Genomic DNA, 144,179 nt, shown 5'->3' with positions numbered 1-144,179 from the left:
TATTTGTGTTGAGCGGCTATTCTAGTTCAATAAAGTCCTAGTATCACTGCGACCGTTATCGATCTATTGTGATCGCCGCTGTTTTTCTTACAGTTCGCCTCCGAGTCCTGCATCCATTAGGAAGTGCAGTATCTTTTGGGGGGCGATATGTTTTACATCTTGTGGGCTTAGGATGTGTTTGCCCAGGTGTAAGCTCCGCTTGCGCATCAGAGGTCCGCAGTCCGTGAGCATGTGTAGTGGCGTTTCATCTGCCTCTTGGCACATCCTGCACGTTCTTGTTTCGGACAGTCCCATAGTGGACAAGTGCTTGTTTAAGCTGCAGTGTCCAGTGAGGGCTCGAACTAAGATGCGCATTTTGGTCCTACTCAGTCCTATGATCTGCTTAGAGCTTTTTCAATCATAGGCTTTTATGAGAGCTTTGGAATGAGTTAATCCTGGCGTGTCTGACCATGCCATAAAGGATTTGTTTAAATAGATGTTCTCCAGGGTCATTCGAGCGAGACTTTTGGGAACACCACAAAAGGGTTCTGGACCATATTGTGTTCCCTCCGCTCCCGCTCTGGCTAGTTCGTCGGCATTTTCATTGCCCTCGATTCCCGCATGACCTGGAACCCATCTCAGCGTTACTCTGTTCCGTTCTCCTAGAGTATTTAGTCGACTCATGCAGTTTTCTACCAACTTTGAGGTGATTAAGTTGGAGTTTAAGGCCAGCAGCGCGGCCTGACTGTCTGAGTTAATGTAAATTATGTGGTTGGCATAACTTTTTTCGCAGGTTAGCTTCCGCACATTCAATAATGGCGTAGACTTCTGCCTGAAAGATAGAGGCAAATTTGCCCAGGCTTTGAGATAGCCTAAGCTTCGGCTGCTCTCCATACACGCCAAAGCCTACGTTAGGGCCCATTTTTGACCCATCAGTAAACCATATAAGGCTGCCCTTCTCACAGGTGACTTGCTTGTTCAGCCAGTCCTCCCTGTGTGGTATTTCCACTTTGTAGTTCTTTTGGAAGCTACAACTTGGAACCATGATGTCAGAAGTCATGCAAAGAGTAGGTGTGCTCTTTATAGCCTCCAGTAATGTTCTTATTCTCTGGGATATGCAATGGAAGCCCCCCTGAGCGTCTATCCTGTAGGCACTTGCCTCCGCCTCCTTAGCAATGTCTAGTACCCATAGTACAAGCTTTGCTTAGTTTGGGACTAGAAGCATAGAAGCGTAATGTAAAATATCCAAGGATTTATTTATTTATGTCTTATTATTATTTGACCGCAATCACACCTAATGTCAAGTGAGATGCAGTCTAGGATCTTGTATGCCCAGATACCTTTATTGTTTTACATTTCAAGCAATGTCACTTAAGTTACCTACCTACATTGGTTGACAGTGAAAAGTATTTGGAATACCTAATCTAACGTTTGGCGTAATTGACACGCAAAGTGGATATCACAAAACAGATATCAAGAGAGAATTGAAGAAACAATGTAACTTGTAATATGTATTCTTTTAGGGGTATATGTGTAAGATTTATGGTGCTTAATGAAATTTTCTGCCACACGCGTTCGACAGTCATTTCTCTCGCGTTATTAAATCCTTAAGGGGGCTTATTCTGAAAAACTTCTATATTTTGAGAAAAAGTCTTTACTCAACACAACTTGGGATGCTATGCTACCATGAGTGAGAGAGACAAAGAAAGATCCGTGTATTTTTGTGCAGTATTCGTTTGATAAGTAAAATATTATTGTATTTTTTTTATTTGGGATTTCATCACGGCTGATTTATGATGTCTAGTATGCAAGCAAGAAAATAAATGCAGACCCCAAAAACTTCTAGCTCTAGATTTTTCCTTTGTCTAGATCAGCATTTGCTGTATTAGTGAAAGCCGTACTCGAGTGTGAAAACAAACAAAAAAGTGTAAAATCATTTCGCACTAGTTTTTATCACCGATTGAAAAAGCCTAATCCTAACTCGACTCGTCTCGTCATAGAGCCTTCTAGCATAATTATATAAAATACAAAACGCTCACACGTCCGTTTACTTCGAAATGGCTCCGCATCTTTTATTTAGACAGATAATAAAAATACAAATATAAAACAAATTCAAAGATGTTCGAAAGTGTTGCCATACTTAGGTACTCAAGAAATTCCCGAGAATAGCCGCGACGAGTCGTCTCCACCATCGCATCGGGATAAACGTCGCAGCTGTATTCCTTTGCGTTGCTGGAGAAAAGAAAATGCTCAGTTAGGGCAGCGTCACACTCGCGACTATAAAGGGAATAAGAATTAAAGTTTAATAAAAAGAATAAATATTCACATAAAAAAATCGCTACAGCAGCAGCAAGTATCTCTTAGCTCTATGAAAAAACGATAAAATTATTTTGTCAAGATAGGTATATCCGTAAAATAATTTATTCCTTTATGTACCTGAAGAATATATCAGTCACACAATGATATAACGAGACACGATTCATGAACAGCCCTTCAAATACACAGCGAATCGAGACACAATTGAAATCAATGTTACCGCGGTCTCATGCAACTATTTAGGGTTCCACGAGCTACCTTGAAGCTTTTCCTACCCTATTTGTAATACTCTCCCTATTATTTCCTCACTAGTATTTACTGTATGTTACAATCATAAACACCGTATTCTAAAGCAGTTCGTACACCAAAAATGGGTCGACTAAAAAGTATTTATTTAGTCGCAAGTCTGCAGCTGTCCTTATCCCAACCCTCTTGTCCTAGTGCCAACTAGCGAGGATCAAAGGGTAAGCGTGAAACTAATTAGAGGCGTTGGTTTCCCGCTTTCGAAGAGGGTTAAGTGAGTACTCATCCTGCTTTTTATTTGAACGTTACTATGGATGATAGTTCTGGCTTAAATGGCTGATTACCTGTTTATATTCGCTATCACTAGGATATGGGAGTTTTTCTTATAGCAAATTACATGCCTCAAAATATTCACATAGAAAATGTACCTACCTATCTCCTAAACTCAATATATAAATTCTATTCTATTCTATTCTAACTCGATCTTTTGTAACTTATTCAATCAAAACTTTATGTTTGCAATCTGCTCAGCTCGTTCTTATTGCATATTCTGTGAATTGAAATACCTATCCAATCACCTTTGATAATTATTTTGTCATCAATGTTGTGTGACTTGTAACATTACGATAGAAAAAGAATAAGTTTAATCTGATTTAACTATTCAGAAGTTTGATTGAGTACAATTTTGTAAATAAGCAAAAAAATTGTCTGACGATAGAGCCGAGAAGTCAACCACATAAGACCAGACTACATAAATTATACTGAATCAAATATAACACATACGTTATACAGTTTAAGCACTGTACTATGGCATAATCAAGCTTTAGCCCCTTCATCCGTATCAATAGAATTTACTTACCTCTCACTTCAACCGTGCCATTGAAACGATACAAATTATTCAGAGCTTACAAACGAATTCAAACCGGCCAAATTGAATTTGCACTCGGAAAATTTCAGTACGGCGACACTGTGACAACCGCCTAAATCTAAGTCTGAGTGTTTTGAATAGGCGCACAATTTGTCGCTACAAATTATTCACTCGCGCAGTTGTTGAAAAGGGTGTCTTTTTTAGGGTTCTGTACCGTAAAAGGAAAAACGGAACCCTTACAGGAATCATTTTTTGTCCATTTGTTTGTCAACAACCTTTTTCTCAGGAACACGTTGGAGCTATCGGCAGAGGGAACACCCCAGGTTATTAGTGGGTTCGAGCCCCACATAACCTGCCGTCCCCCGGCGGTAGGTATGGATAGGCCATTTTCCTGGGTAAAAAAAAAAGGAAACAAGTTTGTACGGAAACCTCAAGGCGCGAGTGCGACTCGCACCTGACCAGACTTTTTTCCAAACAGAAAATAATTTTGCCGGTGACGGCCAGGCAACGGCTGCTACTCGACAGCCGTGAAATTGACCCTTGAGTTGCGGTAACATTATTTTATTGTTTCCTCAATTTCGTTGAAAGGAACGTCGAGGTAACATTATTTTTATATTTTTATTACAAATGGATGCCACAGTGTCACCGTGTGATCACTTTCTTGGAAGGATCTAGCTATCATTTGTTTTAGACAACAAGCCTATCGCGGTTCATAGAGTTTGACATAGTTGTTGTGACATTAGCAATGTTGTGTTAATGAAAAAAAAAAGAGACCACGCGGGCGAAGCCGCTGGCGGAAACCTAGTAACGTTATAATAATATGTTTACTTTGCTAGTGAACAAGTGTATTTGTTAAGGTTTGTATTAACCAACAAACAACATTATTTTGGTTTTAGGATTAACTTTTCAAGCAGCAGAATTACGACGACGAAAGATTTATTAACGCACCTCTTCTGAAAAACTGTCAAGTCCAAAACTTTATGGCGCTTTTACTCACAGACATTAGATTCATGTCGGTGCTTTACTACTACTTACCTAAGTTGAAGAGAACAAGCTTTTATAAAACTGATGGATTGTGACTTTAAGCTCAAGCGGTATTTCAAAGGATGAGAGATATACCAATATTCTATTCGCATTCGAAGCGGGGTCAAGTTAATTGTAGGTTAGTGGAACAATATGTATTTGTGTTATTTTCATCTTTCATGGTCTATGAAATTTCAATTTTGTAAATAAAATAAAAAAGGATTGCTATCTTAACTTTTTTTCGACGAAATTCCGGTATTTCTGCACAAAAAACTCCATGGATAAGATGCCTTAGCAGCTAAGTAAGGCATCTTATCCATGGAGTTTTTTAGATACAAGATCTGATAGACTGCCCCAAATTTCACGGCGTCGTTTCTTTGACGCGCAATTTATGAACACGCGGTTGTCGTTTCTGTCAGGGTTTCATCAAAAAAACCTTAAAATAACGAGTGAGGACGCAAAATGGAGGCTTTTGTTTTATTTATCATGCGCACATCTCGGCGACGGAATCGGCTTTTTATATTCCGTCGTAAAACTGCGCCAGCGTTTACACACAACGATCTCTGTTGGTATACGATATGGTGATGCGGTTATGCTTTTGAAGTACTAGGCATATCGGTTTGTGGTAAAGGCAATCATAGATTTTAATTTGGAAACTTGAAATTTTTCAAATCATGATTAAGTAGTTTATCGTTTTTAAAATCATAGAACTTACTTCATTTAAAGATTTTTGGTATTCAAATTAGGTAGGTGCTTAATCTATATTATTAGAGGACAATGACACACCACATTAACTTATTTTGATAAGTTTTAGAATTAGTCAAATTTTTGGCCTAAAGGTCTTATAACCGAAGATTTTTCTCATCTACGAGTATAGTGGGTCTAAACAGTATTTTTAATCTGAGGCAGCTATTATAATATTTTGAAGACAAATAACAATTAACAAGTGACGTCATGGACGAAGATTAGTCTCAAACATTTTAGTTCGGATCAACTAGCGTCGGTCACGAAACAAACAGGTAGGTGAAAGTTTCTTTAAGCCCCGCTCTAACCAGAATTAACTTTAAAACTTGCCCCTCACACTTTTGATCTCGTTACCGATTCAAATGGAAATATCAAGGGTTCCGGGAAAACGTCGACAATTTCTCAGACAACTTGTTTATTTCTTTCTGCCAATCAGAGCGGCGCAAGTCAATTAACTTCTCTAATTTATTTCTTCAACGTCTCGCTTCAGTTTGTCGCGGTGTTAGTTTTGAATTTTTGGCGCGGTCTGTGATTGGAACGCGACGGTAATTTAGTAATTGGACGCTATTAGATAAATTTGGTCTGGTAGCTATGTTATACACAATGTATTTTTCAGGAAAAAATATTTCAAACGTATTATTTACCTACCTTAACTACTAAATAACTTTATTATTAATTCTAATTTAAAATTAACAGGTTTACGAGTAGGTATAAGGTCAAAAGATGCTGATGATGAATACGACGACAGCCAAGTTACTGATATACATACGCCTTCGTATGATTTATGATAAAGGTACGTATAATCCTTCATTATGTTTCACAGCTTCATTCTTTGCGATTTATACATTTATTGGTTTACATATTGTAGTAGCGCCCCCAAGCACTAGCCTTCCACGCATTTTTTAAAGTTATTTTTATTTTTTAAGTCGATTTAATAAAATTCAATTTGATTGAATCGAGTTTAAAAAATGGCAACACTTAAGTGACGTATTTCCGAGTACCCCCACTACGTAGCTCGCTTTAGCCGGCGGCCATTTGCTGCGAGTCATTTCTGCGTTCTCGTGCTCAAGCCTTCGCACGTACATTCGGAGCTCTACGCTTTCAACATGGGAAATAAAAGGAAATATAATTCTGAAGAAGAAATACGGCGTAAAATACAAAAATTGGAGAAGAAGCTACAAAAGACTCGTGAACATGACCAAATATCGGACGAAGAACCCAACCGTAAGTAAAAATTATTATTTTATATTTTTGGTGATCCAATAGTGATACGTGATGCCAACTCTGGGCTCCCACTGTCACGATTATTGAATCAACCTATTGGCCATAGAGCGATACGTGCTGCTAACTTTGGGCTGCCACTGTCGCGTCTGCTAAATCAATGTGATACGTGCTGCCTTTTTTGGGCTAACACTGCCACGAGTATTGATAAATTTGGCCCTCCAAAAATGTGCTATTCTCTCGAAAGTATACGACACGTCTAAAAACCAAACTCTTTGGTTGTTTCAGTCGACGCCATCGTCGAGGAAGATGTCGGCAGTGCTGTAATAAGCTTACAGGATGAAAACCATCCTGAATCACTGTGGCCTGAGTCACCGTGCCCAGTATCACCGGCACGACTTGACTCCCCGGAGCGTGCCGCACCGGGCCTAATATCACCCTCCAAATCTATACCTGGACCCTCTTCGCCAAAAGAGACGCAAGAAGTCGTGCCATCCGAGTCTGTAAGCCCTACCGAAGTGGTTTTAGACGATGATATTTTGCAACTGTTGGGTGACGCTCCGAAGGCGGAAGCCACTCTCGGTCCGGCTATCCACAAAGACGTCGCCAACAGGTGGCAAGAAATCCTAGCAAAGGGTCTTCAAAAAGATGTTAAGGACCAAATTATGCAGCAATATTCGGTACCAAATAATTGCGATTTATTAGTGGCACCTACGTTAAATCCTGAGGTTAAGGCCGCTATTCGAGATGTTATGGTGAAACGAGATTCGGCACTAATGTACCAACAAAAACAGCTTGCAGTAGCTATTTCTGCTTTAGGCACAGCTGTAGACTCAATTCTTTCGAATGAAACATCCAAACAAAAGATTTTAAAGCCAATAAGTGATGCGTGCCGCATTTTATGTGACATACATTTCCACGAGACTAAGACTCGTAGGCATTTCGTTATTACTTCTATTAATACTGAACTGAAGGATTCATTGGTTAACACCGTTAGAAACAATCAACTTTTTGGTGACAATATTACGGAAAAAATTAAAACTGCAAAATCCATCCAAAAATCTGGAGAGGCATTGAAAACCGTACCAAAACCTACATATAAAAATCCAGCTAACAAACCAAGTACAAGTAAGACTAATAATTTAAACTACAAACCGCAGCAACGGAAGGCCGACAACGACAACCGCCGCTGCTGCGAGAGGTCGACCGGCCTACCGCACGACGCGCCCGGGCCCCAGCGACTCGTACCGGCCTCCGCACCGCTCGCCGCCTCATCAGCCGCCGCCGCCGTCGTCGAGGAGGACTCATCACACCTAGATCACGAGGTACTGTACGCTGGCAGACTCAAATACTTTTTACATGAGTGGTCACAAATCACGAATGACCCCACTATTTTATCGTGGATAAATGGATATAAGATACCATTTTCCTCAATGCCAATCCGTACTAATAACCCTAGTGTTTATCCTCGCTGGGATAGTGAAAATAAAGATTTTAACGAATCTATTAACCATTTATTAAAAATTAATGCCATATCTATATGCAATCCTGTTAAAGGACAATTTTTGTCTAGTGTCTTCCTAGTGCCAAAACCGAATGGTAGTAAACGATTCATTCTTAATTTAAAGTGCTTAAATAAATTCATAAAAACACAGCACTTTAAGATGGAGGACTATCGTACCGCATCAAAACTTATTACTGAAAATTGTTTCATGGCATCAATAGATCTAAAAGACGCGTACTTTTTTATTCAGATTCATGAGTCTCATAAAAAATATCTTCGTTTTAAATATAACGACATTATGTACGAGTTTAATTGCTTACCTTTCGGTTTAAGCACGGCACCTTATGTTTTCACAAAGTTGATGAAACCAGTCTTAGAATTTTTGAGGTCACGTGGGATGCTTTCTGTCATGTATCTAGATGATATGCTTTGTATCGGACAGGATTATTTTGAATGTAAAAATAATGTTAGACAAACCAAAGCCCTTTTAGAGAGCTTAGGGTTTATGCTAAACACTGAAAAAAGTTGTTTGGTTCCTAAAAAAGTCACAAAATTTTTGGGATTCATTTTTAATTCTGAAGAAATGACTTTAACTTTACCTGAAGCTAAGAAAATTAAAATAAAAGACACACTTTTAACATTCAAAAATACCCGTAAATGTAAATTACGTGAGTTCGCGAGGATAATAGGTTTATTAATATCATCTTGCCCGGCTATACAATATTCCTGGTTATACACCAAACTATTTGAACGCCATAAGTTTTTATGTTTACTTAAAAACCCAAGTTATGAGCAATTTATACATATTCCATGTTCATTACAAAAGGATATAAATTGGTGGTTAGATCATATAGACTTTGGATATTTTTCACTTAAGGTCAATCAATATAAACTTGAAATTTTCTCTGACGCCTCTACTACTGGTTGGGGCGCTTACTGTTGTGGACAAAAGAGCTATGGTTATTGGAAGGATGATGAAAAATCTTTGCATATTAACGAATTGGAACTGAAATCTGCTTTTCTAGCACTTAAATGTTTCGCTAAAGAGATGTTTGACTGTAATATTTTACTTCGTATAGATAATGTAACTGCTATATCCTGTATTAATCGTATGGGTAGTGTTCAATATAATCACTTAAATAAACTCTCAAGGCAACTTTGGGAATGGTGTGAAGAGCGTCGAATAATTGTTTTCGCTTCCTACATAAACACTAAAGAAAATAATGATGCGGATTCACTTTCACGGAAAAAGTTTCAGGACACTGAGTGGTAGTTAAACGAATATGCTTATAAAGATATAATTAAAAAATTTGAATTGCCCGAGGTAGATTTATTTGCTAGTCGATTTAACGCAAAATGTTCAATTTATGTCACATGGAAAACTGACCCTGATGCATGGACTACAGATGCTTTTACCATATCATGGAATGGAATTAGATTCTACGCTTTTCCACCATTCTCACTTATTGTTAAGGTATTACAAAAAATTGTAAATGACAAGGCAGAAGGCATCTTAGTAGTGCCATATTGGCCAACACAACCATGGTTCCCTCTTTTTCAAAAATTAGTCATTTCTGATGTTATGTATTTTGAGCCCAATATTAATTTATTGCAATCTCCTTTCAGGCTGCATCACAGTCTTCACAAGACGTTACGCTTAGCTGCCGCGAAGTTGTCAGGCAAGCTCTACTAAAAAGATTCTTATCTCCAAGATCAGTCGAAATTATGTTAGCCTCCTTATCAGACAATACATATAAACAATATAACGGCTGTATCAGAGCCTGGATTACCTATTGTGCGATCTATAATTATGATTATATGAAAGTTTCCGTCCCTAATCATTCATTTTCTCACGAGTATTTTCGATAAAGGGGCTAAATATGGTACTATAAATTCTTATAAATCCGCCTTGTCATTATTGTTAGGTAAAGAATTATTAGATGATGACCGTATAAAACGGTTTATAAAAGGTGTTTTCAGATTGAGACCCACGGTACCAAAGTATAACATGACTTGGAACCCTAATATTGTTTTAAATTATTTGGCAGAAAAGTGGCCTAACGTAGATCTCGATCTGGAAACACTTTCCAAAAAGACCCTGACTTTGTTGGCTTTGGTGACTGCTCACCGTGTCCAAACATTATCTTTGATAAAGTTAAGTAATATCACTACTCAACCATCTATCGAAATTACCATTAAAATACCGGATTTAGTAAAAACCTCAAAACCAAATTCATTTCAACCCTTTTTAAGATTGCCCTTTTATAATTCTCGTCCCGAAATTTGTCCCGCTAGATGTTTAGAAGAGTATATTCGTAAAACTCAAACACTTCGCAAAAATGATAATGATCATTTATTCATTAGTTACAAACGTCCATATTCTAAAGTTACATCACAAACTCTAAGTCACTGGATTAAAAATACTCTTCAATGTAGTGGTATTAACACTGATATTTTCACTGCACACAGCACTCGTCACGCGGCGACTTCTTCAGCCAACAAATCCGGGGTCAATATAGATGTTATTAGGAAAACTGCAGGTTGGAGTGATTCATCTTCAGTTTTTGCAAAATTTTATAATAAGGAAATTGTCACAAACTCCAATCAGTTTGCTGAATCTATATTAGATGCATGCTTGTAATTCCTGATGATTTTTTCTGTAAAGAAATGTTATTGATTATAGTATAATATAGTATTTCTTTATACATATATTTATGTTACATTATTTTAATGACATAAATAAAAACTTACCTGTTCGTTTCACATTTTATTTTATTTTCATAATATGTAGTTACTCTCTCAACATCCTACAATATGTAAACCAATAAATGTATAAATCGCAAAGAATGAAGCTGTGAAACATAATTGAAGATCAAACGAACTTAACAAGTGAAGTTCGATCATAATTATGTGAACAGCTTCATTCGAAGCGATTTATACACACCCACCCTATCAACTAAACCCTCCCTTAATCTGAAACTAAAAATTAAAATATGAAACGATTTAGCTGTAAACAAAATGACTCGCAGCAAATGGCCGCCGGCTAAAGCGAGCTACGTAGTGGGGGTACTCGGAAATACGTCACTTAAGTGTTGCCATTTTTTAAACTCGATTCAATCAAATTGAATTTTATTAAATCGACTTAAAAAATAAAAATAACTTTAAAAAATGCGTGGAAGGCTAGTGCTTGGGGGCGCTACTACAATATGTAAACCAATAAATGTATAAATCGCTTCGAATGAAGCTGTTCACATAATTATGATCGAACTTCACTTGTTAAGTTCGTTTGATCTTCAATTATACATTTTACTAAAGGTCACCCAATACTGCCCGTCTGCCAACAAGGCGAAATTAAATTATTGACTGATGCGAAAATCCTGTCAAACTTATTTATATAGGTAAATGAAGTTTTGGTGTAAGTCCCTAAGTACACTAAACCTGGGTCTAACCAGCAACCGGGCCATATAAGACGAATTATACTTCGTCGCTGCATCCTCGAGATTTTCATATTTACCAGGTAGTCCACTTCTCATTGTACTAGGCATCGAACATTTTAGAGCATACAATACAAAAAAGTACTTGTTATGACTCGATATCCGGCGGTAGTGGGGCACGCTTACGTCACACCCCTCCAACCGTCGAGTCGTCATTCGCTTCGATAGTGCGGGCATCGTAACATCGAAATTTCTCGTTCGTGCCGCAAAATTAAATTAAATTAAATTGGAAAAAGTGTGTGCTTCGTGTGTGTTTAAATGTGAAATGACCATAAAAGTAAACATTTCGATAAAATACACAGTTATTACGTCGTCTAGAGCGACGCGACATTTGGAGGATAATAATGGCTACCTGTTGGGGAATCAGGAGACCGGATCAAGGCCGCAAGTAGGTAAGTGCTCCGCCAACGAAAGTGCCTGCCAAGCTGCAGTCTGCGAGGAATCGCGCCGTATTGCAAAAAACATCACTCATCGTGAATCACAATGATGACTACGACCTCTCTGGCAAGAGTGTACCGACCGAGAGGCAGATGAGTTTGGGGAATATTTAAAACAATTATTTTGTTTTTACCCAACTGTAAAAGGAATGGCAAAATATTTTCGACTATGTTCAATCTGTGCTCGTACATAGGTACGTAATATATTGGATCCTAATTTAACACTGAGTTGTGCTGTGATGTGAGTTGTGCTGTGATGAAGTTCATACCGTGTTCATGGAATCTTACCTTAATGCTATTAAAGTAATCTATGTATTTCCTAAGAGTAGTGATGCGATTACTACCGAAATACCAAAATCGTAATAAAGAACCTCGATGCGATTGAGGTCAAATACGAATCTCTTAGAGTAGTGATGCGATTGCTACCGAAATACCAAAATCTTAATAAAGAACCTCGATGCGATTGAGGTCAAATAAGAGTTTCTTAGAGTAGTGATGCGATTACTACCGACATACAGTTCACAAGAACAAAAACTCGCTGCGTGCCTCCGCACGGCGCGCCTGCCGTGACCACTGGCCCCGCCGCCCCGTCGTCTTCCCGTGCGCCCAGGTGGGACCCCGCCGTGGTTCAGCTGCTCTGCAACTGCCCTTCGCGACCTATGTCGCCCCGTCCGAAAAACGGTGTCGTAAGGTGAGTGCGTCCATTGCTATCATAATTGCTATTGAACGTAACTAAATTTACTTGGCTGGTGTATTTACATACAGGACCTACCTATCAGATTTTTTGTTTAAACTATTTAAATAAAATAAGAAACTATATTCAATTGTACTAAAACAATGATTTCGAATAATCAACCTGTAAACCATCAGCGAGACCTTATATATATTATGTATTTCCTTGAGTAGTAATGCGATTACTACCGAAATACCATAATCGTTATGAAGAACCTCGATGCGATTGAGGTCATATAACTATTACCTAGAGTAGTGATTCGAAATATCAAAAGAATCGGATGATTCAACACAGGAGGAAATATCAGTCTGTTAAACCAGCAAAACCGGATATAGAGGTTACATAGGTAAATAGTTTTAACTTCAGACACGGAAAAGTTATCCCGTTAGCCAATAATATTTTGGAAGGCTTAGGTCAGCCTAAAAAGTAAAACTGAGGTGTACGCACTCCAATTTGGAGATGAGATAATATTCTGAACGCTTGGGCGAATCTTGGCTAATTGACTGAGGGACGAGTCAATCCAGAAGTTGACTAAAATACTTGCACATGTTGTCACGTGTCTCTTACGCAAATAAATTAAAACGGGGGGCTTATCCCTCAAGGTAACTGCTCGAGGAAACGCAGAAATAGTAATAAAAAAGAAAAATACACAAAATGATAAAATGTATTTATTTAAAACTTTTATACAAGTCCATAAATTAAATTAAAATTACAATAGGAATAAGGACTTTAATCTAAATCAAGAAAACGTTATTTAAATGTTCAAATATTATTTTCGAATATTTGCCTCTGTGTGGGGTAACCGGTTCACGCATTTCTTTTCCTCAACACCATCCGGTTACTGTATGTGTGCGCGTGCGCAAACATCACCAACACCCTACAGTAGTAGTGCAACTGTCGCAATTTTTTGAGCAGCAGCTTTATTGAACGGTGGCATGATAAACACCAAAATTATTAAGATTATAAATTATATCAGATATTTAATAGCAGTAATCCTACCTTTAGGTTTTGAGTGCCAAAACACATCAGCAGTTTCAGTTTCGGTCATCCTTATGAACAGCAGCGACGACCAGCGATTGCTACAGCAATTTCGTCAAAAACAAACAACAGCGAATTATTTCCGCTTTCTACGCTTTATTCTGGTCTCGTGATAAGGTTTAATTTAAACCAGTATACCAGCTTCATTCCATAGTTACAAAACAGAAGCTTATGCCAACAACTTATAAACATTTTCACTTTGGTCTACCTAAGAACTGCAATGTTTTTTCAATACATAGTTATACATATTATACATAAATATTTGATATGTATATCAAATCCAGTGTAACTGAGAAGAGTAATTCTACGATAATCGTAAACCATTTACGTTCATATCTTTTACTCGAGTAAAGAATTTAGTTCAGTCGCCTAAATTAATGAATTTATGTAAAGAGTCTTATCCCACAAGCAAGATACCTACTTAAGATACCCATTACTTAATATACCTATCATCATCATCTTTTTACTTTTAGCAATGTTAACAAGAAACTGGTAAATTTCCATAAATATTATCAACATAACAACGAATCCAAACGTTAACAATACCTAATAAACTATATCATTCTATAGGAATGACGAATCGAATATTTATTCCTAAATATGTAGTGTGGGAAATGGCCCCAACTTCATGTTAGTACATTATTTCGTGACTTGGTGTTTCGGCTCTCGGTTGTGGTTTCTTTCTATCGCAAAAAATGATAAGCAATACAAATATTATTATTTATTTAATTTAAATATTTACCTATAACATCATAATTAAGAAACAGTTAATCGGCTACAGACAGCTGTGCGATGTATGAATATTTCTGCTACCGTAAGGTTACCTCTGTAACATCTTCAAGCTTACTGAAATAAAAGATTTGAGTGTTATTTTTTGTGGGTCTCACACAACACAATTGGTTTGACAAACAATAAGACAAAACAAGGAAATATATTATTTTTTGAAGTACTATTTACTTACTTAGTAAAAGTAAAGTAATAAATAAATTCATTTATTTATTCTATTGGTTTACCAAGAACATACGTTCTTGTGTAAGTGTAAGTAAGTAAGAGCATAAGCTCTATTAAAACACTAAGTATAACATCTATAACGTACACAGTCAATTAGAGGTAAACTCTGCATGCAATGAAGTGTTTATTTCAGAAAAATGACATCAAAGTACAATTTTAGATAACGCTCTCTGCTCTAAGCGTATACTTATATACGATACATGAAATCGGTCTTGACATGATGTATTAATATTGCTTATTTTAACTATTTTTTTATTAAGACCGCGTTTAAAAGTAAATAAATAATTCAATTTGTGCTACTGACAGATAAACTCAGTAAATATACAAAGGAAAAGTGGTAATATATCAAAGTCTATATATTTTATTCTTCATGTTTATTGCACCGCCTTAGTCTCTCTACTAGACCTGTGGTTGACTGGCAGAGAATGCCACTTGGCATTAAGTCCGCCACTGTACAGTTTTATGTGCAAAAATATAAATAAATAAATGTTATCCTATCTTATATACACACACACTTATCTGCAAAAACGTTTAATAAAACGTTTCATTACCTGAACGTAGTTAGAATAAGCCACCTCTTTTGTGTGCCGACGTTCTGTCGGACTGAGCACGCTGACTGGCGATACTCACGGATTGCGCGCAAATTTTTGCGAAGTACCCACTTATTTAGTTAATCTTTAATTTTATATTCTGTTAATATAAAGTTATCGTTCTCAGTTTGGTTATTATGTTTCCAATCCAAAGCTAGTGTTACTAAACATTGTGCTTCTCTCACGTTAGTGAATTGTTTTAATTCTTGGGGAAATAAAAATCTTAAACTAGATATAAATTCAATTATCATAGCTCAATATACAAAATCTGACCCCAGAAAACAGTTATTGTGTAAACTTAAAAGCGAAGGCAAAATTTCAAACAACAGCTACATTTTATTTGAAGCAGAAAATTACCATCAGAATACTATTAAGTATTTATTACATAAAAAAGAAGTAGTAAAAATATTAACTCTCAGAAGAATGGGACACCTGGCCTATTATATTTACCGGTGATTTTACTAATACTTTAGCACCCGGGCGATCCCAGTTGCACTTTAAAGTATTGTTTTCAATATCAGAGTTATTATTCCAGCAAATACAATTATTTCTTACAAGTTTACAGAAATAACAAGTTATATTCGTATCCTTACTAATACCAGGCCTGGCTCACTCCGCGCGGTACATCCGATAATTACCTACAGCGAAGCGCCCCGCCGGCGGGTATTATATCGGTCGAGTGTCACGCGCGCGCCCGTCAGGACGCTGGCGTGCGTTGTAGTACGTACCTAATTCTATGATCGAAGTATTATTTAAAAATGGACATAAAGAGAAAGAAATATTGTGCGGCGTTCGGGTATTTAAACTCGAAAAGAAATCTACCGGATTTATCTTTTTTTTCGCTTCCCAGAGATGCTGAAAGGTATGTTATCCATGTAGGTAATCAATAATTCTTAGGATAGTATAGGAACCTTAGATTAATAAAGCCAATAATTAATCTAAGATAGGAACCTAACCTACCATGACTATCTACTGCTCAGAATGCGTTCGTTCGTTTCAGCCAAATGAGGTCCACACCTGGACAAAGGCCTCTCCCAAGGTTTTCCATAATGAATGCGTATGAGTCATGAATGCTACATACGTACCTCATTACATATAAGAAGATTAATTATTTTTTCACTAGACAGCAACCCTAACAGCGTAAGAAGAGTTCAGAGGCACGCGATAGAAAGAGACAAAACTTGTAGGTGAATAAAATTGTAGGTACGTAGTGCTGTGCGAGCTGAATTCCACTTTATCGCGTCGCAGCAAGACTCGCATTTATTTAAATCGTCTTGCGGAGTAATCCTTCTGTACCTGTACTATTACTTATTCTGTGCTAATACTAAAAAACTAATCTCAAACTACGAAGAAATTTTACCACAATGCAAGAACCTCTAGGATAGATTAAACATATTTGAATATTTTTTCATTACGTGAGAGTTATATTGATATAACCTAAAATTATATTCCGCACAAAGTGTCCGTCATGCAACAACTAATGGTTGAAAAGTTATCATAGAATCGATTAAAAGAAAAGCAGCAGGCTAATCTAGAAAATTACCTTAAATTATATTCTTAAATTTTGAAGCAAGACCTTCTGCTTCGCATTTTGATAATACTTTACTTAACGATAATACCTATTATGTATAAATATTCTTTATAAAGGTCTTATTTATTTAAATAACGTATTTATCATAGTTTTGATTTCACTAAAGCTCTCTAAACATCTACCTGGTAAATATGAAAATCTCGAGGATGCAGCGACGAAGTATAATTTATGGTTAAACAAACTTACCTTAAGTGAAGTTTGACCGTAATTATACGAGTCGCTGCATCCGAAGAGATTTTCATTCCCGCCCTACCCCTAAGTTTACACTTAACTTACCCTTACTTAACTTTAGCGAAATCATACTCTGAAATGAATGACGACTCGACGGTTGGAGGGGTGTGACGTAAGCGTGCCCCACTACCGCCGGATATCGAGTCATAACAAGTACTTTTTTGTATTGTATGCTCTAAAATGTTCGATGCCTAGTACAATGAGAAGTGGACTACCTGGTAAATATGAAAATCTCTTCGGATGCAGCGACTCGTATAATTACGGTCAAACTTCACTTAAGGTAAGTTTGTTTAACCATAAATTATTTTACATTTGACATCTGAAAAAGTGAGTTAAACAATAACACAGCTAAAGTCCCGCTGTCCGCCGGTTAAAGTACACTCGCGAAGTTAAATAAAATTAACGGGATGACGTACTTAATAACAGTCTCATCTGCATGCAGTGCACAGACTCCCCCGAGCCTTGATTAATTAGGGAGCGTGTCGTGTCTCCAGGGTTTAAGTGATTAATAAATTACTTCAAACCCGCCCCACAGTTCAACCTTATAACCTGGATCATAAGGCCGAGTTTAAAACTGGCGTGTCGTGTCGAATATTCGTGACAGTGTTTTTTTTGTTTGCATCAACATATTAGCGGGAATTTTGTTGCAATGAGCGTTTGCATTTCGAGTTGGTTTCATTTAATACCTACCTAGGTACATATATTGAGCTGTGAGCATGTTATCTAACTTTCATGATGAGACCGGTGATTGCCTTTAGACCACAAGCCGTTTGGGTCTAATAATCAGACCGGGTGTGGTGGTCGTGTTTAAGGCACAAAACTATTGTGTGGGTCTAAACTAGCCAGAGTATAAAGAGAAAAGTGGTAGATCAGGTCTTATCAAACCGGTGTAGTGGGTTACCTTTAAGGCTGAGTTGAACCATTTTACTTTATTTTACTTTAACCGTAACTATACGGGATTATTCCCACCTCTCGTTCCCAAATCCCACCGCTGCAACTCCTGTGTAGCTCTACTCTCTCTTACTCCTGTTTGTTTAACCGTAACTATAACCATAACCGCTGATTTTTGTATAGAGTTTGATAGACTTTTGACGATCCTTAGCCACAAAACCATTGAGTGCGGGTCTAGCCAAGTATAAATGTTTGGCTAATAATAGCATATGGCGTATAATATAAAACTCAGTTAGGTCCAAGCCATGATGGGTCAAGAGAGTTCTGATGCGGGTGTGAAACCACCTGGTGTTCTCGAAATGAATTTGTTATGAAATTATTTAAGTTAGTCTACCGAGTCAGCGCAAGTTGCATGGCTAAAATGTGTTACCGACTTTGATTGAATGCTCTTATTAATATGGTAACATATGTTCAGTTTTAGTTTTGTACTTAATAAGTACTATAGTCTATCCAATATAGCTTGATTAGAATGACAGCTGCCATCAAAAGTAACGACATAACTTTGTAGTAGCGATCAATGAGAGCTAAATATATTGGCGGACAAGAAATAATTCACGTCTGACCTACAAACAATATTTTCGACGACAGTGCTTCCAATAAAATTGTTAATTTCGTGTAAATGCAGCGTTAAATTACACCAATAAGTAGTAATTCGAAATTATAAAAATCAAGCTAGAGTATTAACGACGTCTCTACAAGGTTATCTCTAGTTACAAAAATGTTAGTGTTGGGACATATTAAATTAAAACTATTTTTTTAACATATTTAACAAATTTTTTTTCTAATTTTTTAACATATTTAAGTCAAGTTATACGTTTCTCTAAATGTTCACTATTAAAAACCAAAAAACATTTCATTCTTAAATAATCAAACATCGGAAATCAATCACCGGTAATTTTTTGGGTATTCATAGCACCGTTGCTCTAGAAGAGATGCCCACCGCCCTATAGCGAGAGGAAAAAACCACTGAAGAACACTGATGATAATGACTACGACTTAGGTTGTACACCCTTGACATGAATTTTAAATTTTACTGTCTTTAAATTTAAATCATAATTGTCATTTTTATGAATAAAGATATGAAGAAAAATTGGGTGCATTTTTTATATCATTTTTTCGAAAACTTATCGATACATCTATGTGAACCGTACGAAACATACACAGCACTAGTCACATTCGTTTGACAGCCGTCATTCTAATCAAGCTATATTGGATAGACTATAATTAGATTAGTTAGGGTCACTAAGGGAATATTTACTAAGTTTCAAGAATTTGAAGAAGAATTTTGTTCAATGCAAAAAGTAGCAAAAGTAGGTACCTAACTTGTCGCTCTTGGGAGTCCTGTATTTTTAAAGAAATATCTGTATTCCCAAAGGAAATTTACGCGAATGCCTAATATTGTCGGTCGTTAAACTCACGTGATGTATCGCCATTGCCAAACCGCCGACAGCCAGACACATTTGAAATTCTGTTGTGTCTGTACTTCGATTGTTTAAATATTTACAACTTACTTATTGCTTAGTTGTTATACTGCCTTGTAAATTTCACACAGCACCATCTAGTTACAAACAAAGCAAAGTTATTGTAAACAAAGGATGTAAATGTTTGGTCACGTGTCAAGCCCGTTTCCTACTCTGCACGTAGGTATTTGTATGAAACTAAATTAAACTTATGATTTATGGAATAATATGTTTTAAATAAATCTACACTACTATTATAAAGAAGAAAGATTTGATTGTTTGTTTGTATTGAATAAGTTCATTAATACTAATGAACCGATTCTAAAAATCTTTCACCATTAGAATCCTGCATTATTTCTGATCAACATAGGTGGTGCAAAGTTAGACGAGCCAATTATTTATGAACTAGAACTAGAATTATGTACATTTTTAGCAGGTCCATATTTTTCGTATTAGTAGGTATACTCGTATAATTTTTTATAGTTTTTTTTTTCATTTATTTACCAAATAAAATTACAGACAATTAATTGGTTTTGACAGCATTCAGGAAACCACTAAGGTTTTGTTGGTACAAGGTCCTTATACATTTCCTCTAAAAAGATACATTAAAATGCGTATCATGCAAAATAACAGTAGTAGAAAGGTTAATATTTTCAGAATTCATCGTCATCCACGCGTTTCCGCGTAGCGAGTATTTTTCAGCGTAACTACGTTAATGGGAAGTACAGTCGACATCGTGTGCTTCGTCCAATTACTTAATGGTTCCGCAAAACACGCCTTGTACAAATGTCACATTTAAAATTGCAGATACACCCACATGGTTTAAGGGATAGGAAATCTTTGTAAAGTTCTTCATTTGGAAATATCGTACCAAATGTAAATAAATGTAAGTGATTGTTGATGTCTTTCCTTGATTATGCTACTTGTGAATATGCGGGTGATTTATTTACGCATTTCATTTATATTCACATCGTACCTACTTGCTGACTAGCAAAACTTTTTTTGAAGAATAATAGTAATTTGTTAAGCACTAATTACTTATAGTCCCGGTAACCCTTCGCGGTAAGCTAAATATGAGCTTATGTTACACGTGGATTCATTCATCACAATAGTCCAGCGGCGGCGGGGTTTGAACGAGTGTTTCCCGGATCTGGAGTCGCCAGTCCGACACCTTCACTATTGGGCTATTGTCGCACATAAAATTAGATGAAACAGTGTTACAAAAAGTGGTACAACCCGGTTAAGTTAACTGCGCATCTGGGGGCCGTGACGTCACATCGATGCTCTTGTACGAACGGGGCAAACACGGGGAGGTGTGCGGGTGAGTGCGTGGGAGAGTCGCATTCCAGCGAGGTGCGCAGTTAACTTGATGGCGTTGTTATTTTGTAGTTTTGATGTCATTCCGGGGCAGTCCTTCAATATTTTAATTTGATCCAAAAGATTTAAGCCGGTACCCTGTCCCCTGGCGTACGTGGGCGCTCCCTGCCTAGCGTTCATGACCGGCTGTTACCGCCAGGTCTAGCAGACAACGGCTTTTAGGCACGAAACGAGCCCTTTAACTCTACTAATAACATTTTAACCACACATCTGTGCCTACAAATAGACGATTAGCTCTGAACCGAAATCACTATAATCCGGACTTTTTCAAGGCAAGAGCATAAATAAAATCTATCGGAACTGTGAGTTTTATGAGCTGATTTGATTAATAGTGTTAAAGACCATTTTCGTATAAATTTTGTTCGACATACGTTTTTTATAAATTGACGTATTTCATTAAAAAAAAAAACCTCCTCCTTTTTAGGGTTCCGTAGCCAAATGGCAAAAAACGGAACCCTTATAGATTCGTTATGTCTGTCTGTCTGTCTGTCCGTCCGTCCGTCTGTCCGTCTGTCCGTCCGTATGACACAGCCATTTTTTTCCGAAACTATAAGAGCTATACTGTTGAAACTTCGTAAGTAGATGTATTCTGTGAACCGCATTAAGATTTTGATGCAAAAATAAAAAAATAATAATAAATATTGGGGGCTCCCCATACTTAGAACTGAAACTCAAAAATTTTTTTTTCATCGTGTGGGGTATCTATGGAGAGGTCTTCAAAAATGATATCGAGGTTTCTAAAACATTTTTTTTCTAAACCGAATAGTTTGCGTGACAGACGCTTCCAAAGTGGAAAAAAGTTGCCCCCCCCCCTCTAACTTCTAAAATAAGAAAATGAAAAATCTAAAAAAAACATATGATGTACATTACTATAAAAACTACCAACGAAAATTGTTTTGAACGAGATCTAGTAAGTAGTTTTTTTTTAATACCTCGTAAATCGTAAACCGCTTATTACCGCGTAATCTTTCATACTAATAACTTAAATAAAAAATAATAATTTTAATTTCATAAATCAATGGTAGGTACGGAACCCTCGGTGCGCGAGTCCGACTCGCACTTGGCCGGTTTTTTTGAAGTCGGTTAATAAAGTGACATGTTTGTTGTTAAGTGTTACATGCAGGTTAAAGGTCTTCTTAATAATGCAACGCGAAAGTCTTAAAATAAATAAAGGTGTAACTGTACTGACTAAAATCTAAATTAGGAATCCTATTTAAAGAACACTGGGGACAAGTGTTGTGCCAGACTGACTATTTATTTTGAAATCCCCAGATCTTCTTTAAAATATACAAATTAAAAATGAAGATTTTAAAAAAGATACCTAATTATCTCTTAAAATGGAAAACTTTGTAAAGAATCTAAATATAGCAATTAATGAAGCTACATTTTGTAATTAGTTGCTTTGATGTTAAATTGCTAGTTGATAATATTTTGAGCGATAGATAAATTGACTTAATTTTTAATTTTGGATTTTCTTGTCTCTTGAAATGATTTGGCACTTGAAACTTGAATACATTAATTTCTTATTACAAACAGAAAAATCACTTTCTGAGTTGTCGTATTACAGTCCAGTGTCAAACATCTATGGCGGTATTTCATGTCAGTTATCAGCTCCACCAGCCTACTCTTTGTCTACTTCAATATGGCATGGCATGTAAAGTTTAACGCTGTGATGCCGTATGTACCTAGCTCTAAAAGGTGCTATTTTCCAACAATATGATGTGCTAAAGACTGCACCCTACCAATTTGTTTTCTTTAATTCTACGCATTATTTTCTAATAACACATAATAGGGTTGTGTCTGAACAGTTAATGTTGGAACACAGCCTTGATGATAAGGGCTTTTACGTCATAATTGGATCATCGATCAACCAAGCATCCGCTTTTTGGCCACTTACACAACCCACGACTTTGTAAAGTGATTGAATTTTGCTACATAAGTGTGATCAAGGACGTAGATAGACTGAAATAATGCACTATTTTTTCAATTAAGGAAGAAATTTTTGTACCTGATTATTCGGTGTCTATTTCTGGGTATATAAAGAGTTTTTCTGATTTCAGAGTTTCTGTCACGAAAGAAAAGTAGGTAAATATTTTTTTCGAAAGTTAGGTATAAAACGGCAATAATAAAATTAAATATTAACGATACAACGCGAATAATATTTATGTAAATATTTTAAATTCGATGTTGGTTGCATGCGCAAGGTTGATATTATTGCCAGCAAAATTAATACGTTTTTGAACTTTATCCAACTGTGTAGGCTACCTACCTTATAATTAAGCCGACCTAGATGAGAGGGGGCTACAAAGTTAGCGATTTTAGCTTTTCAATTGAAAATAAAATGTAAAATTGTAGTGGTAAGTGGACGCATTTTCAATCTTTTCGAAAACGTTATTTTACTATAGGCTCTAAAATACAACATACAATACCTACCTAAGTTTAACTACAGTTAATGTTGTCAATACATTTTTTACACTCAGATAAATACTTACAAACATAAATGTTCAATGTTCATGCAGAATAGATACCTTTTCAGTATCACTGTAACATATTATGTACCGTAGAATGGGGTTACTTTGCTTCACGGGATGACTTTGATCAAAACTTCCATTTTGTATAAAATCACGAATTGCGTAAAACGAAACGCAATTTGGTAGTTTTTTTTTAGATTAGCAACACTGAAGAACTGTCAATTCCTTTTTTGAGAACACGCGGGAAATTCGCCTTTAATTTTAATTAAAAAAGGTTAATAGAATGTTATTCTCTATTTATAGCTAAATTTCTGTGTGCACAAACGTCTGTATGCGACGGGTGTCCAACAGCGCCTTGCTGCAAAAAAGGTAGTTTTGTTCATCATCACCGCTCCTCTCTGACCGCAGCCTTTAATGTACATAGCTCGGCAGCAAAGGGTCATAATTTACTGGCCAGGCAGGGAGTGGTGAAATAATCATATTTTCACCGATCCGCAGCGGCTTTGTACCGAGTTAATTATTCAGGCGCCTTTTGTCATGTAATAAGTCCGCGTGATGTAGTATTGACAGGGATCGTTTTGATAGAGTTGAAAATAAATTCTTTTTGGTTAAAAGTAGTTCGCAGTCAGCTGTTTTTTTTTCTTTTTTGGTTTAAAATTCTGCCAGTCAGTTGTTTTTTGGCGGATAGAAGATGCTTTTAAAAGCTACATTAAGAGTAGTTTGAGTGGCGGGTCCGTGGTCCGGTGAGAGTTTGAGTGAGAGACTTTTGTTTTGACTCTCTTGTTTGACAAGGGGGACATGCATAGTGTTAAACTGTTTTTTTCTGTGCTGGTTGTTCCCAGTTTATTGGAGAAACAACCTGATTGTCTTAAAAATAAATGAAATGTATAGTCTGATGTGTTTTCGACTGTACATGTAAAGGATTTATCTCAATTGGTCAGTTTTGAGCGTTCAAATAAATTGCAGACTCTCCAGTGGATTTACACAATTCGGTAAACAGTTTAATATTTTAATTTCGGTAAAGTAAATACCTTTGTTAAGTATAGACTTTTACAACATACGAGTACACCATTATTATTTCGGTTTCATTTGGGTTTAAATTCATGTTGTATACAGAAACGTTTAATGATACTTTATTAAATCTAACACCTTTTGCTAAATAGGCTCTGTGTAATTTCTTAGAAAATAATGTCTGTAGATGCTACGAAAAATAGGTGCTACGAACAGCACGTAGCACGTAATGTGTAGCAGAACCGTAGCATGTCTCGTAGTTTCGTAGCTCGAGTAAATGCAATATCTTTCACTAGTGGATTCATAAAAAATGATGGTAGTAAAAACTTTATAGTTAAATAGTGAAACTTCTCTAATTATCTAATTATGTAATTTCTGCCTCAATTCAAATAGCAACTGCTTCAAATTAAATAGTTCTGAACAAGAAGAAATAACTATAATAATAAATGAGCGGAATGTTCTTATAAACATAACATGTAAAAAGGATTGCGAAAATAAACCCTCTTTGCCGGGAAACGGTAATGTGTTTTTGCGTCGAATACTCGAGAGAGTTCGCTTAAAAACATAATGTCGTAATAATATTGAGGGTAGGGCGCTAAGGAATATACGGCCTATTTGCTGTTGTGAGTTCCAAATAAATTCATATGGTAATTCGCAGGTTACCTGTACAATTTGTTAGCTTTAAAAGCTTATATTGTACAGTCGACAGCAAATAACGTAAACATTGTGGCAATTTAATATAGTATTAACTAGCGGCCGCCCGCAACTTCGTACGCGTGGATCCCGTTTTACCCCCTTAGGGGTGGAGTTTCGTAAAATCCTTTCTTAGCGGATGCCTACGTCATAACGTCTACCTGCATGCCAAATTTCAGCTCGTTCCGTCCAGTGGTTTGGGCTGTGCGTTGATAGATCACTATGTCAGTCACCTTTGAGTTATACATTGTATATTTAGATAGGCGCGAGCTTACAACAAAAGTGATGAATCATCAGACTATCATCACTGATGATAATGCTGTTGACTAAAAACTCTTAGTAGAACAGAAAGTGTAAAGTATGTTCACTTTAGCGCAGCAGATCAATTTTGTAATAGAGATAGATTGATCTTTTATACAGAGAAAACATAATAAAATATTTTTTCAAGGCAACAAAATTAATACGTACCTAGTTAAGATTTTACGACTATATTTCAGAGATAATTTTTCTGAATAGTCCGAAATACAAGGTGATATATGTAGTTACAGATAGAAGAGGTATACTATAGATAGATAATACTTTTTACCATGAAATGTATAGTAACTAGTTCATTTTACGGCGGGGTTTTTTCAGACGTTTATACGTAAAACTTTACGGCGAACAGCTGTTGTGGGACATTTAGATACTTTTACTGCTCATAAATAATGCATTTATGGAAAACGGCGCAGTCGGATGACTGAATTTTGTGCACATTTTTTGTTTCATTCAGTATTTAAAAACCACGAGGTTGGTTGGTCATGCATAACTAGTTTAACAAAAAGTTGTTATAAAAAATTCATTAGATTAATTAATGAATTTGAGTTAATAGGCATTGAAAACGTCCCAGCATGCCTCAATAAACTAGCCTTATCATTTTATGACATTTTACTAACAAATTAACTATGAATTAAAATTAATTAAAAACATTAATTAGGTGGGTGCTTGGAAAGCGTATGTTATAGGATAGTTAATACCTATTTATTATCCAAAATGTACATTCCAGAAAATGGGATTCCTGTCACAAAAATTTCCAAGTGCACCTACCTAAAAACTTCTTTTCGACCTTCAAAAAAATGAAAAATCTTTTCTAAAAAGAAGCTTAGAGCTAGTGTTCCGCTATCACAGTTGCTGAGTTTTGTTGCATGTCAATTGTCAAATGCAAATACTGTAGTGTTGGAAGACAGCCAAGTTTGCATGGTGACCCCATCTTCACATCGTGGGCCCAGTGGACCAGAGACAATTGTTATGTCGTCGGAACGGGCATACTGACTGTTTTCGTCGTTACAGAGTTCAAGGTTTGTAAAATGTTTTTACGTTGTTTGGAAGACAGTTCGCAGATTTTATTCGTTCGAGGATCCTTCAATCTGATGTTATATATTTTTTCTTTTGATGTCAATCTTTGATGTACAGAAAATGGGAAGGGCTCAGTGATACAGATTGAAGACTTACGTTTTGTTGCTAAGTTGCTACCTATTTATAGAAAGCAGTTTATAACAGTTTTATATTCTCGAACAAGCACACTAATCTTAATAATTGGGAAGAGTCAAGAATCCATTTAAAGATGAACAATTAGAGTTTCAAGAAATAAATGTTATTATTTTCTAAGAATGCGAACGATGTCTAAGCTATTATACAGGGTGTCCCTAAAAGTAGTGTCAAGCCGAAGCCCAGAGCTTGAGCATCACTAGAGCTACCCGAATCACCCCCATGTATGTTCTGCGATTTTTGATAGTTTTCGAGTTATGATTGTTTTAAATTTCTGTGCTTAGGTACTTTTTTGGTCACTGTGGCGCGAATAGTTAAGATACATGCCTGATTTTTTTACTATTATTAGATGAGTATTAGACCTAGCTGATTCAGAAGTATTTACATCCATAACACGAATGTAAACTAAAAATTCATTATGTTGTAAAAAAATTATATCTCGAAAACTATCAAAAGTCGCGGTGATTGGGGTAGCCCTAGCAATGCTCTACCTCTGGGCTTCGGCTTGACACTACTTTTTGAGACACCCTGTATTGTGTTAAAAGATTTAGACGTATCCCTCTTTTGCAAAATAGCTATATAGAACACGCATCTGTCACGGCGTGTGTGCGATAGCTTTCATTTTGTTCAAATGCGGACCGAAAATTCTCTTGTCTCCACTTTTCACGCTCATCGGGCGACTAAAATTGATGGCGCAATCAAAATGTAGGAAGTTTTAAACACATCGTTAGCGTGAGTGCAGTTATGCTCGCCATATGACTTGACTGATGTTCGTGCTTAGTGCCAAGCTCCTGGGTCACTTTAGTGCAGTAAGAAAATATCATAATTCATTTTGATATTATTGTAATTGTATTTAAACTAAATCAAGGTTAGTTTATATCTAACAAGGATTCCTAAAAATAAAATTGGGTTTTCATTTTCTCATCTGTCTCACTCAGTCTTCAATGGATATTTTTCGTACACAAATCCTATTTTTAGCGAATCTTCATCACACTTTATCTTGCTAGAAAACAAGCATTCTAAATTGAACCTAAATATCTCCCAACGAAGTGCTAAAGTGAACGTGGCAGACTAATAAATCATTGCCATCAAAAACTAAACCACGAAATCTTATCGAATAAATCTCGCGTAATCTCGATTAATCGGAGGAATCTCTTTGATCCTTCGTCTTGAGTTGGGAGGTGAATCCTCGATTAAGAGTTGGTTCGCAACTCGATGTTTGACGTGTGTTTTGTTTGCGGAATCGAGAAGTTACGACAAAAGACGTAAGAATCGACTCGGAAACAAAGTAGACAACTACTTTGATACAAGGAACGGGCAATTTTGTAGAACATTGACCTGTGGGCTAATTCAAATGCATTTGTCGAGAGTAGAAATCGTCTGTCAAATAATTTTCTAGTAATCAATTTTGAACTGATTGTCAAGGTAATACAGTTGAAAATTGAATATCAAAGCCAGACTACGCCTAATGTCAGATCAGCCGATGGTAGATGCCAAATTTCCAATATCGCGTACGAAGACGGAGAACTTTGTCAATATAGTGGTACATAAGGGTCATAATTAGTGGATGCCGACGATTTTCGCGCTGTCATCTCAACGACTGCCCACCCTTGTCGTTAGAGCAGTCGACTGGATAGAAAGCATGGAATTAACATGGTGATTGATAAACTAGGTGCAAATAAGCATAGGTATTTTATAACCACAGAATGCTTTTTGCTTAAATTTGAAAATAAAGGATATTGTTCTGCGTCCATACATCGTTCGCCCCAAGACCCCCAAGCAATGAAATAATGATTTTTATATGTGAAATTACTTAACGATTGTCACCTTATACTCCACTAGCTTTTCGCTCGCGGCTTCGCGCGCGTGGCCTACATTAGGTACCTACATATTTTACGGAACCATATTATTTTCCAAAATAAAATTTAGCCTGTTACTCGTGGATAATGTAGCTTTCGAATGGTGAAAGAATTTAATAAAAACGGTCCAACAGTTTTTGAGTCTATTCATTACAACCAAACAAACAAAGTTTTCCTCTTTATAATATTAGTGTAGATACTTAAAGCACGGATAAGCGGGAGATTCGTTACAATAGGAAAAATGCTTCAGATTTTGAGGTTATTAGCATAACAGAAGTACATTTCCATTTTCTATCTTCTATAGGTACTTATAATAAATCTGTAGAGAGGTCAACTCTGTACATGAAATATATTTTCAAAATAACTATCAGGGGGTGATACTGATGCCAAAAATGCAATCAGTAAAATTTTTGTCTGTCTGTATGTTCCTTATAGAAACAAAAACTACTCGACGGATTTTAACGAAATTTGGTACAATTATTCTTCATACTCCTGGGCAGGTTATAGTATACTTAGGAATTCCCACGGGAACAGGAATTAGCGGGAAAATCCTTTTGTATGAAAAATCTAAACCGCTTAAGTTAGACGCTTTAAATTTCGCACGTAGGTACTTTAGTAAACTAATTCCCACGGGAACTGGAATTCGTGGGAAAATCCCTTTGTATGAAAAATCTAAACCGCTTTAGTTAGACGCTTGAAATTTGACATGTAGGTATCTTAATAAACTTAAAGCTTAGTTACAACAGGATATTGCAAAATTCCCACGTGAACGGGAAAAAACATTTGAATGAAAAAATCTAAACCGCGTAAGATAGATGAAGGGGGTAAAACGGGATCCACGCGTACGAAGTCGCGGGCGGCCGCTAGTTGCTAATAAAACTATTTATTGTCAAGAATTATATGTATAATAATGCGAATTCCCGTTCCCGTGAGAATTAGTTTACTAAAGTACCTACGTGCGAAATTTAAAGCGTCTAACTTAAGCGGTTTAGATTTTTCATACAAAAGGATTTTCCCGCTAATTCCTGTTCCCGTGAGAATTCCTAAGTATACTATAACCTGCCCAGGAGTATGAAGAATAATTGTACCAAGTTTCGTTAAAATCCGTCGAGTAGTTTTTGTTTCTATAAGGAACATACAGACGGACAGACAGACAGACAAAAATTTTACTGATTGCATTTTTGGCATCAGTATCACCCCCTGATAGTTATTTTGAAAATTATATTTCATGTACAGAATTGACCTCTCTACAGATTTATTATAAGTAGGTATAGATATGTAGGAGAGACGTCGCGTCTTAATTACACTTTAAATCGTAGATCGATAAAGAACCCCTTTGTCAAACCGTATGAATAGCAGCAAATAGAACTTTGCGTATTGGAAAAATAGGAATGCCTACGGAAAAGCCAAACATTTTTTAAAAAGAAGTTAATATATTTTACTTACATTTAAATCCAAAAATATCTTTATTCCGACCCAAGGGTAAGTAGGCAGTTATGTAGGTATAAATGAAAATACGTATGTAGGTACTTATTATTTATTAATGGTCATGTTCTACATTTTCTATTAAATATGGGCCCAATACATCAATGATGTCGCCATCACAACAAAGTACCATAAATGGTTTAACGAGATTCCGATATTTGTATAGGGAATAAGTTTTTTTTTTGGTATGCATAATTGCTACTTTTTTGCACATAAATGTATGTATGTACCATCCATGATGACAATAGCCTTTCTTTGTGGTAAATCGTTTCCTGGCTTCCCGAAAAGAGACTGGAACATAAAGGTTTCTTTGGGCTACTTCCTCTCTACTAATATGTTGTAACCCTAAATGTGCTGGTACGAAATGTTCCTCCATCATACTGCGTGCTTTCATTACATATTTTGTAAGAGTACTCCTTGAAATGCCAAGTAATGTAGCTATTCTGTCATCTGAATCACCGGTCCTCAGCTTCATTAAATAAGCACCAACTGTAGTAATTCGTGCTCTCTGATAGTATCTATGGCAAAGAAGATCTGAAGGACGAATCTGAAAATAAAATAAAACATCAGATTCACAGTTCAACAATAAGAAGAGCAATATTTATATAGGATTAACGACTTTTGTGTGTAACGGAATAGTAAGATGAGTGATGAAAGATAATTTATGATTTGAACGCTGAATGATGAGGAATGATTGGTCTATGGAGGAAACGAAAGGGATGAATGAGGAACGAGGATTGAGAGTGAGAATAGTGGTAGTTTAAAAGAGTAGTCTGTTGTTATGCAGGAAGTATAAATAAAACTTTACTGAGTTTATTTGGCTCAGGGAATTTTTAACTGGCTTTATAATAGTAAAAATTATGTTTAATATTATGTAAGTAATAATATTGCAATATTTTAATAATATAAGTCTATTTGTATTATACAGGGTGGAAACGATAAGTGATCTATAACACTTTTAATATTGTGTGGCTGGCATACATTTAGTATGGAGGCTGAAAACATTGAATTTTCGGATAGATCCAGTTAATTCTGTAACTATTTACTGATACCGTTAGAAAGAGCTCGTGAAGCACTTTCAGGATGAGTAACCAGTTTTTCGATATCTTGTGTAGTTTAGAAATAATCGAGTGAGATCACTTATCGTTTCCACCCTGTATAACCTGTATGGATGAGAGTAGTGGCAGATTGAAAGCAATGGAAGGAGTTGAAGGATGGGAAGGCTGATTCGGAAAAAACCTTTTTTATTATTATAATAAACCGGCATAATTATTTTTATGTATTATAAAACTGGCAGGGCTCTTACCTCTCTGGGTTGAATCCAATTTCGAACAATGTTTAATATATCTTGATTATTCTCTGTATCCAAACAATGACTTCAAGTTCGCAATAATGAACAACCACATCCAACACAAACTTGTTGGTGACCTACCGGGGCACCGGTTGGCATATCTGGAGAGTCTTGTGAAGTAGGTGTGGTATCTCTTTGCAATAATGAGTGACAAGCCCCACAGATGTAGTCATTTGCAGTAACCTGTTTAAAAATAATAATAATTAGAAATAAGTTTAAAAAAATTATCAGTTTTTTAATGTCCCGCACTTAAATTATTTTATTTTAGTATTAATTTACAGAAACCAATAACTTTACAAGAATTAGACTGATTGTATAGCCAATAACATTTTATTAAATAAGGACTTTAGCGTGCATTACCTCTAATGGAGTTAGTTGTTCCACAATTATGTTCCTGATGTTAATATTGTTAGAATATGCATTATCTGTGATGTAAAGTTGGCAACACTGCCTATCTGTCAGTTGTGTGCAAGAAAATAAAAGTGAGCTATGGCGTCTTGAAAGTCTTCGTTTTATTTTACAAATAAAGTTCATCATTAATACTAAAAGGTTATGGGCACCTCAAATATATCGCTTCCGCAATTGTCTGCGGACAATTTCGGTCATTGGAAATTCCGAATTAGATGTTTGCTAGAAGAAAGGCAATTGATCGACACCTTGGACGATGACGAGGTAGATAAAAAGAGTGATTCGCGAGCCAAATCCATTATCGTACAGTGCATCACCGACAAACACTTAGATCTGGTGAAAGATGCAAAAACAACAAAAGAAATGTTTGCCATTTTGTGTTCTATTTTCGAGAGAAAATCCATCGTAAGCCGAATTCATATAAGGAAAAAGTTGCTAACCTTAAAACTGCAAAATAACGAGAAATTGGAGGAATATTTCCTGAAATTCGAGTCAATAATCAGAGAATTAGAGAATGCAGACAAGAAACTTGATGAAGAGGAGAAAATTACCTATCTTTTGTTGGGACTTACTGAAAAATACAACACTCTGGTAACGGCACTGGAAACAATGAATGAAAAGTTGACATTAGATTTTGTGAAAGGAAGATTACTGGATGAGGAACTGAGGAGTGCAGGACAGGATGAACAGAACCAGCAACCCCACCAGATGGCATTCAAAACCAATGCAATAATATGCTACAAATGTAAAAAGGAAGGCCACAAGAGCTTTGAATGTCGATCCAATGCAGCGAGAACAACAAGTGGTAATTATAGAGGAAGAGGTTATAGAGGTCGTAGCCGAGGCAGAGGGTATCATCAGAGTCAAAGTCATGCTGCAACTACAGAGGAAGATCAACGAGAATTTACATTCTTATCTGGAACCGAGAACCAATGCAACATATTTGAAGAAAAAGAAAACATAGAATGGATCATCGACTCAGGATGCACGGAACATCTCATTCAACAAAAGTATATGAAGTATATGAGCGACATTACTGAAATTGAACCAGAAATGAAGATATATATTGCAAATGGAGACTACGTGATTGCCAAGAAAAAAGGGACAATAACATTAAAGTGTAGCGGTCATAAATTAACTTTGAATGCTCTTATAGTTGATAACTTATCATTTAACCTAATTTCAGTCAAAAAGATAGTGCAAAAAGATTGTAATGTTCAGTTTACTAAAAATGAAGTAAAGATTCGCAAAAACTATTCAAATGATTGTATTACAGGGTATTGTAAGGGAAAACTATTTGTTCTAAAAGCATCTTTATTTTCAGAAAACAATTTTTGTGGTATCAGCAAAGGATTTTTATGGCACAACAGATTAGGTCATGTTAACAGGCACAGTTTGAATATCATGCAGCTTCCTGTCTCCAACAAGCCATGTGGACCATGTATGATGGGTAAGTCGACTCGTCAGCCATTTCCACACACTCCGAAGCCGAGGTCATCACACATTGGTGAACTTCTTCATACTGATGTAGCTGGACCTGTGAACATAAAAGGGATTAATGAAGAACTATACTATCAGGTAATTGTTGATGATTTTTCACATTTTGTAGTAGTTTATCTATTAAAAAGTAAAGATGAAGCGACTAATAACTTAATTAAATATATTAAAAACATTGAAAATCAGCAAGACACTAGAGTAAAAAGAATACGTTGCGACAATGGAGGTGAATTTAAGAATAAAGTCATAGAATCTTTTTGTATAGAGAAAGGAATAAATATTGAATATACTCGCCCCTACTCACCCCAACAAAATGGAGTTTCTGAAAGGATGAACAGGACTCTCTACAACAAAGCGAGAACTCAAATTTTAGAGACAAATCTTCCAAAACATTTATGGGGAGAGGCCATACTTGCTTCAGCTTACCAACTTAACAGATGTCCCTCATCAGCTATTAATTTTCAGATACCAGCAGAAGTCATGTTTGGATCTCTAGACCTGAGTAGACTGCGTGTTTTTGGAAGCAAAGCTTGGGCTACTCAACTACCCAAAGGAAATAAATTTGAAGAAAGAGCTCACGAAATGAGATTAGTGGGTTATGCCCCTAATGGTTATCGACTGTGGAATCCAAAAGAAAACAAGATAGTAATATCAAGAGATGTGAGATTTGATGAGGAAGACATTAAGTACAAACCAATAAATGAAGAGACAAAAAAGGAACACAGATATACTTATGGTGAAGAAAATGACAATGACATGAATACAGGATGTGACAACAATGAAGACGACTCAAATACAGGATGTGACACAATTGGACTAAAAGATAGATCAGAAAAAAATGAACAAAGGCAGAATACTGAAAGAAACCCACAGGTAAGACCACAAAGAACGATTAGAAGACCTAACTACCTAAAAGACTATGAGACATATGATAATAATAATGAAAGTGATTATGAAAGTAGTGAATCTAACATAGCATATTGTTTGAACACCTTTGTTGACACAGAACCAATTACCTACAAAGAAGCTATTAAAAATCCAGAATGGACAGAAGCAATAAAGAAAGAACTAGATGCTCACAAAAAACTACAAACCTGGGAATCTTCTATTCTACCGGATGGACATAAAGCTATTGACACTAGATGGATCTTCAAGCAAAAGTCAGATGGAACAAAGAAAGCTAGATTAGTAGCTAAAGGCTATCAAGAAAATAATACCTATGATGTTTATGCACCAGTTGCTAGAATGTCTACTGTGAGATTATTGTTAAGTATATCACTACAAGAGAATAAACCAATAAGACAGATGGACATACCTACAGCTTTTTTAAATGGAAACCTGGAAAAAGAAATATTTATAAAATACCCAGAAGGAATAAAGGAAGAAAAAGGAAAAGTATTGAAACTGAGAAAAGCACTTTACGGATTGAAAGAAGCGCCGAGATGCTGGAATGAGAGAGTTCACAACTTCTTTATTGAAAATAACTTTGAGCAATCTAAATATGATGTTTGTCTATACTTTAAACCTGAAACTTGGGCACTAATTTTCGTTGATGATTTCTTATTAATGGGGAATTTTGAAGAGATAAAAGAAAAACTACAGACAGAATTCAAAGCAAAAGATTTGGGAGATATAAAAGAATATTTAGGAATGGAAATACACAGAAGTAATGATACTATATGTATAAAACAAGAAAAACTGATAAGGAAAATACTGAAGAAATTTGGAATGGAGGACAGCAAAGCAGTAAAAACACCTATGGAGAAAAAACCTATAACTACAGAAGAGGAGGAGATAGTAAATGTACCTTATAGAGAACTAATTGGAAGCCTTACTTACCTTTCGGTGACAAGTAGACCCGATATCACCTATGCAACTTCTTTCTTGAGTAGATACCTGGATAAACCTACATCACAGCACTGGAAAGCAGCGAAAAGAATTTTAAGATACCTAAAAAACACTATTAATAAAGGACTTACATATTTCAGGACTGACAAACCAATACAGCTAATAACATACACAGATGCAGACTGGGGAAGTGACAAAACTGACCGCAAAAGTGTGAGTGGATCTGCAACTTATTTTGGTAAGAATTTAATATCTTGGTCATCAAAAAAACAATGTACCGTCTCACTATCATCTGCAGAGGCCGAGTACATAGCAGCAGCTTCAGCCACAACAGAGCTCATCTATCTAAAAGGTATTTTGAATAACTTCTACAGTCATAATTTTGAATCCTTACTTTTGATTGATAATCAGAGTGCTATAAAAATAATAACCAATAGGGAAAATGGTAAAAGAACAAAACACATTGACATTAAATATCATTATATTAAAGATGCAGTTAGAAATCATAAAATTAACATTACATATGTACCAACTGAACATAATGTATCAGATATATTTACAAAACCACTATGTGAGATTAAACATAACTATTTTACATCTAAGTTGAATATTGTGTAACCAAGTAAATAAGTAAAATAATGTATAAACAGTAAATAAGTAAAAATTATGTAATAATGTAAACAGCAACTAAGTAAAAATAAAATGTAAAATTCATTGAAAGTTCATCTAAACTGAATAGTATTGTATAAGTTAAATAAAATCTAAAGTTCATTTAATATTGTATAAAGTTTAAAAGGTAAAAAGAAAGCATTTAAAATTGTATGACTTATTAAAGTGGTCTATTATAAATACCTATTGCAATGTTACAAATGCTTATGATTTTAACATTGAAGGGGGGTGTTAGAATATGCATTATCTGTGATGTAAAGTTGGCAACACTGCCTATCTGTCAGTTGTGTGCAAGAAAATAAAAGTGAGCTATGGCGTCTTGAAAGTCTTCGTTTTATTTTACAAATAAAGTTCATCATTAATACTAAAAAATATGATGTTGAGTGTTAGTTCTCAGGGACATGAGCTGATGTGAACGTGTTCTAGGCTCTAGTGTTCTACTGCAAAGCACACATTTTCTGCTAAGATTTGAAGTAGATGCATTTGTGTTGTATCTTGGGCTTGGGTCCAACATGTTGTGCATATAAGATCATGAGCTGTAACCTGTAAAAATAAATAGATTCATTGCATGCCATGCCACGCATACTCCTGTGCGTTGAATAAATTGAGCCGCAAACCATAAAAAAAATGATAATTCAATATTATGTGCTGTTAGTAGAATTTTGGGTCAGAGGGTAGGGTTAAACAGCTTTAGTAAATAAGCATTGTTGTTATAATAATTAATTATGACGTGTTACAAACTTAATTACAAAAAATAATAATCTAGTAGTCTTAGTTCCAAAAAACAAAACAAAACAAGCTTTCATTGAGAGCAGGGAGATAGTGTCAAAGTAAATAATTCCTTAGATTTACACCAAAACCAGCTGGATTGTCAACATAATTGTTGTTTCGCTCATGCCTCCATTGCGCTGTACCATCGACTAGTTTCTTACAATCGAATCGGGCCTGGCTGTCCACACTGTCCAGGGTTGAACCACACATAATAGCGGAACATTCATTTCAAGACAACCCGCCATGAGAATGGCAATTCAGAAGTTTGGCAAGGCTAGTACCTATTCATAAGATTGCAGAGCAAAATGTAGGTACTTACCGATCGAGGTGCTGCCCATTGTTGTGTATAATTAAGTTGCTCATTTTCTAACACCATAGAACCACCAGCCGAGCCTTGGCCGAGCCACACAAAAACAGTAAATCCCAGGCTGAGTATGTCGTTATTGCAATCAATCAGAGTCCGTTTGAATAGCCAAGTTTGTAGTTAATAAAGTTCCGAAAATAAAAGCTAAAACATAAACGAATCACAAAGAAGGATCAAGCAAGACAGCAACACAGCAAGAGTGAGTCACAGATTAGAGAGTATGGAGTGAGTGAGAGAGAAAAGGTGATGCGAGTGAATGACAATTTGACTAACAAATAGGGATGTCCATTTAGAATAGACATAATCGATTAAATTGATCGTTTTTGAAAAATTTTATTTTTAAACATTGTGTTGCTATAAATATTTATTTTATTTATTTAATAGGACAACCAACAAGACATACACTGGAAGACAATCAATATTTACAACGTATTTAACTTAATCTAAGTGCTGCCTTAATTATAGGTTGCCAGGGCATGCAATAGTGGACTTATACATAAACAGTGTCTACACTTAAAGAAAAGAGTAAATATGTAAATGTAGGTAAATAAATGTGATTAAATATACATAAAAAAATGCAATAATCCACTGAAGCGCTGCGGGCGCGGCGGATCTGCGCCCGTCTAAAGGTCTAATGATTAGACTCTAGTCTAATCGATCATATCATTATTTACTTAAATCGAATTAACCCTTAAATGCATGATTTTTTATTTAGTTATGAAAAAAATATTTCAATTAGATTTTTAGTCACAGATAGGGGGAAAAATAATAAAAAAAATCTTAGTACGAATAAAAAGTATATTTTGGAAAATTAACAGTATGTAGCCAAATGTCTACACCATGCGTTTTTATGCCATAAAATTGTTCTATGGTTTGTTTATTTGGATTTTCTTTTCAGCATGTTTAGCTCGCTATCTGAAAAGGAAATTGAGGCAGCTCTTGCTGCTTTAAATGATGGTGCAGTCTCAGAACATGATGAAAATTTAGATGATGATAACATTGATTATTACCCAAACGTATGGGATTTATTGCATGATCAGGATGAGGAGTTCATGGATCATAATGTACCCTTGGAACATAACGAAGACCCTGAAACATAACCCTCCCATAGTCTATGAAGAGGAGCATATATTAGATCACATCTTCGTTATGTTCCAGGGTCTTCGTTATGTTCCAAGGGTAGATTATGGTCTATGGACTCCTTATCCAGATCATGCAATAAATCCCGTACGTTTGGGTAATAAATCCATGTTATCATCATCTAAATTTTCGTCATCTTCTGAGACTGCACCATCATTTAAAACAGCAAGAACTGCCTCAATTTCCTTTTCAGATAGCGAGCCAAACATGCTGAAAAGAAAAGTCAAATAAGCAAACCATAGAACAATTTTATGGCATAAACGCATGGTGTAGACATTTGGCTACATACACAAAAACCAAGTCGAAGGCACATTCGGGATAGATTACCAAAAAAATAAGTTATAATAATGAATTCTTACATTATTTATAACACGTATGTATTTTTTTCCAATCGTTTTAGCGATTAATTCTCACTGAATCCGAAATTCAAATACCAGAAATTTTAACACTACCAATTTTTTCTCTTTCGCAATCGCTACGTCAAATATAGGTTAATTTTTTTTCAAATCTACCTTCATTTGCGGTTTTTTTATTTTTATTATGATGTTTTCTATGATATTAGCGTACGTTCAGAAACGCTTATAAAATGTGTTACTTTTTATAATTAAAAAGTACTTCGTAGACATATGGCAACACTATGCATTTAAGGGTTAAAAAAGCGCATCTCTGTCTCTGCTCTGTCAATATGTCGGTGACTTTGATTTCGTTTAAATACTTTTAAAATATTTTTTCGAACTGCAACTTGTCCGATAGGTTTGGACACTTGCAAGTAAATAAATAAAATATACATAAAATTATGGTACATACTAAGTCTTTGAAAATCTTAGGGCGATTTTTATCAATGTCCTTTGTCTGCTCGATTGCATTGATGGTAAGGAGCAATGGTATTATCTATAATATCATTGGTAAGGAGGGACTGTTCTAAATACATATTATGATAGTTGAGATGGTTGAGAATATTTCCGGGTCGATCGCTTCCACCTTCGGCCTAGATAGTACCTACCTACCTACTTATACGCCAAACTATCTTAGGATTGTTATGCATTGTTAAGTAGGGTTATAATACCTAATTATGATTGTTATGCATTGTAAGTAGGGTTATAAATAATTATAATTTACATAAGCAGCAGGTCGGTTATTTTTATTTCGTCGTTTCAGCCGAAAGACGTCCACTGCTGGACAAAGGCCTCCCCCAAGGATTTCCACAAAGACCGGTCCTGCGCCGCTTGCATCCAGGTACTTCCCGCGACCTTCACCAGATCGTCGGTCCACCTAGTGGGAGGCCTGCCCACGCTACGTCTTCCAGCTCGTGGTCGCCACTCAAGAACTTTTCTGCCCCAGCGGCCATCAGCTCTTCGAGCTATGTGCCCCGCCCACTGCCACTTGATTTTAGCGATTCTGCGGGCTATGTCAGTCACTCTGGTTCTCCTACGGATCTCCTTATTTCTGATTCGATTACGCAGGGAAACTCCGAGCATAGCACGCTCCATCGCTCTTTGGGTGACCTTGAGCCTTCTTATGAGGCCCATAGTAAGCGACCACGTCTCAGAGCCATACACCATCACTGGCAACACACACTGGTCAAATACTTTTGACTTGAGACACTGCGGTATTTCGGACGTGAGAATTTCGCGAAGCTTCCCGAACGCTGCCCAGCCGAGTTGGATTCGACGATTAACCTCTTTCTCGAAGTTGGACCTACCTAACTGGACTGTTTGTCCCAGGTATACATAATTGTCAACAACTTCGAGTGTAGTGTCTCCAACCTTCAGAGGAGTGGGTACAACACGGGCATTTGACATAATTTTTGTCTTGTCCATGTTCATTTTAAGACCCACTTGTTGAGAGGCTCTACTGAGGCCATCGAGCATTGTGTTTAGGTCCTCCACGGTCTCAGCCATGACTACGATATCGTCCGCGAAACGAAGGTGGGTGATATACTCGCCGTTGATATTTATGCCGAATCCACTCCGAACATTTTTATTTAGGCAAATGTAATATTTTAAAAGACAATACGTACGATCAGATATTAAGATTAAAGATAAAGATTTCTGCTGTGAAAAAAAATATAAAACAGCTAACTTCTATATCAAGTTCCAACGTCGCTATACGTACCTACCTACTTAATGCTACTGGATTATACGTTCATAGCTCAGAAGTTTAGTCCTTTTTCAGCAGTGTTTAGTAAGAATATTATTACAAATGGGCTTTTAGGGATTTTGTTCACATGGAATAAACGACAAAGTTCTTAGTTACTTATCCAATAGGTAGTAGTAACATATATGTCGCAGACGGTCATGAGTACGGACACTAAAGTGAAACGCAAGTGCGCCACCTAGCGGCGAATCAGCGCAACACCGCTTTGGCGCGCTTCGACAGAGTCGTAACGGTCACGGCGGGACGGATCGAACTCACTTTCGCTCCGGACGCCGACAAGAGAAGACATCGTCACGGAACTGTCCCACGTTTCACCTAGTGCCTATTTTATCGCTCGACGAAGTCTAGATTGTAGTACTAAGAACTAAGTGCTGATTTTGAACTCTGTTTGACGATTATTAAAAGTGTTCGAACACAAGTCTCATTCTCATTGCACGATACCCTATTTCGCCCACAATATCTGAGGTTCGAATCCCTGACGAGCCGACATCAGAATTGGGATCGAATCGTGCAATTGAGATCACTTTCAATGATATTGGAACCAACACGCTAATGAAGAGGCCAACATTTGCGACGTGCTATTTTGGACCAACAAAATAAGAACATACCTACCTATACCTACTACCGGCAAGCTCCTTTGGCATCCAGGAACCGCTCGCTCGCTGGTCGTTCACTGGGCCTCGACCAATGTCGTCTCACCCGGTGGGCTAGTACCGCGCTGAGGGCGGAACAGTGGTGTCAAAGTCGAGCTGAGGGTATGCCCGGAATATAACTGGCCAGAAGAATGAAGAATCAGGATAGATGACGCGGGGCGACGGTCAAGTTCACAGCGTTGGACCGGCGCGAGACAGCGGTCAAGCTCACAGCGTTGGACCGGCGCAGGACGGCGGTCAAGCTCACAGCATTGGACTGGCGCGGGGTGGTGGTCAAGCTCACAGCAATGGACGGCGGCGGCGGTTAAGTGGAGGACACTGGACCGGCGCGGCGCGGAACGAGGTTGCCCGCGAGTACTTTGGATCACAAGGGTGAGCGATATTGTTTTTCATTTGATTCTTTTGCTGAATACTTGTTGTTGTTGGTTAAATATTGTCGCCAAGATTGAGTGGCAGACGTTTCAATAATGTTACTGTAATGACCGGTATAGGTCAAATACAAGTAGTCAGCACAGAATACATTTTATGTTGTGTAATGATTAGCGATCGAATTGGAGGAATGCCCATCAGTCTAGTGCCGATTGATTACTAATAACGATGATTTGAGTAATGATATTAGTGATGTAAAGGCCACTGAGTGATAGTCACAGGGATGACTACCACTATGTTCGTAATCACAGGGATGATTGCGATGTGTGATGTAATCACAGGGATGATTACATAATTTTGACTTGATGACGGACCATAGACTTTCGACTTATGACGATATCGTGATCACAGGGATGATTGCGATTAGTAATGTAGTCACAGGGATGATTACATTACTTTGAAACCCATAGTCACAGGGATGACTTGGGGTGTAGTGTGCAGTTACAGGGATAATTGCAATAGTAGTCACAGGGATGATTACTTTATTTTGAAACCTATAGTCACAGGGATGACTTGGGGTGTATTGTGCAGTTACAGGGATAATTGTAATAGTAGTCACAGGGATGATTACTAGTGAAAGTGATTGTTACAGGGATAACATTCACTCATTTGGGAGTCACAGGGATGGCTTTCAAAGTTGTGGCACTTACATACCTACTATTCATGATGCTTTCTTTAAATTTGACTAAAAGGCACTTGTACTTTTTGGCTTTTCTCTAGTACCTATTTTCGTTAAAGTACGTTTTATAGGACAAAGGTAGTTTTCAGTTGATGAATTTTCATGTTTTACCATCTGGTGTAGTTGTTTGCAAATTAGTATTACGTCCAATCAAGTGATAATTTAATCTTAATTCAAAATAATTTTTGGTTTGGCTCAGTGGTACAAAATGGTATAAAAAAAAGGGGCCGTTAAGAACATGCAATAAATTACGTCACGTGCTCAATCACGCGTGACCTCAGCTGAGTTTACATTGAATGAAGATGTTATTGTAAATTATTTGGTTCCTAGGTGGTAGGTTCACCACTGATGTGAATATTATCGATACGGACGTACGTGACGGATGTAAATAGACTAAAACTATTAGAATTGCTTAAATAGACTTCCTGAATTCCTTGTCGGTTTACCTTGTAGGTACTCGTTTAGTAGAATACGGGCGGTGAGCTTAAAATATGATTTCATCTTAGGAAAGTAGCAGCCTTGCCAATTTGTTGCACTTGCGTACCTACTATTCATGATCAATTGAGAAGAATGCCATAGGGTTATGTACCAGTCTAAAGTTGAAGTCGAGGTACATGCTGATCACAGTTGTGGTGATGATGATTACTTTTTCTGTAATGGGAACTCGAGTTTGCTCTTGAGCCGTAAATCGTGGTGTGTAGTCGGTGAGTGATGCACACGGTGGTATGAGGACGTGGTCTTGGAAGACCGTAGTGTGTAGTCCGTGGGTGATGCACACAGTGTTGTGATGGTACTTAATGGTACAGTTTCAGTAATGGTGATTACTGTGGCATATGGAGATACTCGAGTGTCCTACGAATTTATTAGTGACTAACATTATTGAAATGTCGAAGTTAATGATCATGTTACATAGCCCTGGCTACTTCTATGTTCTTAAATGTTAAGTTTCGATTTTAGAAAATAATTAGAATTGAGTTAGTTTACTTTCATGTTTTAATGGCAGTGATTGTGGTAGCGATTGGTAGTGTAATTATGAACATTGGATTGCAATGAAATTAGAACGCCTGAGGTAGACGTGTCTAATGTAGTACAAAAATGCTAGATAAAGTATTTGGTAGATGAGTGTACTTGATGGAGGTTACCTTGATGTTTTAAGATCCCTAATAATTAACAAACGTGTATTGAGTATTCACATGATCGTGTCAGGAAGACCCCTGAAGGCCCAGTACCTATTGAGATTGTGAGGGAAACGAGTTGGATGACTAAGTTCCATCTAATTAATTACAAGCACAGTTTTCTCAATTGTTTGGTCGGAAATTGTACCAGGATGCCGTAGCCGTAGCCTATTAGAAACTGGTATCTGCTCTGAGTAGTCCGTGGGAATTCGGTAGTGCGATAGTTCTGGGTGGTGCAGTAGGATCTGGCAGTGTGTAGCTAAGATCATAAAGTCATTGGTTGATTGACTTAGGCTCCCGAGGTAGGGTAGCAAAATGTGAACCGCGATTGTGATACCTGGGACTCATTCAATTTTTGAAGTAATTTTTGGTAATGATGATTTACCACATGGTCTTAGTGACTTCAATGTAGCAATTATTAGGAATTGTGAATAGTAGTGATACGATTCCTAAAAGCTAGGTAGTTTCTAATAGATAGCTATGGTTACTAGTTAGAAACACTAGACATCTACTTGGATGGCTTTTATTTGGAAGAGTGGATAGAGTATAGTAAACTAGTAGTAGAAAGAGTAACTAGTAGTAGAAAGAGTAACTAGTAGTAGAAAGAGTAACTAGTAGTAGAAAGAGTAACTAGTAGTAGAAAGAGTAACTAGTAGTAGAAAGAGTAACTAGTAGTAGAAAGAGTAACTAGTAGTACTGAAAGTTTAGTTTCCTCATTTCTGAAAGCACATAAGTTGCTTGAAATAGGATTGGCCGAGCGGATACTGTGCTGTTCTTTTGGTTTTTTCAGATGATCACACGAGGACGTGTGACACGCAGGATGGCCGTGTCGCAGACGGTCATGAGTACGGACACTAAAGTGAAACGCAAGTGCGCCACCTAGCGGCGAATCAGCGCAACACCGCTTTGGCGCGCTTCGACAGAGTCGTAACGGTCACGGCGGGACGGATCGAACTCACTTTCGCTCCGGACGCCGACAAGAGAAGACATCGTCACGGAACTGTCCCACGTTTCACCTAGTGCCTATTTTATCGCTCGACGAAGTCTAGATTGTAGTACTAAGAACTAAGTGCTGATTTTGAACTCTGTTTGACGATTATTAAAAGTGTTCGAACACAAGTCTCATTCTCATTGCACGATACCCTATTTCGCCCACAATATCTGAGGTTCGAATCCCTGACGAGCCGACATATATGTAGAAAACAGGAACTTAGATGCCAACGAAAGAAAATAGGCTATCAAATGTTGTTTTGGGGACTTACCTTTATAAAAATATCACATTTAAAAATTCATACCATTTGTTGTTATTTAAAAAACAATGTCAATTTTGACGATTAACTGAAAGTCTATTATCTATGAATATAGTAGCGATATATGGTATCCAGCGGCAATGGCAGTGCAAAATTTTGACAATGACTGTAGTTATCATACTTCGAGTTTGTCCATGGAGACGGCAAAAGTCCTTTAGTTGGCCATAAAGTAAACTTAACGGAAAATGTTACTTAATTGATACCGAGGCGCAACCTGGAAGCATTGCTAAGTGTGCTCCTCGTTACTGGTTCATCGTTCGTCATCGTCATTGTTCGTAAAAACCGGGTCGCGGCAGGCAAATAATAAAATTAGTCTTATGTCTTCTCCCTTATTAACTTCGATGGATAAATAGCTAAACCTCCTTGCGCGTAACTGACGTTTGTTGGAAAACCGATTTTTTCAGGCCATCGGATTTTAATTTCAAAAGTCATTGACCAATCCCAGTTCATATAATAACTATTATGACGTTTTCTATTGGCCAAAAGATTTAACTCTCTAAAAATCCGCGTGCAACCATATCCTGCTTAAATATTGTGCACTTTATTCAGCACAGATTAAACAAGCTAAATGACAAATAGAATAGATTGAAATGACAGATTGCACTTGAATTACCCTACTGGATAGCTTACATTATAAGCCTACAGGATGAGTGTGGCGTTCATGAGGGCTCTTTACAACGGAGATATCCCGTTTTTTGCAGGATAGCGTTTACGAATTTGTAATAAAACATTCACAAGAATATGTCGTTTGCAGTGTCCCTGCAAAAAAACGATCCTATGGAATTTGAATTTCAAATTCACACTGGTGTGTTCACACGACAGTCCAGTTTTGAGGGATCCTACAAAACTGGATTGTCGTGGTAAAGGGCCCTAAGACAGTACCTACTAGTAAGACTCGGTTTTGGGGTCGATTCCCAGATGATGCACTAGTGTGTAAAGTCCTTGTGTGTTTGTTTTCGATTTGGTTAGGACATCGCAACAATCCTGAATTGATTGTCCGAAACAGGAACATGGTTCCATGCTCTCTGGAGCACTGGATCATTAAGCCGTTGGTCTTGTTAGGACATGTCAGATGCCTATACCGCTTTATTAAGGCTGACACTGGAGATGTGACTTGGGCCTTAACATGTTGTAACTAACATGATGAATGAGAGTCTGTTCGTTCGTTCGTTTCAGCCGAAAGACGTCCACTGTTGGACAAAGGCCTCCCCCAAGGATTTCCACAAAGACCGGTCCTGCGCTGCGCGCATCCAGGCACCTCCCTTCCTTTCTTCCTTCACCAGATCGTCGGTCCACCTAGTGGGAGGCCTGCCCACGCTACGTCTTCCGGCTCGTGGTCGCCACTCAAGAACTTTCCTGCCCCAGCGGGCGGCCATCAGCTCTTCGAGCTATGTGCCCCGCCCACTGCCACTTGATTTTAGCGATTCTGCGGGCTATGTCAGTCACTCTGGTTCTCCTACGGATCTCCTCATTTCTGATTCGAGAGTCTGTTACATCGATAGTATCGTAAATACGGGTAGCAGCACCAGCACTAATGAAATTGTATTTTCAAGATCAAACAAACAATGCTATTTGTCGACTTCCATTAATAAAATATCACTAGGTTGAACGAAACTCTATCCAAGTGTCTAATAGGATTATGTTCCGTTCCCGAAGAAATAATATTCTACACAACAAGATAGCTTTCTCAAATCTGGCTGCATTAGCCAATTCAAGCTAAATAAACGTTTCCCCAAACAATGCTCGTACGTGCATAATTGTTGTCATTGCACATACCGCAGAGTTAACTGATAACTGAGTCAATACCTGAATCGGGATGGTTTGGTTTCCTTTGTTTGGATTTACAGCGTTATACATTTGATCTGTTATTTATTGTTTGACTTGACTTATCTAGTGTAAGCTGTAGTAGTCTATTTTATTGTCAAGATATAACATTTGAATCTTACTAAATTGTGATATAGCTCAGTTACTATTTACTATAGTATTTACGGGGTAAGTGCAAATCATGGGATGGTAACCTGAACTTGTGGTTCACATATCGGTACAATGTGGTTGCGGGTTCAAATACCGCTGGGGGCTAATAGTATGACGTGGTCTTGAATGTTGTTAAAACTCAATAGAACACTGCACGATGAGAAAGGGGTTTCGTTGCCCATAACTATTAGGGGAGAGTTCGGTATATTGTACCGCCGGGTAAATTGTACCACCCTCATATTTCGTAAAGTATTTATTGAATGTCTGTAATTGCAACACTCAGCAATACACAACTAAAATCAATTAATATCGGCCATGTGGTTTTTGCCGTGACAACAAACACGTGTGTTTTATTTTGAAAAGTATTTTTTCATTGTTTTCAAGTAACTTTTGACAATACATGTTTAGTTTGTAATTTTGTTAAATTTAATCACAGGGTGTTTCTAATATATTATTTAGAAGCGTAAATTAGTGTGGATTACAATTATTTGAAACATTTTTCGGTATTTATAAGCTATATTTTTTACCGATTTTTTAAAAGCATTATCACCTAGTCGGCTAAATTGTACCACATCAAGTTGTATGGAACTTTACCAAAGGATTTTGATTTTTTTTTAGTAAATCATATTTTGAAGTTATAATAGCGTAGTTATGTTTGACTAACAATAAATGAAAGCAAAAGACTGGCAAAGTAGATTAGGTACAAGTGTGCGTTACGATAATTGGAATCACAAAACTTGTACTCAAAATCGTGATAACGTGTAAAACAATATCGATTGTCTATGTTATTAACTACTGTTCCTTTTCGTTTCCTAATTTGTTAAGAATGTATCGTATAATTGCTCGGAGTTTCCCTGCGTGATCGAATCAGAAATGAGGAGATCCGCAGGAGAACCAAAGTAACCGACATAGCTCGCAGAATTGCTAAAATCAAGTGGCAGTGGGCGGGGCACATAGCTCGTAGAGACGATGGCCGTTGGGGCAGGAAAGTTCTCGAGTGGCGACCACGGGCTGGAAGACGTAGCGTGGGCAGGCCTCCTACTAGGTGGACCGACGATCTGGTAAAGGTCGCGGGAAGAGCCTGGATGCGGGCAGCGCAGGACCGTTCATTGTGGAAAACCTTGGGGGAGGCCTTTGTCCAGCAGTGGACGTCATTTGGCTGAAAAGAAGAAGAAGAAGAAGTATCGTATAATATTTTGCCATAGTTTTTTTATAGGCTTGAAATTTATTGAAATCCAATTTAGTAACCCTGTGGTACAAATTATCGAACCGGTTGGCTAAATTGGACCGAAGCTCTGAACTCGTACTTTGTTGATTTGTGCTAAATATACAACAATCATGTAAATTAATACTTATGAAATAGTAAGTTGAATAATGTATCTTTTATTATATACCATGGACATTAGCAAAAACAAAAGAAAACTATGTGTAAAATGAGATTGAAAAAAACTGGTCCAAATTAGCGGACTCTCCCTTATACTGAAGCCACTGTCGAATTACGTATGATCCTTCTTTCAAGGTACGTTTTGATGCTCGTATTTTTTTACAATACTTAGTAGAACCATTAAAATACAAAGAAATTTTTGTTAAAAACTGGCAAGTAACAACACTTTAAAATCGGCGGAACCGTTTTCAAGTTACATTCCCCGTTAACCGTGTACTTACGTAAAAGTTTCCCTGCAGTCTTTGTAACCGTGTTTATGTTGTGTTTGTTCCGCAACCCAACAAGGGTGCCTTCCGAGTTGATAACAATAACAATTTTGACAAACCGTTATAACCGCAAACGTGTTACGGAAATCGTGTTTGTGAATGGGCATCCACGAATCGGCTGACGTTGAAACTACTCATCCTAAGCAAACGTTCGGCGCGTAAATATTTTAACAATACGCTGCCGTGCCGGCGCGGCAAACACACATGACAAACGGTGTGTGGCCACCTTAATCTTCCACGGTGTTTGTGTTGCGAGATTGCCAGATGCGGCCTTGCGGGTCACTCGGCGATCATGAACACATCACGAGGATATGCTAAGACAGGTCTCGGCTTCGGGATGGCAGAAATGTTTGAGCGCAAATATTATACTCCCATTACGCAAGCGGATTCTAAAGGCAAATATAGGCTGAAACGTAAGCTTATCAGACTTCCTCAGGTAAGGGACTTCCTCAGTAACTTCTGAGAGACGAACTAGCTTTATTTTAATTCGCATCAAACAGGTCGGGCAAAAAATACAATTTAAATGATGCGATACTTAGGTTAAAAAAAAGCAAATTAAACGTTTTTCTTTTAATAATCCGGATTTCATGTAAAATATTCTTAATACAAAAAAAGAGATGATTCATCAAACAGGGAAAAACTAGATAAACATAGATGTATCAGTTTGTTGGAGCGACTATTATACCGACGCCTATTCATTGGCGATCAAAGGCTCCATATCATCAAGGAACCCACTCAATAGGATTTCACGTCGACCCGTCGTGTGTATGTCAATGTGCCGCCTACCTAACTATACAGGGTGTGACGACAAAACGAAAGAGACAGCTGTAGAATATTAACGATAGAGCAATGGTTTTTCTACTCGTATCTATAATTCATCTACTTAAAGTTTAAGTCTTAAACTATGCTGGTGTAAGTTTTAGAACTTATACCTTAAACAAGCAGAGATACAACATTTATTTACAAATGGCCTTGAAAACGAATAAGTAGTATAAGATAAAACTAGATGATTTCAGATCGCGAGTCGTTCCGCCAAAGGACATCCCATGACTTTCACTAGATCGTCGGTACACCGAGTGGGAAGCCTATCCACATTGCGCTTCTTATGCCCGTTTTCAACAAAACATGAATTTTGTTGTCAAAGGGGTCCTTAAAAATTAGGGATTGATATTGAAAACGGGTATTAGTCCATTAGTCGTTACTCAAATAGGAAGGAATAAATCAAACAACCTGTATAGCCTACCTGACATATAGGCTAGGGCTAGGTAATTTAGATCGTGTACTTACTGAGGTTTAAGGTATTTAGTCACATCAAAGACTTAGGCTAGGCATAGAGGAAGCACCTAGCGTTACGTAGATATTGTTTTAAGTTACATCACTCGTATTGGTAGAGCTGGATTAAGCAATAACAGAGAACAGATACGTAACATTACCTTACAGTTTATAAAATAACGAAGCCCAACCAAACTGACTTAGTAGCCCGCAAAAATACTTCCAATTTATAAGATTCGCTGCCTAAAACAATATCGGCAAATGCACCCACAAAGTAACAAATACCCAGATACCTAAGACCATCCCAAGAAAATATTTTTTACCCATCAAGTAATTTGTTAGGGCCGGGAAAAGATTGGGTCAACTGAAAATGATACCTTCCCCTAGATTACTCCGGGCTAGGGTTGTCAGATCAAATGTCACGATTATCGGGAGAAAAAAGATTTTTTTCGAGATTTTGAGACTTTAATCGGGAGACACAGGAGAGGGATTTTTTATATTTTGTCAGAAGTCAGGAGCACATGGGATAGCAAAGTTCTGGAATGGAGGCCAAGTACCGGAAAACGCAGCGTGTGACGTCCACCCACAAGGTTGAAAGACGACCTCATAAAGTTAGCAGGAAGGCGCTGGATGCAGGCCGCTATTAACCGGGCGATGTGGAAATCATTGGGGGAGGCCTATGTTCAGCAGTGGACGTCCTGTGGCTGAAATTATGATGTTGACGGGAGTACATACAGAAAGTTGGGAGAATCCAGCCAAATCCTGATCCTGGCCACCTGGTAACCCTACTCCGGTCGTCGATCAGAACTCAGGAACAGTTTTATCTTCGATATAACGAACATTTGATTTTCTCTCTTATTTTTATTTGCGAACGCTCCTTTTTATGACAGTACAATAATGATTTATGTTTATAATCTGCAAATGATATCTTCAAAACGTGATTTGTCAAGCCTTTTATTTGGTAGCAAAATGTTTAGCATTTTCAATTGTAAAACAGTCGGCGCATCATTTTTGCCTGTTGCTAATCGCACCTATACCAGATACGAGTACATTACTCGTGTTATTCTACAGTTTAGCTTTACTTATGTGCCTTCGCCCGTACTTAACCTAAGCGGTTTACTTAGCCAAAGTAGCTAGTTTGTGTAACTTTCTATATTAATTTACTTAAGTAGATGTGTTAAACACTCTGCTTCACAAACATTGAAGCATGGGTTTGATCATGTAACATGAGAGGCTTTGGCAGCTCATAAAAACTGATTTGTGCTTAACTAAATTAACGTAAATAATTCGAGTATTCGAGGTTCGAGTTCCGCCTTAGGCAGTTCGATTTTTTCAAGTTGTTTTATTTAAAACGTAAATAATTATAAATATTAGTGCCTTTTTCCTGTGATGCGGATTTCGGCACGCATGCGGATCTGGTGTCATTTCATAATTTCATACATGTTTTTCCGTTCCTACTACGTGCGTGTAGCCCTTCGTAATAGGACCGCGGGAAAATCCGCACGCGTGTCGAATATGTACTGCCAAATTTACAAATATTTTATTGTTTTGGTATTCATCAATGTGACTGAAAAAAGTGAAAGCTATATTCTGATTCAACACTCGCTAGCATTTAAATATACTCAGCCGTATAATCTCAATCTGAGTGGAAATTAAGTTATCAAAACGCGTGTATGCCTCTTACAACTAAGTGAAGACATTTTTATATAATTACAGCCGCTCCCGGGAATCTTACGGGCTTAATTAAAGTGATGTCAACAGAGTCCCACGAGCTTCTCCCTACGGAAGGTATAATAATTATGAGCTGAAAACCTTCTGTGGCGACTAAATATTTGTTATTTATGGACTTTTAATTTTAAAACGTGACCGCGGAAATGATGTCTGCAATCCTTGATGGGTTTGTAAGGCTGCGGCCATACAGTGCGCTTTGTTGTATGGACTTCAGGAATTGGTATCGGTACCGTAATTTATTTATCATAGCTAAGCTACATCACAACAGACTTTTTCATTGTGGAAATGGAAGGTACTTGGTAGTGCCTCCTCCTATGCTTCTTATCCTTAAGAACTCCTAATAGGTGGACCAGATCAAGCCTGCAACCTTCACCATGTCGTCACCTGGTGAAGGTCGCGGGAAGCACCTGGATGCGGGCAGCGCAAGACACGAAAAAATCCTTGGGGGAGGCCTTGGCCCAGCAGTGGATGTCATAATTATGACTGAAACGAAAGAACCTTAAGAAATTGTGGTTTCTCCATACAATCTTTCATCTCCTAGCTTTCAGCTCCAAATTCTTCAACATCTAGTGAGGTTACACTTTAAAGTGCCCATAACGGGATCGTTCAGTGTTTTGTTTTTTAGGTCAAACTTCTCCGATTTTATAAGAAACTGTTGCAGAATCTATGAATAATTTAGTATGTCGAAGTTGGTATCGCTATCGAACTATATCGAACTTGCACTTGAGCAAAGTACGGACGAAGAAAGTAGAAAGAATTTTCTGAATATTTTTTAAGGTTTTTCTTACAATGAATTAAGTAATATTTTATTCATACTTTAACTTCGATGCACAAACTGTGCGACGTTGGTCTTGAAAATAGAAAAAAAGAAACATTTTGTTTTTATGTCATAAAAGTGTGTTTATTTATGCACAGTGAAAACCAAATGGTATAATTTATTTTTTCGGGACACGAAAATTACTAAGCATTACCTATTCTTATGGTATTGTTTCATATTACATTACTTAACATAAATTGGGATAACACAATTTTTTTTTTACCAGTAGATCCTAAAATGTGGCTAAACTAATTTACTAAATGCCTCTTTGGTTCAGACTACTTAATTTTTATTCTGTATTTTGCTAATTTGTAACTTTTTACAACCCCACGTATAGCCGTTGTGTGTGACCTCATAATTTATCCAATCTACTAGGTTAACTGTGTCATGTCACATTTAATCGTAGGTAACTATCTGTTGACATGTAACATCCGGGTTTGAAAGTAGGTAACTCATTTAAATGACACTTTTAAAAGCAACGCCAACATTATGTTTTTTATTTGAATGTGTTAAACTTTTTAAATCATGATTGTTTCATAGAATAAACTTTGTCTTTATCAAGTAAAATTTATTGTAGTCATTGGTAAGTTCATAAGACCAATCTTTCTTTTCAAAATCGTACGTACTACTACTGTAGGACACACTACTTAGCTTGATTTCCATTTAACTGTACAAAGAATTAAATCCAAAATAAAAAATACGAAACAAAGTAAAATTATTAAGTCATGAGTAGTGTGTTCCATTATGAAATAGTTAAGTTAAGAAATAGTTATAGAAACTTCAGATTTAATTAATGTTTCAATTAATTTCAATTTATATTCGTAACATTACTGTTTAGATTATCATACGAGCTAATCAAGTCTCCAATCACATATTCTCCACACGAGCTGATTTGCAAACCTTGTTAACGTCCAAAATCAAATAAATCTCAGAAATTAAGTATCAGGTACCCTTTCAGAGCATGTCGTTTTAATTAATTTTGCAGGTACGTAAGCAAAAACTTTCGTGGGTAAGTGCGTAATGTAGATAGGACACAGTAACTCACTTTAAATAAAGCCTTATTTTCACTAGAGGACACTTTTAGAGACAATGTACCGTGAATTAAATTGGTCTCGCTATGGTGTGCTAGGGGCGTGAGATAAATAATATGGGATGCATTCAGCTTTACCGAAACTGTATTCTTGACTGGTCATTAATTTGTTTTACGAAAAGAGTAGAGTTTTGTAAGTAATTTGTTATAAGTATAGAAATTTCTGAAATTTCCGCTAGCCCCACTAGCTCAATATTTAGTTGCGTTCAGCGATCGGCGGGGAAAGAATGTATTGAATCGGCAGTGCGATACCAATTTTTTTTGCCTATTGTCGATTCTGAACAGATCTGGTCATGAGACTAAGCTTTACACAGTCAAAAGCGTCAAATGCTAAGGAGATGTGCTCTACATATTGTTCTAAAGCCACGAGACGTAATAAGTATGGGTATAGTTTACACCTGCGGACCTTTTTCCTGTATTTATACTGTGGCTAAATGGATATCCCTATCGTCCTAAGCTAACAGGTACCCAATAACGCAGAGAGTATTGATGAGGCGATTCCTTTGTTAATTCAATAGAATCAGACCGTTTTTACGTTTTGATCAAAAGGTTAATTGCTAATCGACATTACGCTGATTAAGTTTTCATCGGTCCATCCGAATCCACTGGCAATTGGGCTGATTTTTAAATTGCGATCAAACCCTTTTTAGGCCTTCATTTAGTGGTCGGCTAATTTTCACGACGAGACGCTGGGTTGTGGCCAAATGAGTGCTTTGGCTTGATATTCGTGGAATATCGTATCGTATTTACTCATAAACAGCTATATGGCTAAAGTTATGTGAATAAAACTATACTGCTTGAAAATCTAATAGGGAACATGTGGAAAGCGAATTTGTTCCGCGGCGTTCAACATTATGGAGCATTTTTCTTTTCCGAGCTGTATCGGCGAGGGAACAACGTCGTATGTTTAATTTTCCATGCACTTTAAATCTGGAATGTTATTCCGATGAAAACTGTAAGCTATCGCTCTATCGATTTTATTGTCTTCACTACAACGGGCTTTGGGCATAGCCCCGAGCCTGTACCGTGATCAGCCCAATTGTTCACTCCGCTTTTCTTAAAAGCCGAATCCAGCGTAGGAATATTTTGTATTAGCATATCATGTATTTTATCATAGGAGGATGACTGGAAAGAGGCGGATATGATGATTTGGGTGACCAATGATTTAACAAACATTGGTCAAAGATCGGAACAGTCAATCTGGGGACGAGTTTTCAACTGTAGGACTCTAACAATAGACAAAAGAAGAAGAGGATAAAAATAAACGCGGATTACCAACGTCATCGCAGCACATTACAATTTCTAAAGTGGATCAGAATATTTGGCAGTGACCAATCTTGGTCTACTGATGTAACGTAATGTGTGTATAATATAGGTATATTAAACGTTATTAAATTAAAAAGGTGTTATAAAATAAGCTCGCATTTCATTAGTGCATCCACGACTCTTCTAATTACTTTTTCGAATTAATTTCCATCTAGCGCGTCGTTAGCCGCCGCAGTCTTAATGCGTCGCGTCTAGTTCATAAATAGTTGTAGAACACCATTACCTGGATAATGGATGTCTTGCTAAAAAGCACCCTGGAGACTGGTAAACAGGTTAGATTTAATCGGGAAATGTTAGAAGAACTACATACTTATCAGTTACGCGCCATCGCGGCATCGCCGTCATTGACAATTCTTCAACTGTGTTGCACTTTTAAGTATCCATACTTAATTTTATTTCATCATTATGAAGCTGAAGAGTTTGTTTGTGTCGCTCATCTCAGAAACTACTTAATGGTCCGAATTGAAAAAATATTTTGTGTTGGATAGTCCTTTTATCGAGGAAGGAGATCGATCCAAGCCCAAGCGAAGGCAGTCGTGGACAAAAGCTTACATGCTACATATTTTTTTACTTTCTATTTTTTTAACCTTTAATCTATAAAGAAATGCAAGTCAATTTAGCTGAATTTGAAGATTGTGCTCCTTTTTAGGCTTCAGTTTAATGGATGCTTAATGCAACATGCAAAATGATAGAAATGGTTTTGCAATGAAACAATTACAACGCATGTTCCATCACTAATTTAATTAAAATACCAGAATCTCCTTTTTCGGGCTTAGTAAGCGCGGAAACTTTAGAGACGCAAATAAAATTTATCATCGTGTCGCAGAGAGAATTAAGTCGTATAGTTGAATTACTCAATTTGCTAAAGTCCTTACGAAAGAACATTAATTTTGTTGTGTGACTTTGATACTCTCTACAGTTTACTATGTAGCTTTTGTTAAGTTTCATCAAGTATATTTTATGTTCGTTTCCTTTAATTTGAACAAAATTTTATAAATTATAATGAAACTAGCTTTCCGCCTGCGGCTTCGCCCGCGTGGAATTTTGTCTGTCACAGAAAAACTTTATCACGCGCGTCCCTGTTTCACTAACCGGATGTCCTTTCCCGGGACTCAAACTATCTTTATGCCAAATTTCATCAAAATCGATTCAGTGGTTTAGGCGTGAAAGCAAGACAGACAGACCGAGTTACTTTCGCATTTATAATATTAGTATAAATTACTTATTAATTCGTATTCTTTCTGTCTACCATGAAAATATTATAGGAAGGTCTGGTAGGTTGCTGGAAGTAGGAACCGCAATACCGGTCGTTATGGAAATCGTTGGGGGAGGCCTTTGTCCAGCAGTGGACGTCATTTGGCTGAAACGAACGAACGATCGATGTCACGCAATTAACGAATTGTCATCGATATTTTGGTTGATGATATAGAACGAATGTAAGCGATGGCCAAAAATACCGACTTACAAGAATTCATCATTAGGATAGTTTTTAAATATCGTAGGTACCATAACTTTAATAGGTATTATTTAATATGTTTTTTCTTGTCTACTCATGCTGAGAACTTGGGTCTGAGATTATGAGTTTTTGAGAACCAAACTTTAACACCTAAACAACGTAGACGTCTATTGTTGTAGTTTTAATAAGTTTTCTCTGTTTGACTGCTTGCAAAATCGAATTACGAACCTTTGGCCTAAACTTTGGCTATTAGCAGCATCATCAAAATAAATGGCGGGAGATCTTTCCAAAGAGGTGTTATATAAAAGTAATATTGCCTTCATTATTTCTTTGCAGACATTCTCATGAGCAAGGTTGAATTCTGTACAGGGGATGTTCTGGGTACAGTCGACCACATCAGCCTGTAAATTCGTTGCAAAGACGGCTCTATTACAATAATGTTAGATGCTTTGCTTTATGTACTGTCGTCTGTACTAGGAGAATCTAGACTGATGTTATCAAGCTGAAGAGTTTGTTTGTTTGAACGTGCTAATGTGAGGAACTAGTAATCTGGTTTGAAAAATTCTATTTGTGTTGGATATATTCCATTTATTGAGGAAGGCTTTAGGTTATACCTATACATACTAAAGCCAATAGGGATGGAGGAGTAAAGAAAAATATTGCAAAAATGGGAAATATTATTCAAACTATTTTCACGCGTATAAAGTCGCGGGCACAGCTAGTCAGACTATAAAATTCGTCACAAAGACGGCTTTATTACAACTGTTTTAGATCCTTTGCTGGATGTGCTGTCGTCTGTACCAGGGGAATATAACGCCAAGTGTCAGCCATTTTTGCATGTTTGCAATTTCCTCCTGTGTAGGTACTCGCTCACCGACACGGAGCATCTGTGGAATAACTTCGAAGGGCAAGCGGAAAACGTATACTTTCTAATGGATGGAAAATTTTCCAAGGATAGGTAAATTATTGATGTTCCATTTGTTTTTTGAGTATGTAACATTTTGTTGTGACCTCAATCTATCCTATTGTTATTCCCATATGTATTGTATATGGGTGGTGTGGGATGGTAACCTGAACTTGTGGTTCACATATCGGTACAATGTGGTTGCGGGTTCAAATACCGCTGGGGGCTAATAGTATGACGTGGTCTTGAATGTTGTTAAAACTCAATAGAACACTGCACGATGAGAAAGGGGTTTCGTTGCCCATAACTATTAGGGGAGAGTTCGGTATATTGTACCGCCGGGTAAATTGTACCACCCTCATATTTCGTAAAGTATTTATTGAATGTCTGTAATTGCAACACTCAGCAATACACAACTAAAATCAATTAATATCGGCCATGTGGTTTTTGCCGTGACAACAAACACGTGTGTTTTATTTTGAAAAGTATTTTTTCATTGTTTTCAAGTAACTTTTGACAATACATGTTTAGTTTGTAATTTTGTTAAATTTAATCACAGGGTGTTTCTAATATATTATTTAGAAGCGTAAATTAGTGTGGATTACAATTATTTGAAACATTTTTCGGTATTTATAAGCTATATTTTTTACCGATTTTTTAAAAGCATTATCACCTAGTCGGCTAAATTGTACCACATCAAGTTGTATGGAACTTTACCAAAGGATTTTGATTTTTTTTTAGTAAATCATATTTTGAAGTTATAATAGCGTAGTTATGTTTGACTAACAATAAATGAAAGCAAAAGACTGGCAAAGTAGATTAGGTACAAGTGTGCGTTACGATAATTGGAATCACAAAACTTGTACTCAAAATCGTGATAACGTGTAAAACAATATCGATTGTCTATGTTATTAACTACTGTTCCTTTTCGTTTCCTAATTTGTTAAGAATGTATCGTATAATTGCTCGGAGTTTCCCTGCGTGATCGAATCAGAAATGAGGAGATCCGCAGGAGAACCAAAGTAACCGACATAGCTCGCAGAATTGCTAAAATCAAGTGGCAGTGGGCGGGGCACATAGCTCGTAGAGACGATGGCCGTTGGGGCAGGAAAGTTCTCGAGTGGCGACCACGGGCTGGAAGACGTAGCGTGGGCAGGCCTCCTACTAGGTGGACCGACGATCTGGTAAAGGTCGCGGGAAGAGCCTGGATGCGGGCAGCGCAGGACCGTTCATTGTGGAAAACCTTGGGGGAGGCCTTTGTCCAGCAGTGGACGTCATTTGGCTGAAAAGAAGAAGAAGAAGAAGTATCGTATAATATTTTGCCATAGTTTTTTTATAGGCTTGAAATTTATTGAAATCCAATTTAGTAACCCTGTGGTACAAATTATCGAACCGGTTGGCTAAATTGGACCGAAGCTCTGAACTCGTACTTTGTTGATTTGTGCTAAATATACAACAATCATGTAAATTAATACTTATGAAATAGTAAGTTGAATAATGTATCTTTTATTATATACCATGGACATTAGCAAAAACAAAAGAAAACTATGTGTAAAATGAGATTGAAAAAAACTGGTCCAAATTAGCGGACTCTCCCTTATACTGAAGCCACTGTCGAATTACGTATGATCCTTCTTTCAAGGTACGTTTTGATGCTCGTATTTTTTTACAATACTTAGTAGAACCATTAAAATACAAAGAAATTTTTGTTAAAAACTGGCAAGTAACAACACTTTAAAATCGGCGGAACCGTTTTCAAGTTACATTCCCCGTTAACCGTGTACTTACGTAAAAGTTTCCCTGCAGTCTTTGTAACCGTGTTTATGTTGTGTTTGTTCCGCAACCCAACAAGGGTGCCTTCCGAGTTGATAACAATAACAATTTTGACAAACCGTTATAACCGCAAACGTGTTACGGAAATCGTGTTTGTGAATGGGCATCCACGAATCGGCTGACGTTGAAACTACTCATCCTAAGCAAACGTTCGGCGCGTAAATATTTTAACAATACGCTGCCGTGCCGGCGCGGCAAACACACATGACAAACGGTGTGTGGCCACCTTAATCTTCCACGGTGTTTGTGTTGCGAGATTGCCAGATGCGGCCTTGCGGGTCACTCGGCGATCATGAACACATCACGAGGATATGCTAAGACAGGTCTCGGCTTCGGGATGGCAGAAATGTTTGAGCGCAAATATTATACTCCCATTACGCAAGCGGATTCTAAAGGCAAATATAGGCTGAAACGTAAGCTTATCAGACTTCCTCAGGTAAGGGACTTCCTCAGTAACTTCTGAGAGACGAACTAGCTTTATTTTAATTCGCATCAAACAGGTCGGGCAAAAAATACAATTTAAATGATGCGATACTTAGGTTAAAAAAAAGCAAATTAAACGTTTTTCTTTTAATAATCCGGATTTCATGTAAAATATTCTTAATACAAAAAAAGAGATGATTCATCAAACAGGGAAAAACTAGATAAACATAGATGTATCAGTTTGTTGGAGCGACTATTATACCGACGCCTATTCATTGGCGATCAAAGGCTCCATATCATCAAGGAACCCACTCAATAGGATTTCACGTCGACCCGTCGTGTGTATGTCAATGTGCCGCCTACCTAACTATACAGGGTGTGACGACAAAACGAAAGAGACAGCTGTAGAATATTAACGATAGAGCAATGGTTTTTCTACTCGTATCTATAATTCATCTACTTAAAGTTTAAGTCTTAAACTATGCTGGTGTAAGTTTTAGAACTTATACCTTAAACAAGCAGAGATACAACATTTATTTACAAATGGCCTTGAAAACGAATAAGTAGTATAAGATAAAACTAGATGATTTCAGATCGCGAGTCGTTCCGCCAAAGGACATCCCATGACTTTCACTAGATCGTCGGTACACCGAGTGGGAAGCCTATCCACATTGCGCTTCTTATGCCCGTTTTCAACAAAACATGAATTTTGTTGTCAAAGGGGTCCTTAAAAATTAGGGATTGATATTGAAAACGGGTATTAGTCCATTAGTCGTTACTCAAATAGGAAGGAATAAATCAAACAACCTGTATAGCCTACCTGACATATAGGCTAGGGCTAGGTAATTTAGATCGTGTACTTACTGAGGTTTAAGGTATTTAGTCACATCAAAGACTTAGGCTAGGCATAGAGGAAGCACCTAGCGTTACGTAGATATTGTTTTAAGTTACATCACTCGTATTGGTAGAGCTGGATTAAGCAATAACAGAGAACAGATACGTAACATTACCTTACAGTTTATAAAATAACGAAGCCCAACCAAACTGACTTAGTAGCCCGCAAAAATACTTCCAATTTATAAGATTCGCTGCCTAAAACAATATCGGCAAATGCACCCACAAAGTAACAAATACCCAGATACCTAAGACCATCCCAAGAAAATATTTTTTACCCATCAAGTAATTTGTTAGGGCCGGGAAAAGATTGGGTCAACTGAAAATGATACCTTCCCCTAGATTACTCCGGGCTAGGGTTGTCAGATCAAATGTCACGATTATCGGGAGAAAAAAGATTTTTTTCGAGATTTTGAGACTTTAATCGGGAGACACAGGAGAGGGATTTTTTATATTTTGTCAGAAGTCAGGAGCACATGGGATAGCAAAGTTCTGGAATGGAGGCCAAGTACCGGAAAACGCAGCGTGTGACGTCCACCCACAAGGTTGAAAGACGACCTCATAAAGTTAGCAGGAAGGCGCTGGATGCAGGCCGCTATTAACCGGGCGATGTGGAAATCATTGGGGGAGGCCTATGTTCAGCAGTGGACGTCCTGTGGCTGAAATTATGATGTTGACGGGAGTACATACAGAAAGTTGGGAGAATCCAGCCAAATCCTGATCCTGGCCACCTGGTAACCCTACTCCGGTCGTCGATCAGAACTCAGGAACAGTTTTATCTTCGATATAACGAACATTTGATTTTCTCTCTTATTTTTATTTGCGAACGCTCCTTTTTATGACAGTACAATAATGATTTATGTTTATAATCTGCAAATGATATCTTCAAAATGTGATTTGTCAAGCCTTTTATTTGGTAGCAAAATGTTTAGCATTTTCAATTGTAAAACAGTCGGCGCATCATTTTTGCCTGTTGCTAATCGCACCTATACCAGATACGAGTACATTACTCGTGTTATTCTACAGTTTAGCTTTACTTATGTGCCTTCGCCCGTACTTAACCTAAGCGGTTTACTTAGCCAAAGTAGCTAGTTTGTGTAACTTTCTATATTAATTTACTTAAGTAGATGTGTTAAACACTCTGCTTCACAAACATTGAAGCATGGGTTTGATCATGTAACATGAGAGGCTTTGGCAGCTCATAAAAACTGATTTGTGCTTAACTAAATTAACGTAAATAATTCGAGTATTCGAGGTTCGAGTTCCGCCTTAGGCAGTTCGATTTTTTCAAGTTGTTTTATTTAAAACGTAAATAATTATAAATATTAGTGCCTTTTTCCTGTGATGCGGATTTCGGCACGCATGCGGATCTGGTGTCATTTCATAATTTCATACATGTTTTTCCGTTCCTACTACGTGCGTGTAGCCCTTCGTAATAGGACCGCGGGAAAATCCGCACGCGTGTCGAATATGTACTGCCAAATTTACAAATATTTTATTGTTTTGGTGTTCATCAATGTGACTGAAAAAAGTGAAAGCTATATTCTGATTCAACACTCGCTAGCATTTAAATATACTCAGCCGTATAATCTCAATCTGAGTGGAAATTAAGTTATCAAAACGCGTGTATGCCTCTTACAACTAAGTGAAGACATTTTTATATAATTACAGCCGCTCCCGGGAATCTTACGGGCTTAATTAAAGTGATGTCAACAGAGTCCCACGAGCTTCTCCCTACGGAAGGTATAATAATTATGAGCTGAAAACCTTCTGTGGCGACTAAATATTTGTTATTTATGGACTTTTAATTTTAAAACGTGACCGCGGAAATGATGTCTGCAATCCTTGATGGGTTTGTAAGGCTGCGGCCATACAGTGCGCTTTGTTGTATGAACTTCAGGAATTGGTATCGGTACCGTAATTTATTTATCATAGCTAAGCTACATCACAACAGACTTTTTCATTGTGGAAATGGAAGGTACTTGGTAGTGCCTCCTCCTATGCTTCTTATCCTTAAGAACTCCTAATAGGTGGACCAGATCAAGCCTGCAACCTTCACCATGTCGTCACCTGGTGAAGGTCGCGGGAAGCACCTGGATGCGGGCAGCGCAAGACACGAAAAAATCCTTGGGGGAGGCCTTGGCCCAGCAGTGGATGTCATAATTATGACTGAAACGAAAGAACCTTAAGAAATTGTGGTTTCTCCATACAATCTTTCATCTCCTAGCTTTCAGCTCCAAATTCTTCAACATCTAGTGAGGTTACACTTTAAAGTGCCCATAACGGGATCGTTCAGTGTTTTGTTTTTTAGGTCAAACTTCTCCGATTTTATAAGAAACTGTTGCAGAATCTATGAATAATTTAGTATGTCGAAGTTGGTATCGCTATCGAACTATATCGAACTTGCACTTGAGCAAAGTACGGACGAAGAAAGTAGAAAGAATTTTCTGAATATTTTGTAAGGTTTTTCTTACAATGAATTAAGTAATATTTTATTCATACTTTAACTTCGATGCACAAACTGTGCGACGTTGGTCTTGAAAATAGAAAAAAAGAAACATTTTGTTTTTATGTCATAAAAGTGTGTTTATTTATGCACAGTGAAAACCAAATGGTATAATTTATTTTTTCGGGACACGAAAATTACTAAGCATTACCTATTCTTATGGTATTGTTTCATATTACATTACTTAACATAAATTGGGATAACACAATTTTTTTTTTACCAGTAGATCCTAAAATGTGGCTAAACTAATTTACTAAATGCCTCTTTGGTTCAGACTACTTAATTTTTATTCTGTATTTTGCTAATTTGTAACTTTTTACAACCCCACGTATAGCCGTTGTGTGTGACCTCATAATTTATCCAATCTACTAGGTTAACTGTGTCATGTCACATTTAATCGTAGGTAACTATCTGTTGACATGTAACATCCGGGTTTGAAAGTAGGTAACTCATTTAAATGACACTTTTAAAAGCAACGCCAACATTATGTTTTTTATTTGAATGTGTTAAACTTTTTAAATCATGATTGTTTCATAGAATAAACTTTGTCTTTATCAAGTAAAATTTATTGTAGTCATTGGTAAGTTCATAAGACCAATCTTTCTTTTCAAAATCGTACGTACTACTACTGTAGGACACACTACTTAGCTTGATTTCCATTTAACTGTACAAAGAATTAAATCCAAAATAAAAAATACGAAACAAAGTAAAATTATTAAGTCATGAGTAGTGTGTTCCATTATGAAATAGTTAAGTTAAGAAATAGTTATAGAAACTTCAGATTTAATTAATGTTTCAATTAATTTCAATTTATATTCGTAACATTACTGTTTAGATTATCATACGAGCTAATCAAGTCTCCAATCACATATTCTCCACACGAGCTGATTTGCAAACCTTGTTAACGTCCAAAATCAAATAAATCTCAGAAATTAAGTATCAGGTACCCTTTCAGAGCATGTCGTTTTAATTAATTTTGCAGGTACGTAAGCAAAAACTTTCGTGGGTAAGTGCGTAATGTAGATAGGACACAGTAACTCACTTTAAATAAAGCCTTATTTTCACTAGAGGACACTTTTAGAGACAATGTACCGTGAATTAAATTGGTCTCGCTATGGTGTGCTAGGGGCGTGAGATAAATAATATGGGATGCATTCAGCTTTACCGAAACTGTATTCTTGACTGGTCATTAATTTGTTTTACGAAAAGAGTAGAGTTTTGTAAGTAATTTGTTATAAGTATAGAAATTTCTGAAATTTCCGCTAGCCCCACTAGCTCAATATTTAGTTGCGTTCAGCGATCGGCGGGGAAAGAATGTATTGAATCGGCAGTGCGATACCAATTTTTTTTGCCTATTGTCGATTCTGAACAGATCTGGTCATGAGACTAAGCTTTACACAGTCAAAAGCGTCAAATGCTAAGGAGATGTGCTCTACATATTGTTCTAAAGCCACGAGACGTAATAAGTATGGGTATAGTTTACACCTGCGGACCTTTTTCCTGTATTTATACTGTGGCTAAATGGATATCCCTATCGTCCTAAGCTAACAGGTACCCAATAACGCAGAGAGTATTGATGAGGCGATTCCTTTGTTAATTCAATAGAATCAGACCGTTTTTACGTTTTGATCAAAAGGTTAATTGCTAATCGACATTACGCTGATTAAGTTTTCATCGGTCCATCCGAATCCACTGGCAATTGGGCTGATTTTTAAATTGCGATCAAACCCTTTTTAGGCCTTCATTTAGTGGTCGGCTAATTTTCACGACGAGACGCTGGGTTGTGGCCAAATGAGTGCTTTGGCTTGATATTCGTGGAATATCGTATCGTATTTACTCATAAACAGCTATATGGCTAAAGTTATGTGAATAAAACTATACTGCTTGAAAATCTAATAGGGAACATGTGGAAAGCGAATTTGTTCCGCGGCGTTCAACATTATGGAGCATTTTTCTTTTCCGAGCTGTATCGGCGAGGGAACAACGTCGTATGTTTAATTTTCCATGCACTTTAAATCTGGAATGTTATTCCGATGAAAACTGTAAGCTATCGCTCTATCGATTTTATTGTCTTCACTACAACGGGCTTTGGGCATAGCCCCGAGCCTGTACCGTGATCAGCCCAATTGTTCACTCCGCTTTTCTTAAAAGCCGAATCCAGCGTAGGAATATTTTGTATTAGCATATCATGTATTTTATCATAGGAGGATGACTGGAAAGAGGCGGATATGATGATTTGGGTGACCAATGATTTAACAAACATTGGTCAAAGATCGGAACAGTCAATCTGGGGACGAGTTTTCAACTGTAGGACTCTAACAATAGACAAAAGAAGAAGAGGATAAAAATAAACGCGGATTACCAACGTCATCGCAGCACATTACAATTTCTAAAGTGGATCAGAATATTTGGCAGTGACCAATCTTGGTCTACTGATGTAACGTAATGTGTGTATAATATAGGTATATTAAACGTTATTAAATTAAAAAGGTGTTATAAAATAAGCTCGCATTTCATTAGTGCATCCACGACTCTTCTAATTACTTTTTCGAATTAATTTCCATCTAGCGCGTCGTTAGCCGCCGCAGTCTTAATGCGTCGCGTCTAGTTCATAAATAGTTGTAGAACACCATTACCTGGATAATGGATGTCTTGCTAAAAAGCACCCTGGAGACTGGTAAACAGGTTAGATTTAATCGGGAAATGTTAGAAGAACTACATACTTATCAGTTACGCGCCATCGCGGCATCGCCGTCATTGACAATTCTTCAACTGTGTTGCACTTTTAAGTATCCATACTTAATTTTATTTCATCATTATGAAGCTGAAGAGTTTGTTTGTGTCGCTCATCTCAGAAACTACTTAATGGTCCGAATTGAAAAAATATTTTGTGTTGGATAGTCCTTTTATCGAGGAAGGAGATCGATCCAAGCCCAAGCGAAGGCAGTCGTGGACAAAAGCTTACATGCTACATATTTTTTTACTTTCTATTTTTTTAACCTTTAATCTATAAAGAAATGCAAGTCAATTTAGCTGAATTTGAAGATTGTGCTCCTTTTTAGGCTTCAGTTTAATGGATGCTTAATGCAACATGCAAAATGATAGAAATGGTTTTGCAATGAAACAATTACAACGCATGTTCCATCACTAATTTAATTAAAATACCAGAATCTCCTTTTTCGGGCTTAGTAAGCGCGGAAACTTTAGAGACGCGAATAAAATTTATCATCGTGTCGCAGAGAGAATTAAGTCGTATAGTTGAATTACTCAATTTGCTAAAGTCCTTACGAAAGAACATTAATTTTGTTGTGTGACTTTGATACTCTCTACAGTTTACTATGTAGCTTTTGTTAAGTTTCATCAAGTATATTTTATGTTCGTTTCCTTTAATTTGAACAAAATTTTATAAATTATAATGAAACTAGCTTTCCGCCTGCGGCTTCGCCCGCGTGGAATTTTGTCTGTCACAGAAAAACTTTATCACGCGCGTCCCTGTTTCACTAACCGGATGTCCTTTCCCGGGACTCAAACTATCTTTATGCCAAATTTCATCAAAATCGATTCAGTGGTTTAGGCGTGAAAGCAAGACAGACAGACCGAGTTACTTTCGCATTTATAATATTAGTATAAATTACTTATTAATTCGTATTCTTTCTGTCTACCATGAAAATATTATAGGAAGGTCTGGTAGGTTGCTGGAAGTAGGAACCGCAATACCGGTCGTTATGGAAATCGTTGGGGGAGGCCTTTGTCCAGCAGTGGACGTCATTTGGCTGAAACGAACGAACGATCGATGTCACGCAATTAACGAATTGTCATCGATATTTTGGTTGATGATATAGAACGAATGTAAGCGATGGCCAAAAATACCGACTTACAAGAATTCATCATTAGGATAGTTTTTAAATATCGTAGGTACCATAACTTTAATAGGTATTATTTAATATGTTTTTTCTTGTCTACTCATGCTGAGAACTTGGGTCTGAGATTATGAGTTTTTGAGAACCAAACTTTAACACCTAAACAACGTAGACGTCTATTGTTGTAGTTTTAATAAGTTTTCTCTGTTTGACTGCTTGCAAAATCGAATTACGAACCTTTGGCCTAAACTTTGGCTATTAGCAGCATCATCAAAATAAATGGCGGGAGATCTTTCCAAAGAGGTGTTATATAAAAGTAATATTGCCTTCATTATTTCTTTGCAGACATTCTCATGAGCAAGGTTGAATTCTGTACAGGGGATGTTCTGGGTACAGTCGACCACATCAGCCTGTAAATTCGTTGCAAAGACGGCTCTATTACAATAATGTTAGATGCTTTGCTTTATGTACTGTCGTCTGTACTAGGAGAATCTAGACTGATGTTATCAAGCTGAAGAGTTTGTTTGTTTGAACGTGCTAATGTGAGGAACTAGTAATCTGGTTTGAAAAATTCTATTTGTGTTGGATATATTCCATTTATTGAGGAAGGCTTTAGGTTATACCTATACATACTAAAGCCAATAGGGATGGAGGAGTAAAGAAAAATATTGCAAAAATGGGAAATATTATTCAAACTATTTTCACGCGTATAAAGTCGCGGGCACAGCTAGTCAGACTATAAAATTCGTCACAAAGACGGCTTTATTACAACTGTTTTAGATCCTTTGCTGGATGTGCTGTCGTCTGTACCAGGGGAATATAACGCCAAGTGTCAGCCATTTTTGCATGTTTGCAATTTCCTCCTGTGTAGGTACTCGCTCACCGACACGGAGCATCTGTGGAATAACTTCGAAGGGCAAGCGGAAAACGTATACTTTCTAATGGATGGAAAATTTTCCAAGGATAGGTAAATTATTGATGTTCCATTTGTTTTTTGAGTATGTAACATTTTGTTGTGACCTCAATCTATCCTATTGTTATTCCCATATGTATTGTATATGTATAGTTTAATGAGCAATGCTAATTTTTATCGAAATATAAGTGGACAAAGTCACGGGAAAAGGCTATTAATAATAATAATGATTCGTGAGTTCGTATTTGATTTTCCACAACCAAATAATTCATCAAAACGCTAATACAGGATTAGCGTATCTTTCTCTACTTATACAAATGTGTTCATAAATAACTAGCAAATATGACTTACCCCTGTGACATTATAAATGTATGGACGGTAAGCCCACTTCAAATTTCTGTTCGTTACTTTCGAGTAACATGTTTTTTTTTATATGGCGCAATGACGGTTTGTAAATAATATAGCCAGTGTCAAGTAAATTATATTATATTTACTAGTAAATAAATAGAATTCAAATAAGATTAATAATAATGACTGATGATAGATTATGTCCCTTTTAACCCTATGCGCGGACTTCCTGTGAAAATTTGAAGTGATTTTGAAATTATTGTTTTTCATTTGCCTGGTTGGTCAAGTAAATAAATTGGTAAATATTTTAACTGTGTTAAGAGCGTTTCTTGTACTCACTATCTTAGCAAAAAAAATGCAAAAATGTTCCAGTGGTTAATGGCCCACCCCATAATGGTCCAGTGCCCACCCCAGAATGTTGGACTACTAGTACTCACTCATGAGTTATGATACTACACGGGGCTAAAATATTCGAACATAACCTTACCACACCTACAAAAAACCCTACTGCAATGCCCCCCAATTACGTAACTGTAGTTTGCCTTGCCCCCTGCGATGAGTAATGCACGGTGGGTCAAAGGGGGTCGCGATGCGTGGCAAATTATATTAAATAATGGAAGTTGTGTCGTGACGCTCCGTGCGTGTCCATCGTGACCGTATTTTTCCCAAATTAGTTTTTAAAATGCCATAACGTGGGTGGCTTTGTTCGTGATGTCCTTTGTAACTAATATTGCCGTTAGAAAAATTCACGTTAACAATTCTGTTTAGGAACGTTCTGGGAGCTTTATTTTTAGCTAGCGCTGAAATTGCTAATATTGGGAGATTTTATAACACAATGTAAGCCATGAAATCTTACAAGATAATCAAAGAAATATGATCATAATAAGCTATTTCATGTGTAGGTCGTAAGAGTTACGTTTTATGTAGCTACCTACCTGTTTTTATAATCTTTACCTGTAAACTATTTGTTTAGTTACCAACAACTCCATTTATTTGTTAAAACTACAAAAAATTACAGGAGCAGTTCTCCCAATTCATAATCTCTCGTGATAGAAATTCTAAGATAATTTTTGAGATCAAAACAAAAACTTACCAGTTCAAGTTATCTTCTAAAAAGATTTTATTTCAACAATCTAGTTTACTCGTAAAGAAATACTTAGTTTTGTAATATAAAGAAAGCACCCAGAATAACAACCTACTTTATGCAAACTTATAAATGTTTATCCCAACACTAATTCGCTCGGCGTGTAAGATTTCACGGGTATACACAAGGGAGCGCTAACTACGGACTAGGGATGTCAACAGCTATTTACAATAATCTATTCGTAAAGTGGTTCAACTCGAATACAATAATCGATTATTTACGATCCTTGTAGTAGATATTTGCCGAAAATACCTATGTATTGTAGATAATTACATCGCAAAGAAAAGTCAGCGTTCTGAAATTATTTTCCAAGTTCTTTTGTTCGTCCACTGCTGGCCTGAAGGCCTTTCCCACTTCTGTTACATTTTCCGCGAGTTTCAGCGAGTGTAATCAGGCTAGTGCACGCACATTTTCAAGTAACGTCTATAATGATTATGAAGTACTAGCGGTTCTCCCCGGCTTCGCCCGTGGTACATACAATAGGATATAATAGCACTCAGGGATTACGTACATATCCAGTGATATATTTTTTGAAATCGGTCCAGTATTTTCTGAGATTAGCGCGAAACTCTTTGGCTTTACAATATTAGTATAGTTATGAATCGATTGTTCGATTAACAACTCAAATGCAGTTGACAACCCTACAACGTGCTCATAATTGGAAACTATTAAGTCTTGGCTAATGAGTTAGCTTTTGGGATGCTCTTTAAGCGGTTTACTATTAATTAAATCTTTGGTAATCTTCACGGCAACACATGAGTTAATTCTATTTGTTGGTGTTGTCTTGTTGATTTTGAGGCTTCATTAGGTTTTTATCATAAAACAATAAAATAATAAATAAAAGAAACATACTTCTTCTCCGCTGGAAGACGTCAACTATCTCTCAAGAATTTCCACGCATTAATGTAAGATTTTTTTATTATTACCATGAATGTTATTTTACTTTTAAGTGAGATTTTGAATATACATATTCACGAAGAAAGAAGACATGACACAACACTTAGGCTTGGTTGCACCATCTTACTTTCACTTTAACAAAAATCAAAAATCTGTCAAACTCCATACAAAATACATCGGTTAACGTTATAGTTACTGTCAAAGTTAGGTGGTGCAACTCAACTAAGTCACCATCTGGATGACAAAACAATTCCGCTTTTTCAGAAACCTTTTTTTGTGACCTGAATAAAGATCGTATTAAATCCTTTACTTTATAAGCCTCAATGTCTGTGTATGTAAATAAGAAGTCATGAAATATGTAAGAAGAATTAGAGCTAAGTAACGTTTCCAGACGTAGACAGCCTTAAATAAAATCAATCAAGAACAAGACACAAAGAAAAGGTTTTCTCTACTTTTGTATATTACGTTGAATTTAAGTCATTGTTTACTTTCATATGAAATTTTACAACGTAGCACATGATCTCACAAAGGTATGATGTGCCCCTTGGCTTGCCACTCGGTAGGTAGGTAGGTACGCGTACGTTACGAAGCTGGTTAAGCTATAATAATATGCAATGTTTTCAGCTTGTCTTTAACCCTTATTTGTTCCTTATTTATGTCTTCAGTTTAAAGCTTAATAGGGACATATTTATTGCAGGAATATTTTGCAAATATTTTATTGTGTAAAAAGCAATAAACGATTTATTATTTATTATTTTGAGTTGTTTTAAATTCTCAGCATTTTATGCTGGTATTAATGTTATCCACGGGTTGAGACCAAGTGGATAGCATTGGTATGATGTTTCATTTAGTACTCGTTACATGTGGAGCGCGCGTCGGCTAAAAATTTTCGGGTGATTCGGCATGAATTTAAAATAACAGCTTTCTGCATTAAGTGATATGAGTTGCTTTTTAATTTGAGGATGTCCAGGTTCTTTATTCTTTATTCTTTACTAAGGAATTATTATTTTATTTTATTTCACAAGGAATTTTGGAATTTAAGAAAAGTTTAACCATTAACAAGTTTTCACATATAGAGCCTAAGTAATGCTTGTTTATTAATAAATCAAAATAGAAAAGAAGAGAAGAAGACAAAAGAAAAGAATAATACGAAAGAATATGTATACGAGTACGCAGGGGTTCTTAGCTATTTTGGTTATTTCGTATAGAATATTCTATCAATGAAAATTCTTCATCATATACGAAGAGAAAACAGCAAATCCATTCAATAAAACGTAATAAATACATAGCCAAGAAGAATAATGAAGTAAACTTTTCATTAGTTGAATAAATTATTCAGATAAGTCATTATATCGGGCTCGGGCTTATTATGCTGCCGACTACTTGCACGTTTTTTGCTCCGTTGTTTTAATTTGAGCCGTTGTTAATAAAAACGTTAGTGGTTTTTTACGTGACTACGGTGCAAACGGTCAGGATATCAAGGCTTGCATCTGACCTTTTGTGCAATAACAAATTATTAAAATGTCGCTTATTTTTTTACACGACTGTTATTTATTCATACTAGCTTGGGCTTGCTGGGGAGCCCCCAGAGTGTATCTGTTGTGACAGATGTAGTGGCCTTTTAACGCACAACTCGCGATCAAAAACACGCTTGTGAAACAATTAATTTTCATTTTCTAGTTATTGCAAAAAAAAAGGAAAATTAGGGTGGACATATCGCATTGTATGCCGTGGGCAGAACTTAGTTATTAATTAATAATTAAAAACTATATTTCGCCTATTTTTTAGACTGGCTTTGAGAGCTAGACTTTGTCTTCTAGTTGTTTTCTTAACTTCTTCCGGAAACGATGAGCGTAGAGAGCTCTCAACCTCAATAATATGTATATTACTATTAGTATACCAATCCTACTACAAACAAAGGATTCTTTCCATGTAAAGAGGATCGTTTCCAGGATGTATCTACAACCTACATCATAATTTACGATCCAGCTTACACTGTCTTTACAGTATTGGCATGTTTGGTGACATGTCTTACTGAACAGCGGCCAGTCTAGCGTGTGACGTCCTAATCGCTGCGTGCATGTCCATCATCTGATGTACAGGAGATGTATTTTCGAAGCAAGGGGATTTCATATCGTAAACGAGATCACATAAATCGTATACGGATATATATACACTCGTATACGTATTAGATTACCTAGTAAAGTAATTAACTATTAGATCATAAAAAATAAATTTGTTTTCTTAGAGAATTAAAAAAAAAATGGGCATCTTTTTCAATTTATCGTCATACACCCCCAGTTTTTTAAATTGAGATTTTAATTAAGACAGAGAGAGAGAGAGAGAGAGAGAGCATTAAAAATCGCAATTCAGAAACCGGGGGTATATGACGACAATTTGAAGAGAGTAATTCCTAAGCAGGTATATGATATCAATTTCAAATAGACATTATCCATGCGTTCTTGAGTCATGCTACAGGTTTCTAAGGTACGAAACCCTAAAAATATACTCATAAAATGTAATAAACGGGATAGGTTACCACTAAAGGTTTCGTAATTCATAGGTGGACCGTTGATTCTATCTCATAATTCTCGTATCTATTAACGCCCCAGTGGCGCCGAATTAGACCTCCAAGCGGTGACAGTCTCATAATGGACGTAGGGGAGGTAATCCCGAAATTGGAGGCTTGCCTAAAACCAGAGTAAATACAAATGAGTAGGTCATCTTCATAGAAACGCACCGAGCGCGGTTTGTATGTGAGCGCGCCAATATACGTATGCGGCGCGCACGCACACACTGACAAAATTCGGCGCAACCCCGACTGACTCCCCGCTAATCCACGTTAAATTTTGTCAGTGTGTGCGTGCGCGCCGCATACGTATTGGCGCGCTCACATACAAACCGCGCCCGTGCGTTTCTATGAAGATGACCTACTCATTTGTATTTACTCTGACAGCATGCTCTTACACGGAATAGATTTAGGCACCGTCAGAAGTTACACTGCTTTGATCTTGAGGGAATAGTGCTGCAAAGCACTGCTTGATATGAGTTAATGCATTGGTTTTAGTTTACGTACAGTCAGCGTCAAATAGTTTGGGACACCCAAAGAGGCCAAGATGACAACACAACCTTATACCAAATGAAATAGAATAGAGACGTGTTGCGAATTTTTTAGCTACTTTGGGTGTCCGGAACTATTTGACGCTAACTGTCAAAGTAAATTTAAATCTATAAAACTGTTCTTTTTTTTATTGTATCGTGCCCCGCAATCACACAATCAATCAAAAAATGTGACTGAAAATTTTATTGTTTCCGGTATGTTTGATACGTTAAAATTAGGTTGCATTCCGTAGTTGCATTCTGAAATAATCGGTCATCCTGAAATTTCATTTGACATCAAAAGGTTAAATGAGGTTTAATTACATTAATATTAAGTCTACACGAGCGGATAGTAGGGCTTATTTACAAAATTTATTCAACTTGCTAAGGTGAGGGCAACTGGAGTGGCCCTGGCCACCTTACTGTATCTAGTCCCACTATGGTTTTAATACACGCGCTATTATACCCAATAAGCAATGTGCCAAGGGTTATATTTCTTTGTGGGTCCTCTTACACATGTAAGCTCAGTAATTTTCGCGACGACACGCAACTATGATTCCAATATCCTGCGAAACTGTTGGATTTGACGAGAGAGGCTTTGGCAAATACTTTAACGGATGCCGAAACAATTCGAGTTGCCTGTGACATGAAAGTGAAAAGGTTTTGTGTACTCAACAAGGGAAAAAATCTCTTGCACGCACAAAATAGTAGCTTTGGGAGATATAAATTCACGTCGGTGACTCGTCGATATTGGATGTGTAGGTATTTATTTCATTTCTCCCTTGTGTTTCAAGTGGCATCTCATTTTATTGGATTGGTACAGCCTCAAACGCCTGGCCAGGGTCGTATTTGGGTCTTCTTACTTTTATTTTTTGTATTGGATTATAGGATTAATAATCTTGGAATATGTAGAGTGTAAAGACCCCTCAATACACCCTACCGCAGGAAGGTACCGCATCGCATCGGCTATGTGTGTCACAAGAAATGAAACAAAATGACCAGGTAAATCGCAGACACACTGGTCTCCAAAGATTTTAGTTGCTGTAGTCGGAAAGGTGTCCCATTACTACCATAATTTTACCGTCATATAATTTAAGTGGCGTTATAGAGAATATTTATTATTGAAAAAGGAATATAAAAGCTCTCAGGGCCGCATTCAGAGTTGTCTTTTATGTTTATGTGAGGAAAACAGAAAGTCAAGTTAAAAATTAGTGGTAACTTACGTAGTTACGTAGAGCTTCTCCGTTTCGATAGGGATCGTTTAGGGATAAAAAAAGATAGGTTGATGAAAGTAACCTTTAACTACTGACGTGGGGGCCTCTCAGGCCTTGCAAAAGTCAAATTGTTGAATTTCTCCTCTCCCACGTGCACGACACACCCGAATCTTTTAGTACCTTCGAGTTTCATTGCGCCGAGGCTGTCAACAACGGTGCACGTGATTGCACGCGCAATTTCAGTAGGTAAATTAATTTTAAAGTTTCTTGTGGGCCTCTCAGGCCCCCACCTCAGTATTGGCGTAACTTTTTTTGTTTACAGTTTACATTTAGTTGTCGTCTTTTCTTGAAATAATTTGAAAAAATCTATAATACGGAGCCCACAGTATGTCGTCTGAGAGAAAGCGGTATCTCGGAAGTAAAAATAACCAGCATTTAACGAAAAATAGAAGAACAGTAGTTTTTGGCACGTTTGCTAGGAAATGATAAGCCTGTACCTGTCTATCAAGATTTAAACAATGAAACCAAGTGCCATACATGTATTTTGAAGATTCAAATGAAATCTACATTTTAAAAACATGTATGGCTTCCTTCACTGAACAAAGCAAGTTTATCCAGACTGTGTTTAATTCGCACTATTTGATGTGTGTAATTTTTTTCCCCCTATTTCATATTAGGATTACTGATACATCATTAGCTAAAAAGACTATTGAAAATTAAGATTCTAAGAAGATTTGTTGAATTTATGAATATTTTTCATGATAACTTTGTGAATCATGATTTTATGAGATTTTTGCCAAAAATGCTACATGTTTTCTAAATATTGAAATAATACGTACTTATTAACAAATAATTTACATAAAAATCGTTTTATTGTATTTAAATATAACCACTATTAATAATTATTAAACATAAACCCCTAAAAAGATTTTGTATTTTTTAATATAAGCACACATATGTACGGGCCTCTCAGGCCCCCACGTCAGTGTTTACGTGAAATTAAATCCACCTCAGTAGCTAAAGGTAGATGCGCGCCGTGATAACTTTTATCGACGTCAAAATGTATGGGGAAAGTCGACAAAATGGCGTGATAACTGCTTATCGCGGCCCGCATCTTAGGCCTACTGGTGAAGGTCGCGGGAGGTGCCTGGATGTGGGCGGAGCAGGACCGATCTTTGTGGAAATCCTTGGGGGAGGCCTTTCTCCAGCAGTGGACGTCATTTGACTGAAACAAACTAACGTAGTTGTATTAGGTGTGTGTGTGTTTAAGTTTTAAGAAAAGCTGGGAGAAGACATACTTGAATATTACTGGAATGTATCCAAGAAGAAATTTTAGTGATATGCCACAAAATATAAAAAGCCTTCAATAAAAAATAAACCGTTGAGATATCCAAACAGGTCGCACTTACCTATTATATAATTTTTATCAAACAACATTTGGACTCTTTTTCAACCGACTTCAAAAAAAAGGAGGAGGTTCTCAATTCGACCCGTATGTTTTTTTTTTTTTCTATGTTTGTTACGCGATAACTCCGCCAATTATGAACCGATTTGAACAAATCTTTTTTCTGCGTATAGGTAATACCTCAAGGGTGGTCCCATTTAAATTTAATAATAGAAAAAACAACCCCCAAGGGTGGAAAATTGGGGATGAACTTTTTTATACGCAATATCTCCGCCGATTATAAATCAATTTGAACGATGATTTTTTTGTTGAATAGGTATTATCAAAAGGGTGGTTTCATGCGAATTTGAAGAAAATATTTCACCCCCAAGGGTGGAAAATTGGGGATGAACTTTTTTATACGCAATATTTTCAATTTTTAGTTTTTTTTTGTGTTCACGCATTTGAAGTCGGTTTTATTTTTTTTAAAAGTTATTAAAAGTTAATTATTAGTAATAATTTTATGTTTAAAACTTTTAATAGAGTCTCAAAGATTATTTTGTGATAAGATTCCTAGCTTAAGACCTATTGAGTACCAGTTAGACATCTTGATTGCCTGGCAAAATACAAATTAACGGGTAAGTGATATTCTCTTCCAGGAAAGTCCACTTTGTAGCACTAGTGTTTGTTTCACGCCCAAGGCAGCTCAGTGCAGTAACTAAACTGAACAAGCTATTTCTAATGTCTGCTTTGTTCTGCAGGATATGTGCTAGCAGTCAAATTAAGTACGTTCTTCGACTTTTCGTGTTTATTTATTATAGAAACTCAACATATTGTCCCATCAAGCGTTGTAAATGACCCACCAGGCACAGTTGAAGTAAGATCTGAGGTATCGTTCATAAAAAAATTCAGTGGCCTATAAAAAGAAATTTCATTGATGAAGGGTTATGTTACTTATTTTATTTTCTTCTTATTTTTTGGCATGATGTTATTTTTATGATATTAGGTAGGTACTACAGGGTGTTTGCAGCTGTCACATAATGAGGGCTATCGTTTTTATACTTAACAGTTGGCACCCCTGGCGATTGACAGGACCTTACTCTACAGTGGCGCCATCTTGATGAGTGCAAATGCGATAGTCCTCCTACCACTTTAGCGCTCACCAGTTGGTGCCACTGTCTTCGCTACTAGCAAGTGACAGGACCTTACTCTACAGTGGCGCTAACTGGTGAGCGCTAAAACGATAGCCTTCATTGTGCGCATACGCAGGTTGGCGTGGCATATTAACTATTCAAGTAAATAATTCACAATACAGTCTCTATTCAAGGAACTCAGGCGGTTTACTCCTAAAAATAATTTCCACTCATCCATCTTTCTTCGAAATATAGGGTGAATAAGAGACACACTTAGCTGTATTGCAATATTGATATTGTATGTAAGTAGAGTCCCAGTTACAGAAAGAAACGAAAATCGAATGGGATGTAGTCTTTGGATGTGAACAATATGGAAAAATTGTACTCGATCTACCTTTGGATAACTTCGAATATGTAGAATTACAAAAAGTTATCGCACGTCCTATCAGTTTGGGTTTTATTCCGGAAAAAAAGGTAACAAATGAGGGTACAATATTTTATTTTTCTAAATGCGTATGCTACATAAAGTTAATATTCCTTCGGAATAGAGCAACAACCACGAGCTGTCAAACGAAACCGATTTTGGATGACACTGAATGTCGTTTGTGTGTCATTGGTCAGGATTATTTCACTGTTTTGTACCAATAATCAATCACCGAACCAGTCCCACGTTTCTGAAGCACTATTTCTCATAAACATCCACCATTTCAATCACGTAAAATCTGAAAAAATCTCAGAGCTCATATTTTCAGCGTGCCAATGAGTGCTAACATACTGTCAAATAGTTGCAAAAAAACGGTTCTGTTTGACGTGACGGCGACGGCATCATCTCTTTTTATCACACAGTGTAAGTTGCTGCTAGTGATATCTCGTTCACTCAGTTCTTTGTTGCTCTATTCCGCTAGGTATTTTAACTTTATGGTGTGCTATGGAACATACATAGACACACAACCTACACCGGATCAAATTTTCACGTCATTAATTTTAATGCGCTTTGCTGTGGCGTAAATATGCATAATACTCGTGCAGTTTCCAATTAGGTAAGGGTGGATTTTTCTCTCATTACTGATGGCTACAGGTAACTACTAAAATTCAACATTTTACTTCATAATGCCATATATGAGTTTGATACTTTTCGAGCGTACAAAAAACTAAAGTAGTCGATATCTAATAAGTAGGTACTTATTTATTAAAACTTCTGTAATGAAATATGTACATACATATAAAATTAATAAAATTCGTGTCCTTAACGATCGCAAGTTCAAACATCAGCGATTCTAAAGTAATATTAGCCTTAATGTTATCTTCTGAGGTGTTATCTTTGATGAGTCTCGATTATCCGTAGGCAAATTTGTTTAATTGAATGTAATTAATACGCATTTCACAGGAAGTAAAATACAAAAACTTACTCATTTCAACAATATTGACGCTTCAAATGGCGTGTTCTCGGAAGATGAAGAGAAATTTTCATTTAGTCCTCTGTTGTACTCATCCATTCCGAATTAAGAATCGAACAATGGATAGAAAGCGGAATTAATTAATCATAATAAATTATATGGACTGATCAAAAGATTTAATTAAAAGTCGATTTTGGTATATTTATGTATAAGAATTCTTATATTTCAATTAAGGGCAAGTTTCAGTTCTGACCAAAAGTATTCGTAAATGTTAGACATAAGTTACGCATGTCGGAAAACTGTGTAAAACTTGCGACCAATTTGATAAAGTTTGGTACGCAATATGTCAACATCAAATAATTTCATAAGAAAACCCTGTGTCCGGGTTTTGCCTCTCTTTGAACGTAGTTTAACTCTGTAATAACTATTCGGACTCACTATAAATTCGAGTTTCCAATACAGAAATGAAACGTTCCAGTTCTTTACATTTTTTCTTGCCCGCCGTCTTATCGCGTTGAAAAACCAGTTTCCAGTGGAAAATGGATTTTATTAATTTCAACCTAGTTCGAAAATGTAAACAGTGAGGCAGGGCATTAAAAAATAAATATGCAACAACCGTGCTTTCCTCGATATGAATGTTTAAAGTGCTTTCAATTCTCGCCGGAACCGTTTCTTATTTAACATTGTTTTTTAATGGCAACACTAGTTTTTAATGAGTATTTTTAAGCGATTGTGATTGCAGTGGTGCTATCAGAGTTATCGATTTTAATGAATACAGACACATGCTGTGAATGTGAAATATTTATAGTTGTAAATAAGATAAGAGATAATTATGTAGCTACGTAACTTTTTTGCCGTTTTAGATATTACAACTCTCTAACAGCCCATTTATGAAATATTTGATGCAAGAAGTAGATAACGCTCGGATAAAGCTTAAAACTTTCGCGCTAAAAGTAAGTTATTATTACTTCCAACTCACTTTATTCCAGTTAAAACACAAACTGAAGTTTAATATCTTCGAAATCGATACACATTTTTAATTATACCCCGACGAAACTCCGTAATTTCTCTCCGGGGAAAAAAGAAGGGGGTTTTCATTGAAACGTCAAGCTAAATTGATGGGCTCGCCCTCAGTCGTGACCAATAGTCGTATGGCGTTGTGCCGTCGGGTCGCGTCAGTCGAACGTCCGGAGTCATTGTGGCCACACGCCCTGCTGCCAACATAACGGAACTGAATGTTGTTGTCACGTGGCAAACGTCACATGCGGCGGGAAAGTTTTGGCAGCCGCGTGCGTTTCCGAACGCAATCAAACTTTTTCGGCGGCGTGTTTTTTACCGGCCAGTGCTGAACTTTTTATTGAAATGACTCGGATTAAAGTCTTTTTTGTGTAGTTTCGCAGTGTTTTTGGGGACTTTTTTTTAATAACGTGGTCATTATGAACGTGTGTGGGGTAATCGCGCTCGGCTTCGGCTTCCTGCTGGTTTTCCCGAGCCCTTCCTGCTCTAACTCTGATAATATGGGTCTGTACGATTTATTGCAAACATAATTACAAGCGGTTCCGTCGACTGGCGGCTAATGGCGTTAAGTTAATAACGTTAGCGACAACGAGTGCCGCGGCGACGAATATATTCAGTGTGGTATCAGTAATTAATTAATGCGATGTCTTTCGCGCAATATGACGACGCTTTGATGCCTTTAATGTCGACATGTCCTAGTTTCATTATACTTGATGCACTTTGATTAATTATTTTGACAACGATAAGTATTTGGGGTTATGAAAGACCGATTAATTACTTATTGTTAAGATACTTAATCAAATTTATTGTTACCTTCAGTTTTAGTACTTTTTATAGCTAAATTAAGTAATTTTGTTAATGACTAAGTTAATATTAAAACTTTTTTATACTTTGTTCTTGTATGATACGTTTAACTAGTTTAGTACACCATTTTATTAGTGTTAAGCTTTTTTTGTCTCTCAAACACTAGACTCAACTTTTTTTTTCCTCTCCTTAACAACGAGCGCATGATAAAAACAAATTTTGCATATTTTCGGCGCATGCGTTTCATTTTTTGGTTGGATGCCAACTTTTTTGGTTGTTGAAACTAATTGAATTTAGATTTTGGCGGGCACGATAGGCTATGCAGTGTGCATGTCTGTTACGTACGAGTAGTTGGTTATAGCTCATTAAGTTTAACACTACCTATCATTATTTATAGTTTAGTTCTCTTTCTTATTCATAAAACATAAATTAGTGTTAAAATAACAGCGTTTCTCATAATTAGTGAAGGATTTGTTTTTTACTTTTTGTAAAATAATCATTTTGGTATTGATTAAAAGCATTAAACGGGGTTGATGAACCAGTGATAGAACATTGTATTGCTTTGTTATAAAAGATTATAGGTCGATAAAAATTCGCAAAATTATCGCAAAATACATAAGTCGACATATTACTATACTTCTGTTGCAAAATCACACTTATTGCAACAACATAAGAATGCCACACTGTTCCTGTTGGTACGCCGTCTGCACTTTGTTCCAAGAATATGTTTTTGATGGATTTACATGTAAAACTGTAGCCAATTAACCCGTGACATCTTTATCGACGCTCCATACGTCATAGGGTATTAGTTCAGCCCGATAACCGGCACTAAGCTGACCGTAACTGACACTAGATATCCAACCTGATTTGTATGTAATTTAGGCATCAATTAACTATAGTTTGAATAACTATACCTACCTACATAAAAATATAAAAAGTAAAGTAAAAGTTAAACAGAAATATTTTTATAAAAAGATGTTAAAATTTATAAAAAAAGAAAATAAAGAAAAAACAAGTATTAAAGTAGAGTTGGTGTATCTTCACCCATGGAGAGGGTAAAATAAGTGAAAAATTGTTTGTTTAGTTAGTTTTAAATATTTACTTATTTATAGTTTAGTTAACTATTTAAATTGTTTGACAAACTATTTTATTTAATTGAAACACTATTAATTATTCTCTAAAATGTTTCAAAAACAAATATCGTACACCACAAAATAAAATATTTCACACTATACTAATTGCGGGATGAAATTACTCACATTTCTATTTCGGCCACGTCAGTGATTGGCCTAATGCGAGACGAAAAAAGCTTTAAGCGCTTTCACATTAGGGCGTTAGTAGCGCGACAGCAGCGCGGCAGCGGCGTTTTTGTAATGTGAAGGCATGCATCCGCTGTCACATAGTATAAAATTTTCGACAGCGCGTCTGTCGCGCGTTTGTCGCGCTGCTAAATCGCCTAAATGTGAAAGCGCTCTAAGAGAGCTTTACCATTCGGCTACGACGACTTACGGCTGATTATTGTGTGGCTCGCTTCTAGACCACAGAACATTGAAAGAGGTTTCTATGTTCTGTGTTCTAAACGTTATAAAAGAAACTCATCACCTTGTAAATAATTAACAGTTAGCGAAAAGTACATCACACAAAGTAGATCCATGCGGACAAGTTTGTAACTCAATATCGCTACATGAATTTAATTTAAACTTATTATTTGTAAATCAATAGGTAATTGGACGTTTTTTAAGATATTTTTAAATGTTTATGCTTGCCTTATCACCACTTCAGCACAACAAAACGGTTAGCGGTCTTTCTAATTTGATAATATTTCACGAAATTGATGCAAAAGGTGGACCTCATATCTTTGTTTTCTTGTAGATAATACGCAACGGTAATTCCAAAATACTTTTATCGTTTATGTAAATAATTATTATTCATCCACGGTAATTATATTCTTCAAAATAACGTTCATGTGGCTTCACCCTTACTCGCCATCATAATATAGACGCTCTCGCAATACGGTTGAAGCTAATATTTAAAAGATATTTGGCATTACGAAATCCGACTGAGTAGACAAAGTGAATCAAATTAATTTGAAAGCTAACTTAATATCTTTAAGTAATGCTACTGGATAAGGGAAATCTGTGGCCGGCTCTATCTGTTGGCTTGGCAAAATTATACGCAAATTATAGCAATTTTACCCGAAATAATATTAATATCGAAATTCTTTGGTTAGGATTCACCCTTTCTTGGTATACCGCTGAAATGATGCGTCTTAGATAAGGGTAGAAAATCAAAACAAAATATCAGAAACAATTTTTGGCCTTCTTTAACGTCTTGGCCTATACCAACAAGATTAACCCTCCAAAGTTATTGTGTATATTTTTCACGATAGTCACTTGTCATTCAGACCCAACCGTTTACGAAGATGAGAATAGTACCATCGACATATGAAAGTTTTGTAGCAAAATGGTACACAAGATGCCACATTCTCATGATATGTCCTTTGGTCATCAAAATTGATTGGCAACTCTGTTTATAGAATAGTCCCGTAGCTCTGCTTCCTCACTGTGTGTCTCAGAATCTATAGCAATCGCAATCGCTATCACTTTGACACACACTGTACGCCTTTGCGGTCCCTGTGACGACTTTGAACCAGTGATGGATGGACAGAAATTGCCATGTTAAAACCGACCTTACTGCTATTAATTAGACCGTAAACTGACAGACATACAATCCAATCAGAAATCAAATTACAATCCGACACAAAGAAGTAGAGACGAAGCAAAATATTAACCTAATTGAAAGTTAAATAGCCAATTTCAGTAATAAAAAGATATTAAATCATCTAAGTGCTTACTCGAAAGTTAAATTAAGCCAGTCGTACTTATTCTTTGTTTATTGACAGCTAAATCAGTTTTATCCTCCGTAAACAACCGGCACACGGACTAAGCGGTCGGTTTTTATTGTCTGGTACTTTATTAACATAATAGAAGAAAAGTTTAATTAAGTTTGGCCAACTTCATCGCTAGCAAAGTAAATCTAGGGGTGGGTTAACGAAACTTTAACTCCCCGTTAAGATGTAATGAATTGGAATAGTTTACGAATATTTAGGTGGCCAGTTAATGTATATTATTATGTTTTAACGAGACTCCGGGAATATTGCGGCCAATGTTTGTTGAGGGTCTAATTTGGTACAAGATGGTGGAGATTTTGTTGCCAATTTAACGCAAGTGACTTACAAAATAATTATGTTAGTGCGCGGATACATAGGTTCATACTTGACTCTTGGGTCCAAACATGGTTGAAATATGCTTAATGAATATACATATAATGTAGTCATAATAAAAAAACACTACTGTAAAATGTTGTTATTAAAACATGCATTTAATATTGAATTTCAAAAGTCATGATACAAATCATTTGTAGCCTATATCTATCTATCTATCTATGTCAGCCTTTGGGTTCGCCTTCGAACATAGGCCTCCTCTTCAACCCTCCACCGTTTTCTGTCCCTGGCCACACGCATCCAGTTCACTCCAGCCTGCTGCCGGATATCGTCTGTCCATCGTTTAGCCTATATACCTCTATTCAACCCACAAGGTGGACCGACGACCTCATAAAGGTAGCGGGAAGGCGCTGGATGCAGGCTGCCACCATCCGGCCATTGTGGAAATCATTGGGGGAGGCCTATGTTCAGCAGTGGACGTCCTATGGCTGAAATGATGATGATGATGATGATGTCTATTTAGTTCGATCACAGATGTTACTTAAAACACTTAACACACGTTTACTGCCCAATAACTTATAATAAACGCAGCGAGATGTAAATTAGGTCACTGGCCCATGAAACTGCATTGAATTAATTATTTTATTTACCACTTGTGATGGTTTTGTTTTTTTCTTAGGTCAAGCGTAAGGTAATCTACCTAATATACATGTAAAACATAGTGTATTAAAATAAATTCCTCCCATCGTATGAATATTTTTACATACTTGAGTTTATTGAAGCATTTCATCCGATTAACGAAACATTTTGGCGAAATGGACGTCATTGGTTAATCTGGGTCACAGTGCACGGATAGTATACTAATATATTTAATAAAATATCGATTTAAACTCCCATACCGACCCCACTTCTATGCATTATGTTAATTTATTTACAATTTATGAATTAACATACCATTTAATGTACCAGTTTCATTCTTCTCACGTACGCTGCATTTGGTACGCGAGCGCAGCGCCACTCAATCGCGGCGTTGATATAAAGCAAGGTTTCCCAACTTATTTTGTCTACTGCCACTTAGAGAATAAATTCTTTTTTAGCGCCCCCATTTGTAGTCGAGAGCTCAGTTGGTGTCTACTAAAACTTCAACCACACCAACGCGTGCAGATCGCCATCGGCGGCGCGATCACGGCGCGATCAAAGGCCAATGACAGATCGCGTGAACTGTCATCTTAGGTCGCACGACCTGTCATTTGCCTTTGAACGCGCTGGAAATGGCGATCTGCACGCATTGGTATGGTTGAAGCCTAAGAGTCTTTCTAGTACGAGTAGATGAAATTACAAATCCCCAAGTCACACGCTACACAACGCCCCGAATTTTTTTCTACTTTCCCTAAGGGGGCGTTATTGCCCACTTTGGGAAAGGCTGATATAGAGGCGCCTCGCTTCCCTTAATGTTGGCTTTTAGCTTTTTCCCCTCTCTGTTTTAGTAACAGAACGGAACGAAACTAGGGAACCTGAAACTCACTGAGGATAATGCTCAAGTTCTAATTAAAGCAACAAGAAACTTTGTGCATTACATCCTCTAAAAATCTTCCAAGCTACTAGTTTGATCCCAACCTGGATTTGAGAGAGCGGTAGATCTAAGATTTATGTCTCAGCCGGGATTAATTCCCACTTATTTATGTTTGTACTGAGGTATTGGCTGATTTCTTGTAGCAGCTAGACCTATTTAGATTTAATCATACGATAATCTTCTATCTTCTAAATACATGTAACTCAAAGGTGACTGACTGAATGACTGACTGACTGACTGACTGACTGACTGACTGACTGACTGACTGACTGACTGACTGACTGACTAACTGACATAGTGATCTATCAACGCACAGCCCAAACCACTGGACGGATCGGGCTGAAATTTGATGCATGCAGGATTGCAGGTAGATGTTATGACGTAGGCATCCGCTAAGAAAGGATTTTAGGAAACTCTACCCCAGGGGGTAAAACGGGATCCACGCGTACGAAGTCGCGGGCGGCCGCTAGTTCTGTTCATAAAATCCAAATCCACTATATTTTTGACCGACCCCAAAAAATACTAATTACCTAATTTAAGTTAAAACAAATTAACTTAAAAGCGGTATTACATTCATATTACACGAGGGTGTGACCCTCAGAAACAAGAGAAAGTACAGTGAACTCTACATTTTCACAATAAAAACTTTCTCATAACTTGGATTCCAATTAATTATCTTGCTGGGAAAACTTGCTCTAAAGGCTGATTTACACGTGTTAAGTAATTAAGTAGGTTAGCTGGATTTTTAGACTGTAGGCAAGGCTTTGATATTTGACAAAACTATTATTAGTTTATTTTGTATTATTAGGGGACAAAGAGATTTGACAAAATGTCTTACAGGTACATCTTATGTCTGTACAACCAGCACCGTGATCCACGAAAAAACAAACCATTGCTAAGAGGTAACAGCTAATTCAATTGTAATTGTTTAAATTAGGTGTTTATAGTTAAAACGTAACGTAAAGTTTAGGATTACCTTATTCCCTTATCCTTCAACCACACCAACGCGCGCAGATCGCCATAGCCGGCACGAACACGGCGCGATCATAGGGAAATGACAGGTCGCGTGAACTGTCATGGGTCGCGCGACCTGTCATTTGCCATTGATCGCGCCGGCGATGGCGATTTGCACGCGTTGGTGTGGTTGAAACTTTAGCCGGTACGGACAACGTTGTAGGTTAAAAAAATACACGTAACATATACGCGCTTTTCCACTCCTTTGTGCCAGTAGACGGTGCGACATAATGACACTACGGTCCGTTGCTTTTAACAAAGTGTCGTGATACACGGCACTTCAAGCTAAACGCTGTGAGATCTTATGCAGTTGTGATAGGGGCGAATCTATACTTATAATAAATCTGTAGAGAGGTTAATTCTGTACGTAAAATATATTTTCAAAATAACTATCAGGGGGCGATTAGTGATCGATACTGATGCCAAAAATGCAATCAGTAAAATTTTTGTCTGTCTGTCCGTCTGTATGTTCCTTATAGAAACAAAAACTACTCGACGGATTTTAACGAAACTTGGTACAATTATTTTTCATACTCCTGGGCAGGTTATAGTCTACTTAGGAATTCCCACGGGAACAGGAATTAGCGGGAAAATCCTTTTGTATGAAAAATCTAAACCGCTTAAGTTAGACGCTTGAAATTTGGCATGCAGGTACCTTAGTAAACTTAAAGCTTAGTTACAACAAGGAATTCCCGAAATTCCCACGGGAACGGGAATTAGCGGGAAAATCCTTTTGTATGAAAAATCTAAACCGCTTAAGTTAGACGCTTGAAATTTGGCATGCAGGTACCTTGGTAAACTTAAAGCTTAGTTATAACAGGATATTGCAAAATTCCCATGCGAACGGGAGTTAGCGGGGAAAAACATTTGTATGAAAAATCTATCCGCGTAGGTATGATAGATGAAGGGGTTAAAACGGGATCCACGCGTACGAAGTCGCGGGCGGTCGCTAGTTTGTAATAAAAATGTAAAGTCTGATATGCTGTCGTCTGTACAATATGGGACCTGTTACACCTATCAACTAGTTGCAACTTGTGAAACGCAGAGCCGTGAAATCCATTAAAAATAAAACTTTTCACTGCGTTTGTCTTGTATAATTATTGCTCTGACAACTATAGATATATTTTGGAATAAAAAAAAAACATCTTCTATTGCTAAGCAGTGAGTATTCTGTGTGATTGATTATTTAAATTGCATTAACTATTAATGTTTATAACGTCTTATTACGAGGCAGGCATTTAATCTTAATATTTGCTGCATTATGACAAACTGCATGCTAGTTAATGTACAATGTATTTTCGTTAGATGATAATCTCATTATCCCGAAGCGCCAGCTTTTCATCTATAAGCAAAGATTTAAAGTTTTCGTGCTCATAATCCTACATATGGATTTTACTTTAAGTAAGTAGGTTATATTATGTATAGGAGTATCACATATACGGACTTATTAACGTGAAAGCCGGTTGCAAAATGCGGTTTTTTGCATTTAATTATTGCAATTAGGAAAAGAGTATTAGAGTGCACGCATGCGTTTATTACAGGACTGCCAGTAATGTGGTCTGCTGACTATGACCTATATTTGTACTATATTAAAAGTACCTACTTAAATCAATCAAAAAAACCTACTTAAACATTATTTACGCAAAAGTTAATGGATAAATAAATATTAAAGGGATCAGGTTGTTCCACCGGCCAAGAATTTCACGTGTCTGTGGCCAAAAAATACCCGAATATCATAACATTTTAGTAACAAACATTTTTATCTAATAGAATAGTTTTGGTTCTAGTTGTACCACATAGATAGGTAAAATACCGTGAAAATATCGCCTTTTGCGAGCTGTCATCACCTTTCGCCTGCTGTCAATAGCTAGGCGAGGCGATTATGTTACGGTGCGGATAAGTGTGCATTGAAGTATGGATACAACGAATATTGACCGCTTCGAGTTGATACCGTTGCGATCCCTTTACGGGTTGATAAATGTGCTACGGCCTTTAATCCTCATTCATTTAAAAAGTTATTTTAAGTTCAATTTATAAATAGTAAGTTACATAATACTATTGAAACCTACGCGTACTAAGTAGCGGGAAAAACTAGTACCTTTAACCCTTTGGCTCGTAGCTCGTAGTAACCGGCTCGTAGTGAGTGCTACGGTTGCTACGATCAAATTAAGATTCCGTAGCCGTCTCTATTAACAAAGTAGGGTACGTAGTTTCTCGCTTGTTAGTACTTTGTGCAATGAATTTAAAATGTTATGATTTTTTATTATTTTTTATTTCTAACAAAAACTAAGTTTGTTTTGAGTTGAATAACTATTTTAAAGTGGTAAACTTTAACGGGATATAATTATTATGTAAAGATATACAAAGTGCTAATGGATACTTCAAATATTTAAGCCAATTACTTATGGTAAACATTGGATTACTAAGAACACAAGCGTCAACATGAAACAATATCTAAACCTTTAACAGAAAGTTTCCAAAACACAGAATAGCTTGTTCAACCCCATCAATTGTTAATACTTATTAATATTTGAGTCACATCGCAGTGACGTCGGCCATTTGTCCCCAACATTATTAACATTTAAATCCTCTTAAGTTGCACCCTATACATTACGGTGTTGTTGGGTCTAACCCGACACAAAGAAGCAGGCCAAATAGATGAGCCAGTTCATGGAGATATTCCTTGAAGCGCATGCATTTTGAGCCGCACATAACGAAGCGCACTTATTTTAGAGTAGGCGCACACCGTTGATTTTTTGTCGGCCTATAGTTTAGTCGGGCAGTTGATCAGTATGGGCATTATGGGAGTGCGCACACTACGCCGATTCGACTTGGCCGATTCTTCATACAAATTAAAATCGGGCACAACTATCGGCCAACTAAAAATCAACGGTGTGCGCCTACTCTTAAGGCGCACCTAAATTATTCCTCGAAGCGCACCTACATATGTTATGTTGCCTTAGTACTTTTTAATCATCTTAGTAGACATAAAGTTAAAAACCTTTATGTTAGTAAACATAGGTAACGTGCACTTCGAGGAATAGGGGAGACCGAGGTGATTTGTAACAGAAGAGAGTTGTGAAATTGACGATTTTTGGAAACCTAGTAACATCAACGAGCTCGCAAAAGCACGTATTTGTTAGCTCGAGACTTGAACTAAAAAACGGGCTCGCTTGTAGTTAAAAAGTTCCAAACAATCGACAATGTCACAAGTCACAAATTTTCTCTGTTACACCCCTAGTTTAGGTGCGCCTCAAAATAAGGAATGTCTCAGTTCAAGCCGTTTGCACTGCGTTCTGCGTTCAGCTCGGCTGTTATTGGTGAACCGACCGTGAAGACCTGTCAGTGACACGCTCTATCGAGAGGTTTTCGTAACTCTAGTTGTCTTGGTTTAAATGTTACGTGAATTATTTTTTTTTTTTTTTTTGAATTTAGAAGTATGAATGACTAGAACCTTTATTTTGAAAAACGCTCCTGCAAAATATTCATATCCTAGCACTTATCTTGATATTTATGAGCCGAATATTAACTATTCCAAAACTTCACACAATCATTTGTGATGTGATAAATTTTAAGGCTAGGTTACTGCCTCTACAAATTGTACAAATGAATAACAAACTTGTAGACTGCGTCAGGTAGGAATTAAACTCACTAATTTTGCTTGACCAAAATTTGTTTGAGATGCATCTTAAATACAAATCTCCTAAAACATAGATACCTACACTTATTAGTTTTATTTTCAAGTAAGCAGTTTCCCCTTAAAATCTAATCTCTAATTTTATCAAAAAACCATCGCCTCGCAGGAAGAATAATACTTCCGTATGTAATTACCAGGCTGATATGTTTGTCCAGGAACTTTGTTACGACATGAAAAGGGCTCTATATCATTCGCGTTTGTCACGTTTTTAATTAATATATGAGAGGCCTAGCCTCGGCCACGCTCGTGTTTGCGTGAAATCATCAATTAACCGAGGGATTCATTTAAAAGGAGATTGGATTATACATGACAATGCAAAGATACATAATTTAAGTCTTGTTTTGTCATGGATAGAACCTTTAACAGAAGTTAGGATTGCTTTAAAATAATTAGTTAATTAAATGCTAGTTTTAGTTATTATTTTGTTGCTTTACATATGAAATGTTGCTATCCTAATAATGTGTTGTTTCAGTGATTGTTAAGGCATTTGCTTATTTACAATTGAGTTTTACATAATACGTATTACTAAGAAACAAAGTAAAAGATAAAAGTTATTTGCATAGACTTTTAATAAATAAGTTCTTACAAATCGTCAAATATTTGAAGAAAGAATTAAAATAAAAGACTAATAAAAATAAGTTTTGCTCTTACAATTCTTTGCACAAATCTTTGGGCAGTTTTAATGGGCAACTTTTACCTTACCACAAATCATGTCATCATAAATTAATGTTGATTCAAAAACATTACAAAGAAAAAATACCAAACAACATTCCCCACGGCGACTTTCGTACAAAAATAAACATATCTCCTACAAATTATTCACACACACTTGTCCATTAACCAGCACTTTACTTCTTAAATCGTTACAAACAAGGTACAGTCTAGATCAAATCAAGCTTAATACTGTGGCATCTTAATCAGTTGTAATAGAGTATATTTTGCAACAACAATGTATAGTCTGATGTGCCGTCGTCTGTACATACGCCTACGTATACGAAAATCGTACAAAATTCATGCGCCATTTGTTTTTACAGAACCAAGCTTTCGGCTTTTAACAAAATTGCTAAATTCTCTTTACCTTGTCATCTTTGGAACGTCATGCCACAATAAACGAAACGATAGTAGGATTAGCAAGTTAGAAAACGTGACAGTTATCATTCTAAATCGCTTCGCTATAGCGTTGTTTTAAAGTCAGCGTCAAATAGTGACACCCAAAGTGGCCAAAAACACAACCTTATTCCAATTGTAACAAAGACGTGTGCAGTTACTTTGCTCCGTGAAGCGATTTTGAATTTTTTGGTGTTGTTTTTGATTTTGGAAAAATCAATTTTTGAAGTTTTGAGTCTACTCGTATTCTAAAACCTTTAAGACTTTTTTCATTACATTTTTGCTATTTTTTTATGCATAACAAGGCAGGTATTTGACTACAATCGCACCTAATGTTGGGATGCAGTCTAGGAATTACTCACAAAAACACTAGTTTATTGATATGAAACTTACCACATACACTTTCTTTATGACACAGATATGGAAACATCTAATCATTTTATTTATCTCTAATGGACAGCTTAGGGAAGTATGGGAGAGAAGTTGATTCTGTTTATTTTCAAGAAATCGGATGCTGGGAAAAGTTAAAAAGAATTTTCCTCAGTCGTTTGTCTTGTTTTAATGAATGGGAAAGTTTTGTAGGCGCCAATATTAATTAGGGTTATGTTACTTTTTTTGGCAAAAACGTAGGTTTTTAATGATTAAATTAACAAAAGTAAACATCTCTGTCTGTTCTGAGAGTAAATGTTTTAGTTAACAAGGAAAATTATTAGTTACAAAGTTCTGAAAATATTATATCGTTTGTTCCTTCGTTCCACTGATGAAATGATTTTAAGCATGTCTTTTTAATTAACTATAATTATTTTAATCCTTATTTAGCTTTAAGCTTGATGCAGATTATTCCTACCTACGTGCACTCAGCTGTGATAGTATATTAATGCCACTAGAGGGCATTAGTGGGGCAGGCTATTGATGTCATTCGCATGAACTCTCGTGCGTTCATTATAGGTATAAATATACCCATAAATAAAGAATGGAGGTGTTCTTTTTCTATTTACCTTGTTTAAATGACGTTATGGTTGACATTATAGAGAGAGACTCATGAAAATCTTGTTCATTTTGATGCAAGCTTTGTAGCAGAAAATGTACGCCATTTACTCGTATACTCCTAGCTAGGTATTCAAGGCCTATTAAGGTATATTCATTAAAATTTAAGGAAGTTAATTTAGTTTCCCTTCCTTTTGCATCTTTTCACCGTTTACGCAATCGCGTTAATGCGATTTGCTAAGTACTTTTGTCATACAAGTTTGAAAGAATTTAAATTTCCTTTCAACATCTGTCTGCATATTTGCGACAATCTTAGAGCAAAACCATAATTAATCTTTATTACATGTCTTAATATAACAACTATAATATTCAGTTAGCGTCTTCATATTGGACAGGAATAAATTGAGACTTGAGTGCGTAAGCCTATTAGACAGGTAATTTGTAATGTACGCTAAAATACCCATTCAGAATCAGCTGTTATTGAGAAATGTATTGTTTTACGTCACAATTATTAGTGTAGGCGTTACGTCATATCATTCTTTTAATTTAGCGAACTCCTTCTAAATAGGTCCCTTATAGTTGTCATAGTGGAGGATCATGACCCTTGAACTTTATAATTGTCCCCATATGTAGAGCGTCCTTTAAATTTCAGCATTCACTCAACTCGAATTGAGTTTTCCATATTATAAGAAAATTTCGAAGCGAATACCTAAAAATAAATTTTATATAATTTGTGTCCCACCAGGGTATAGAACTTAGAACTCTCTTATAATGCGAACAGCTATGGACTGGAATTGGACTAGAATTCACTGTCTGTTACTGTCTTTTTCGTGCATTACAATCCGGGCTTTTTCAAGGTGAGAGTGAATAGGCACATACAGGACTGATATGTACCAGTCTAGGAAGACTGCATCTCATTTATTGGTTTGATTGCAGTCAAATACCTATTTAGCTGAATTAAAAAACCTCTGTCTCAAATACAAAAAGCGACTTTTTTCAGATCATACGTTGCCACAGGCATCGGCATGTATTGTAATTTGGAAGTAAAGCCGTAAAGTTATATGTTCGAACGATAGCAAATCAAGCTAAACACAGTGGTCTCTTATCTCATTGTAATACAGGCTTTTTTTCATCAAAAATGTATAGTATGATGTGCAGTAGACTGTACGAATACTCAAATAATAGTACAGCGAGCGAGAGCCGAATTATTTTCCCAACAGAGAAGCGAACGGGAATATAAAGTTGGTGAATGCACAAATTAATTCACTGCCCCGCATAAGAAACTCAATTAAACCACTGAAACCTGGCTTTCGTTTTTAGGGACCCGTACAAAGTTTCGCAAAAATGAAACCCTTATCACTAACAGTGTGCTTACCATGGGTTTACGTTATGTGTGCTCGCTAGCGACTGCGTAAAAAATGACATTAATTGTATGACATATTGTGCAGCGCCCCTAGCGGCTACTTTCAAGAAACAAAATCTTCATAGACATTTTTGCCTACACTCGCTAGCGAGCACACCTGGCGTAAACTCATGGTAGGTACACAGGTAATTTTCATAAAACTTCTTTCATCATCATCATCATTTTAGCCATAGGACGTCCACTGCTGAACATAGGCTTCCCTTAATGATTTACACAATGGCCGGTAGGTGCCTTCTTCTTCTAATACTTCTTGGCTGACATGAAAAAGTAGATATTGAGGTGGTTTTATGTTGTGTTTGATGAGGATTTGATTAAGACATAGTTCAGACAAGTGATATTCGCGCGGTTGCTGGGCAGTTCTTGTATATTTGCATTTAATCGTAACCGCACGGTTACCGCCTTAGGCTGGGTTGCAACATCTTACTTTAACTTTGACAAACGTCAAAAATCTGTCAAACTCCATACAAAAACACCGGTTATCGTCAAAGTTAGGTGGTGCAACTCAGCCTTAGTGCCTTGCCAATAAGAACCACCCAGAAACCGCGCGGTTATCGCGCGTGTCTGAACCAGGCCAAAGTCTCCAAAGTGATAATATTGTCTATAGTCCAGTCAATGAATGCTTTAACGACGGTGTAGAGAGAAATCCGTGGAACACAATTTCTGACCTCGGGACTTTATTAAGACTAGTTAGGAGATGAACATAGCAAAAGTCCCCGCCCTTAGCCCTTAAGCCGGAGGGGAGAGGGGGGTTTAAAGGTACCACTTTTCGGTTTTTCGCTTAATCCTCGGAAACTATGCGTCCTAGTGACATGACTACTATGAACCAAAAAAAGCTTATTGAATTTGTTACAGGTGAGACAGTCAAGTTTTTCTATATCTTGTATAGTTTTCGCGGCATCTGCTCTAGAAGGTCTGTAATATTGGAAATTTTATTTTTGTCTTACATGTTCCCATCAGGAGAAAATCGACTAAATCAACATTGAGCTAATATTCTAGACCTGCGGGAGCATGTTAAGCCTAGTTCCAGGGAGGGGACTGCACCGTGCGTATATTTAGATGAACCACTAGGAGCCACTTTTGACTCCTCATCACTCAAAAAGTACTGTGCATTAACACTTCAAATTTGGCTCATGTGTTGAGACTTGCAAGATAAACATCAGCTTCAAATTTCATTAATATACCTCAAACGATTTTTTAGGTATTGACGTTCAAAAATCGACATTTAGGACACTACAATCTATCTATCACCTGTGAAATGTTAAAATTTACTGGTTTTTTATTTGTTCCTTTGTATTTACAGAACTACCTATCTGGATGCCAAATTTGAACCTTCAAGGTCACCTGGAAGTGGTTAGAATTTGGTCTTATAGGTCAGCCATGTAGATTTTTGGACGTCAATACCTAAAGAACCGTTTGAGGTATATTTATGAAATTTAAAGCTGATGTTTATCTTGCAAGTCTCAACACATGAGCCAAATTTGAAGTGTTAATGCACAGTACTTTTTGAGTGATGAGGAGTCAAAAGTGGCTCCTAGTGGTTCGTCTAAATATACGCACGGTGCAGTCCCCTCCCTGGAACTAGGCTTAACATGCTCCCGCAGGTCTAGAATATTAGCTCAATGTTGATTTAGTCGATTTTCTCCTGATGGGAACATGTAAGACAAAAATAAAATTTCCAATATTTATTTATTTATTTATTTATTTGGGTAAAAAAACAGTATTGAAGTACAGTAGCAAATAAATAGTAATAATATACCAATATTATCTAAATCCAACACCAGCATCATTTACCACAGTTTAGATAAAACAGTTAATTAAACTTGTGTTGAGAGTGGTCGTAGTAAACACTTATTACGTAGGTACAGGCGGTAGCACATCGAAGGAGACACTGTGGCATCTTCTGCGGCTGTCTAAATGCCATTTTGCGGCAAAAATCGCATGTAGACAACCACATCCATCATACCAACAAAATATTTAAATGATATTCTGCAACAAAAATGTATAGTCCGATGTGCCATCGCACTGACTGCATTTTTGATTTTTTATTTATTTTTTATTTAATATTAATTTAAGTATTTAGGTTAGTAACAACAGACTGTAGGCATATTAACAGATTCAGGTAAGTATAGTGAGAATTATTTAGTACCTAATCGTATAATTTTCAAATAATTAATCAATATCGAGGTCCGACTATGCTGTGACACAGGTACGTTCATTAATTATAGTCCCTGCAACCCACGAAGGCGGGCGAGCCTGACCCGTGCGTGCACGCGTACATGAACTTGTCGATGATGTGATGTCTATCAACACTTTTGAAAACGAGTCACCACACATGTAAAGCCCACCCGCCCCCGCGAATTGCAACAACCTTACTTAGGATTAACTAATAATATCAGTTTTACGATTTGACACATAAGTTATGTTTCGAAAGTTGCAAAGCAATATAAAGACATTACGATTAGTCAGTCAGTCAGCGCCACGAAGCGTTTCTATTAGAAGTTTTTTGAATTTACTAGGCCTCTCTGCCATTATGTCAATAGTGTTAAAGAGTTGATTATATGTGTGAACAAGTCGATACAATGGTGAGCGCTTACCCGCGTTAGTGCGGCACCAAGTGGTTGCAAATAATTTACATGGGTTTCGGCAGTGAGCCCTAGTAGGAACTCTGTAATACAATTTGTCTATGATAGGAGTACAGTCGTATCTATTATGGCACAGGTCGTACAATAACATGGCACACAATATTATAGACCTTCTAGAGCAGATGCCGCGAAAACTATACAAGATATAGAAAAACTTGACTGTCTCACCTGTAGCAAATTCAATAAGCTTTTTTTGGTTCATAGTAGTCATGTCACTAGGACGCATAGTTTCCGAGGATTAAGCGAAAAACCGAAAAGTGGTACCTTTAAACCTCCCTCTCCCCGCCGGCTCAAGGGCTACGGGCGGGGACTTTTGCTATGTTCACCTCCAAACTAGTCTATATAAAGTCCCGAGGTCAGAAATTGTGTTCTACGGATTTCCATCTATAATGCTTTATTGACTGGACTACTATTAATCACATTCACATGATATCAATATATTTTTGGTAAAATATACGGAACTCTTTGCAAGCTCGCACAACTCGCACTTGGCAAGTTTTTGTATGTTAATATTGTTGTTGGTTAGGTAAGTTGGGTTTACCTTAGCAATATCTACAACAAGCGAAATGCTTAATTGGAAAGCTAAATAATGTTAACTACTTATATTGCAATAGGTACAAAGCAAAATAAATAGTTTGTGAGTTTCCAATTCATACAGGCTTAGTTAAGTATAGGCGAGCTTGGTTGACATTAAAAGATACGAATAGGCTTGTCACTAAATAGCTGAATAATTACGAAATTATACGTATTTTACTGAACCTTAGTACCAGTAAATATACAAATTTTTCAAAACTTGTCAAGTTTTGGTAATCTTATCAGAAATTATTATAACCACCATTGGCAATCATAGCTTTTTCAGTTTCAATTTGAAATCTTTTCACAACTTAATGACTGTCCATTTCTTTATCATCACAATACAGAATGGTGTTTTAAATCCAGTCTGAACTAGGATTTAAAAGCTGCGCAAGTAATTATAATAATGTCAAGCTTAAGTTGAAACCTGGCTTCTGTTATCACGACAGCTCGACGAGCCGTTCGTGCAATCGGCTGGCTTAGGCTGTCTACTCATGGAAATGAAAAAATCGTAAACCCTACCTAGATTTTCCGTTATTTATGTTTTCAACACATTTTGACACATTTACATATACTGGCCTGCAAAAAAGTAAGCATCACACTTTTAAAATTGCAATAACTTTGAAGGTAGTTACAAAAGACATACTTCCTAAATAACAAAGACTTGAAAAGAGTTTATTAGTTTATAAGAAGTTGAAAAATTTGCTATTTAAGGTTTTTTATTTTAAATTTGTGCCTCTTAGGAATAATATATTAATAATAATATTGACACCAAAAACTACCAGAAATAAATCATGAAGAAGCCGAATATTACAGATACCTGCAGAAGATGCCATAGCAGCCCCGAGCACATACAGCACATTACAGGCGCGTGTAAAGCTATCGTACAAACGGACTACAAACATAGACACGACCAAGTAGCAGCAATAATCCATCAACATTTAGCGTTCAAATACCAGTTAATTCCACAAAAAACTCCATATTACAAATACCAGCCTGACACAGTTCTAGACAGCGAAAATTACAAAATATACTGGGATAGAACCATTATTACTGATAAAACAATAGACCTGATATAACTTTACATGACAAAGCTAATAAAACCGCATATTTAATCGATATAGCTGTATGCAATACGCACAACTTACAAACTACCCACTCAGAAAAACTAGCTAAGTACAGAGATCTGTCAATAGAAATCAGAACGCAATGGCGTGTAACCACAGTCTTAGTAGTTCCAATTGTAATTTCCACCACGGGAGTCATCCCTAGACAGTTACACACTAGCCTACGCACCTTGGACATAGCCCCAACTATTTATAAATTAATACAGAAAGCGACCATTCTGAATACATGCAGGACAGTAAGAAAATTTTTGAATATTGCATAAAGTAATTTGGATGCATTTGGCTTCGGCCCGTGCTCCTAAAATTTGCCTCTTAGGAGAGAAAATAAATTACGAAACAATATAATAATAATAATAAATTGTTTATTTCTCACCACATACAATACATATAAAACAATAATAATATTATTAACAATTAAGAAATTGTGGCAGGTAATACCTGAATTAGGAATATTCCTGTTGCTCAGGATATTAACCCTCCACCCCATACAAGAAGTACCTATTAAAGTTTATATAGATATAACTTGTAAAAGTGTAGTAGGTACTTACTTTTGCAGGCCAGTGTAGGTTAAGTGTTTTTTTCAGCTTAGAAAGTATGCTTTATTGCAAGACTAGAGTTTGAGAGAGTACTAGAGTATGAGTATTAAGCGTCCTACCACCTGGTACCCTATAATTCATACGTTAAATGAACACTCAGAATTCGTGTAAAAATATAAGGCATTTTAGGAGCACCATTTAGATACGACAAAGCTTTGAGATTTTAAAAGCACTTTCTTGTTGAAATCATTTATTTTTTTGTGAAGAAATGAAAAAACCTTTGGCCTGACGACTTGAAACGTTTATTTTTGGTATTAGATAATTTGTTTATTTTTTGAACATTTTTAAGTTTTTCTGGATGATCAATTATCCGAAAATAAGATTGTTTTAGTTTTCCCTTTTGTACTTTTGAAGCTCTATTAAATAATACAAACCTTAATTGACATAACAACATATTGCAGACTTTCACAAAGACAATTAGGAAATTCAGACAATTAGGAAAAGTATCTCTGCCCTAGGATATAAGATAACCTGCTTTGTTCAGTATTGAGTTCAGTAGATAAATAATAATAATAATTCAGAAATATAAGCAATTAATGTGTAGTGTACGTACATGTCAGAACAGTATAATCCTCCATAATCAATACCTGTAAGCAATGCAAACACAAAGAGGAACCCTCTACATGTCAACGGGACCGATGCGAGACAATATCGGACAAATAGCGCGAATAAAACATATTGGCCAAACCCCCGGAGACAAACAGCTTAGCTCGAGCATACACGGAACGATTTCAGTCGTCGATAAACTAAACTGTTTTTTCTTTTCTGAAACTGTTCTTGAAGTTGGGTATTTTATATTTCGTTTAAATTGCAATCAGTTTAAGCTAAGATCTGCGTACCTAGTATGCAAAATTGGAAAATTATATTATTCATATTCTTGTGATATGGAATCCAAAAGCTTAAAAATTGATTTAGTCATTAACTGTCTTCATTATAAAAGACAATTATCTATCTTGTTTCGCACAAGATCTTAATTCACCTTCTGTAAGTTTAATTTCTATTTAGAATTTTGTTCTTGTATTTTCATCATTGCTCTATAATTCAAATTTAAAAGCACTTTACTCGTATTTATCGCGAATAAAAAATAAAAGACGGTGTTTTAGGTTTTAATTAATATCGTACAGTCGACAGCACATAAGACTTTATGTACATTTATGGCAAAATAGTGTCTATTACAACGTGATAAGATGCTCGCCTTTCTTAATGTACCGTCATCTGTATTTAAGAGGGGTGATTTATTTCTGTCACTAAGCTAAGAACACCTAGTTTACTCGTATACACTTGAATAGTTAATAAGTTAGAAGTTTTTTTAATTCTAAAAGGTTACTTTTTTGTCACCTCCATATTTTATAGATGAATGAAAATGTAAAATGTTATTTTTTTTATTAACTTATCGTGTATTTTTCTAGGGTCCCTCCTAGGAACACTGAAGTTAATGCAGCGGGCATCCTGCGATGATGACGAGGTAGCCCTGGCGTGTCCAGCCACCACCACCATCAGCATACAGGTGGCTCAGTACGGGAAGGCGAGCAACAACTACATGTGCGACACAGGCCTGCCCACGGTGGAGGATGATGAGAACTGTCTGTGGCCTAATACTATGCAGGTAAAACTATTGTACTTTAGAATTATGTTGGATTTAAGTAAATAAAATTAAATAAATTGTTAAATACTAGGCTAGAGATTACCTACTAGACATTCACTTTGTAAACTCATCTCACAAAATTCTGTGACATTCTGTGGCTGTCCTGCATATTGGTTTGATTTTATTAGCTGGAGAGTGATTTTGATAAAAATATCAACATAAAGACACGAATTTAATACTTAATTTAAATATTTTTTTAACTTCGGATAAAAATAGTTGTGTTCTTTCCTCCATCCACCTCTATTGCATTCTCATAATTTTACATGATAGCGCTGGTAACTATCTTTATTAAAAGATACATTGTATTTTTAGGTTCTGAAATTTCTAAAATATGCAAGCCGAGGATTCTTCAAATTCTCCATACAGGGATTCAGTTAAAATTAGGAAGCTAAGAAGATACAATAAATAAGGTTAAATGTAGTCTCTAGTCTAGTCGTAGTCTCTACAAGAGATAAAATTAACTCTGCGTTAATAAACCAAAGTTAAGAAGCACTTCGAAAGAGCCTCTACCTCTACATTAACGTTTCGTTCTCTACCAGACCGATACAAGCGTAAAGCTAAAACTTCACTCATTATTCAAATGGAGCTAGTTGCTAATTCGGCCGTTAAATTATGTAGGTAAATCCGTGGCAATATACATTACAGTTTAGATAAGCTATTGATCCTTGCCAAAGTCGTCTGTCGGTCTGTGGATCCGTTCATTGATATGCAATGAAACGGTACGGATGCGTGCCGTAATCGTAGCGGTGAGTAATAGGGTGGAGCGTCATTGTATGGTTAAAAAAAAAAGTTACGTAAACGAACTTGAATACCTGCTAAAAGTTGCATGAGAGCAAGATAATATAACAAGGATATTTTTATTTTATTTTTAAAATGTATTTTTTAGCCCTCTACCGTCGTTTTAATTTAATTATTTTTTATTGTATGGCAATTTTCTAAAATCTGACTATTATTAAACAGAACAATGAAAATAGAATTAATTTAAATGTGTTTTGTAAATAAAAAATAAATTTTGTGAATTAAAAAGTTTTATTCGAAAAAACACTATTAGAAATAATTAAAAAATATATGGAAAAATCACAAAAATTAGATTTTTCTTAATTTTTATTTAGAACATTGCAATTCAATTGGTATTGAAAGATGCCATTATATTGCTAGTTCAGTTGTTTCCAAATCCATCTTTTGCTTTAGAAACATTCACTATTTTAAAATTAATTCATATCAATGAAAGGTTAACTTCCGATTTTTGAATACTCTAATACTCCTGGTACTTTGTTGTCTTTTCTTGTTGCCATTATTTGTCTCAAGCTCTCTGATATACATAATTGTTTTTCATAGTACATCAAAGCTAACAAAAGATGCTTAGGGTGTGCAAAAAACGTGACTCTTTGAATAACTCGTTTAATTAATTAAAGTAATTTTCTTAACATTTGATTACAAAGACTAATAAATGTAATCAATTTCAGTCTTGCTTTGCTTGATCTGATTTAAACTTCCTGTTGCTATTTTTCTAAATTTTTCTGATCTAGTGATAATGCTCTTTGGACAATTACAAGTGCTCAAATTACAAGATTTATAAGAAAACTATCTAATAGTTCTTGTATGCATTTTTTACATTGCTGTAGATTAGCGTTGAAGTTATCTGATTGTTTTGGTTATGGAAAGCGAATGAAATGTGAATACTTATTAGAACAACACTTTAACAATTGTTTTATTCGTTGTATCGTAACATAACAACAGGCTAAGAAGTTTTCCTATTAGTTTCGACTAAAATTTGAGAAATACAACGGGCTGTTTACCTTTTTTTATTATTTCCGATTAGCGACCCGCCCCTGCTTCGCTTAAGTAGGTACAACGTAATGTATTATACTTAAAAGTCTTCCACTTGAATCACTCTATCTAATTTAAAAAAAACAGGTGTGAGTGGTAACACTGATTAAGGTACAAAACAAGTAAGGAAATCCTAAAATAGGTCCCTACGAGTGATTAATTTCGATTTTATTTTGACTTTGGATGAATAAAATTAGACAACGCAATTACGAACTATCTACTTGATTCATATCAGTCAACTAAAGATAAAGACATAAGACAAAGATAGAAAGAAGAAAATAAGTAACTGGACTAATTCTGATGTCAACAGTTCAAGTTGCAAAGTTACGCGCTGACTGTGAGTTTTGCTTATAATCGGCGCTTTTAATTATGTATTGTTTTAAGTTTATGACAAGCTTATAATGATTTACAAATATTTTTTACGATGTATATTATATTTAAAGTTACAAAAATATATTATTTATCAAATAAAACCTATTCTAAGGTAATTTATGATTTGTGCAATAAAGTCCTATTTTTTCATTTTTATGAAATATTCAAAAGCCAGTAGAGGGCTAAAAAATGGTCGCAATATTTTTTTATTTATTTTTGTCGTAACCGTTGCAACAAGATGCAACTTTTAAGAGGTATTCACAAACGCAAATGTAAAAAAAAATTTTTCGCTCCACCCTAGTGAGTAATGACCGGTTTAGGGGATACCTATAACTTGGTATAGGTACTCGTAGATAAAGATATTCTTCTTTTGTGTTATGTACAGTCGCGTTCATAAATTTATTGGCAGTGCCAATATTGTTAGCGTTTTAACGTAAATAAAAATGTAATCATATAAACTGTTCATAACCATTTTGCGGTAGCCCAGTATTGACTGCGTTATTGCATTGTGAAATATTGGCATTGCCAATTTATTTATGAACTTGACTGTACCTTACTTAAGTATTCTTTGCGTGGAAATCAAATCGTATTTTCCCGTGTTTTCTCACCGTTTAAACATTCCCTGGACTACGACAATATTTCAAAACCAAAATGCAGCCATGGATATCGTCAATTAAAATAAAACTTTTGTAAGATGAAGAGACAGACAGACATTCGCCGATCATTGGTCTAATGCCCGTTTTCGCAATCAATCCCTAATTTTTAAGTGGCCCCTATGGTAACACATATTATTATTATTATTTTGTGTTCAAAGGGGTCACTGAAAAATTAGGAATTGATGGTGAAAACGTGCATAAGCCACTTTTATTGTTTCTTAGGATTGTCTAAGTAAGTAATTAGTTAGCCTACTTTTATAATTTATATTTCTTTTTCAGACCACTTTTTATTTCAGATTTGTACGTTAGAGCTTCTTGAGAAAGCCTAAAAGAACGTTAACCGCCACTTTTAATTTTATATTCATCTCAGGTAGCTCAGCTTTATACTGTTTCGTGCTCTACTGCGTGTAAAATATATACAAAAAAACTAAGGCTGAATTACACCACTTTCTTTTAACACTAAGAGTAGGCGCACACCGTTGATTTTTAGTTGGCCGATAGTTGTGCCCGATTTTAAATTGTATGAAGAATCGGTCAAATTGAATCGGCGTAGTGTGCGCACTCCCATACATGCCCATACTGATCAACTGCCCGACTAAACTATCGGCCGACGAAAAATCAACGGTGTGCGCCTACTCTAACCGGTGTTTTTTGTTTGGAGTTTTAAAGATTTTTGACGTTTGTCAAAGTTAAAGTAATGGTGCAACTCAGCCTAAAAATAATGTAATACAAGTTTATGTTTTGGATAAATAAATACAAAGCCGACATTGTTTTCGTTAATTATTTTCAGCAATTTTCAGAGTAAAATTTTACTGTAGATTTTAATGTAAGTTGATCTCAGCGCGGGAATGTTTTAATATGTCCTGGACAATAGCTCATGCAAATGAGTATAAAAACCTCATTAATGATTACAAAAACCCGTGAAATGGACAGTTTTTGTGCAATGTGCACATCTGTACTCTTGATGTATTATTAAACTTGCAGCCTGACACTATAATATTAATAAAAACATAATTAATAAAGTAATGAAGATTTCTCTCTGGCCTAGTGGTTAGTGTTACAAAATGCCTTACATATTGGATAGAATACTTGATTTTCTATACCTATTTGTATGAACAGTTTTAAATACTGACCTTCTTTCTTTTATTAAAACTTTAAATTACTTTATTTTAAATGCCTGATGCGATTGCACACGGCTGCCTCCTCGGCCGCGCGACACTGGCCACTAGGAAAAATAAAGTCTTTTTTACTCGAGCAATATCGATGCTCATTTGTTTTTTTCGCGCTCTCGACTCTTGAATTTGCACGTAATACAATCTAGAAGTCTCGATTCTAGTAAATAGTAATTATTGTATATTTTATTCACGTTTTTACCACATGACGATTAATAACTTACTATGAAACCTCAAAGAATACGTACATAAGATTTAGGTCCATCAAGCCACTATATTGGGGGAGGCCTATGTTCAGCACTGGACGTCCTGTGACTGAAATGATGATGATAATGACCTCACTATAATGCATTTTATTAAACATAATCTTACCCACCAGTACTCGCTGCTACAAACAGTCGTGGAGGCGTGCCAGAAGAAGCCAGAATGCAAGTTCAGCACCAAGCCAAGACCAGGGCTGGAGGACCCCTGTCCTCACACTAGGAAGTTCGTCGACGTGGCTTACAAGTGCAGACCTTGTGAGTATTATAATAAGGTCTTAATTTAGAGTTTATGGTGAATTTAAATTGATTCATTTAGACTAGGCGCAGACCACCGATTTTTAGTTGGCCGATAGTTGTGCCCGATTTTAATTTGTATGAAGAATCGGCCAAATCGCATCGGTGTAATGTGCGCACTTCCATACATGCCCATACTGATCAACTGCCCGACTAAACTAACTTCAGCATAATTTTAAAGCATAATGTGTAAGACTGATTTTTCAGACAAATAGAGAAATTCCATACTTTCGTACTCTCTCTCCCTTCACTCATCCTGAGAAGATCCTATGAGAGGGTTATAAGTTTGAAAATATGGAAATAGTGATTGAATTTGAGATCATGATATTTTGTCCAAATAACTTTTTCTTTTAAATTGTTTTTTATGAGTTTACAACGTGGAACGTGAAAACTAGGTAAATAGGCGGGCAATATACGAGTAATATCAGACCGCCTTTTAACCGTCTCTGTGGCCTAGTGGTAAGACCACCTGCTTCAGACGCAGAGGTCCCGGGTTCGATTCCCAGTGGGGGCAGATTTTTCTGTTCGGTTTCGGTAGTGGTAGAGCTTGTTCCAAGTCCGCCTGGCTAGCTACCACCATCTTACCTAAGTCTGTCGCCATAACAACAATGTTAACAGCATTGTTGTGTTGCGGCAGTTAGAGGTAAGATAACCAGTTCCTCCGTGGTTGAGGATTCCGGGTAAAGCTCGCTTCCACCTTCGGCCTGATCATCACTTACCTACCATCAGGTGAGATACAGGTCAAGAGCTTACTCGTTGTGGATATTTAAAAGAAGAAGATATCTTGTCTTCTCTAGGCTGTATATTAAGAAACTGTGTATACGTGTACCCTACTCGAATAGCTAACCGTAGCATACCATTATTCATTCAATACAATGAGTTATCGTCCACTAGTTTTGTTTTGATCACGAGCGGAATATTTTCCGGATACGTATCAATAGTTTCGAATGATTAATGTTAGTGTATGCCTTAATCACCTACTCAGCCGCCAACTCGGGATTGATAGTAAATGTTCTGGAGAAATAATTATTGGACAATTGACACTATTAACGAATAATTAGACACAACTTCTCTCAAAGAACAATAAATGCTAAACCTGGAAACCTAATTAGTTCTCAATTAACTGTTTAATTTGATTTTAAAACAATAAATGGTAAATCAATTGACACAGGGAAAAAGTGACGACAAAACGTATCTTTGCCATACAAATCTAGGTTTGCGTTTTGACAGTTTTTGAAAAGTTAAAGACGAAATTACCATAATTTAAACATTAGAGACATGGATTTAACACCTAATACAGACACGTACACATTCGTTCATTCGTATTATGCGTAGCTTAATATGTACCCTGACAAACAGGATTTGCTGTTTATACCTACCTCAAACAGTTTTAACTTTAAAATTACCCAAAAAGGGTCACGACTCACGACAGGACAGAATATTATGATGTAATTTCGGACACAACAGCAGAATTCTCCGACCTACAATTTCCTATCATTAGTATGTACCCGAAAGTTGAAGCTTTGGGGAACAATCCGGCAAAAGGAATACATCAAAGTCCGCAAACGTGGGGTCGCGTTTGTTAATCGCACCGCTCTCGTCCGCAACTGTCGGCGATTACGTCGAATCGATTACGAGAGACGAGCGTTGGGTTTAAAAGAATCGATTACTCGGAAAGTTGAGAGCGATGAATTTTAAAATAACTGTTCGCAAAGCTACTGTGGATAGGAATGAAACTTGGACAGTAGGATTAATAACTAAAGTTGAATTAAACAAAGTCATATTTGTTAATCACACCGCTCTCGTCCGCAACTGTCGGCGATTACGTCGAATCGATTACGGGAAAAGAGAGAGTTGGATTTTACAAAATCGAATCGGAATAAAGCTACAATTTTTAAAAAGTTTTTGATAAAATCACTGAACTGGATATTATTTACACAGTAGGTATTGATAACTGAAGTACCTAGATCTCAAAAACTGTTTCATTTGATATTTTGTGTAATTTACTAAATAATGACTAGGTTAAAATAAGCAAAGTAAAACCTATAACTTAAAGGGGTGGTTTTTCTTTAACTTTAATCAATAAAATGAATTCAGTCCTATTTTCTAGCAACACTTTTCAAAGGAACAACATTTGATCCTGTCTTCACAAGATTCGACAAAAAACAGAGCATAAACTAGGCTATCACCCGTTCTATCAAAACTAAGTACACAAACAGCCCGACTCTCTTTGTAAAGTCGCTAATTGCTTTCAAAGTCTCAATTTTCACCGCAAAACTAGCTCCGAAGAGCGCAATTTGACCCAGCAAAAGGATACATCAAAGTCCGAACCATAGAGATCGTTCCAGGCACGCTGCTTCTATCCACAACCGTTGTACCGATTACAGCCGACTCGATTTGATTACCACATCGATTTAACGTTCCACGTTCGACTCGATCATTCGAACGTTCCGGCTCGATTTAAGAGATTTTAGCTCGTGTGATCATTTACAGAGTAATTGGGCGAGTAAGCCGGATTGGGTAGTTGAGAAGCCAATCCGTAATGAATGGTCAACATTTACGAGTAAGGTTTGAATGATGGATTCGCGGAATAATTACGCAAAATGCATTTCAGAAAGGCATTACTGACTCTCAAATAAACAATAACGTTCTGTGAATAACTGAATACTCTATGAGTACTAATTAGGTCCACGAAATTCACATGAAATATTAAATGCTTGATAATATGAAACATTCCTGAAGTTATTAATGAAAAATTTATTTATCTGAAACATGTTAACTTAAAAGTTGTTGCTGGAAAGGAATTTGTGGCAAAATTAATTCTTGCAAAGTGATTTCGGTGAAGATAACTCAACAAAGAAGAACGGTCACGCCCCATACAAAAAAAACCCAGACCCGACAAAAACGAGACATACCTCAATTTTTTTGTCATGTCCTAATTAGTTAAATTATATATTTTTTATATTCGAAATCTATGTATAACACCAAAATATTACCCTTTGTTTTTGTTCAGGCGTTATACAAAAACTTATACAAAATGCCTATTTATCACCAAAATTATATGATCAAACGAACTTACCAAGTGAAGTTCGATCTGAATTATCCTGTTTTCGCCGAAGAGATTTATTTTACCGTGTAGTACCCCTGTACGACAAGCCAATCCGCACACAATATTCAGCGTAGTAGTAGTAAAAAACAAAAGAGCGGGCAACCCCACCCCTACCACGCTGTGGGCTCGGTGTCCGAGCGGTCTCATTATATTTAGAGAAGAGATGACATTGACGTTTACCTCTAGGGAAGAAGATATAGAAATCTTCGGGTTGGGAGGGACCTTAAATCTCTTCGGCGAAAACAGGATAATTCAGATCGAACTTCACTTGGTAAGTTCGTTTGATCATATAATTATCCTGTTTTCGCCTCCGAGATTTATTTTACCGTGTAGATGTTTAGAGCATGGATCAATGTCCATGTTAAATGGTTAAGAGAGTAAGAGAGTAAATGTCAATGTACTAAATACATAATAAAGCAATATTTTTGTATTACAATCGTATTGCATCACTTATTCATAACAATAACAAGTATCACGGTCTCAACAAGATTTTGTTCATTATAGAGTATTATTATATACATTTATTTGTACTTCTATTAACTGTTAAGTACGACTACTGATTGTAAAAAGTTGCCAAGACAGTTGACAGAGCATCCTGTCTATCCAGCACACTGGCTAATTGTGTCAACGTTGACAGCGGCGCAAACCGCAGGCAATACTGCCGCGTGTCGCGTGCTGTGTGGGCCGAACACCCTCGTGTCGACACTCCTTTCCTATATTTATCCAGTTTCATATCAGAACTGAGCTTGACGACGGTAGTGGTTAACACCGAATCGATCACAGTGACTGCAAGGTTAACACTCTGATTGTTGTAAAACATAATGTGGTTAATTAAAACTTATTAATTTATTTGATACAGTTTGACCAGTATTCCAAAACAGTATTAATTTGGATTCCAAGTAACACTGTTGCGAGGAAAAAGTTTGGATTCTGTTTAATAGCACCTTTTAATAGCAATCTTTTGATTCTTGAAACCTGACCCATACATTATAATATTTATTTAAATAATTATATATTTCAATAAATTGATTTGACTAACGGTAACGATATTGCTAAGCGGTGGTTATTTAATGTTATTATGGGATGCACCCGACTTTAGATAATGCTAAGAAAATCGAGTAAACTACGTAGGTACAATGATGTAATTGAGCATTGTAAAAATATTTATTTGTCAGTCATTTGGTGTAGTGGTTTCGAAACGGACTACTATGCCGAGAGGTCCCGGGTTCGATCCCCGGCCGGGCAGAAATTGAATTGATACATTTTAATTTCTGTGATGGGTCTAGGTGTTACTATGTATAATATGTACTTATGTATATAAAAACGGTATTTAAGTATGTTTATATCCGTTGTCTAGGACCCATAGCTTTGCTTGGTTTGGGACTAGAAGCGTAGTGTAATGTCCAAGGAAGGATATTTATTTATTATTTGCGGAGTGTATAGCGGAGTCTGGTACGTTTTGTTTGATCCACGACTGCCAAATACAAAACTCACTGCCAAGGAAAGGTAAGCTTAAATGGGCAATATGGTACTACTGATGTACCTGTTGTCCCAGCATTCAATTTTTTTTTTTTTTTGGTGAAAATCGTATTAACGTCTAAAAAAAAAAGGTCGCCATTCTAAGGCGAATTAATTGGAATTAATTCATGTTAATCGTGTAGAAATCTCTACGCCAGACGATAAAATATGAATTATGACTAAATATCAAACAAAGTTCAAGAAACAAAAAATAGGTTTATGTCATGTACTGAAACCAAAGCGTCTAACATTTTCTGAGACAATATTAAACCAAGCTCCTACTCCGTGTCTTTATTCAGACACCTTGATTCAGTCAGCTTCAGTATTAGTGATGATTGAATTTTTATAATCATGTAAAGAAAAAAAATAAAAAAATACTAATAAATTCTCAATTTATACTTCATAGAAAGGGAAGAAAGACTCATTTATTATGAGTTTGTGGCAGCGTCATCGATTCGTAAAATAAAATCGCATTCTTTTTTGGTATTATTAAAAAATGTCCTTAATCTAAACTAAAGGTTACAAGTAGTGGTAGTACTGGTAGGTACCTACATAATACATAGTTTATTTTTTGTGGTCGGTTCGTTCTTCGACTGACCAAAGTCCACTAGTCCGGTTATTATTACAAGCGGCCCGCATTCTTTTTTGATGCATCAATAATTTTCTATTACATTGATTACAGTGTAATTATTATTGTGTTATATTTATAAAGGCATACTTATTATCGCTTTAACGCATAATAAGATACTTTGCTTGTCTAAAAGATTTAGCAAGATAAGAAATGATTCAATGTAATTTCATGATGTCGCATCTCTTCTTATGAGAATTCTAACGTTATACATAAATAATTTATACGAACCAATTCTAAAACAGTACCTGGAGTTAAAATTGACCTCTTTTTTTTTTTTTTTTAATAAATAGATAATAATGGTGACGATGAAGCCTTACTTTGTAAGACTATCAATAGTATTATTAGCATTAATCAAACATTGATTAGTAGGTACAAACCTACATAATAATGTTTTCCAATTCAAGAAAAAATGACGTCATCTTATGTACCGATACCGATACAGTTTAAGGAAGCTCTTAGATTTTATCTATTATTTATAGATAAAAGCCGGTGAGACGTCATGAATTTAAAAATAAAATAAAAAATATTAAGGGCTAAAGAAAGGCCGCAAAGAGACAAACAAAAATGTTGCCTGTTTGTTCAGATACAAAACAAACATGCGTTAAAATAAGACCATAATTCTATTTGCTTTTCAGTGGCTATAGTGTTTATGTAATAAAAATATATTAATAAGTTTCTTTAAACCATAAATGAATCTTTTGTTAAAAGTTTAATTGTGGTTAAAATATCATCCCTTTTGAAGTGCTTAAACCACATAAACTTTGTTTAGCATCTTATATAAACGCTATCTAAGTCCACCATCTAGGAACGTTTTTTTTTTTTTTTTAACAAGTGGGTAATCTCAGGATGTACTCGTGTCGACGGATGCGATTAAGAATATTCTTAATATCAACGTCTCTGCGCCGACGTGTATAATTATTTGTTATGTATAATTAATTATGTTTACTCGCATGGTTATGATGATTATGAAAAAAAAAACGTCTGGGTTCGAATCGGGAATCGAATAGGTATCTCGGTACAATAAATTCTGTAACCGGATATTAGGTACATTGCATTTAACATAAAAATATTTTAAGCGGCCAGCACATACCTGTACATAGATGGCGCGTCGTCTAGGGACGCGGGTTACCTTGGTGTTCTGGTCGGTCTTTAATGGCGCTTCCCGCGTTGCGCTGGCAGCGCTGGGCATGCGGCGGCGGCGGCGCGGCGCTGCGGCGTAAATAACGGCGCCTGCGCTTGTGGAAGCGGGTGATAGGTCTTACTTAGCCCATCATACCATACAGCAGGGCGTAGCTTGTCGGTACGGCCTCTGTATAAAGCCTCGATTCACACAGTTATGCGAACGGCTAAAGCTTAAAATAATTATATATTCAGTGCAGCAGCCTGGATTAGTTGTCATATCAAATAAATACCTCTTTTCCCGTTTTAGAGGATTAAAATGAGTTATAGTTGTCGATCGTCGATGGAATTGGTCGACCGACCGGAAATGTAGAAAGATCTTTGTGGGTTTCCAACAAAAAAATGTGAGACTGATAAGTACTCACAATCACGATGTCAGTTAATATGAGTCGTTGCATAGAAAAAACGACATATTATTATTGTCATACTTCATATATAAAGTAGACATTTATTTCCACTTCGACTCGGTTCGGTCAACAAACCGGCCGAAGGTTAATTTAGGAACTATTATTCTGACCTTATAATAGCAAGTAATGAATCTACATAAATGCACTTTGAATTTTGATCTGATACTTATTTCTTTCTTACTAGCCTTTGCGCAATCACAAGACTTATTCAGAACCTTGTTCCATATTGAAAAATAATCCTTTTCTATTTAGACCAATCTCGATTGGTGTAGTGTATAAAAATACCAAACAACAAAATTATTCAGTTACCCTTTGTAGCATTGAACAATGTGTATGGCCACAGGGTCATCGGTCGTTATAAGGGCAGGCGGAGGCTCGACTGGGGCGAGTGCGTCCGCGGCGCCGGGTCATCAGGCTCCAAGACGGTTGATGCTTCATAAGGTGTAAGGCCAAGAAGGCAAGCTCTTAATGTGGGTAGTTTCGTACAAACGCAACATTTTTCTGTATGAGCTCATTATGTTATGTTTTTGCGGCTTTTTTAAAAATGGCCGAAAAAAAAGTTACTTAACTCGTAAAAGTGAATAATATTACAATACCTGGTTATCTCGGTGATTAATATCTCGTTTTAACTCGCAAGAGCAAAAACGGCTACTGGTTAAAAAATAACCGAACATAAAGTGGCTGCTGGTTAATTACTTAATGACCCGCAAAAATGACCGATTAAAAAAGTGGTTGCTGGTTAATATCTCGTATTAACTCGCTAGAGCAAAAAATGGCTACTGGGTAACATCTCGCATTACCTCGGAGCAAAAGAATGGCTACTGGGTAACATCTCGCATTACCTCGGAGCAAAAAAATGGCTACTGGTTAACATCGCGTGTTAACTCGGAGCTAAAATGGGTCAAAGTCACGCGTCGTGTCACAACGCTTATAATAAAAATGTACGAGCACTTGCACAAAATCGTTGTTACAACCAACCTTGTGTTGGGTCTAATTCTCGTCACTTCACTGTACAACTTAAAATAATTACGTTTTTTGTCGGTAAAAACGTCCTGGTGACGTCACTTAAGTATTTTTCTTATACTGCGTGCGGTCGTTGCGCGTGCGCACAAAGGAATGAGACCGCTCGGACACCGAGCCCACAGCGTGGTAGGGGTGGGGTTGCCCGCTCTTTTGTTTTTTACTACTACTACGCTGAATATTGTGTGCGGATTGGCTTGTCGTACAGGGGTACTACACGGTAAAATAAATCTCGGAGGCGAAAACAGGATAATTGGTAAATGTATGTACCTAAATGTCTATTACAGCTGCTATGAAATGTATCTAGGTGACCTGGAGATACAGCCGGATTATACAGGGTGGAAACGAGAAGTTACAAAATCCAAAAATTCAATGTTACCAGCTTCCATAATCTGTAACCTATTATTGGTACCATTTGAAGGAGCTTGTGAAGCACTTTCAGAATCAGTAACTAGTTTTTCGATATCTTGTATAGTTTAGAAATAATCGAGTGAGATCACTTATCGTTTCCACCCTGTATAATCCGGCTGTATCTCCAGGTCACCTAGATACATTCCATAGTAGCTGTAATAGACATTTAGGTACATACATTTACCAATTTTGGTGATAAATAGGCATTTTGTATTAGTTTTTGTATAACGCCTGAACAAAAACAAAGGGTAATATTTTGGTGTTATACATAGATTTTGAATATAAAAAATATATAATTTAACTAATTAAGACATGACAAAAAAACTGAGGTATGTCTCGTTTCTGTCGGGCCTGGGTCACAGATGACCGTTCTTCTTTCATTGAAAGTAAAAATTAAATGTGTTTTATACAGTGTGGCGATTTTCTTCAACAACTAATATACGAAAATAATTCATCAATCCTCATCGAATAGGAATCTGTACCGTCCTAACTGCCTGCTATATTTTTAACTTCCGAATTACGCACGAAAAATCAGATTGTATTTGTAAAACACGTGTAAGACGTACCACCTCCGTTCCGCCTACATAACACAGACAGTTATTATTAAGTACCTACCTAATATTTGGCTGTATCAAAGTTAAAGTTAACAACACGTCATCTTGAACTGTCGAACAGCGAAATAACTTACGCTATCATCACTCGGTACTTAAGCAAATCACTTAGCCACCCTCGCGCCATTACAACCAGATAATAGCAGAGTAAATACAAATGAGTAGGTCATCTTCATAGAAACGCCCGAGCGCGGTTTTCGGGGCAACTTACCGATAAAATCAACGCTAAATTTTGTCAGTGTGTGCGTGCGCGCCGCATACGTATGGCGCGCGCTCACATACAAACCGCGCTCGGGCGTTTCTATGAAGATGACCTACTCATTTGTATTTACTCTGATAATAGTAATGCCCTCGAAGCTAAATTCCGTATTGCGTGTAACTTTATGGGTGGTTCTGGCAGTGTGTTACTGTTGGTCTTTGGAATACAACATTATTTATTTAGAGATAGTTTAACCCGCGGCTTCGCTCGTGCGAATAAGCTAGCGTAGCTTTTTACTCGTGAAAAATATTTCAAAATCAGTTTCTAGGTCCGACATTACTTCTTACAAATAAACTTACAAACATTATTAAAACAAATTTTGCTCGCGTGGATTTCATCAGCTTTACCAATGACTCCACAGCTCAGGATTTTAGAAAATTTGGTAGAAGTGTCGCGGGTTCAAAAAACTGGTCGATTTTCATTAAACCCAAAAGTCTAAAAGTTAGAACTGGAAATAAACTAGTTCCAAGAGGGCACAGGGACTATAATGCCAGGGGAATGTGTGGGGAAATAGGTAGGTAAATTATTTTATTGAGTTGAAGTACCAAATTAAACTCTACACCACAATAATTTATTTATTGCTTGACTATGATATAATACTTGTAATGTATTGCAGCTCTTATTAGTAGTTAAAGTTCACGCACTCTAAAAAATTAAAATATGACAAGTCCTACACCAACACTGTCCATCGCTATAGAGCTGCAACACTGTAGTGACCAATCAAAAATGACTTGCGCTCTAAAAATCACTTACCTAATATCACGAGATCGCCGGACGATATCGTGGCGCGCCTTTATGAGGGTCCTGTATCGGTGTGATTTACGTCACGTTAATAAATTCCTGGAGCACCATACCTGAGGGTGCGGCCAGGAGTGCCGGGGTGCGGCGCTCATTAGTGCACGGACGGGCGGGTGAAACGTGGGTGAAACGTAGGTGAAACGCCTTTGTTTGTGTTAAGTACTGCCAAGTACAGATATTGCGGAAAAAATGTTGGTTTGAATTTGGAACCCGGAAATGATATTTTTATGACTGTACTTTTTCATACGGGACGAGCGAGCAGTCTAGAATCGACTGTGATGTATTTAATGGGAATTATGTGCTATTATATTGATTAAAGGAACTTCAACTTTGTTTACTTTGTGAGGGAATGACTAGTTTATGTAGTGAACAATAGTTTTTATACGAACGTAACCTTTCTTTATTTTAAACTAAGAAGATTAGAGTTGGCGAGACTGATTTTTTTTATATTCTTAAAAAAATACTGGACGGCTTTAGATGAAACCTCACATTTATATCTTAGCACAATGATCTGGTTTAACTTTCATCAAAATCTACGTCGACGAAAACGCGGGCAAAAACTGAAGCAAATCGAAAATTATTAAAAAAAAAACAATTTCATAGAAATATACTTGCCCTCACTTCCACATGCATCAAATCATCCATTTCCTGCGTTTTTACTGCCGTCGCACGCCCGTCTGCACCGCCCCATTAATATTCCCCTACACGTTGAGCTACAATGTTCGGACACTATCGAATAATTGAAAAACGTACGCTAGCTTTTATCGTATTGATGGTTTCGGGTTGCTGTCTAATGGAAGGGAAGGGTTGTGGTATGTTTACTACTAATTTCGCTAAAAGAGGGCGCTTGTTACGAGAAACAAGAAGAGCCAGAATGCTAGAACGGGAAATAGAACAGCCGCCATGAAATAGTTTTCAATGAACGATTAACAGAATAGTCCGATATCTTAGAACTTGATAATGACCTTAAATTAATATGTATTTATTTTGAATAGAAAAAAAGATACGGAAGTAACTTACGCCCGTATTCACAAACATTACTATGAGGTCTCACATAATCACATAACATACGAACCAGTCACAGAGCTCTATTCAACGCTGTGCATTCGATTTGCTGCTTCACTTTCTGGCTAGGATGCACTTATGATAAAATTTTATCGACGATTTGCGACATCAAATAGCTTATCGTTTCAAATCGTTAAAATGCCAAGTTTATAGTGGCGCGACCGCGCGTATCCTGGGCCTAATTATCACTATATCCATTCTTGATTATAATCTTATTATACGAGTAGACAAGTTACTCATTTCACATCACTAGTGGTCTAGGCAATCCAGTATTAATGTTGATCGGGCTTATTTGTTTGTGTTGTGACTAGTTATTATTGGCGCGGACAGTATTATTGGCGTATTATTGCGGACTGAAGAAGAAAGATTTGTCTTGTGCCAAGACAAATAGGTAGAAAAAATAGGATATTAGTTTTTGTGATACCTACTTATTTGTACGCGCGGTAGCCGTAATAATATACGGCGTACCTACTTAGATTTTTATGCCCTATTTTGATTGCCTAGGCCTACTAATATTATAAATGTGAAAGGATGGGAAGATGGATGCATGTTTGCTACTCTTTCACGCAAAAACTACTGAATGGATTTTGATGAAACTTTACTGTATTATTGTCTCAACAGAAATATAGCATAGGCCATAGGCAAATTTATAACGATGTGACTAACTGAATTTTACGCGGGAAGAGCCACGGGCAAAAGCTAGTATTAAATATTTGTATTGCATTTTATTGACTGATAAAATCTCTAGTTCGAGTTGGGAGTGAATGATATCGACGAATGAGGGTTTTCACGATTAAAAAATCCGCCAGATGGCAATACGTAGACGGGAGGTACAAATGCTGCATAATTGGTTATTTTTGACATGACATTGACAGATATGTTCATTGTCGTAATATTTGTTCGTAAGTCGCCTGATTAGATCAAATTTCACTGGGCTAGCTTATCAATCCGGACTATGCCTTCGTTTTACAACTCATTTGGATAATAGAGGGCGCTGCCATCGCCCCCGGCTATTATGGCGGATAAAGTACAAAGCAATAAACTCTTTGACTCTTTACTTTGATGGTTATTGTCGCCTTTATAAGCATCCAGTGTTTTTATTGGAAATGAGTTTCAGTTTTGTTCGTTATTGTCTGTTTGTGGATGGGAATGAAGCGCAGTATTAATTATTAAAAATTGTTCTAACTTTGTAATATCTGCGAATTAGTTTGATTCTAATCTTCAAATAGAATTTTATTTAGGGGCATTGTCGAATATATTTCTAGGGCCTCTTTTAAACACTATTGTTAAGTTGTGGTGTCGGTGTGAGGTTCAGGGTCCAATTTTCATGTAGGAGATTACATATCGTATAAATGATCTTGATTTTGGTGCACTTTATGTATCTTTTTCTAGTTCAGTGAGGAGAAGCCACTCAATAGTTTATTAGTCCCTTCTGACCCACCGCACTACCAAACCACATTACCAGTAGTGTCGTGGGGAATATTTTTTCCCTTCTACACTACCAAGCCAGTAGTGTCGTGGGTAATTTTTAAGGGCCATACATCTTCATTCCCATCGACACTACTACCATAACTAAATGTAAAATTTGTAAAATTTTGGATTGTTTTGTAATAAATTATGTTTATATGCAACACTAACCTCTGTGCAATTTTGCAGTTTGACGGAATTTACTGAAAATAAAATATTACCTAAAAGGGCTTATGTACATGTTACGGTAAATGTACAAGTAAAGCGCTTTCAAATGATACCAAACACGGCATATTTATCTTAACTTTATTTTTTTACTCTGTATGGTTTGTCCGCTAGAGGGCGCCACATTAGATTTTGTGAAACCCCATATAGCCTATAACCAGCGGACAATTAAGACGCTTCTAATGATATGTCATTTGTTGAATTCTGATAAGTAGTTTAGAAGTTACGAGGGAATAGATGAACATACATACATAGCCTGTCAAAATCATAACCCTCCTTTTGCTTTGCCGCAGTCGGGTAAAAATAATTTAATTTTTGTTTTTCTTTCACGCAAAGTTATATAGGTATAAGCCCTTTTAGGTAATTTTTTTTTTTCAGTAAATTCCGTCAAACTGCAAATTTGTACCGAGGTTAGGGTTGCATATAAACATAATTTATTACAAAACAATCCAAAATTTTACATTTAGTTACGGTAGTAGTGTCGATGGGAATGAAGATGTATGTTACCCACGACACTACTGGCTTGGTAGTGCAGAAGGGAAAAAATATTCCCCACGACACTACTGGTAGTGTGGTTTGGTAGTGCGGTGGGTCAGAAGGGAATAAGCCGCCACGTTAATCTATCTAAACGATCGCTCTGAATGAAAAGTCCGTTAGACTACGATTATAACGTTAGCTGCTTAAACCCTCAAGAGATGAAGATAGTCAAATTGGGACTCTATCTTATGTCACCTAAAGAATAAATTTCTTTACAGACGAATTCCGCAGCCGGACCTGCTGTCAAGATGACCACATCAAGTTGAGTTGTAAACCGTACTCAAGAGTGGCGATATTCGATGCTTTGTACGGCAGAAACGCGTATGAACCAATCACGTGCCATCAGACTGGAATGCACAATGAAAGTAAGTTTTTATGACTTTGTTTCTTTTGAATAAACCTCTTCCCGGGCTATTTGGAAAAGATGGACTCCTAACGATATGGCCGCATAAATTATGCTACATATTTTAAGTTTTACTGTTACCGCTGCTAATGATTGTCAATTTTTCGTGTGGTAGGTGTACATTAAAAACTATCTAAGCTACCTAGTCCTAAAAACATCAGACAAATGTTATTATGTTAATCTACAAAAATATTTGAATTGTGCAGAAATCGAAACCGCGATCTTTGGAGCGATAAGAGTTCCCCACTTATGCGTCCCTAGGGGTAGGTATGCTCTAAAATACAGCTTCATCGTATGAAAGTATTTTGGAATTATATAATTCATACTATTATAATATAAAATAATACCCAGCCCAATTCAAGTACCGTATAAGTATACATAAAGTTTTATTCATGTTATTTGTACTTATGGACGGAAACTTATTCAAAAATTACCTATTACTATTTCAAAGACGTACCCTATAGGATTGACAAATCCCTGGAATCACATCAACTTCTCTACGAGACCCGACAGCGATATTCCTAAAAAGTAAAAGCTCTATTTTGTGAAAGGCACATCTTATCACAAGTTCAATCTTACCCAGATTCTCAGAACGCTTTGAATAATTTCAATGCCGCCTACAATCCTTAGAATTGCGAATTCATTGTCATATCAAATTCTCAGTATGCTAAATGATAAGGCCGCTTGTAAACATCCGTTTTATAGACCGAACTACGGCCCGATTTTTTCATCTGATTTCGCGGTGGTGTATGGTTTATAATGAACATGTGCACATGCATCGGACACAGGTCCGGCGAGAAAACTAACAGCAAACAAAGGATCCGTTTTTGACGGTTTGTCCGGTGAAAAAACGAATGTCTACAAACGGCCTACCGATACGCATGAAAAGATCAACATAAAATATATGTATGCATGAGCGTAGCATAAATTATGTAAGGGAACAGCGATCTTTAATTTTAACGCTAATTTCAAGAAATACAAACAGTTAAAAAAATAGATAGGAATGACAACAGAGCACCGAATTTCTTACGCTACTTCCCATAGTATAACAATACCGATGCAGTGAAAGTTACGGAAATATATTATTATAAATTCTTACTATCTTGATACTCATTGAATGTGGATTTTTATTTGGCGTAGTGGTTCAGAACTCGATCCTTATGCCAAAGATCACTGGTTTGATCCTCAAAAAATTTAAAGATTTGTATGTTATCGTGACATGGGACTGACGAATGAAAATAGTATGTCTGTCCCTTCTCTATTATGTTTTTGAGTAAGAGGGTATAATATGCAATAAGTGTAATTCACAACTTACGCCCGTATTCACAAAGATTACTATTAGGTCTCACAGTGCGCGTGGAGTGACACATGAACCAATTAAAGAACTTTATTCAACGGTGTGCGTTCGATTTTCTGCTTGAATTAAGCAAGCATCGTTTGTGAATACGGGCGGTAGTTATTGCGCATTGAATAAAAAAAAATACAGTTACCTACAATAGTTTTTAAGGACGTGTCACGCGACATTTTACCAAAAAACTATACTAAACGGTCAGGGCCATACAAGAAACACTTAAACGATAGCCGTTCGCCAGGTGTCGCTGGCGTATGTTTTAGTTTGACTAATAGTGCTCGCCTGCCTCCTGCAAAACAGTCGACAGCACATCAGACTATACATGTTTGTTCCAAAATCGCTCTTATTTCAACGACATAAGATGTACATATTGTGTTGTTGTCTGCACCTTGGTTCCTGCAAAATAAATGTTGACAGCTCACTACTAACTCAGTTTTTGTCCGTAATAAAGTCGTCGCAACAAACGGTAAATAACAGTAGTTATGACAGGAGAAAAATTACTGCGATGGATAAAGGGGGCTGGGAGACGCGGAATTTAATTGTGTATTTGATAGATAAATGAATTTATTATTTGATGACGTTTTCTTTGTTTACAAGTGATCATACAGGATGATTTTTGAAATTGTTGCCAAATTTCCAGGAACGGCTCAGCGTATGATTATGAACAACCCTAATATTACGGGATAAATAGATTCAACGAGGAAAAATCAGCTATTCCATTTAAAACTAGAGGTTGAGTTGAGGCGATTCAACCCTTATTGTTTTTAAAGACAACCCTATATAAATCTTTTAATAATACCTGTTAAAATGCTTAACAGTGTTTAATGTACCAGTGTTTCTTATAATTGAAAAGAATTTGTTTGAAATAATTTAATAACATTATTTTGTACTTTTCTCAGAACGTAATTTATTTTAGTTGCTGTCTGTCGCTCGGAGTCGTATTTTATTGTCCAAAAACAACGTATAAAGGACTTTATCGTCTCAGTCTTAAAGTTTAATGTTGTGTTTTAATTTTAGCATGCATAGCGCCTCATACCCTTGACACCGTGATGCAGATATGTCATGGGAAGCGAAGGTGCCTGATCGAAGCCAGCGATAGGGTGTTTGGTGCGCCATGCAACTCGTCTACGAGGACCTACTTGAAAGTTATTTACGCTTGTGGTAAGTTAAATTATGTACCTTAGTCTGGGTTACACCATCCTACTGTAACTTGAACAAACGTCAAAAATCTGTCAAACTATACAAAAACACCGGTTATCGTTATACATAATTACGGTTAAAGTAAGGTAATGCAACTCAGCTTTAATGATCGTTTTCGCGGCGTAAAAGGCGGTGCCCAAAACACATAACAATGGTGGCACGTGCAATGGCAACTATACAGTGTGTCCGGGCATGTAGTGATCAAACTTTAAGGGCGTAATCTATGGACAATTTTATCGATAAAAATACTTCAAATTTGGGGCTTGACCCATTTCTCGCAAAATTACGAGGATTTAAGTTTTTAATTTTTAGTTTTCACCTCTTCCTTCAAAAACAAGTGAAAACGTGGGTAACTTAACATTAATAAGTAAATATTTTATATCATGCGATAGCCAATAAAATTATCTATTAGTAGAAGTAGAAAACGGAAACAAGTTTCATACATTTTAAGGGAGTAAGAATGGATTTAATTAGAAAAAAACATAACTTTTTTCACTTCTTTTTCAGTTATTTTCCAACACAAGAAAAACCAGGTCGTTAAGGTATGTTTTATTTGCATTGTATTATTAGTATTTGAGCTATTCTACAAAACGAATGTAAATTTATTAGTCTACGTCTATTAGTTTCGACGTAATTGTTGAACAAAGATACCCCTACCCAGCGGTTTCCATAGCGCACGCGACATGCGAAAATGCACTGCCTGAAAGAATCACACAACCTATTCCGATTACTATGGAAACCGCTGGGAAGGGGTATCTTTATTAAAAAATTACGTCGCAACTAATAGACGTAGACTAATAAATTTACATTCGTTTTGTAGAATAGCTCAAATACTAATAATACAATGCAAATAAAACATACCTTAACGACCTGGTTTTTCTTGTGTTGGAAAATAACTGAAAAAGAAGTGAAAAAAGTTGTGTTTTTTTCTAATTAAATCCATTCTTACTCCCTTAAAATGTATGAAACTTGTATCTGTTTTCTACTTCTGCTAATAGATAATTTTATTGGCTATCGCATGATATCAAATTTTTGCTCATTAGTGTTAAGCTACCCACGCTATCACTTGTTTTTGAAGGAAGAGGAGAAAACTTAAAATTCAAAACTTAAATCCTTGTAATTTTGCGGGAAATGGGTCAAGCCCTAAATTTGAAGAATTTTCACCGATAAAATTGTCCATAGATTACGCCCTTAAAGTTTGATCACTACATGCCCGGACACACTGTATATTATAGGAACAATAGTGTCTAGACAAACCTCAAGAGGATTTAAGACACTATTTAAAGCAAAGATGTAACGGCTTAATAATAATAAATAATAAATAAACTGACATGCCTGTATCTGGAAAGCAAAAATGTTTTTCAAAGCATTTTGCAAGTTGCAATACGTGGAAGAGTTACGTTTTCAAACTACCAATATTCAGGACCGTATCGAGTACCTAATTCATCGATTCACCGATACTTGAAGGACTACAAGAAATTTCTTTGCTAAATATAATATTAATCTTTAGTAAGTACCTACTTTCACAAATAAAATGTCGCCAAAATACTAATCTCAAGTAATTTTTCAGTGCAGTTAGGTGTTCTCATGGAGAAGTACGAAAGTAAATTAGAAGAAGACGAAATACCGAATGGTAAAAACAAAATGAAAACTGACAATGATAACTTTTTCGACGAAACAGGTACTTAATCAAGCTTAACTATAAAATATTTTTGTTTTGATAATAAAGTTTATTTTGATTTTGTATATCCAATGTTTTGAATACAATTTTGTTTTGTTTCATATTCAATATTCAGTTAAGCGTGAAAAATACTTTTTCCATAAAATTATTTGATTGAAACTATCATGAATTATGTTATTTACTTTTATACGACAAATTAATATAATTATAATACTTACCATGATTGATACTTTCGAAGTCGGTTCCAAAGGTTAAGAAAAACATATTATGCCGGCACCGATTCATATTATTTTGTCGTAATAAATAAATTAATAACGTATAGTAATTCTTGATTACTTTTTAGTGCATTTTATTTATTTATTTCTTGCTTTTTAGTTGACTTAGACTTAATTGATACTATTGAAACACGTACCTAATAGGTACGCGCGTATAAATTTTGAGTGTTGCCCTTGATTTCCCTAGTTTCCCGTCATCAGATCCTGACTTGGTGACAATGGGACCCTATAAACTAATGTGCTGTTTCAAATTAGAATGGGTAGGCGAAAGGTGGGAGCAAATCAACCCAGCCTTGCCGATGCCTGAAGAACCGACGGTCGCTACTACCACCAAAGCCAGTGCGGAAGTGACGACCCAGAAGAATAGGAAGGAATCTGATATAAGTGCAGGTAATCTTTTTTCTTTTAAGCATGACAAGGCAGGTTTGATGAGTTATTTTCAACCAAAAGACGGACGTCTGAAGCTAAGGCCTCTCCTAAGGATTTCTACAGTGACCGGGTCTGCGATGCCCGTATTTAGGTGATTCCTACGACCTTCAATAGAGATCGTAAGTCCACCGAGTGGAAGGAGTAGGACATCATGCCACGGTCATCTAAAGAAGCGTTTATTTTTATTCAGTTTGAACAGTAAGATAAGTATTTACTCGTTAGATAGACATATTGAACCGCGACATACCTAAGTATGCGCTTTGTAGTTTTTATGCCTTTCGTAATTAAATCACAATTTAACTCAGTTACCACCGAATAATAAATTTGTTATGAGATCAATTTCATTCAAACAAATTAAATCTCGTCCACGATGCATTTCGAATATTAATCATCGAATAAATCATTGTTCGCTTCCAATATTGTATTTAAGCCGTAGGTAATTGAAACATAGTGTTGTACAAGTGTGATTAAAACGGTTAATTACCTGGTTTTAAAATATTGCACACTTATCAGTTTTCGTGATGCGTTAAAACGTTTTGTTGACGATGCAATATTAATGTTATGACACTCCCACAATGCTTTCGCGCGTTGCGGTTTAATGAAACGTGTTTTATATAAGTTTTTCCATGACAATATGCAAATATTGCATGCCTAGATCACATTTCAACATAAAATAATATGATGCAATAAAAACCATTAAACCATTCTTTTTAAAACCAGTGGTCATAGTCCATAAAAAGTCATATTCGTACTTATCATTTGTAAAGCATCGTTTCATAAAAAAATATTACAGAAAAGAGAAAACTATAACGTGATTTTCTTTCACTCAGTTTCGCTGCGAAATAGCACTAGTAGTACAATTACTTAAGATGTGACAGTATTTATCTTTCTGCTGACATCCGTAGTTAATAATACCTATTTTTCCTACAGGATCGTCCCAAACACAAATAAAACAGAAGATATTCATCTACATGGGCATCGGTGTTCTGATACTCATAATATTAGTAGCCGCTCTCTTTGGGTTCCGCTACTATTACTACGTTCGGCGAACGTCCGAGCACTCCAAAAACGGGGACATGTTCACTACGGAACCACCGAACGTTTTCAGCGATGGCGCGTCAGATATCGACAATGATATTGACGTCAGCCACATTTCTGGAACCTTCTACGATCCTGTACATCCTGACATGATTCTGTATAGAGACTGTCCAGGGAACAAGGGTTCTATCAGAGCCATGAGGCCCCTCTCAACTATATACCCTTGTTCTGGAGTCAGTATGTATGGAAACGAATACGTGCCTCCACCGAGAGTGATTCAACCCTTGATAGAAGAAGACGAGGGTAGGGTGCGGAGTCCAAAGAGTTTAGGTACCTACTCCAACTCGCAATTATATTATGGGTGACGGCAGGAGCCAGGGGGCAGCGAGGATGCCTCCAGAACGTATTGTTTTTGATCCTGCTGATATATTCTACGTGTAAATATGAGGAGGGGATGAAAGGGTAATTCGTATTGTAAGACAGTCTAAATGGAACGAAAAACGAGTTTTTATTTCGAGTGAGCAAAATTGCGGAGATTTTTTGTTAAAAAGTTTTCTTATCTGTGAGTTTTCTATGTGGCCAATGAGCCGTAGCTCAAGCTTGTGAACTTTGCAGACAGAGTGACAGGTGTCAATATACAACTTGATTGATTCGTCGGTTCATTCGCGCCCAATATTGCTTGAGTTTTTTTTATTGTATGTTACTATTGTTAGGCTGTAAGTAGTGGAAATTACAGTGATATAAATATTTAGTTCTATTATTTTCCTAAATATTAATGTAGGTAAAAGATATCAGCTGACTCGAAATAAAAACTGGGTTAAGGATGTGTAAATACGGTCAACTAGGATTGACAATGGATGTGTCTTTGAGCGAATTTTTCTATCTCTATCACTCTAAAGTCGCTGACACAAGAGAGACAGAGATAGTAGAATCGAATCAGTTGTGCAATAGGTTCTGGGGTTACAAAGCACGAATGTGTAAAAATCAGCTGGTAAACATAACTATAAATAATAATATCAATGTATAGTCTACGATTCAAGAAAAATAATAAACTTCCTATTTTCTTTCCTCTATCTCACTAAATTAAATATTGCAAATATTTAGACGCACCTCTATAATGAAATTATTGTCAAAAATAAATATCTACTAGCACGTACGTCATGAATATAACAAGCTGTGATTAATAATACGTTTAAATAATACGCATTTAAGCTATTATACTGTTCAAATGTAATTTGTAATTATAATCTAAGTACATAATATAAAAAACTAATCTGTGAAATCAATGTCATTTAACTTTGGTTTCGTTACTTACTTTAGTTAGTACATAATTATGATTTTCATTTATATGTTTCTGTAAAAATCACAAACAATTGTAATCTTTTTGTATTGTTTTTTTAATAAAACATTGCAAAGTTTGTGTTTTATTTTATCCATTCTTCAACGCTATAATAGGAGATCAGAGGACAACCAGTTCAAATTAATGCACCGGAAAATTATAATTATCATGGTTTCAAATTAAATTATGAAATCCAAGACTTGTTTTTGGCGGGGCATCTCCCAGAAGACACCGGCTCGTACTAATTTAAGAGGATTCTTCGTAGTTCAAGGCTGATTTTTCAATCACCAGATAATTTTAACTGGAGAATAAGTTTGGCACATTGACAGTTTCAGTATAGGATGATTGAAAAATCAGGCCTCAGACAATTTACGAAACAGTTCCCTAAAACCTGAGACAAAACGAAACGTGGGGGTCTCTAATGCCCGTTTTCACCATCCATCCATAGGTGGTTAAGTGTCCTCTATGGTAACACATAACAGGATATTTTTTCAAAGGGGTCACTTAAAAATAGGGATTGATGGTGATAGTTTCACGGGGTAGTCGCCGGCATACAAAATACTATGTTTTGAAAAATCGGTCTATTTTACTTTGATCACCTGGCTTTGATCATCCAGGTGATCAAAGTGAACTCAAGCGACAATTTGGTGTCCTTTGATCACCCATGGATAAGATGACCTGGGTTATCAAAGTGGACTCCAGTTAAATTATTATTTTAGTTTCCTTTGATCACTTATAAATAAATGACACCTCCTCTGAATAGTCACATGTCCAATCGTCGTACTTACATAATATTTTGTTTTGTAATATTTTTGATATTTTCTAAACACTGCAACAAACATATTGGATATGTACAGTCGACAGCACGTCAACGTAAACACTGTGGTATCTTACGTAGTTGCGATAAGGGCGACTTTGCAACGAAAATGTATAGTCTAATGTGCTGTCATCTGTACTATGTGACTATTCAGAGGTGTGGTTTATTTATAGGCTATCAAAGGAAACTAAAATAATAATTAAACTGGAGTCCACTTTGATCATCTAGGTCATCTTATCTATGGGTGATCAAAGGACACCAAATTGTCGTTTGGAGTCCACATTGATCACCTGGATTTGATCACCCAGGTGATCAAAGTGGACTCCAGTTTATACCGAATAGACCGTTTGTTTATATCACGCGGGGTCTCTTAGTTTTACGGGGTTCGATTGATATTAAAGTCGCCAGCATATAAAATATTATTTTTGTGACCTACTATGTTTTGCAAAATTGCCTCTACTACAAATGAAAAAGATGCTTCATGTGTCGGAGTGTTTAGGAACATAAAAATAATTTAATGAGGGATGTGCATGACTGCGGTCATTAACCCTGGTTGACATGGGTGGGGGTATTAAATTTAACCATAGACAAATGACAGTCGTTAAATTATATCAGCATACAGACAACAAAATGGCTTGCACTTCCTTCTTTGATAAGGGACTGTGCACATTATCGGGACGGCACGGCAAGGGATTTTTAGACAGGTCGGGAATTTGAATCCTATAAGGATGATGCTGAGAACGAGCATTTTTACTCTTGGATAAAATATCTAAAGTGGTAAGTGATTGTTTATTTATTTTCATGACGAAAGTTTCATAATTACTACTGACCTATGGATGAATATTAAAATTTTTATTAAGTAATTAAAAGCAAATATAAAATAGCGCGTTAGCTGACAGTTACAGAATCTTAGTTGGGTACCTATATTGGGTATTAAAAGGTACCCATATTGTTATTTGTATAGGTACTTATCGATAATTAACGATATGCAATGAACCATAGACAGAGATTGATGTTCAGATTACAAAAGAAATGGCCCAGTATTATGGAATATTCGTAAGAGATGATGGCAATAGGGAGGCAGCTTCATCATCAATAAGTAATTGTATGTTTTGCATGGAATTGAAATAACCTTTAGTAAGTTATTTTATGTGTCTAATCCAGCTCATATTGCAGAAAGATCTCTTTTAAAAGCAATAAGTGTAAAGACAAGCTTAAGCTATTAGTACCTACTATGTTTAGAGGGTAGGTAGTAGGTATCATATCCGCTTAAAAATCTGTGATCATAAAAAAGGGTCCGTGGCCGAGTCCCCCAGTGTTCGACGCACCCGTGGTGGACGCCCCCGATTTAAATAAATTTAATATCATATTTTTTTCGGCTTTTGCACTAAGTACAGTGAACGAAATAAGTTTCACAAGCTAATTATTATACTAAACTATGCATGTTTGACGCTATTTATACAATCTGGGAGCAAAATTTTAACCCAAAACCAGCAGTAGTAAGAAACAAAAAACTTTTGTAGGAATTATTTTCATTTCATTAGATTCATTTTTGTGTTTAATTCTATTGGCCTGATAAATATTTATTCGTTTATAAACATTTTTGTGCCTGACTCTACATTTGATTAAAAATTACTTCAAATCGAATTTAACTGACCGGGGGCGTCGACCACGGGTGCGTCGAACACTGGGGGACTCGGCCACGGACCCATAAAAAATCGCTCGTCAGCAATAGTCGGGAAAAACTCATTTCCGGCACCGAAAATGTCGCGAGAATGTTAAAAATATAAATTCAAAGGAGAATGTGGATACAACGAGGCTTGTTACATAAGAGGCCGATTCAAATCCAGTTCGCGGGAGCTTCGGGTCGTTAAAGAAAGTTATTTACTGTTATAGGCACCATTTGGTTTTTTAAGATTATCCTGGGACTCGCCCATGAGCGTTCCGTTTGCGTTCCGTAAGCAGCTCTTGTCTTGTTTTGAATCGGCAAATAAAGTGGTTTGTGGTGGTAAGTTTAAGTTTACGTAGTTCAAGAAGAAAATAAAATTTAGATATTTATTTTTATTAACTAGTTTAATATTTTATACAGCTTAGAGGAGGTGGAGGAACATGGGATTAAACACAATATCAACATGTAGTACCTAAAGTAAATATAGTCTTATTTTTTTAATGCATAACAAGGCAGGTATTTGACCACAATCGCACCTGGTGTTAAGTTTTTAATGTTTTTTTATTCTGGTCATTATTACATTAGGAATACCTATCTTTGAAATAATTGACATCGGTATTAGTACTACTTATGTAAGTTGTCCGACCAAACTTGAAAGACAAAACTCAAAAATGACTACACCGGTAGGTATTATTATCGGAAAGTTGTTTATGGAACTCTAAAAGACAAGAAAAAGACCCTTAATGACTCTGACCCTTAATTTTCAAGACGGAATATAAAACCAACAATCGCAGATTACCCTTGTCAAAAACCGAGCTTTCACAAATAAATCCTTTATTATCTTCCATTCCGTTACCATTCCAACGATACCCTGGCGGCAGTTCCGTTACTTCCGTTGCTTCTGCTTCCGTTATCATTCCCACCGCGTTCGTACACAACTCTAAAGTCATAAGCTTTGTTCGAACTTTCGAAGTTCGGTGACGATCGCGATGCGCGCTCGGATGGAGTTCGCAACTTCCGGTGGTGGTTGTTTTTTTAGCGCTGCGCATATTTTGCTTTAAAGTTCTACCTCTTGCAGCAGATAACTTATATCGAGTGTTTGAACTGGAACTGTTATAATTAATTAGAAACTTCTATCGTATCGGCTATAAGAACTTGAAAGACAATCTTGGTGTCAGACTATAAGGGCCGTATGTAGACGCCATATGGGTGCATCAGGCATAGGCATGTATTATTTTGCTTACTACTACAACGCAAATTGCTGTATAACTACACATAGCCTTAGCTTATGTATGCGGAGAGGTTATTCAGATAATAACATACAATTTCATCTCCAATTTTATGCGACAGCAAATGAGACAGGTGTGCATGGAATTTGTATTTACGGCGCAAAAACTTTGTAGACCAGGCGGCGGAGTAATTTTTTTCCTTCACAAGTTTTCAAATATTTAAAACTGAGAGTAAATTGAGAGGAAACGTCGTATTCCTGGAAAAAAGTTTTTCAACTCAATTTCAGTATAAATTGAATTCAGGTTAGACAAAAATATTTTAGATTTATTGCTCGATTCAAACTCAAACTCGGAAGATTCAAGCCATTTGCATTGGTTGGATAATATGTAGATCAATCACAGCTTGAATTTATTCCGGAGTGTAGTTTTATAGTTGAGAGTCGTTTCATAAACCGAGCTTCAGTGTCATTTCTACTTCACCACGCAAGTCATATGCCAATATTTTTAACTAAAAAGAGATCGGATTCATTTTGCTCGCAGTAAAAATCTCGGGCACCCGGTCTATAAACAGGTTAGATATTCGTAACTTCTTTCCAAACTTAATGTGTTTTTTATATCGAAAGAAATTCTTAGATTAAACCCGTCCGAGGTTTGCGCTTAGCATAATGTATTCAGGGATCCAATATTGTGCGCGAAACAGTTCCAATAGAACTGAAACTTGTTCCCAAGCTGAAATTCAGTCAAAACAAAAGTACGAATTGCGTTTCTTTTAATATAAGTTTATACAAACTTTGTGTTGTAAACATTGAAGTATAAGAAAACAAAATGCTGTCAATGCGGGGTATACACACCTGCTACTTCAGACAGGTTGTAATACAGCTTAGTTGGTAAAGTAGGTGGGTAATACATAAATTGAAATACCTACCTACTTCAATGTGAATTCACGAGCCTTAAAGATTATCTTTTACGTAATTTCAAGTGAAATACGAGTATGTGGAACATTTTAATAAACCTTTAATATTTTACTAACAGACTAGGTACGCAGCTAATACGACCTTTCATCGTAAATTAATCATAATGAAACTCTTCAGTAACTCAATTAATAAACAATCCAGACATGGCTAATCTCTCATAGCTCCTTTGTAAGAGACGAAACTAGGCTAATAATTATTATTACTGTTTAGGAATATATTGTATTACTATTTTAATAGGCTCTTGAATTTAATACACTTTAATTGTTAATTATCTTACCCACGCTGTTATAAGGATAAACATGGATGGATTATTGTCCTTATTTATTTATTAGCCTTTTTGCCCGCGGCCGGATAGTCAACCTCGAGTGTCGATGGTTTTGTTTTTTCTCTTGACAAAATACCAATTTTTATAGACAAACCAATTAGAATGTTTCGTTGTGTCCACGTGTACCTTTTTTGCTTTAAGAATTTAACATTTTCGGGACGAGATCTGACAATAGCGGAATGACGTCGGTATAAAAACTATCCTATGTCCTTTTCCGGGACTCAAACTATCTCTGTACCAAATTTAATCAAAATCGGTTCAGTGGTTTAAGCGTGAAAGTTAGACAGACAGACAGACAGAGTTACTTTCGCATTTATAATATTAGTATAGATTTGTATGATTACAAATCAATTAGTATGTACTAGGGTTTCTGATTTCTCGACCTATTTTTTTTCTCGAGTTTCGGGAATTCTCGAGGCCAAAGTCTCGAGTTTTCTCGAGTCTCGAGTCTTTTAATTAAAACTGTTGAAATCGGCTGAAATTTAATAAAAACACAGTTTTTTTTAATTTAATATACCTACTTTTTTGCCCAACAATCAAATTAGAGTTTAGTATCACTTATTTGGGTAAGGAAAGAAACAAAAAATATAATCTTCCTTCATAATTAATACTAACTAATAATCATAACTTAGTAATTAACTAAAGGAACAAAACTCATAAAGTCGCGTGTAATTTAAGGATAATTAACAATAACAATCTGGAGCTACAATTGAATCACTTATTTTCCAAAGAATACGAATCCAAATTCCTAATTAACTAAACCTACATTTATAAACAAAAAAAACTTTTTAGAAAATTTCTTAAATATAAAGACTTGAATAAACGTATTTACGAGTACCTAACTTATCAGACAGTTAACATATTTTTCAATCTTTAAATCAGTCAGTTAAACAAACATAATAAATGTAGCATACTCGTAAGTGAACATTATTAGTTTCGATTGAGATTATTACTTGCAAATCAAATCAGTTAAAAAACGAAAGACTGGGCCAGTCTAAAAGCAATGTTAACCTATTAAATAATAAAAAAAAACTTACTTTTGTCTAAGAAAATAGGCTTTCAAGAATATTAAAGCTTCAAAATCGAAACTCGAGAATTCTCGAGCTCCGGTAATTTTTTTCTCGTCTCGAATGAAGCCAAATTTCTCGAGTTTTCTCGAGTTCGAGAAAGCTCGAGCAGAAACCCTAGTATGTACGTAAACGTACTATGATTCAGTATTAAGTAAGTTTACAAGAACTTTTAAGAGAAAATTGTCATGCATGCATGTCCATAATATTGACATCGCAATGACGCAATTCTCAAGAGTATTTCTGGGAATTGCTTCATGTTCCTTGTATGCCAATAATACATGGTTATCAAAATAATTGACGGGAATTACCCACAGTAAGCAGGGTAAAGCCTGCCCAAACGTGATATTGTTCAACCTACGCCGGAATTCAGGTATAATAGTGCCCCAAAGACTGAACGTGACCTGCAGGCGCCGTGTCGGATTGAAACTATCACTGTTAGGAGAGGCATATACCTCTAGTTAGGATCTATGTCACAGTATAATTATGTAGGCAGTGTTTTGGCTGTCTTTGAAATTTTTGCTCGGCTCGATCGTTAGTAAAAATGGGTACCTACCTATCCTCTCTTGAGTTAGTTACGTAAGCTCAGTACGAACCCTACTCACATACACATACATATACACGTCCGTAATACATCCAAAGAATTCTCTCACTTAGTAAAGAAGATTTATAAAATATTTTGATTGTAAAATATCCTAAAAAATAAATAAAGGATACTCAAAATAAATCCTCCTATTTATGTCCTATTCCTTGTTTACCTAGAAACACCCAATACTAAAAATGTTTGTTGCAACTACATTTACGACTACAAAAGATGCCAGAAGTATTTAGCTTGATATGCTTTCGTTCGTTACTTTTCATTCACAAACTGATAAAATTCAGTCTGATCCAAATAAAACACTTTAAATTCTGTCGTCAAATACTGTGCGAATTTTTAAACTGTGGCACAGGAATGTTTATTGTTCATTGAAGGCTCGGCATTTGTATAAATGCCATACTCGATGTGTTATTGTGATGTGAGAGATTGAGTGGAACTCAGGTGGGATCTCTGAGGGCTTGTGAACTGAACTAATAAAGAGGGCAAAAGACAATAGCCGTAAGTGTAGGGAGGATACGAGTTTTATTGGTAATTTGAGATACAAGTTGAGTGAGTGAGTTGGCCTCCTTTGGATGGAGGATTTGGGGTCGAGTTCCAGATGGGACAAATACCTGAAGATTCCATTATGATTAGGATTTTCGAGGTAAGTGAAACAATATAACTAGTGTTATGTATTGGTTATCAGTTTGGTTGCAGGCTCCAATCAAAGGTGGAATCACATTGATTGTTTCAAAAAGATTTTCAGGGGAGTTTCTATTAATCGATTGATGAGGAGAATTGGCGTTGATCTTAGACTTTAGCGATTGGAATAAGTAGGTAGGTACTTGTATTCCGTGCGTATTTTCTTCTTCTTAGTTGGTTTCGCTCTTGGCAGAGCGGTCGTGGTCGTGAATTTTAGTAGACAATTTGAAACTATACTTAAAGTAAGTACCTAATTGCAAAAAAATATAACAAAAAAAAAGACTTCCTGTCTTAGACTTAGGTCTTATAGACTATGCTGAAGCACACACGGCCCATAACCCAGCAAAATTATGGTCCCCTCACTTCTACTCTGTTGTTCTTTTCACAGAGACTTTCGCGCGAGGTCGGGTATAAAGTTGCGAGTTAATATGCTGGTCAACTTGCAGTGGCCTTCAGTGTAACCTCTGATAGAGAAATATCTGTTACAAAAAGCTGAGAATAACATAGGAACTCATTCGTTTTTAAGCTTTGGACTTAGTTTCAATTTATTACCAGGTACTTGTGACTTCGTTCGTGTGGGTTTTGGATCAAACACAAATTCTAAGTAAAAAGAGAGTTCCTCGATCAAACAGAAGACCGTAAAATAATAGTTTAAACGTGAAATGTAAGAAAAAAACAATATTTAAAATAAAGTCACAATTTTTTTTAATAAATTTTTATTTAATATTTTAAATTCTTTAATAGACTAATAAATATCATGCCTTTGGGGACATTTTATTTCAATACATCTAATTAAGTTATGGACGTAACCAAATAATCTAATTTAAATGCGTCTTCAGACTCCAATTTATTTTTATCTCCATACAATTTGTTCAATTCACATAAAATAAATCAAAACGCTCTGCCCTTCATTAAAACTTTACAGATTCGAAAGTGAAAACGTTGCCGAATGGCGGATTAAGGGAGGATAGAGTCACCTACCTAATCTGAATCGGGGCAAAATCGAACAAAAGTAATATAACTTTCCTTATTGAGTAGGTAGGTATTAAGCAAAATTGTAATATAAGTGTTTAGAGTAGCCTTACTTTGAGCACAGAAAATGTTTAACTCTGAATCATTCGACAATGTGGTTCTGGATCGTTTGTTCGTTTCAGCCGAATGACGTCCACTGCTGGACAAAGGCCTCCTCCAGGATTACCACAAAGATCGGTCCTGCACCTCTCGCATCCAGGTACCTCCCGCGACCTTCACTAGATCGTCGGTCCACCTAGTGGGAGGCCTGCCCACGCTACGTCTACCGGCTCGTGTTCGCCACTCTAGAACCTTTCTGCCCCAGCGGCCATGCCAGTCACTTTGGTTCTCCTGCGGATCTCCTCATTTCTGATTCGATCAGGCAAGGAAACTCCGAGCATAGCACGTTCCATCGCCCTTTGGGTGACCTTGAGCCTTCTTTTGAGGCCCATAGTAAGCGACCACGATTGTAACTGAATTTGGCATGCTCGTATCACTAGTACTAGGATTCTCAGCATTTTATGCCAAATGGGAATCATTAGTTTAAAGTATCGTAGTAGGTACCTACTTATTATGATTGAACTTACGAAATTCAACCCAACTGTGGTAAAATGCGATTCGGTCAAACGTGTAATTGCGACTCCGAAACTTGGCCTCCGTTTGACATTCGGTTTTATAAAACCTTTAGACTAATTGTGTACCGCTTAATGGGGGTTTCTTTGCGAGTTAAATGGTGGTTTCGAGGTTTGTTTATAGCGAGCATACATATTTTATGTGAATGTGCTAACGATTCTGGGAATTGGGCCTTTAGGGGTTGCATTTTCTCTAATATTTTGCCTAAAATGGCATTTATTTAAAACAATTTGCATGAAGTGTTTGACGAATGACGATTTACCTGTCTATGTACTTAGTATGAATTTTCTGATTTCAGGACAGGATTAACTTTTGCCCGCCGCCTCGGGATTAATAAAATCATTATAAACTAGAGTATAGGCTCTTTTTATATTTTGATAAACTAATAAACAAATAATACTACTGTTCAGTATCATCAAAATCTGTTCACTACTTTTTGTGCGCAAGAGAAATAAACATCAATTCATCCATCCTCACAAACTTTCACATTTACAGGATTATTAGTAGAATAGGATAAGATAAAAGTAATTAATGTGACCTTTAAATGACTAAAAGGTTTTCAAGAAGCCTAATTACTCCTGTCAAGTTTAATTTATACTAAAATACCTACCTACTAATCCAAAGAGAAATTAACTACAAAGCTATTTTAGCACGAAACTATGAAGATAAATAAACCTTTTCAGACGAAAACGAAAATCTCTGATTTCATTCCATATTGTATATTCCGACGAATTACACTTTATGTAAAATTCAAAGGTTTCTTAGCATACGTACTTTTACGGTGTGTTAATGGGCGAAGCACCTTCGGCTGGCATCGTAAACGGAGTTTTAACGGTTTATGTACAATTTTACGGTTATGCCATCGCGTCCTTCATTTAGCACCGGTTTATGGCAGACATTTGTCACTTTAACCCGAAATTTATAACTTGCCAAATTACGGTCTTTGCGACAGCAGGATCTTGTCGCCATGTTGTAGTTTACGGTTGTAGTGATGGGACATGCTAAATGTTCTACTAATTACAATGACTTACTCGTAGTAAATAGAGGGCTCTGGCCGAATGGGAGGCCCTACTGGTTCCTTATTAAGGTAGTATTACTTTGTTAGAAGGACAAATTCGTGCTTTAGTTCATTAGATAAAGGTCTTATTTGGAGTGGTGAAGTTTAAACGGCTAATGCCCGTTTTCACCATCAATCCCTAATTTTTAAGTGACCCCTATGAAAACAAAATTCCTGTTATAATATGTTACCATAGGGGTCACTTAAAAATAAGAGATTGATGGTTAAAACGGGCATAATACTCGTAATGGTCTTGTTCTTATTTCGTGTAGGTATATGCTGTAAACAAACGACAAAGTTCTTCATGGAAATACGGGTAAACTAGTCACGCCTGAACTGATTTTAACCCTAATTTGGCAACATTATACAGGGTAACCATGTAGAGATAAAAAAGCTTAAGACACAAGATTAACATATCAATCATTAGGTAGCTTGAAATAACATGAAAAAATGTATTTGTATAGTTGAATAGACAGAGCTTACACAAAATTACTCTTACAAGCCCACAATAATAAAATTACAATAGACAAAGAGGAGACAAATCTACAAGGTTATTTAGATAAAGCTATCATAATTTTAGACCTTCTATCTTAAAGAAAAATATGAATTTCTTGCTCAGATTATTTCCCCGAATTTAGCAACAGAGTTCCAACAAAAAATAACTTTGATTAACTGCCTTTAAGGAATATTTTGGAAAAGTATTAAGATTAATTGAGTAAAATATTTGCTTGGGCGCTTCTACCCTCGAAATTTAGGCTGGAGTAATTAAAATCAAAAGATTGATGTGTAGTATATTTTGGGTTGGGTTTATATCCTAAACCTTAGGGTTGTTTCACACGAACCACAACCATACGGTCGTGACGGTAAGTGGTCAAGTTGTGGTTACGTGTGAAAGTGTCGCTGTGGCTTCTTGCAATTGCGTTGTGGTATAGTCAGCGTTGTTGTTCGTGATACTCATTGACTGAGTTGCATCACCTTATTTTAACCGTAACAATAACAATAACCGGTGCTTTTTGTATGGAGTTTGACAGATTTTTAACGTTTGTCAAAGTTAAAGTAAGATGGTGCAACTCAGCCTTAGTAGCCAAAAAGTTTGCAATACGTCTTTGTTATAATTGTAATAAGTTTGTGTTGTCAACTTTTTGGCCACGAACTATTTGACGCTGACTACATCATCTTAATGTGGATGTGGTTGCATCGTCATTGTTTCATGCTCAGGTACCTATCGCTGGTGGTTGCATTGTGGTTACAGCGTGGCTGCTGTGTGGTTGGTATCACATACGTGGTTGATAGTGACGCAAAATGTGGTGCGTGTGAATTTAAGTTATACGCCCGCCCACGTGTTGTGATTGTGGTTGTGGTACGTGTGAAACAAGCCTTATATTCTTGTAATAACAATCCCTAGATAGTTCAGAAATTATATTGAAATTGGTATGTAGATACGGGATTTATTGTCTGTGTTAAAAACATTAGCAGGGGTACAAAGTTTGATATTAAAATTAGGACCAGGTGTTAGATTCAGGTTTAAAGTAAACTGTGAACAGGTTATAAAGTTCTAACGAGTTTTTATTCCAGTGGAAAACAATTTTCAGATCGCAATTTTGATTATTTTGGTGTAAAGGTAAATGGGACCTAGGAGACCGACCAATTTTTGTCGCCAAAAAACTTGAAATTAGATACCAAAAGTTTGTATAGTCCCGGAATATTTTTATTGAAAGTTTTTCTCAAGTAGACGACCTCAGAATTCATATATATAATTTTAGCAAGATTTATATTGCTTAATGTGATTATTTTTTGACAAATCGAAATTAACACGGAAAGGCCGCGGGCCAAAAGTAATTATTGAAATGATAATGACATTAATGAACTAGATAGAAAATAAGGTGATTATAAGCTAGAGCGTTTACTTGTAACAGAACAAGGAATGAATGGAACGGAATATGTGTGTCAGTGTCACCCTTTCACGAAACAAACGTCGTACATTTAAGGTTTGGACAAACCAACGCGATCACAGCGCGATCAACCGGCGTGCAGCGATGGCGATCAATGCATTTAGGTCTGGTCGCCATCGCTGCACGCCGGCTGATCGCGCTGTGATCGCGTTGGTTTTTCCGAACCCTTAAGGTCCCTAAAGCTCTAAAGCTTTAAAAAAAGGTTCTTATATCCAATCGGGTCACTTTAAAATAAACCTAAAGGATTCTTTTAGCGGATAAGCAAGCTGAAGTGTAATGGGCAGGGCATAGTACGCAGAACTGACGGCCGATGGGAAAACAAGGTTCTGGAGTGGAGGCCGCGCACCGGAAAACGCAGCGTGGGACGTCCACCCACAAGGTGGACCAACGACATCTTATAGGTAGCAGGAAGGTGCTGGAAGCAGGCCGGCCGCTACCTACCAACCTGGCAACATGGAAAGCATTGGGGGAGGCCAATGTTCAGCAGTGGACGTCCTATGGCTGAGATGATGATGATTGAAAAAGAATTGTAATCAAAAACAGAAATATAAACCTTAAATTCAAGACTTCTTTAGATACTAATGTATTCAGCAGAAACGTAATACGATTTTATTAGGTCACGCTTAATTGTCCAGGCCATTTCGATACTCGTCCCTCCCCACCGCCACTTATTTATCGGCATAGAGATTACAAGGGTAAAAGCCCTATCATTAGGGTTTCTGATTTCTCGACTTATTTTTTTTCTCGAGTTTCGAGAATTCTCGAGGCCAAAGTCTCGAGTTTTCTCGGGTCTCGAGTGTTTTAATGAAAACTGCTGAAATCGGTTGAAATTTAATAAAAACACAGGTTTTTTTAATCTAATATACCTACCTTTATGCACAACAATCAATATAAGAATTTAGTATAACTTATTTTGGTAAAGAAAGAAACAAAAAATAAAATCTTCTTTCATAATTAATATTTACTAATAAATCATAACAAAAGTCATAAAGCCGCGTGTACTTTAAGAATAAATAATAATAAAAATCTGGAGCTACAATTGAATCACTTGTTTTCTAAAGAACACAAGTCCAAATAGCAAAATTACGATAAATAGTTTTTTTATATGAACAAAAAAAACTTTTTAATAAAATTTAAATTTCTCACAGATAACGACTTGAATAAACTTTACGAGTAGGCACGAGTACCTAACCTAACGTCTGTTAGGTAAGGTAACTGTCTAGTTAACAAATTTTTCAGTCTTCAAATCAGTCAGAGTTAATACATAATAAATATATCATACTCGTTGGTGAACATTATTACCTTCTTAGTTTCGATTGAGGTCATTACTTGCAAATCAAATCAGTTAAAAAAGGAAAGACTAGGCCAGTCTATAAGCAACGTTGACCTATTAAATAATTAAAAACTTACTTTTGTCTAAGAAAATAGGCTTTCAAGAATATTAAAGCTTCAAAATCGAAACTCGAGAATTCTCGAGCTCCGGTAATTTTTTTCTCGTCTCGAATGAAGCCAAATTTCTCGAGTTTTCTCGAGTTCGAGAAAGCTCGAGCAGAAACCCTACCTATCATTGACCTTACCCATTTATCTGACAGGGAACTTAGGTGATCCACAGAGTAACATTGACTAGATGTGCCTTAAATGTTGAAAAAAACCTGACCATGTTTATGTACCTAACTAGGTAAAAAACCGGGAGATTGAGTTCGAGGCGCTCTTTATGTCCAGCAGTGGACTGCCATTAGCTTAATAGTATGCAATGAATTTTAAACAACTGACCTTTGCTCAAACTTTTTGGAAAATTACTAGTAATAATATTTTTCAAATTATGTAAAACTAAGTTCTGTCAGCGCTGTTAGTGTGGATTTCATAAATATAGCCTACTGAGTGGTATAATGTAATATTAGTTAAAAAAAAATTGTGTGAATGTTAATCCATTCATTTGCGTTCCCTTCGTTTTGGACAGAGGTATCTCCTTCAAAATAACATTTCACGTTGTAATTATTATGTATGCTGTCAATAGTGATAGCTAGATATTAACATTTTCTATTAGGTATACAAAAAACGTAAATGATTGACATTTAATGATATCCTATTAAACGATATTAAACTGTGGTGGAAAATACACAGTTTTATGTGTGATCGACTGAACATTACAAAGACAAAGTGTTAGCTTGATGTGCCGTCGTCCACACATCGCGAATGATTTTGCACAAAAAAAAATTAACAGACCTACAAATGTCGTATCCAGATAAACAACATCTCTGCCCGCGACCATAGGTGTCACACTCTGCAGGCCCGTCACGTTTTTTATATGAATTTAGCTGAGGACGGACGGCTCTCCTTGTCGGAGGATCTCGACATGTGGAATTTATGTTATCGTACGTCACACGACATACGCCTGTGGTCTATTGGTGTAGGCCGCGAGCGATGTTTGCGGAAGATAGTTTTCATGCTAGAAAGAGTTTGGTAACATTTAAGGCAAAATAATTCATGTACCTGCATAGGTTAAGCATAGAGCCCACTGTTATTAATATAATTATCACCCTTTCCACCACTTACTACTTTATGAATAAATATATTTGATTTGATTTGAAGGCCTGCACGCACAGATCAGTAACTAAGATCATCTACGAGGTATTTTTTGTTCAGTATGCTAAAATAAAGTGGAAGTGAGAGAGGCACATAGCTCGTAGAGTTAATGGCAGTTGGGGCAGAAAAGTTCTCGAGTGGTGACCACGAACCGGAAGACGTAGCGTGAGCAGGCGCCCCACTAGGTGGACCGACGATCTGGTGAAGGTCGCGGGATGAATCTGGATAAGGGCAGCGCAGGACCGGTCGTTATGGATATCCTTGATTAAACTAACTACAGCTAAAGCATATTTATTTATAAGTCAACTGTAGTAGGTACCTATAAATATTTGGCCCGATTAAACAACGGGGCGTTACAAGAACAATCTGTTAGCACAATTTTAATTATTTAAACTTTTGTATCACATTTAGTATTCCCAAGTGGACAGCGAGCATAGAGCCCAGTATTTAATATTTAAAATACCCGGAGCTGGTTTCACTACCCTTTTTAATATTCCACCCCTGTTAGCCAATTTGAACTTGGTGACACTTTGCTAAAGGATTACAGTTACAGTGAAACTTTTTTTCTTAAAACAACCTGACTTGTGTTAAAAAATTGTGAGGCGTGACTTCGTTATTATAAGCTTGTAAAATTTAAAGCTCGTTAAATATTATACTAGTGGCTACTCTAGACTTCGTACGCGTGGATCCCGTTTTATCCCCTTAGGGATTGAATTTTAGCGAGCACCTACGTTCTAAAAGGAACTCCCCATGCAAAATTTGAGACTCCTAGCACTTGTAACTAGTTTCTGAGATTTCGTGATGAGTGAGTCAGTCGGCTACCTAAATAAACTTCGACAAACGTTACTTCGACATTTTACGTTACTCCGACACTACTGAATATCGACATGACTTTACTTGTACACTACACTACTCAGACAAAGGCGAATGTCGAAGTAAAGTTTGTCGGAGTTTGTTTAGGTAAGTAGCCGAGTCAGTCAGTGACCTCGCTTTTATATAAAACTAGCTGACCCGGCGAACTTTGTTCCGCCTTAATGGCAATAAATAAGCAGACTTTTTTTTATTTCGAACGGGATAAAAAGTATCCTATGTCCTTCTCCTGGTTCTAAACTACCTCCCTGACAATTTTCAGCTAAATCGGTTCAGCCGTTCTTGAGTTATAAGTGGTGTAACTAACACGACTTTCTTTTATATAAATACGTAGACTAGCTGACCCGGCGAACTTTGTTCCGCCTTAATGGCAATAAATAAGCAGACTTTTTTTATTTCGAACGGGATAAAAAGTATCCTATGTCCTTCTCCTGGTTCTAAACTACCTCCCTGACAATTTTCAGCTAAATCGGTTCAGCCGTTCCTGAGTTATAAGTGGTGTAACTAACACGACTTTCTTTTATACAGGGTGTTAGGTAAATGGGTATATGAGCCGACACTAGCCCATGTTAACATGGGCATATAAATGGTATGGTGAATTCAGAAATTTGATATCATCATTTTAATTTTTTTAATTTTCATACAAATTAAATTTTATAAAATACGATTTGTATGAAAAATAAAATAATAAAAATGAAGATATTAATTTTCTGACTTCACCATACCATTTATATGACCATGTTAACATGGGCTAGTGTCGGCTCATATACCCATTTACCTAACACCCTGTATATATATAGATATAGACTAGCTGACCCAGCGAACTTTGTTCCGCCTTAATGGCAATAAATAAGCAGACTTTTTTTTATTTCGAACGGGATAAAAAGTATCCTATGTCCTTTTCCTGGTTCTAAACTACCTCCCTGACAATTTTCAGCTAAATCGGTTCAGCCGTTCTTGAGTTATAAGTGGTGTAACTAACACGACTTTCTTTTATATACAGGGTGTTAGGTAAATGGGTATATGAGCCGAAACTAGCCCATGTTAACATGGGCATATAAATGGTATGGTGAAGTCAGAAATTTGATATCATCATTTTAATTTTTTTAATTTTCATACAAAATAAATTTTATAAAATCCGATTTGTATAAAAAATAAAATAATTAAAATGAAGATATCAATTTTCTGACTTCACCATACCATTTACATAACCATGTTAACATGGGCTAGTGTCGACTCATATACCCATATACCAAACTCCCTGTATATACATAGAAGATAATTTATTTAACACTGCAGCATCGTAGCGACAATAGCGTAAAATGTCGGTGTCGGACGAGATCCGAGGAACATGTTTTCGAATACCGTCGCCGCTAGACTATAGTGGTGAACCTACTCGTAACCCAAGTATATTTTAGTTTAGGTACCACGAGGGGTTAACTTAGTGAAGAAAGATTGAACCTGGGGAAGTTTCTAGGTTGGCTGGTCCGTTACAGGTAAGGAACGGGCCTATTCCTACCTCTCGTTCGCACCGCTGCAACTTCTGAGTAGCCAAGATCTACAGCTTAACCTCCAATAAAAACCCAACCAGTGAAGGTCAATTTTGTCCCACCCGAAGGAAAGCTAACTGTCATTGGACCCGCAACGAAATTAATAAGAAGAACATAGACTTAACATAGTCAGGTAAGGAAGTTTTGGGACTTACTTGGCCAACGTTGTCGGTCGATGCTTTATTGCGAACTCCTGGGTTTTGAAATGGCTCGGCCGGGGCTCACATCAGCTTCAGTGGGTCTTGCTGCACTCACATCTTACTCACAACACAATTCACAGCACATTAATTTGAATGCTTAATTTATGATTTTTATTATTATTTTTTTACTCTTTTTTCTTCTGTTTTTGATAAATAGCGCTGCAAAAAGGCACCCACTGAAAATCAGTGTCTTGGCAGTCACACTGTCAAGATATTACTGAGTGGGTGACCTTTTTTGGCAACTTAGTAATATTTTTTTTTTTTATGTAATGTCTTTATTGCCTGAATCTGTGGTTGTCAAAATAAAATTATTTTCTTTCTTTCTTTCTTTCTTTTCAGCGGGTTTTTACACTGTTATTGCGGTTTTTCACTCGCACGCGCGTGCCATCCCGCGTCTTCTAGTATTCGAAACGAGCAGCGCCCTCTCGTGGCGTGAAATATTAAACACTTGGCAGGTATTTATTAACGTATTACTAATGTTCTTCAAAAATACAAAGATTTTAACCTAAAATAGAAAGACACGATAACGCGACATTTATGAATAAGTTACAGTATGTATTTAATATTCTGTTAATAGTATCAATTTTGCAATATAATTGAAGAGGCTGATATCCTGACAACTCTACTATACTTAATAAACTATCAAAGCAACCTCATTTCGCTTCGGGAAAACCTCCATTAAAATTTCATCGTGTTTACAGCGTTTTCATTCAGATGTCATTTGCTGGAATTCCCATCACGAGCTGTCTAATTTCATACTTCCAATCTCGCAAATGGAAGTCCGTTTCATAATTGATAATTTAAAAGCAATGGCCGGCCGTGGTCGCCACCACTCAAGCCCCTATCAATACGTTTCAAACTACTCATCAATTAGTTATTTATGTAATTCACCGTCTATATTTAATACATTTGGGCCATCAATTTCAATTACTCTCTGAATAATGGCAATCTAGTTGAGGACTGGTTTTTCAATTGTCAGTTTAATTTAACTGAAGCACAAAATTTACAAAATTGAGAAAAGGGTGATCTTTAGCAATCATTATCGCTTCTTGACTTTAGCCGTCAAAAATTGATTTCCTGACATTGTTTTCTGTACAAAACTATTATAAAACGGTCGTTATTTTATAATTTTATTTTATTTTATTTTTCTTTATTCAGAAAATCACAGCTCTTTATAATAATAATACAAACAGGTATACACCCACATAGGTGTATAAACCCACATGAAGTCTGAGTTTTTCATTCAGCTTCACATTCGTTGAGTTTACCTTATAAAGTTCCCACTTTTGCCACCAGGGGCGCTATTGATATTCTTACGTAAGTTATTCCAAGAAAATTTTTAGTACAGTAATGTGTCTTTAACTAATGAAATTGAAACTTTAAAATGCTTAAATTTCAGCCTGACCACGACGAGTCCTGTGAAAAACCGATGTCATTAAAATATATTTTCACCAGCATTTTCTATGAATTTTCATGAACCGAACAAAAGTCATGAAAAATTCACCCTAAATATGGGTATTTACAGTTGATTTGAGTACAGCGTTCGGTTCCGCCTTCCTTCCCGTATCATTATTTATTGTTATTGTATCCATTCCGGCCGGTACGGGTTAGGCAGTCCGCACACGAACGTTTAATCGAGCTATCGATCAAGGCACCTATTTTTATTGGTTCGAAGTTACTGTCACATGCAAGTGATGTATAGTGGATCGGTGTGCTGGTTACGGGATTTTCTTTGTCGTGTTGGTCTTTGTTATAAGATAATGTTATTAGAGGTAAGGATTTAATCGAATGATTAAATTTTAAGAACCGAGATAGCTCGTAAATTAAGGATCACATGCGAATTTTATATTATTGATCACTTGAAACATTATTTTATCGATTTAACATTGAGTTTGTATTTTTTCACTTTATGATTTGTTTTGAGACATTTTATTTTTAACCTGCACGGCACTCACGGCAAAGGTTGACTGGCGGAGATTGCTTTTAGCATTAAATCCACCTTTTGTACGTTATTGTGCAAAACAAGTGTTTAAATTAAATAAATAAATAAACATTACGGTTTGAAGCTGGTACCAGAGTGTTACTACAATGATAATTGCAGCATTTCGTTCATTCGTTTGAGCTGAATGACGTTCACTTTTGGGTAAAAAGGCCTCCCCAAAGGATTTCTTTCTCCCCAAAGGTAATTATTGTGAAAAGTTCTCGAGTGCATTGTGGTAGCTACGACACAGCTTGGTTAAGTGTTTTTGCGAAAAATCTGTGAGAACATAATAGTTATAGCTAATAGTTACTGTTACTAATTTGTAATTATTGCAGCTAGAAAGTAATAAATTTATCTAAATTATTTATATAATACTAGCTT

General features: G+C 36.4%; 2 protein-coding genes and 1 long non-coding RNA gene across 4 annotated transcripts; 2 read left to right on the top strand and 1 right to left on the bottom strand.

The window, feature by feature from the left end:
* Window positions 1-6,279: 6,279 nt before the first annotated feature.
* On the top strand, window positions 6,280-9,591 carry LOC135074817 (uncharacterized). The gene is made up of 3 exons (XM_063969199.1): window positions 6,280-6,397; window positions 6,683-7,724; window positions 9,525-9,591. Exons 1-3 carry the CDS (start codon window positions 6,280-6,282, stop codon window positions 9,589-9,591), a joined length of 1,227 nt encoding a protein of 408 aa, XP_063825269.1.
* A 20,318-nt stretch (window positions 9,592-29,909) lies between these two features.
* Window positions 29,910-36,923, bottom strand: LOC135074445 (uncharacterized). Of its 2 annotated transcripts, none has more exons than XR_010257842.1 (3): window positions 36,718-36,923; window positions 31,161-31,388; window positions 29,910-30,401 (listed from the first exon to the last, which is right to left on the bottom strand). It is a non-coding gene; the product is annotated as an uncharacterized LOC135074445 (long non-coding RNA). The 2 variants fall into 2 exon arrangements; XR_010257841.1 differs by lacking the exon at window positions 36,718-36,923 and adding an exon at window positions 31,566-31,613.
* Window positions 36,924-78,782: 41,859 nt separating this feature from the next.
* LOC135074447 (protein eva-1-like) lies at window positions 78,783-124,677 on the top strand. The gene is made up of 8 exons (XM_063968740.1): window positions 78,783-79,151; window positions 98,823-99,019; window positions 103,468-103,606; window positions 117,101-117,247; window positions 119,654-119,797; window positions 121,407-121,517; window positions 122,048-122,182; window positions 123,152-124,677. The coding sequence occupies exons 1-8, from the start codon at window positions 79,067-79,069 to the stop codon at window positions 123,622-123,624; spliced, it is 1,431 nt and encodes a 476-aa protein (XP_063824810.1). The 5' UTR covers window positions 78,783-79,066; the 3' UTR covers window positions 123,625-124,677.
* Window positions 124,678-144,179: the final 19,502 nt, after the last annotated feature.

The sequence above is a fragment of the Ostrinia nubilalis genome, chromosome 9 (assembly GCF_963855985.1).
Source record: "Ostrinia nubilalis chromosome 9, ilOstNubi1.1, whole genome shotgun sequence".
Lineage (NCBI taxonomy): Eukaryota > Metazoa > Arthropoda > Insecta > Lepidoptera > Crambidae > Ostrinia > Ostrinia nubilalis.
The sequence above is the reverse complement of the archived record's forward strand: the minus strand, read 5'-3'. Positions and strand labels throughout refer to the sequence as shown.

Excerpts from the sequence above, each read along its gene's own strand:
- LOC135074817 (XM_063969199.1), top strand. The coding sequence starts at position 6,280 with ATGGGAAATAAAAGGAAATATAATTCTGAAGAAGAAATACGGCGTAAA. Across the intron at positions 6,398-6,682 it reads ATCGGACGAAGAACCCAACC|TCGACGCCATCGTCGAGGAA; the intron begins GTAAGTAAAAAT and ends TGGTTGTTTCAG. Across the intron at positions 7,725-9,524 it reads CACCTAGATCACGAGGTACT|GCTGCATCACAGTCTTCACA; the intron begins GTACGCTGGCAG and ends ATCTCCTTTCAG.
- LOC135074447 (XM_063968740.1), top strand. The coding sequence starts at position 79,067 with ATGAACGTGTGTGGGGTAATCGCGCTCGGCTTCGGCTTCCTGCTGGTT. Across the intron at positions 117,248-119,653 it reads GACTGGAATGCACAATGAAA|CATGCATAGCGCCTCATACC; the intron begins GTAAGTTTTTAT and ends TTTTAATTTTAG. Across the intron at positions 122,183-123,151 it reads GGAATCTGATATAAGTGCAG|GATCGTCCCAAACACAAATA; the intron begins GTAATCTTTTTT and ends TTTTTCCTACAG.